Raw genomic sequence first — 144179 nt, 5'->3', positions numbered from 1 at the left:
AAACAGCAGGGGTTCAACAAGACAAGGAAACAGGAAAAGGGTACCAGCTTAATTTCACTAACAGGGTGATTATTGCCTAGAGGCCAGCTTGGTTCTGATCGGTGGCATGACTTCCCCACTGTCAGCAACCGTATTTAGTAACTTGAATATGCTATGCAAATTTAGCCTCTTTTAAGTGTATTGTCTTCACTTAATGCTTGGATGCTTCTTTTACAATTTGGGTTTTGAAATACAGGAAGGAGACAAAGGGCATGGTTGTGTTTTCAGACAGTTACTGCTGGTGCCATTCCCAAGGCAGGAGCACCACTTCCTTGTCCTTCCTATTGTCAAACAGGATTTCCCTCAGTTTTACCATCCCTTTTCCAGCTTCACCAGACTCTTTCTCCCCTTGCCCTTTCACTCACAGGCAATCTTCCTATCCATTTATCTTTCTAACAAGAATCACTTGCAGGAGTTCATTTAAAAAAAGAGAGAGAGAGAAACGTGCGAATAAAAAAATTATTCATAAAAGTGAGTTGTCAGCAGTGTTCTGCACCATATGAGAAACTAGGAAGGAAAAAGAAAAATATTCTAAAGTTAACGAACCTTAGCGTGTTGCATAAAGTTTTTAATTTGGCAACAGGCTATGTGTAAGATAAAGCTATTCATCAGGTGGCTTTATACTGGACTGAGGCCTCAGCTCGGCCCTTGAGGGATATGCTGGGACCAAACTCTAGACATCAGTGGAAGTGCCAGAGATGAAACTACTTTTGATTGTCTATGGAGATTCTCAGGTCATGGTTGCCCCAAAGGTGTTTTTCAAAAGGCAACTGGACTTTCTTTGTTTTTCCTTGAAGATGGTAGATGGTAAATTGAACAGTCCTCTCTCAACAGAGGGGGAAGAATCCGATACAACCTATCTCTTGTTTACAACACAGTCCTTTCAGCAGTTCCAAGAAGGTTCCACATCCATTTGCACTATTTAGGTGATCTTGAGGGCACAGATAAATTTCTATGTGTCCTCAATGACTCTCAGGTAGAGTGCTAACAACCAGATGACTGCAAGGAATCCATTCTCCACCATTCAATCAGAACTGAAGATGCTTCTTGGATGAGAAGTGAAATATCTTCAAGGAACAACAAAGAAAGTCCAGTTGCCTTTTGAAAAAACACCTTTCGAACATTTGATTTGATTTCATTTATATATTTCCATAAGTTAAATATTGTTAATGGGATTACTCTCCAATCGGATGTTGATTACTTTTCCTTCTGTCACATTAAAATCACAGTGGAGTTACAATTTAGGAAGGTAGAAAAGGCTATCTTGTAAGACACTCATTCTGAACCTAATATGAATGCACAGACCAGTTTTCGTTTTACTCAGTGTTGTGTTCACTGGTGATTAAATTCCCCATTGTTTTAATTTCTGTTTATTTTAAAGTAGGGATTTTTTTTTACATTTTGAGTCTAAATTAGCCTAGAATTAGTTGACATGCACGTTTTTGTAATAAATAAGCAAAATAAGGTTTGGGAAGTCTTTGGAAACCAAACTTGAGGTTTTTGGAAAAAGAAGTCAGCCCAGAGCCAGAGGCCACAAGTTATACTTAATCAGCACTAAGTTCCTCTGTCCATTTTCACATACTTAACATTACAATAAAGAAATGAGATGACATGAATATAGAATTTGCCAATAAATATCAATAATGAAAATTAAAGGATTTTTTAAAAAATTCAGAGTCCACAAGAATACAACTGTAAAATGCAGCAATAGAAAAACAGCACAATTGAAAATGAGCCCCAATGGCAGGCATGTTTTATACAGGAAGGATTAAAAGCCTGGGGAACTGAAAAGGTTTGCCTATATGGGCATCAAGAGAGGTGCCCAGTGAAGTTTGCTGCAGAGAACACATCTTTATTGGCCATCCATAGAAGGCAGGGTTGGCCTTCTCCTGTAGCTGTTTTGTACAATTTACATAGAGAGGATTCTCTCAAAAGGACTGGTTTTCTCAGCCTTTGGTGGAAATGCAAAGCAACAAGGATTTTTCTACCAAGTTATCGAGGGGAAGTTTCCATACATGCCATGGCGGATCAGAAAATGCCTCTTCTGGAGGAGTTTACTGCAGTATCTCTCAAACGAGAGATGCTTAGAAAGAAGCCTCTTTTCCTATGCATCCTACCTCCAACTTTCATTCAACCATTGCTTGTGCTGCTGAAATCAATTCATCAATCAATTTTATAAACTACCAATCTTATGTAATACAACCTCATGTGATTCACAAGCAATAATAAAATAATAATAGCATAAAAACTAACAACAACCAAAAATCCTGGCACCCCAAAAACACCAACAACCCACCTGTGTATAACAAACTAGAATTTGGAATTGCTGTAGATGTAGATGTGGGATTAACATAGAAAGTGTTTGATCTATGCTGGCAGAGATATAATAAGTGGACAGTCCAGCTGATCCAGGTGAATTCAGTTGGACTGTCCACTTATTATATCTCTGCCAGCATAGATCAAACACCTTCTATGTTAATTCCACTATTTTTATGTGGTACGTAGAAATAAGGTTGGAGCAGAGAAGATCCAATTTAGGCTTGTAATTGTGCAATAAAGCCTTTATGCTCTAGCACTTCACCCACAAGTCAAAAGAATATAATCATACCAGTGCAGAGGAACTCAACTATACAATGGAATAAAGGTGTGGGGAAAAGTAAACTTCACTCTACTTGTAGATTTCTGCATGATTTGTAATAGATGTGTAATAGATGGGCCATTTTCAGCTGAAAATAAACAATGGCAACAACCTTCCCATCCAAATTAAGACTGCTGAAACAGACTTTATGTTACTAGAAAGGCACATTTTTGAGCTAAGCTCAGTTCAGTACTGGTGGTAAAATAAATCTCAAGGCTATGAATATGCTCAAAGCTACCTTGCTTAATCCAAGTTATTTCTATTTCTCCTAACTGATCAGTAAATCTTAGAACTTAAGCACAATATAGTCAGTGTAACAAACCTGAAACCTGTCTAGCTCTAACATTAAGACAGAACCTAGGAGTAGTGGTTTTAACTTGAAACCGAAAGTATATTTTAAGAAAGCCATATCTAGTCCAGAGAAAAAATTAATTTAAAAATATTTTGTCAATAGCATTTCTACAAAACATATTTTGCTGATTGTTACCAGTATTTGGATGATTATTCCAAGTCTAGTAATCTGTTCAGTTGAACAAAGATTTGAACTTTTTTTAGAGAGATAGTCAGCTTAGTCTTTTGCAAGCAAACAACAAAGAATCTAGTCATACTTTAAAATTAAGAAACTCATTATCACACACATTTTTATGGACTACACGTCATCAGTTGCAAGAAGCCTATTTAAAATTAGTTCTCATTAATCTATGGAACACAACACATTCTTCTCTAGCATTCCCACTCAGTGCCCTCCAGGTAAGGTTGGGCTACAATTTCCAACATTCCTAGTTGATATGGTCAGGCATCTCTGGGAACCCAACACATCTGGACAGCAGGAGGTAGGAAAATTTGTGTTTAATCTGCTTTGGATCTACAAGTGAATACCAGCAATGAGGAAAGAAAAGGACAATGTTCTACTACCTTTAAAGACAAATGGTATAAATATTCTGTGGAAGTTTTCAAGTTTCTTTTACTGAGGTTGGGAAATTCCTAGCCAGACAAGTGGGAGGGATCAAGCAGGGAATTAGCCTTGAATTGTTGTGCAACCACAAGCGACTGACACGCCCCCCCCCCAAGCTCCATGGAACCTTATTTGTTTGTCCCCAAGGGAAAGTGAGCTGTATGGGGAGATTCTTGTAGTATAGGCAGAATACAATAAACTAATCAACTGGAGCCTTTCACATGTGGATCTGGTTGCTTATGCCTGACAACTCTAATCTCATACTACCAGCAGACTTTGGGGGAAGTAGGGAATTGTTATAAACTCTTAACATCCCTCTGTCTTCTTAGAAACTTTGTATTTAAAGAAGAAATGTCCAGACAAGAAATTCAAATAAATGATTCAGGTTTGTTTGTTTTTTCTTCTTTTCCTGGGTAGTTCCTGTAATAATTTTAAGCACTATTTGGATTAATTCAGGTCACATCTAAATGGAAATAAGATGATTTCAATGCTGTTTAACTCATTGTCCTAGCAGAACATGAATTTGATTTAGCTTCAGTTGAAGTTAAATAGTGGCATCTGTATCCCGTTCTCAAGCTCCAGAAAACATTATGCGTACCAGGCATAATCCAGTCCAACTGGATTGAAAAACAGTCCATCCAAAACGGCCATAAAGAGCTACCCAGAATAATGGGAGAAATGGTGAGCTTTAAGTAAATTCCAGAAGAGGTTTTTAAAAGAAAAAAAAATGGGTGGGGACTCATAAAAGTTGTCCTGCAGCATTAAGTTGCATGTGAAAGATAAGACAAGAATTATTATCAAATACATCGCATAGAGGTTATGCAAAAAGGCATGATGTTAAAGGATGATAAATAAGAGGATATTACCCAGATAATCTTTCCTTGCCTACCGTCACAACCCTTAATGGAACATTTTGTCTTTTTTTTTTAAAGACAAAAGCTGGAATCCTACACCACACTAAATCATCGTGTTGTTAGTTAGCCATTAGGAAAATCAACAAGTGGAACTGATAGGAGCATTTTGGCTTTGCTTGAAATGTTTAGATGCTCCAAACCATAGTGTAATAGTTAAGACCCAAATTCTGGTCCACCCTCAGGTACAGATGCTCATCAAGTGATTTCCAGCCTGTCTTTCTCTCTCAGCCCTCCCTGCAGAATAGGAGAACATAGCAGAAGGGAATACGATGTAAACTGCCTTAAGTTCCTGTACTAGTCAGAATGAATGTAAAAGGAAGGAAGGAAGGAGTAAAACAGGTTTTTTTGCTTCCTTCCTTCCTTGAAGGGGTCTTCAGGATAATATATTTATGCTACCTTGTATTGGTGTAAAGAATGTCTATGATTCCCATCTCAGTCTTGTGAACACGAGTCACCAAAGCGCATAAAGCCTAAGATAGCAATACAAAATAAAACAATAAAATGCCACGAAAGCTCCTAATAAGCCATCTCACAACTCATCACAATACATACCAGACTCAGCTAACACACTGAGCCCAGCACTTGTGGAAAGGCCAGGACTTCAAGGCCTTCCAGAAGGTTAACAAGGTCACAGCCACTTGAATCTCAATGCGGGAGGGCTTCCTAGGGTAGGTGTCACAACAGAGAAAGCTAGCTTCTTGGCTCCCATTAGATGACTCAGAGCATGGACACCCTGCTAGATCTGGTTGGAGGCTCAGAGGCAACTGGAGATAGGTGGCCCCACAGAACTTTATAGGTGGCAACCAGTACATGGAATTGCCCGTGGAAGCCTACTCAGAAGTAGTGCAGCTCACAAAGCAGTGGTGTTTTTTGATCATACTGGGATGTGCCCAAAACTGTCCATGTCATGGCATTCTGGATCCACTGCAGTTTCTGAATGCTCTTCAAAGACAGCCCCATGTAGATAACATTGCAAATATTCAACTGGGAGGTGAATAAGGCATGACTGATCATGAGCAGAAGCTCCTGATCCACAAACAGGCACAATTGGCATATACGATGGATTTGTGCAAATGCCTTGGGGACATGGCTGCCACCCACTCCTTAAGCAGTAGCTATCAATCCAAGTGGATCTCTAAGTCGTAAATGAGAACTGCTCCGTCCAGAGTCAGAGATGGAAAAAGTCCAATTCTGGGGCACCCCTAAACCCCCCAGCCACTCAATCTTACTAGGGTTAAATGAAAACTATTGTTCTCATCCAAAAGCAGGAAGAAACCTTTACAGTATCATTTGCAAGGCCTGAGGCTGAGATATACAGCCTTGTCTCATCAGCATACTGTTGATGCTTCAAAGTGTGCCAATGAATGACCTCACCCAGATGGGTTGGGAGAGAGAGAAACCCTGAGGCATCCTGCAATGCAACACCAACACCAAGTACAACTGGCTTCAATCTAAGAACAACCACTGCAAGACTGCTCCCACTCCCAATCCCCTAAGATGGTCCAGAGGGATATTATTATCAATGGTATCAAAGGCCAGTAAAAGATTGATGAAGGAGGCAAGGACAGATGCACCATTCCCATCCTGACTCAAGCAGAGACCATTAGTAACTGCAGTCAATTCTATCTCGGTATTATAGTCCAGCCTGGAAACCACTTGAAATGGATCTAGATCATCTACCTTCTCCAGACCTTCTGGAGCTTCAAACCTAAAGGTAAAGATTTCCCTGTCCAGTCATATCTGACTCTGGAGTGCAGTGTCCATCTCCTTTTCTTGGCTGAGGAAGCCAGCATTGTCCAAAGACATTTTCTGTGGTCATGTGGCTATATGCCAAAGGTGCACAGAATGCCATTACCTTCCCACCAAGTAGTACCTATTAACCTACTTGCATTTCCATACTTTCAGACTGCTAGGTGTGTAGGAGCTGGGGCAAGGAATGGAAGCTCACCTTGTTGCTCAGCACTTGGGTCCTACCACTCTCTTAATAGCCTTCCCTAAGTAGGAAGGTTGAAGACCAAATAAAAATCTATCGGATCTAGCAATGGCTTCTTAAGGAGAGAGTGAGCCATTCCTTCTTCAAATCCTACTCTATGGAAGCATTCTATGTAAATGGAAAAGTGTCTTGGGAAGGAAAGTGAATAAGGAAAGTGTATTTTCTGTAGGTAAGTCTGGAGAAAGCCCATCTTTTGGTACTGGAAAATCTGGCATTAAAAAAAAATCCATTTCCCCTTTTTCTTCCTCCTGATGCTCCTCTTGACATGGGGCAGGAAAAGCAGTGGGAGGTAAATGGAGTAGAATGGCTATTTGATGGCATTCCCAATTCTCATGGAACCATAGGTTGGAGATTTAACTGAAGAAGACCCATGGATCTTCTGCTCCCAGAAACTGGTACTAAAGGCAATGTTTCACACACACATACACACAAACACACACCCATTTCTCTTGTGGACAGAACCCCTATTCTGCTTCATTGCCAAGGCCAAGTTAGGGTTGGAAGTGCAGCAGTAAATGTTTATAACAGCAGCCTTTCCTGCCACCTTATGCAGCTTGGGGAATATCTCTTTAACACTGCCATGTTGAAGGGTCCTAAGCAGCTATATAGTCCTGCACATGGGGGGGGGGGTTATAGGGAGTTCCTTTTTAAACCAATGAAGCTAAATCTCTAGATATCCAGAGGCCATTGAGGGAAATATTGAAAAAATAAAGGAACGCAACAATCACCCACAGAGAGCTCCAAATAAAATCAATACAGTCAGCATACCAAAATTAATTACATATTACTTGTTTGCATCAATGCAGGGGTTTCAGAATCTGTCTGGAGTTTAGTGAAGGAAGGATAGCTGGAGAGAGATCATTTGAATGCTATTATACTGGCCCTCCTTCTTCTTTTGTCCTTTATTCTAAGCATTATCCTCTAGACTGAGGACACTTCAAAAGTAATTCCAAAAAAACAAAACAAAAACCCTGCTCCAGATCTTGCACAAGTACAATTACTTACCGGAAAAAATGATGCTGCTTTAATGACTCAGTTGCTTAATACTACTCTTAAAGCAGCCACATCTTTCCTCAGGCTCTCACGCAAGCCTTAAAAAAAATGCTTTTATTAAAAACAGAGAGGGATTGTGCTCACATGAGGTCTGCAGAACTTTTTTTTTAGGTTTGCAGAGCCCTATTATCCTCAAAGTTTGATCAAACATGGTGGATAAATGTAAGCCAGCTTCTTTGAGGATATTGATTGTTGCTCGGCCCAATCAGGGCAAAATTCCACATCTGATGTAACAGGCTAAGCTAACAAATCAGGAAAGCGTCTAAAGGCTGATCCCACCTTCCTAAGCACTTTGTAAGGGAATGTTAAAGGCACTAACTAGGTTCACCAGGTTATGCTATTGTGTGGAAAGGATTCAGTGGAAGAGGCCTTTCAAGAAACAAAAGATAAACCTTGTCTACTCAGGCTTCTCAGCAGGTAACCAACCACAAGCTTTGAGGGGGGAGGGAGCACTTCTCCCATCCAAATAAATAGTTCTTTGTCTAGGCACTGCTGACTGTGAAAAGAAGGGAGAAGGTTAAAAGGGACAGAGAACTATCAACCTCCCCCCTCCCCCCAAGCAGGAGCACAGTCTTAAGAAATTAAGCAAATACAGACTGGATTTACATTTTCTGCTAAGCCATGCTACTGCTAGTTTTGACTTAACATATTGTAGTTGGAAAGTCACAGTATATTACTTAGTAAAAGAGTAGGCAATTTGAAGCCTGCAGCTGTATGCCCCCTTGAGCCTTGGGTGCACTCCTTGAGGCCTCCAGAATGTGTCAGATGAGGAAAATGATCAAACAGATGACTAGATAGCAATCCGAGGAGCTGTTTTGAATTTTCAATCAAATCAAATTTAGTTGTCCACTCCCTGTTGGAATGTGGCCTTCAGCCCTCCATTCAAAGGCTCAATCAATCCCTTAGCCGAGGGGAGGGGGAATGATTAGGTTGGTTCAATATGTCATATGAAGCTCGCTAGTGGTGCTTTTTGCCACAAAAGATGGTTAAACTGTGGTTTAGCAGAGTGTATAAATCAAGTCAGAATATTTAACACTGGATGCAGCTGGAACAGCATGTTATCCAAATAGGAATCCCAATTTTTTAAAAGGATGTTGCTCATCTAGAGTCTTCTTACCTTGTACATCATGAAAGATCCTTTCTGTAATTCTCTTTAGTTGCCTTCTGTAACTAGGCACAATTCAGACATGGCAAAAGTGCAGCTGCCAATGGTGGCTCCTGGTCATTGCAGTCCAGTCCATCTATGTAGGAAACCACCTGGTAATTCCAGAGCTGTTGGCTAGATTGGAAAGTTGCAAAACATCCAGGAAGAAGGAACCACAAACCATTTACGGTATGTCTTGTGGCCCAGAAGACAGCCCGGACATGTTTGTGAAATTGCCAAGAGCCGAATTTAATTGCAACCCTTTCCCTTTGGTTATGAAGACTCCCCTACCATTTTGTAACATGGGGCTTTTATAGTGAAAGGAACTGAATGACTAATATATAACATATAACAAAGGTCTAGTGGTTAGGGTGACAGGCTAGAAACCTGGCAACTGTGAGTTCTAGTCCCATTTTAGGCACAAGGCCATGTAGATGACCTTGGGCCGGTCACTTTCTCTCTGCCTCAAGAAGGAAGCAATAGTCATTTATGAAGAAGAACCTTGCCAAGAAAACTGCAGGGACCTTTCCAGGCAGTCTTGGAGAATCGGATATGATTGAATGGAAGGAAAAAAAAAGTATCATATATGGGTTTTTCAAAGGCAAAAGAAAAGTATTGGTCACCTCTTCCACACAAAAACATGGTGTGGAAAAGAGAAGCTTAGGAGACTAATACAAAGCATAAGGCAAGAGTGTTATGAGTCAGCTTTCTCCAATCCAGTGTCATCTGAATATGTCGGGACTGTGTTTCCCATAATTCCTAGCCAGCATGTTTATCGCTGTCCTCCAAACATACCTGGGGGCCTCGGTTGGGGAAGGTTGCCTTTAATATACAATATAATGCAGGGAAAAAGCTCCGTTGCCAAACTGTTTCTTTCCTTCAAGCTTGTGTGTGTGCGCGCGCCCGCGCCCGCGCGCGTGTGTAATCAGAATGAGGGAGATGAAAGGCAGATCTAATGGGGGCCAGGACTGTGACGCTACACGCGCTCCCCTGCCGGTTGTCCCCTCCTCCCACTCTACCCTTGTGAGGTCAGTGACCTCCCAAGCTTAAACAGAAAGAAGGGGGGGAGGGGAGGGAAGACCCGGGAGCTCCTTTGAAAAATGCAGACTCAGCGAGAAGGCAAGATCCATCTCGGTCGCTATTATGTCTGAGGTGCGGGAACGGCAGCGGAGTTGTAAACTTGTTCCAGACAAGGACGCTGAGATTGGGAGGGAATTGGGGGGGGGGAGGGAAGGGGAAGCCGGGGGGGGGGGTTTCAGAAAGACAGACACGCACACCTAAAAATAACAAAAGTTGAAAGCAAAACGGCAAAGCTCTGGACAGTGTACTTTCTCCCTTCCCCTCGTGCCCACCTCCCCCGCTCTTTCACAGCTGCCGTAGGTGGTTTACATTGCGGGCTAGCGAGCGAGGCAATGGAGAGGAGCTGGCGGCCGGGAGTGCCGACCGGAGGGCTTCTGCATCGGAAGGCAGCGGCGGTGGCGGCGCGGCAGTAGAGCGCGGCCCCACTCTGGGGAAGCGGCCCGAGCACCGCGAGCCTCGGTTTCCTCCTCTTGTTTGGAACGCGGAGGAGCCGGGATTTCCTCCCCCTCCCCCGCGCCGTTCGCAGCTGCAACAGGGACGTTACTTTGTCTCGATTCCAAGTAGATCCTTGCCAGGGCTCCCCGCCCGCCCCCTTCCCCCTCTCGCTGTGCCGGGCGTGCGGGTTGGACGCCGAGGGAGCTCCTCTCTTCCAAGGCGGCGGAATGCAGCCGGGCTGAAATGCAGATCCCAAACTCCCCGCTTTGCCCGGGAAGGCTTCCTTTTCCTTTCGGCTCCCCTCAAAGCGTGGCCTAACAGCGGACACCCGGGCTTTTAAGCCTTGGGGAGGGAAAAACGGGAGACCCCCCGGACCTCTTGCCCGGGAAGAAAATGCAACTCCGCACTAAAAAGCGCGAGCCCAATCGGGTAAGTCCTCGGAGCCCCCGCTGGCCTTGACTCGAGGGGGGCTGTGTGGGGGGGTGGGGGTGGGGGTGGGGGTGGTAGAAGAGAGAGAATATTGGAACTCGGGTGATCGACATCTCAGCGAGCCCAACGCTCGCCTCGGTTGTGCAATAGAGAGATCGCGAACGGGCGAGGAAGAAATGCCGGGGAACGGGGTCGGGAGGAAACCTCAACTATCCCGCTCCCCTTCTCGTCCCCAAGAGCGAGCGAAAAGCCTTCCTCCCCATCCCCGGCAGCACCCCTCCTTTCCCTCTGCAAACAAGGGGTGGGGGGAGGCAAGCCGGCAGCAGCAGCGGCGTGGAAGAAGTGGGAAGAAGAGATTAGATTTCGCTTCTCTCTCATCAATTTTCTGTTTAATGTCACTGGTCTCCATTGTGGGAGAGGGAGAGAGAGGCACGTCATCCGGCCATAAATTTGTGATTATAGAGCCTCCAGCTCCGTCTTGGTGCCCTAATTGAATGGATTTACTCCACATGGGCAGGTAGGGGGACCTTGGAGCTGGAGCAAAAGACTACCGACCAAAGACGAAATTCATAATAGCGGCAGAGCCGGGACCGTCGTCGTAAAACCAGATTCTCAAACACCCCGGCGGCCTGGGGAGGAGGAGAGGAGGAGGAGGAGGAGAGGAGGAGGGATGGGGGAGCTGGGATCTCGGCGCACACATGCAAAAGCCGTCCTCAATTTCCGCTTTCCAGAGGTAGAGAAGGCCAAGAGAAGCTCCGGGAAAGGAGAGCCGAAGGGAAGAAAAGCCAATTTCTAACGTATTAGGCGCGCGCATGTACTTCTCTCACCCATATCTTAAGACGGCGTGTTTTGTTTTTTTGGTTTCACCCATGGTGCCCTTCCTGTTTGGGTGCCCTTACTTTTTTTGCCGTGAGGTCGGTTTTTTTCCCTTTGGATTGTTTGGTGACCGTGGCTTGTTAAACGGAACGTTGACCCAGGAAAGCAGCGATCTGTAAGTAATTGCGGCGTCCGTGCCTGCCGTTTGCATGCGTGAATTGCTCCTCTTCCTCTTTTTTTCTTTTGACGTATTGTCTTTCTTGATATTCCTTTTTATTAGGAAGCGCCGTTTCCGCCGATTTAATTCTGAAGTGGGAAAAAATGTCGCCTTTTCCTTCCACCCCACTTTGCAGGCTTTGTTTTTGTCCATTCCTAGGGCGGATTTTGCATTTATCTCCTTTCATGTAACTTTATTATAAGGTTCTTGCACTTTGTCTTGAAAACCCAGATCATTAGCTAAATTCCTCTTTTCAAGAGAAAAAATGTTTTATAAAGAAAACAAAGGAGTAATATAGTATTATCCTCTTAAGTACAATTTGTTCTGTATTTATTCCAAGGTCCAGTTTTTACTTTCACTGAAAATGTACTACCTGAAGAAAACTAAATTTATTTCTTTCAAGTGATACCACTGTATTTATTAAGGAGAATCTATATACTAATACTTTTCTCTTTAAGCAATTTTAAAAGAAGTAAGGAAGCTTCATAGATCTTTTCCTAATGGATAGCATCTCATTTGTCTTTAAATATATTCAAAATTTGGTTGGGAATGTACCCATATATTTTTGCAGGCTTCCATCAAGCCAAGGTCCTTTGCAAATAAATATTACCCTTTTTGTTACAATTTTCAAATAAAAAAACTTCAGGCTGCTGGATAAAGCGTTGGAATTTATTATTTTTTAAAAATTGAATTACAAATGTAAGAGTCCATATTTTTCTACTTTTCAAAGCCTCCTATCCTGGAAATCTCAAATTGTTCAAATAAAATTTGACGCACACTACTTCCTTTCTCAAAAAAAAAATCACAAAAATTACAGCTTAAGTACAATAGAATTTGCCACAGTGCCACTTACAGAAAATATATTTAAAGCTTGCTTTTGTATCAAACCAGAAGTCATCCACGGCTAACATTTTTCTTTATATAATTAAAACTGCCCTCTTAAGCTGCCTGCAAAAATCTTTTCAAACCCATTTCTAGGTTTATTTAGAATTACAAACACTATAATATTTCCAAGCTGGATTTTAAATCTAACTCCCACTCTCATCTGCTTAATTTAAATATCACTGCTTTGTTTTCCTCTGGAAAGAAGAGCAATTAACAATGTACAGTTGTGAATTTTGATTACTCATGAGTGAATGCATTTACTCCTGTGTAAGTGGGCAGTCATTGCACACTTAACTACAAGTCATTGCACACTGATCCTGGTCTAAGCCTTATTTTAGACAGTAAGTCTTGTTTTTGAGGAAATATGCATTAAAACTGCCCAGTGAAAATGCAAAATATACAAGGGGAAAATTATTTTAAAAGGAGACAGCCGTAAATACTAGATAAATGGGAATAGTTTTCTTTTTAAAGAATCTAATATATAGATGTGTGTCACTAAAAAGCATTGTTTCTTGCTCCCCCATCCCCTCCTTCCTTCTGCGAAATCAAACTGTCTCCGGACCCTGCCGCTCGAGTTTCTGTCGATATCTTTTGCAAACTCGGTACAGAAAGTATATTTGTGCTAGTAAAGAGATGGATTTATTTAACGATTTTTAATTAAAGGCATTGACTTTCCGTTAACAAAAAGGGGTAGGGAAAGAGCAGGCCTGGCTCGTCTCGAGCTTTAGGGGCGGCCGGAAGAGAGAAGCATCTGGCCCAGAGTCCCCTTAGAGCAGCTTGCAAGGTCCGTCTTTCGCACACCGCTCCTGCCCTTTGGGGAGACGCCCGGATCTCTGGGTCGGTCTGAGGATCCGAAGGCCGCCTTCCCTCCCTCCCCCCCTTGTTGTTCTGCTGCTTTCTGGCCCCGCGCGTCTGCCCAACGCTTCCCGAGAGCCTTGATCGCCCGGGTGCCTTTAAAGCAAGGCTCCGGGAAAATATTGGGGAACCCAGGAAGGATCTCTCCCTCTCTCTTGCCGTGCCGCTCTTCCTCTCTTAAGGTTTCCGGGGGTCCCTTTCGTCGCCTTTACTTTTTTTCCAAGAAATCGTGACAAGGAAAAGCTTCCTCGTCTCCTCCCTCCCCCCTCCACACCCCCTCCCCCCCCATTCCATGCATTGATAACTATGTGATCCTCAAGGGTAATCAGGAGATCGTTCTCTGGTTTTTGCTTCTTTAAAAAAAATGGGGGAAAAAACCTGCCGGTGAGTTAGGGTTGAGGGAAGGGATCCTTCTCCGCTCCAGACCTTCCCATTAAGAAGCACTGGGCAAGTTTCACTTCCCCCCCCCCTCTACTTGCAGGCCTGCCCGCTCTCGCTCCTCTTCTCCCCGACCTACCCGCGCGGACCTTTTGCTCCTTGGACGCCTCGAGCCCGAGAAGCTGAAGAGAAAGGCAGGTTCCCTTCCCGGAGGATTAAGCGGATAAAGGAGGGCGTGGATCAGAGCGGGGAAGAAGGCAAAAAAGAAGATGGCTGGCGGAGAATGTGCTCCGGATCTCCTCTGCAGGCGACTTCCTCTCTCCGGCTTGCAAGGGCTCTGGCCGCTCCGGGAGTTCAGGCGGGCTTCATTCCGCCGCCTTTGCGCCCAAGGGGAAGCCAAGCAGGCGGGCTTACTTTTCCCTTCGGGCCAGTCCAACGGAGGCGCCCGTTTAGTTTAAGTGGTGGGTGCAAGGCCCAAGCGGAATGTGGAGAGGGGGTTTCTGGCGGGGCGTGGGAGAGAGAGAGAGAGAGGCTCGTCGGGCTCCTTCCACCTCGCGTGGAGCGGGAGTCGCAGTCGGTGGGGTTGGTTCTTCGACCGCAGGAACTCCCTCGCGAAGACAGAGGCGGGGATTTGTTTTGTCTGCTGAGGCCAAAGCGAAAGCACAAAAGCCAGCCTGGAACTGACGAATTTCCCTGCCTTTTCTTGCTCTTTCTGGGCCCGGCGAGAGTGAAGATTTTGTTTTCTTCCGCCCCTTTGCCACAGGAAACTCAAAGCTCTTTGGGGGGGGGGCGCAAAGGGAGGAAGTTCAAGTAAATTAAGAAACATAAAGCAAAAAGGAGCCTTTTATTCCTAAAGGAAGGATCAAATTGTGCCTCTCTTCTTTCCCTGATTCTTATACTCCCCTTGCTCCAGCTTCTTCCTCCAAGTTCCATTACTGTGTAGATAAGACTTCTTCAAACTGAGGATGTAAAACGTAAATTCTGGTCTGTATCCTATGAGGAGATGGAAGTTTTTTTTTTAAAAAAAAATCATAATCACTCTCTGTCCTGAGCATTGGATGGAACCTGGCTCTCTTGGGTTAATTACAGGCAATATTTCATTCATTTATTACCTGAGGTTTAAAAGAGGGAGGGGGCCAAGGCGGAAATTATGGATAACTTTCCTCCTCCCTCTGGGGGTTGGGAGGGAGAAGGGGACATAGAATGGGGGAAGGAAAGTCGTTTGCAAAATGCGGTCTTGATCGTTTGGAAGTAGGAAAAATGCAAAATTAAAAATCCCCCCCACCATTGAGATTTACATGATGCAATGTAATGGCTAGTATAACAATGGTGTATGAATGGTGAGTCAGAGCTGCACTGATATTTCATCAGCTGGAAGGGAAGAAGCCCTCAAAAATGTCTTGATCCGAACATATGCCTGCTCTCTTCACCGAATCCTGGATCTTTGGAGAAAGAATATTGGGAAAACCCAGAAATTGAGAAGTGGTAATGTGCACCACCCCAAGGCTGCATTCCTTGAACTTTCTGCCTTTCACCAGCAATTGGTTGCAACCCCGAGGCTCTTTCTCATTTTGGGGCCCTGAAGTTAAGCCAGCTAAAAGTTGCTCAGATTGAAAAGGTTGGATGGGGGAGGAAAAAGCAGAGGCATGTTGTCAGAAGTAATAGCCCTGGTCCAAACTCTTGGCCGACTTCTTACTGTTTTCTGTGGGCCATGAGTGACAGATCCTCCTTTAGGTATGTTGGCCCTCCTCATAAGAGATAATCTCTCAAAGTCGAGCTGAGCCTACAGTTTCCAATACTGCCAGTTCGGAGATGGGTGGTGAGGAGAAAATAGAAGGGACATCCTATCCTGAAGCCTCCTTTCCTTGAATCTTATCCCATTAGAATCTGTTAGAACCCATTAGTTGGCCTTGTTCCTTAAAGAGCCCCAGCCAGGAATAGAGAGGAGAGTTGGATCCAAACAAGGAACATGGTTGACCAGTCCTCCTACAGAGCTGTGGATGAGGGCCATCAACCAGTCTTTTCCACTTGGTGACTTTGGATTCTGGAAAAGGAATTAGATGAAGCAAAGGATGTCCTTTTGCAAAGGGATGGAGAGTTCTAGGAAGCTGAAAAGTTTGCTTTACTCTTTTGTGGTCTGGGACTTCAGTTGAAGGACTGTTGGACTGGAAGGATGGATTTGGAAAACCCCCGATCCTCCACAATACCAGGAGTGGTGGGAATTTTGCCTGCTACACAGAAGCACAGTGGCTGGACTGGGGAAATGTTGTCTTGCCAGAACTCCCCCCTGCTTTTCTTTCTCTCTCTCTCTCTCTCTCTCTCTCTTTTTCTTTCTTTCTTTCTTTCTTTCTTTCTTTCTTTCTTTCTTTCTTTCTTTCTTTCTTTCTTTCTTTTTCTTTCTTTCTCTCTCTCTCTCTCTCTCTCTCTCTCACACACACACACACACACACACACACACACACACACACTCACCTCAGGGCCTTCACTTTACACAACAATAAAAGTAGTTAAGCACCAACAGCCACCTCCCCCTCCCCCTTCCCATTTAGCCCCAAAGGGAACAAGGCAGAGGGAGAAAAAAGGCTGGTTTTTCTTCCCAGCAGCACCTCCTGAAATCAAGCATTTCTCCCTCCCTCCATTTCTCCCTTGCACAAACACCCACATTTCCCCACGTATTTCTACACTTATTTATTTCACATTTCGATCTCTCTCTTTGTGTGTGCATGCAATCATATATGCTGCATGTTTTCCTCTATGCTTCTCCCCCCCATCACCCAAAGTAGCTCACTCCCAATTCAGCCAAAGAGGCTTTAATGATCCTTTTAAAAGTTCCGTTTTGTAAACCCACTCCGACTGGATATGTGCTGCCTTGGCTATTATCTAAGTTATGCCTTTCTACCCAGCTGCACACACACATCCTGGCACTAATTATGTGTTTATCAAAACAGGCACCCTTTTGACATGTCACAACATGTTTGTGGGAAAACGGCCTCATTCTCACACACACACACACACACTTATCCCCTACACATGTACACACACACCATATACCCCATTCCTAAATCTTGTTTGGATTATGTTGTCTTTGGCTATAAAGAGGATGGTGTATGACAAGTGTGATCTGAGTATGAACATTTCTATATTTGCAGGTGAGGGGCACAGGCAAAAGTGTGTGTGTGTGTGTGTGAGAGAGAGAGAGAGAGAGAGAGAATATATCATTGGTAGAAGTATATCTCATGAAAAGGTTCAGACGTTCTTCATTGCTCCAAAATACTGAGAAAAGGGGCTTATTTCAGTTTTGAAAATAATGTTCATAATTCCCTTCTTATAACGATTGCTCCAAATACTAGTCTACTTCCAATCTGCAGAAAAAGTCTAGGGATGGAATATGAATGTTCTGTCTTCATCCAATTCGCAGAATGAAAAGAAAGAGTGAAAGAGATTTGGCTAGGCCTGGCACCATTTATTAAGGTTGCTTTAATTTAACCCAGATGAGCTAGTTCCTTGATAACCTTACACAACAAACACATTCAATTATACTTTCAGTGTGTGAACACACTGGGATATATTTAACTACAAATTACAATTCTGCATTTAACAGGGCTTTAACTAAAGGTTTAGTGGGCTGAAAGCTCTTGGATACTTTTAAAAGATATTGTTTTGGGGAAGAAAGGCTGGGGCAGAGAAATATACATTAGATTCATTGGTTACATCTCACCACCATCAAGTGTGTGTGTGCACTAGCATGTGTGAAAGTCTGAGTGTGATTAATAAACTCTGCTAGCTTTGTGACTAATAAATGCGCATGTTTTAAACGGAGAAATCACAGTGGAAATTGTAGTGAGCATTGGTGGCATAAATATCATATGTTCATAAAATACATGGAAAAAATCCTTGGTAATTATTAGTGGTCATTATCTGAATAAAAACAGCTTTTCTTGCTGAAAAATCACTCTTTGCTGTATAAAATGTGTAGTAAAACTCCTTGCAATATTAGCGTGTCAGTATAAACTTTTATCTGTTTAGATTTCTATGATTAACAAATTTGTCAGTTACTCCTTGTACATAAAGAATCTGTGTGAGTATCGCTTCCCTGACCAGGATAGAAAGCATCTTGCTTCCTCCTAAATACTTTTCTGCCAAAAAAAAAATGCATCTGTCTTGGGAGGTGGAGAAATAGGAATTTAACCAATTAAATACCTTGATCTTAAATACCTTGATCCAGTAGATCGGGCAGAAAAAATGGTTATCGTATCCCATTCTCACATCTTTCCTCCTCCTTTATTACTTTGATTGGACTGTCTAGATCAAGGAATACAAAAATCTGCTTTAATCATCTCTTTGTTGCTGCTAAAACCTCCATCGTGCATTAGCTAACTTTTTCAGGTTTCATCTTCCTATAATTATATTACTAAGGTTGATCACACACTATTATTATTTGATTATTATTGATTATAAAATTCCTATTAGAATTGAGAGGAATTCTAAAAAGGTTTGCATTTTCTCTTTGGGCTAATACTAGATTTAGGAAATGTGGAGAAAACCACTGGGAACAGAAGCCTCTTGAATGTTCTTGGCTCTTGCTGGCTTTACTTTGAAGGAATAATAGGGTGGAAACAAGATTAAATAAAATGGTCTGTCCAGTTGGCATCCCACATGGAGGTCAATTTGGAATGCCAGAGAAACAATCTTTTTTCAGGCAATGAAAAACTGCAGCCGTTCTTTGCAAGATGATGAAGAGGAAGATGATAATAGTAGTATATAATAAGATGATAGTAGTAATGATAATTGAACAATTTAGACTACAGGATGGCTTTGGGAGTGGGAACATTGATCTTCGAGGAGATCAAGAGAGGAGCCCCCACGCTTTTAATTTAACCTTCCTTTGCTGGAGTTGGTAGAACTTCACAATAACCCATAAAAGAGAGTCGGGAATCAAAAGAATTGGCTCCTGACTACACGGTTTGAGAATTAATTCTGTGGAAGTTAGCAAGGGGACTTTTTGAGGGAAGGGGGAGGAATTAGGATGAACAATCAGCAGCTCCACTTTCTATCGGGGTGCAAAAGGGGAATATTCCCCCAAAGCCGATATGGCCAGTTAGTCTCCCTTCCTGGAAAATGAGAGGAGGGGGCTGAAGGGACCCTTAATGGAAGGCGAGGGCGAGTGTTTCGGGGCTGTAGGGGGAAGAGAAAGATTTCCTGAGCTGGAGCAGTCAGTAAAAGGTGCTTGTCTGAGATTAAAGGTGTGTTTTCTTTGAAAAACCGTCCCCACCCTGTCCTAAAAGCGAGATTTATCTTTTTAACCGCAACAGCAGCATTAGATATTTTCCTGCTCTGGGGGAGCTCACAAAGCGCCCCTTAACTTGGAGCCCACCTCTCTTTTTTTCTCCTCCCGGAAAAAAAAAAAGGGCGGCCGTTTCTCTTAATCCGCCCGTGGAAACGAGGCAAGGAGATCTGGCTGAAAAAGCCTGGGCTTTCCAAGGGAAGGCCGATCACCTCTAGGCCCGCTGGCGAGCGAGCAGACCTCCCCGATCCCCTAGAGAGTCCTTTCTGGGTAAAGGCCGCCAAAGTCCTGTTACGAAACAAAAACAAAAACCACCCTTCCCAGTGCGTGGAGATCCGAGTGCAGCGAGGAAAGTGGGTCAAGCTTTGCGGGGTTCGAAGCCTGGCGAAGCTTATGCTACCCCGGTGGGAAGAGCGCTCCTCTTCGCTCTCCTTTTCTCTGCTCCGCTCCGCTCCGCACCCACCTTGCAGCTTCGCTCCTGTACGTAGCATTTTGAAGACCGAAGTGGATCTGGCTAAAATGGGGCCGGAGTGGGTGGGGGGGGTGAGTGGGAAGGAGAGAGAGGTTTTTCCTTCTTCCCCCCCCCCTTTTGTATCGGCCGGAGTTGTGTTTTCAGTAGTCGTCGGATACAGGACGTGTTTGCACGGGGCTGTTGGCAGCAAAGGCGTAGCACGTGCTTGGCTCCCTTCCCCCCCCACTAGGAAAAGGATCGGGTGAGCGGGGTGGGGAGCAGCGGGAGAATGGCGAGCAAGGGATCGCGAGGCCGTCCCTTGCTTTGACCGACTTCTTGTTGCTTGGTGGAACGAGGAAAGCGGAATAGATCTGGGCTGATCCCTTCTCAGCCGGACTTTGCAACTGCCTGGAGGCATGGCCGCAAGCCGCGCTGCTTTCGCTATAACGCTGAGCTCCTTTCGGCACAAGGATGTGTAAATTTAGAATAGGACTAGCCAGAACACTTGAGATCGCTTTGGAAATTTCTCCAGACTATGGACTGGATGGATTTCTCCCTCTTGGCCACCTCCTCCCTATTTCCAGGGAACGTTTTACGTGCTACAAAAATGAAGAGTAACTCTTCCAAGCCAAGAAATTGTTTCTAATTTACTCCTTGACCAAACAGCACATGGAACAATGAACCCGACCCAAACGATTGCATTAAGCGAGGCGTCCAACATACAATTACCCAAATGTAAAGATTTGCGTTTCCTAGCCCTTATTAGGCAATTATTTAGCGTGCTGTGTTAATCCATAATTTTATTTAACGTGGGGGGGGGAGGAAACTCCCGCCCTGGCTGCTGTTGCCTCTCCCCCCCCCACCATTTTTCCAGATGGAAGAATATTAAATTGCAATATTTTAACACACTTCCCTAGAGTGTGAAGGTTAGCTGAGGTCTGAGAATTTAAAATGATTGCATATTCATTTAGACATGAAAAGAATGTTTCCATGTTGGCTACTTGAAGCAAAATTAAGAAGAGATTCTGTTATTTTCTTCCAGGCTACCTTGCTTAAAAGCTGGAGTCCAGGTGAATCTCATTGCCTGTACTTTGAGTTGCAACATGGAAGACATTAATTGGTCGCTGAGTAAATATTTATCAAAATAGGAAAATATATCGTGAACCTAATCCTGAATAATGTGAAAAGTTAATAATACCCTTAAAGAGAGCTCAGGCAAATTCTTGTTGAACATCCCGTAGAATTGTTGCTAGAGAGGTGAAGGTGGAGGGATGACTAAATCCAGTGCAGTTATACAGTCCTATTAAATTGCAAGTTGAGGATGAAATGTCCAGATACTCCAGGGCACTGATGGGGTTTGGAAGCCTTCAATCATTCCTTAGGAAAAAAAAACAAAAAACATGGCTTGCTCACCAAACCCGAATCTTGCAAATAGGTGTTGCCTAGAAAGTCAGTCTGATGGATTCAAACAGAACTGAAAGGCAGCTTGGGAAGTCTTCGCCTTTCAGGGAAATGTGCTTTACATGACTCCATCACCCATTCCATTCCAGATCCATTTTAACATTTCCAGAGTGCTATTTAAATAGGCTGCCTGTTATGGCTGAAAACAGAGCGGTTTAACAGAGCCTTTGCTTTAGCGGGTTCTAGTCTAGTTCCTCAACAGCCCGGAGAGCTTTTTGGGATTTTGCTGACTGAGCCTTGGTTCTAGCGAGAAGTGCTGAGGAGGGGGGAGGGGGGGCATTTCAATCTAGCCATAGGAGGCGAACCAAATCCTCTTGATCTTTATCCTCCTGAGATAAGCAAAACGCAGACTAGCACTAGGAATCCAGGCCTAAGCCAGACTACATTGCAAACCAAATTTATGCAAGCCTTACTTCTGAGTAAGCACCCACCAACCAAATGCAAGCTTATATGCACAGGGTAGTAAGAGAACAGAGCATAATTATTCCCCAAGTAGAGCCCAGACCAGCTTTTGTGACCAGAAATCCAATTCTCTCAGTGCTTTCTCCTCGACCTGGATACTTTTAACTTCCCCCATCCCCCATCCTTTAAATACTGCAAACCCCCAAACAAATGTGGCTTTAAGGGGGTGGTGGTGAAAAAATAGTTTGTGCACACACATACCCATATACACCAGAAGGTAGAGTTGAGTCAGGAGATGAATGCGACTCTAAATATTTATTTCTAACTGCATTATCTTCTGTCTCTTACAGAGGAAGCCATAGAGATACTGATGTTCTGCTTCAATTAAATTAAAAACATTTGTTACCCATGGACAGATTTTAAAAAATAGTGGAAAGGGAGAAGCTCTAACCTTTGCTGACAATGTCCTTCGGCCTATCAAAAAGCTTGATGGAGTTTCCCTGCCTCCCTCCCTCCGGGTGGCACCATTCACTTCAGGAATACAAAATGATTGCAAAGGAAGGAGGGAGGGAGGGAGGGAGGGAGGGAAGGAAGGAAGGAAGGAAGGAAGGAAGGAAGGAAGGAAGGAAGGAAGGAAGGAAGGAAGGAAGGAAGGAAGGACTCTCCCAACCACCAGTTTTGTGTAAGTGAGCAGGCAGAATATGAGTTACTGGTAATTTGCCAAGAGACCTCTGGTTTATACCCCACTCCTGTCTAAAGTTATTTGTTTTAACAACTGGAGAAAGAAAAAAGAAAAGAGAAAGAAAGAAAGGGAAAGAAAGAAAAAAAGAGGAAATAATATTTTAACAAAAGAAACAGGACTGCAGAACCAAATGAAGTTGATTTTCAAAATATAAGACAATCAATAGCCATGGAATTTAAAATCTGCTTTCATTTTTTTTAAATGTGAAGAATAAATCGAGGAATGAAATTTTTAATCTTCATTTAAAAAAAAAAGGAAATATCCAAGGGTTGTTTTTTAATCCAAATTTCAAAAGGGGGAACAAAAAACGAGAGGTGCGGGAAGCTAATTTATTTATACATTAAACCAACCCAAGGCCAATTTCCCCATTTCCTTTCTCTTCAACTGCATTCATCTGCCCCAAGGTCCACCTCGGCCTTACTTGCCTATGCTTTGTTTCTCTCTTTTTCTCTCTCCTACACCTATTTCTTAATTTGGGACCTTGGCATTTGTTTTTAATTTTCAAACAAAATAATACTTAATTCCCTAGTCCAATAATAATTAGACTGAATATAGTCATCTTAAAATCAAAATAAAAGCAAGCTTTCAAACAATCTGAGATTTTGCCGTTCTGGGCTTAAACCAATGATAATATGCAGCACTGGGGTACTTTGCCCTAGGCTGAGAGATGGAAAAGAGACTGTCAATCACGAGACGCTTCGGTGACCAGGGACAATCCCCTTTGCTGGACCGGCCTTCTTCAAGAGCAATCAGTCACTTTGCATTAATTACCCTTCCATCCATTCGCCACTGCAGGGCAACTGCTGCTTTTGCAGAGACCTGGCACATTCACAACCAAACACCACCTGAAAGAACAAGCACCCCTAAACCACTTCTTTCCTGGCCCCAACTCACAACAAAATATATCTGGAACTACTGTTGCGTCCTGCACCTCAACTTTCACCTGTCTCATCATGCACTTTGAAACAAACAAACGAACAAACTGATAATAAATACACACCTCAAATAGTGGAGGAAGTCCTCTCCTGGATCAGTGTTCCTGCCGAAAGTTTACCAAGAGGAGCAGTTCTGTGCACCAGGCCCAGAAATCTATTCTTTTCAAAGTTAAAGGATTGGCTTTTGTGGAAGTTTGCCTGAACAGTATTTGATCCTACAGCCTTCCTATATGGAGAAAACCCACTGAAAGGAATAAGATTTGCTGTCCCACCATTGTGGAGACATTGTCACCTTCACAAATCAGCTACATCTGCCTGGGGAAAACTTACATAGGTTTCAGTGCACCTTAGACTTAATTTTGACTTAAAACTGTGATCCTAAACCTATTAAAACAAGTGAATTCCTTTGGAGTGACATTGGCACTAGAGTTTTGCTAAACTGGGAAGGGATTCCTGGCCAGTTGGCATTTATTTCTCGGTAAATAGGATGAGGATCCTGCTGTTGTGCTGCTTTCCAAGATTATAAATAAATAATTTAATAATCCCTATTAAATAAATATAAAGAAATTCAGGCCAAAGTAGCCAGCCTTACTTACTCCAGGCAAATATATTTAGGATCAAGTGGGTGACTCTTGTTCACATGTTGCAATTTGTGTCTGTAATGTTTGAACAGAGCTAATTTTCTTCTATTGCAAAAGACAGAGTACCCCGAAGTGGCATTCCCTCTTTTGCATGGAAAAGACATGGAATTGTAAGTGTTCCTTAAGTCTTTTAAGACTCCAAACCCTGGAAACCAGCAAGGATTTCTTGTATCAAGGCCCACCCTGCCTTGCAGACAGATCCAATGCCTGTCGTGGGGCCAACACGAGGACACCGAAGGGCTCTCTGTTCAGGGAAATGGAAGTGAGGTCAGGGTGAGAGTCTGGTTTGACTAGGAAGCTATTGTTCAACTGAGCGAGAAATTTTCTCTCTGCCGAGTGGCAATAAAAAGAGGAGCAGAAAGACAATCTAGAGATGGAAATACAGGACATATTAAAGGAAAATTAGGGCAGCATGACCAGATGAAAACTCCCAGTCCGTATTCTTCCTCTGGGTTTGTCATTTTAGAAGATAGGGACCCAAGATCATCTAGGTAGACAAGTTCCGTCTCGCCATTGCTCTTATTCCCCAGAAGAATCAAAAGTTGCTTCACAGTTTTTTAGATCCTGTTCCAATGTGGGGAGGTAATCCAGGCATTACAGCTTTTTTTGTTGTTTTTTTGTAAGGCCCACTTTGCCTTGCAGACAGATCCAACTGAATCCCTTCTGACCCCTTCCCACGCCTACCAGCCGATGTTCTGGCTGAGGGCCTAGATAAACAGCAAGATCGTCTGCGGGTTGAAGACTTTTGGAGGCCACTGCGCGCGTACACACACAGACACACAGCTTTATCGTCATCTCCCATGTGTTATGTATGCATATATGTGTCAGATTTGCTGTTGCAAATGTAGTTTTTTTCTCCTGTTTAATTTTTGCCTGCAGAATGGCCTCTTTCTTTCAAATCTCTGCTTTGAACCTGTAGGTTTTCTGATAGGACCTTGTGTTCCCGGCAGAAAGGATGAGTTGAAAAGTGCCTTCGCTTTCAGTTCTTCCCTCTTCGGCTCTCACTTTTTATGAGACCAATTCAAGAGCCCCAACTCTCCTTTCCAGGAACCACTCCCTCCTTCCCTCTGTCCACAAATAGGGCTCCTTTCAGAATTATATATTCTCCTACCTACTTTTTAAAATTTAAAATGTTTGTGTGGTTGTAATTTCTTTTTGGAAGATACATTTATGGTATTAGCAGAAAGTGTGTTTCTCAGGATCTTCCATGTAAATTTTATGTCTAAAATATCTGGAAAGTAAGTGGGACCTAGCATGTTTGGGATTTCATCTTGTTTGAACACCGGCTCTGCCTTGGGCACAAGATTGCAAATTGTAGATGCTTATATGTATCTAAGTTACTTACAATAATTGATCCATTAACAATGTGATATGAAGAACAGCAATAGTGTTAATAATAAAAAACTCTCACCACCACTTGGAAGGTGCTGATCCAAACTAAGTATTTTATCAGCACGTAGTGTGTTGGGCTATTGGGATAATTCCCCCCCCCTTCTGGATATTCAATGGGTGCCTAATTTCAGCAAACCCCATCCTCATCATGATGGGAAATGCAAGTTCTCTCCTTTAACTGAAGCATACACATAAGCACGGAATACACGCACACACACACACATATTCACTCGCAGCTTTTTAATTTAATTCGCCCCTCTGGTTAATGAATAGCTCCATTGTAATCTAATATCTCTTACGGGTTATTTTGATTTATTCTGCATTTTTAAATCAATTAGGCTCCTTTTAATTTTTTTAAAATAATCGTAATCACGAGGGGGGGGGGGGCTGGAGAGAATTCTGAGCCTCCCAACCGCTGCCATGGCATCGCCTGCACACACACACATACACACGTACACGTCCTTCAACCTCGTTCGATCACTGGAACTGACATTTCTCCCGGTTAGCTTCGCTATAGATTCCGCCTGTGCCAAAGCGGGACGTTCTCCCGGAGGCGTAGAGTTTTGCACACTCAAGATGGATCCAGTTTGCTCCTCCTGTCTGAAATTTGTGAAGCTCTGGACCGAGGTTATAAACGCAGCGGAGCATATGAAACCGATTTTTTCCGTAGCGTCGTGTTCTACCCAGATAGAGAAGCCGGCTTGGTCGGCTCGCGGCTCTCCGGGCATTCTCTCGCAACCTTCCCTTCCTTGCCCCATTTAAGAGCGAGACATTTCCAAGCTTTGCTCCTCATCCTACGAGGCTGCACCGCCGTGAGTCCTTAGACCCCGAATCTGTAAAGGGAGGAGTCCCCGCTGATCAGTCCGCCCCTCCCCCCCCCGTCCCTCCGGTGACCGATGCACCAAACCTGCCTTGAATGAATGGCTTTACTTTCAAAATCGCTAATAGGGACTCAGTCCGTTTCCCCTTTTCTTTCCTCCTTTTGATCCTCTCCACTCTTTGACCTTCTTTTGGCTCAAGGGACGGTAGGCGCTGCCTCGGGGAACTGGGGGGGAGTGCATTGGGTGTGTGTGCGCTGGAAACAGTCCCCAGCTTATCTCCTTTCATCAAACCAGCCCCGGGCCCCCTGCAAACCGCGGGGCCAGTAATTGCTTTTTTCAGGCAGCCCAGTGCGGACTGGCGAGCAGCCAATCAGCGCCTTGTTTACACTGGGTGATGGACAGCGGGCTGGGAGACTGCCAACCAATCAAGGCGTCTCCTGGAAGTGGGGAAGGAAAGACTGAAGGGGGTGGGAGAGAAACTAAAGCCTATGCGGTTAACCTCTCAATTGCCGGTACAAAGCCGTTTGAAGGCTTTATGCAGTGTGGTTTCAGCGTTAAAATGGGCCTTGGGAGCGATGGTATCGTACAGTAGGGAAACGTGTATAGGACTGCCCTATTTAACAAGAAAAGTGGCAATTTACCGAGACAGCATATCTCGGTGCAAACGACGGGGAGGGGGGTGGTAGAGATGGGCAGGGAGTCTTAACGGAAATGTGACGCGTGGGAGACAAAAAAGGGAAAGGAAAGAACGACCGGATTACAAACAAATCTCCAGTTTTGATAAACCGCAAAGGTTTTTGCATGTGTTTGTGAGCAAGAAACCTAGCAAAGGGACTTTCCTGAGCTTGCAAAACGCCCATTTAAGGTGGCGGCAAAGCGATTCGCCTGTTCGAATTGTTTAAAGACAAATCCACAGGCGCTGAAGACTATAAGAGCATACTTAGGACCTAAATCGCTCTAAATCTCTCGGTATTTCGTTTGTCAAGTAACTCTTAAAAGCTGCCGGAGGGCAGGCAACGCAGTCTCTGACGTCCTGATCTGTACACTGCTCTGATTTCCCACTTTTGCCGTTGTAGCGCATCGTCCAATTTATCAAAGCAAAGAGAGTACCAAAAAGTATCCCTTCGCTGCCCAGCTGATTGGCGTGAGTGCATGCCTACGAGCTGAAGCAGTTTTCTGCTGGGACTCCCTAGCTCCCCATTCTGCAAAGCTTCTCTCTCTCCCCCCCCCCCTCTCCTCCCTCCCGCTTCGCATTGCTACGCATTTCCATTCAGCTAAAGCAAAGGGAAGCTGCGCGAGGGGAGCTGCGCAACTGTAGGGACTTGAATTAGGCGCCATTGGATTGAGTAGTAGTCCTGCTGTTCTCTGATTGGCAGTTCCCTGGCCCCGCGCCAACCTATTGGGAAGCCTGTTTACGCAGAGAGAGTGGCACGAGCTTATTACCGTGGAGGACAAGGCGTCCAATCAGTGAGCGTGCTCACCCTGAGTGAGTGGCACGAGCTTATTAGTATGCAGGGAGAGTTGCTTGTAGGACTGAGATGCGAGGCTGGGGAAGCTGAAGCTCGCGACAGGGTCTTTTTTCCTTTCTGCAAGGAGCAGCAGCCAGTGCATTTACAGTGCAACAGTCAGCACAGTGCAAATACCAATAGGAATACAACAAAGTCCCACTCACTGATTTAATTGTATTGCGTTCCCTCTGTGCAAAGGAACACCCCTCCCTCCAGTAAGTAACTAAAATTTATTTAGCATTTTGAACGTTCATGATTTGTTGATAAATTATTTATTGTTAATATGTATACCTTCACAATGGTCAGTTCTAATATATATATAAATAAGCAAAACCATTGCTGCAAATATATATATTTAAAAGCAATGCAAATACCTGACGATTGAAAAATGTAACAATTGTATCCTTTCCTCAACTAAATTGAATATTTTTTTAAAAAAAAAAACGTTCCTTTGGGAAAGAAAATGCATATTGTTTCTAACGAAATGCAAACTTATGAGATATATGCATGTTCGTGTTTTATTTTTTAAATGGCTTCTATTTCCCGGAAATTTTGTGCACTGCTCCGTGTAGTGCTAATAAAATCTATGATTATTCGCATATTTCTTACCTGAAATTCTAATCAGATTGTCTGCTCTTTTTTTAAAATGGAACTGTAAATGGTTGCTTTGCAAGGGAAACAAATGGGCATTGTGGCAAATAGACATTGTGGCAAAAGGAATACATGTAAATTTGCTGCCTCCATTTTTCTCTAAAACGAATCATAATAGAAGATCTTTGTGATTTTGATTCCTTCCTGCTGTATGTTCAAGATGCTCTGCGTCAGAAAATACTTGAATTCCTGAGGGTTCTAAATTACAACGAAAAATGAAAACAATAAAGAAAATACGCATTTTTATTTATTTGCCCGCCGGGGTATGCGCATGTATACTGATCTTCCGCACGGTAAGGTAAATGTCTTTTGCCGTGGAGGAAAACATGCCGTTAGGATGCCTCTTAAGGATTTTTTTTTAATTAAAAAAAGAAGAAGAAAATCCGTCTTGCTTGTTTGGGTTCAGTTTAAAACGGTGAACCATAGTTGATTTTTTGACGGACGGGAAAGGTTTCTCGAAACTGAATAATTCAGTGGCACGCTTTTGTTTCTCGGCTTCCTCTTTCAATCTCTCTGCCTGTGCGCAATGATTGCGATAATCGTTTGATTTTAAAATGCCCCAAATGCTTTGGGTGGTGGCCTTGTTGCTCAGCTCAATATATCGAAACAATATCAGCTTCCTTTTCAGTAATAATAATGATCATTGTTACTTTGCAAAATAATAATTTGGAAAAAAAAAACGATTCTGGGGAAAACAAGCAATTGAATATCTAAGCAAAATGAAATTGTTCCAAATGCGTTTAGCTGGTAGAGAAAAATCCCCACAATTTGGGAGAGATCTCTGAGGGGTTTTTTTTAGCAGCCTTCGGGTTGTAACAGCGGCAGACCGTTTTGATGGCTGCCGCTCTCGAGAGATCTTCGATGGGCTAAGAGAAGGACTTAGCACGGCAGAGGTTTCCTCACCCTTTTTGTTTTTTCCGACAAGGCCCGAGAGCAGTGCGCCGAAGCGTTTGAACTCTGCCGGATCTTCAGTTTCTTTCTTCGTCCACCTCTTGGAGAGTAGAGCGTATTTCTAGTCCGCGCAAAACCTCGGCGACTCAGTACAATTGACCAGAGAAACTACCGCTGGATTATTCTATCCTCCCTTCCCCCCCACCACACACACCGTTCCGTTCCTTGCCCCAATTAAAACAAGGGAGGGGGGCGTAGCTCCCTGGAACCGAACCGTACAAATTTACACCGTCCTTTTGTTCCTTTGGAAGTCCGAGCTCGGCTATTGATTTTAAAGTACCTCGTTCTCTTCGGCGACGCGTCCTCCTCCTTGTAAAGAATCGTCTTTAGTTTCGGCAGCGCCGAAGGGAAGCCAAGGAAGATCGAAGGCAAGATCGTTCCTGATTTAGATGACTGGATCCGGAGGCCCTCGCGCTGCACCTCAGCCCGTTTACCGGTTTGGAGAAACGTTGGTTTGACTTTTCCTCTTTCGGCAATAGCAATTGCCAAAATGGACCCGACCTTAGAACAAATCCTTTGCACGGTATGTGGTAGCAAAAGTGCTGTTCCTGGAACGCTGATGCTAAAACTTTTCCTTGACCTATAATCAGGATTTCTAATCGGCTAGTATATTTCAGGCTGATACTTTCCCCCCCTTAAATATGCAAATATTTTTAAAAATCATAAGGGGGAGGGGAGGTAAACCAATACACAATGTTCCCTTCATATTGATGTATCTAACTCAAACTTGCTGAAGTTGCTAATTTCGCTTTTGTCTTCCAGGCTTCAACTCTTCCACGACCCCCTCCCTCCAGTCCATTATTTTTTTACTGCTGCTTCTCTGGGAAGATCTTTTACTGTTAAACAGGGTGGGTGGGAATAAGAATGTACATTTTTCTTATAATTCCCCCAACTGCAAAATATAAAATATTCGCAATATGCAGATGATTAAAATTTCCAGTAATAAAGAAACTTGTATTTTTGTACGTAGTGGTTCCATTTACTTACAATAGAAAGCTCTCCATATTTCTTTTCCTCCCCCCTCTTTATTTTATGTAGGTGTGCACGCACACACACACATGTGCATGTGTGCATGTGTAATCTTATCCGCTGTGCAAATATGTAGTCATTTAATACCTTGTTTTCAGTTATAGATTAAATCAAACACCAAGTAGTCCAGCAATGTTAAGAGTTAAAAGCTTTATACCTAACCATTTAAAATGGTGTTCAGTAAATAAAAAAATATTGTTTCATTGTTCCAATCATGACACATTAAGGTAAGCAAATGTGTTTTCCCTTTCTCCCAGAATGTTAATCAGTAAGCATGTTCAGCGTGGAGTTACTTTCAGTATGGGTCGAATGGGCTGTGGATCCTTCCAACAGTGTTCTCTATAAGGACAGATACATAGGATTAATCGCCTCACTGTAAAGGAAGAAAATAATTTGGGTACCCCTCATTCCCCCTTTGGAAGCATTAGATCTCCATTGATAGCTCAGTGAGTTTTTTTTTTTTTAATACAGGAGATGCACATTTTTTGTATCCAGAAGCTAGTGAGATCTTTCAGTGCAGCACAAGTCTGAAGGGGGGGGAAAGGGGGGGTTTGGTTTGAGATCTTTTTATCTCCCCTCCTTCCTCTTGGCCTAATGTTACACACATTGGGTCTAAGCCAGAAACCCCTTATGTGTAAATGGAATGAATGCACAGGAAGGACCTTACATAACTGTTTTGTCTAAGAATACAGTTGTAGAATTTAAACCCCTGCCCTTGAAGGAGGAATGCAGGACTTTGTCACTCAAGTGTCTGCAGTGAAATATTTATTTCTGAGCTTGAGTAACTGAAGCCCAACAAACTCTCTTCCCCTCATCGGGGGTCTGCGCAAGGAACTCATTCTTTTGGATTGCATCAAGGCAACTGGTTTGTAAACTGGGAAGCCAGCAAACCAAAGATAATCCCCATTCCTTCCACCCCGTACATATGTATGTAAAGCAAAGCATCACACTTAACATAGGGGCAAAGGAAAGACACTCCCCTATCCCTAACATTAACATTTTTAAAACCATCCATTTGAAGATTTAGTGGTGTAGATACGGCAGCAAAGAAATAACCCAAGTAATCATGGGAGAACACTTAACACTTCAAAATTACAAACGCCATAGTTGAACAGAACTAGAACATAATACAATTTAAAGCCTTTTCCACCTCCAACCACCTCGCCGCCGTCCCACCCCCTCCCCCCCCCCCCGCGCCCCAATTTACACGAGGCACCGCTCCTGTTTTCATCTTAAGGGCCTCTCGCTTTATCTGAATCTCTTCCCCACTTCCTCGCCGCGGTAATTAAAAAAAAAGTACAAGGCCTGGAAGCGCCGTTGTTGTTGCATTTTCTATTTTCCACGTTGATTTTTTTTTGAAAAGAGTTCGATGTATTTGTTTTAAATCTGGTTGTCGCCATGTAATCCGTAAGAACCAGTTGCTCCGTTCGACAAAGGAAAGGCAGGCGGCAAACAAGGGAGAGACGTAGAAGGCGGCGCCGTGTGTGCGGGGAGTTAGTTTCCACAGGCTCGTGGGGGGATTTTTTTTTTTTTTGGGTGGGGGAACCCATCGGCGGGGCTTCTAGGACGAGGTGGCCGCTTCTCGCCCTCGGGTACTTTTGGCCGCGATTAATCCAATCCGTCCACGCCGACGGCTTCCTCACGCGCTTGATCTTCTCTTCTTCCTTTGCCTTGCAGAGAATGAAGCCACACCGCCGGTGCCACGAGAAGCGGAGGCCTCTTGGAGAGATACGATTAGCCTCGTGTTGAGGGGAGCTCCTTCCTTCCCCGCTCCTGCGGCCTGCAGATTTCCCTTTCCCGGGGAGAGGGCGAATCTTCGCCCGCTGCAAGGCCGTCCCGCAGCCCCTTTCCTGCCGGGGGCTCCGGTCGTGGAAGCGCAGCCCCGGTATGGATGGCCGGGAGTTCGCACCTCCGCCTCCCCTCCTGGCCGAGCGGGGCCATCGCAACAGCTCCAGCCGCCTCGCTTCCGCCGGGCACAACTCGGTGCAGCACGGAGGACACTTCCAGCCCGGGAAATACTTCCCCTCGCCCATCTCCATGGCTACGCACACAGGTCAGTGCGGAGCGCCGGGGTGAAAGGAGCGGAGGGGATCTGAGGGGCCTTGGAGAGCTGCGGGGAGGCTCGGGCGCCCTAGACTGCGGAGGGGCGAGGGAGGGGCGCCCGATTGAGCTGCCCTTTTTTTTTTTCCTTCCCTCAGAAAGAAAGAAAAGGAGTGTGTGTGTGTGAGAGAGAGAGAGAGAGAGAGAGAAATATTGCAGCAGATCGATCCTTTGCATCGGTTGCTGCGAAGGGAGAAATAAAAACAGGAACGGTTTTGCTTCTCTTTTCCAAATGCCCCCTTTTGCAACCTTATTTTAACCGCTTAGTGGTTTTATTTCATTTTTTTCCTTCGCTCTCCGACAATGCCTTCACGGATATTTTCTGAAAGTCTCCGCAAGCGGGAGAATCCGTCCCGAGACCTCCATCCGCGGATTCCTCGCGCGTGTGTGAGCGAGGGAAAATCCCGCCTGCTCAGAGAGATTTCATAGGATCGGGAGATTGAGAGAAGGAGGGAACCCTGCTTCTTCCCCACCCTTTTCAGGGGGCTCTGCGAAATGGGGTGTTCAGAAGTGCAACGGAGGTGACCCCTTTCTGACCCAGAATTCCCCGGACACCCGTAACTTGCTTTGCGGCATGTGTGAATATTTTTTGGCAAATCTGAACATTTCATTTTGGTAAAGAGCAAAATATTAAAGGCCCCATATCCCACTCGTGATATTTCTTTTTAGTGGGAGAGGGCTAAAATAAGGGCTGTTCCACCTTCCTCCCCCTACCACATGCCTCTTAATAGAAGGGAAAGCCCACCGAAAGGGAAGGGAGTGAACCCTTCCTTCCTTCCTTCCTTCCTTCCTTCCTTCCTTCCTTCCTTCCTTCCTTCCTTCCTTCCTTTCTTTCTTGCATTAACCTCATGAAATTCTTTTGCACAAACTGAAGGCACTTTCTTTCTCCCCCCCACTTTGCTTGGGAAAGGTGAGCAACCCCCCCCCCATGCTCTTTCAGATTAGGGGTAGCTGTATGTGTGGGGTGAGCATTAATGGAGCTGGTGGTATAAGACTAGAAAATCCTGTTTCTATATAAAGCCCTGAAGTGTCAGGGTGAGAATGGGCTTTGCAGTGCATGTGTTAGTTTAACAAGTGCTTGTGGTATCTTGCTGAAGACACAATGTTTGGCAAGAAAAATCAGGGAGGTATGTGCCAGGTTCTTTAGAGATCGTCCATGGCATCCATTTTTAATCAATTAATTGCCTGGGACGGGGAGGGTGTGCAAAATAGCAGGTGTTGGCTGCAGAACATTAGTGAGAATGTATGTACAAAATGGGACACTCATATGCTAAAGCAGCTCAGGATTTCAAGTTGCCCATCCTTGGTTTAAGATCTTTTTGGAAGCAAGATCTTTGGAAGCAAAAGGGGGCATTTCAAAAGCAGAATGGTGTATCTACCATTTAGAATATGGTTTTATATATCAATATGCAAAAATCCAAACAATAGTAACAATTCACTCCCCACTCCCCCCCATTCACCCCAAAGCTGGAATGGAAAAACTGTAATAAAATTAATAGATGCTTTTGAGAGGTTTTGAATGAGAGGTTTTGAAATGTACAAGATTCTGGCTATGCTTCAGAATATCTTCCATTCATTGTGTTTTCACAGAAGCTGATGTAGGCTTGCTGTGTTTTGTTTTTTAGTTTTTAAAAGACCTATCTGAAGTAAATAATTTGGCGTTAGAAACATTTTATTTTATTTTTTCACGGATGTTTAACGTCTCCAGTGTAATTTAACTAGCTTCTCTATTTAATCCACTCACTATATGTATTTCTGTCCTTAAGGTTTTTCTCATACAATTGAGTTTTTCAAATTTTGTGGCCAGCTCTGAATATGTAGTATGTACCTTCATTTGGGTGTACAGTTGTTTATGGGATATATATTTATGGAAGTATGGATTTAATCTTAGATTTACAAAACCACACACAGCCACTTAAGTTTTGTTTACAAGTTACTTTAAACATCAGAAGAGGAAAATGTGTGACAGTTTTTATTTTTCTCTAAACTCAGCAGTAGCAGCCATCGTTATTGCTAGCTTGACAAACTCTGAATAGTAATAAAATTATATCTGGTTTAATGGGATTACAATTAGTATATGGATTAAAAAGAATGGCATGAGGTAAACCAGAATGGATAAAAATGATCAAACAGGAGTGCAGACATTTATTATTATTTTTTAAATGGCATATCCAGCTGCAAAATATTAATTAATTTTAGTGTAATGAGATTTTTAAAAACTCCTAACAGATGCAACAAGCTACACATACTTTGTGCTTTATTTGAAATGAATGAATCATAATTCTGTAGGGTTTTATCAGTTTTAATTTTTTTTAATCTACCTTTCTTTTTACATACTTACCTGCCTCATACAAAATTGAAGATGCTCATTAGAGTGAAATCTTTTTTAAAAACCTGTTTGCATTCAGCAACAACAGAAAGGCATTTTAAAATGCAAACCTGGGTAAATTGGATGAGGAGTATGATTTGTGTCAATCACTCTGCTTTTCTTCCATAGTCTGGATTCAACACGCCTTTTGCTTCGAAGCTATTTGAAATCCTTCTATTGATTTTTTTTTATGCTTTCTATTTTTTCTTCCACTATGTGTGTTTTAAATATGAGTATTTTACTAAGCTCCTAATTAGAAATATTATTTTTAAAATAGTTGCTGTGATTGTTTTTTAATATTTTTAGAACATGTGCTTAGTTGAACACATTTTTCTTTTACATTAAAGAAGCAAACTGACAATAAATAGAATAAATTATTGATGATATCTTGACACTGATGCACAATTATAATACGGGAAAATCCTCTCCAGAACCAGAATTTGAAATATGTGAATACACAGACTAAGGTTATATGGAATTGCAGCCATTTTTAAATATTTTTCTATGCTTGTTGTTATATAAAGAGCGGCTGACTAATGTCTTCTAAACCTAATGTGTGTAATCTGTGTAATTTAGATTAACATAACGAAGAAACACAGAAGGTCCCGATTCAAGATAGTCATAATATATTAAAATATGCGAAGATTACTTGTTAAAGGAAATAGTTGGAAAGGATTTGTAACCTACATTGTGGATACCAACAAACATTTTTAGGAAGTAAAAGAAGCAAAACATGTTAAAAGCAGAGCTCCAGAAGGCCAGATATAAAGCAAATCCACTGGGAAGAGATTGGAACGCAAAGTGCTCTACAAGAAAGGACTTAATTTTTACGTGTTCCCAGACAAAATTCCACAAGGCATACGTTCATTGATCAAGCATGTATTCCAACACTTCCTCCTCCTTAGAATTCTGTCCTTATGGAGATAACTTGTACCCTCCCTGTCCTTACCCCTGAACAGTTTCTGTTTTAAAGCTGGCCATGGAGACATTGAATTTTTGAAGTTAGCTTTTAATGTTCAGCAAATTGTTTTTCTTATAGCAGAGTGCTGATAGTTTTATAATCCCACTGTAGAAATTTTATGGTAAAGTGCTGTTTTAGTAACCTTGTCACAAAAGGTGCAATTAAAATGTTTTGTCTCATTATTTTTTTGTGCATTAGATTTGTGTGCGTATGTGTGTGCGTGCACACACATGCGTCTCCCATACAGATGGTCCAAAGTCAAAGCTGTGAAAATTTTAAAGAAAGAAAGAAAAAAAAAAGGGGGGGATATTAGCAGTATTATTCATCATTATTCCTGCCTGAAGCTGTTTGAATTTTCTCATTGCTGTTGATTCTTTTATATGCAAGCAAGAATCTTACCAAAGAAAGATAGTAGAAGGAAAACCTAAAAACTATTCCATCTCGCCATGTATATACACATTGTTAAGGGTGGGGTTTTTTTGGTAGTAAATAGGAATTTGAGATAACTTGCCCATCTACAAGTTAAACAATTGTGCCATCCTAGATAACTAAAAAAGAGAAAAAGTAATAACTGTTCAGAAAGGACATAGTTTGATAAGCATGGCAAAAGGTCTCAGACATTTTGTTTGAATGAAAATGGACACAGTAATTCTAGGCTTGGGGGCTAGGGGGCTTTGGAAAGAGTATTATAATTTCAAGTAGATTTAATTTATCATTAAATGGAATAAGGGGGAGGGCTGGAATGGAATAAGAGAGGAAGGCTCTAAAAAGGATTCTCTCTTCCCATTCCAAATTATGACTTCTCCCATGGCCACCACATTTCTTAAAAAATAAATTTTAATAAATACTTCATTATGACACCAATCTGTTTCTGCAACATGGTTGCCGTCATTGAATAGGTGCTAAAGGAGTTAATATTCAAAGGTGTATTCTAAAGACTCTAACCATCTTTACTTATAAATGACAAGTGGCATGAGACATGAAAGGCAATGCAGAGATAACAACTAGAAACTGCCAGTGCTGATCTTTTTGCACAAGAATGAGAAGGCGCACATGGTTACACAAGGCGGTTGTGGTTGTACATGAGTGAGTATGTGCGCACGTGCAAACAGAAATTAAAGTTCATTTTTGAAATGTACATTATTCCACTGGGAATTGCTCCACTATCTTGTCTAATTATTCATATAAAACATTTTTTTGCCACAGTAGCTACTAATCTGTGTGTGCTAATTTAGGGGCATAGCTGTATTTCCATGTGCAAAGCAATTGTTCTAGTGCAAAATTTACACGACTGCATCTTCAAAACAGACCTAATCCTGAGCAGAGACTGCTCAACATATGCAAATCCAAATCAAGGAAGACTGTTTAAAATAACAAGCAGAAGCCTAAAAATATCATTTCAGAAAATCACACTTTTATATTAAGAAAGAAAGAAAGAAATGCCAAATCCTAGAACAGAAAGATCTAAAAATATTCAAGGCTTTGGCAAGGTTCACAAAGTTAAATAAATTACATAAGGGCCATTCATGGGAAAGATTCTACTTACTTCTTACAGAAACATTGTTCAAGTTAATAAAAATTGTAGTTTACTAGCCACCAAGCTATTCATGACTTTTCATGAGTCTAAATTTAATTGGTCAGCCTTCTGGAGTCCATCATTTCCTGCTAGATTAATAGATTTGTATTGAAGTTTGTGACAGAACAGAACAACAGTAACAACAAAAATCAACAATCCCAAACCAGAATCATGAAATAACATATTTCTGGACCAACATGATTGTGAGGGGAGGAAGTCTCCCTCCCTCCCTCCCTCCCTCCCTCCCTCCGTCTATTTTCTTCACTTCAGCCACACAAATCTGCCTTGCTTGTTGAGTGCTTTGGAAAGTAAGATTTGTTGTGAAATGTAGAAATATAAGGGGTACTAGGAATGCTGGCATACAATTCAGATATTCCAAGCCCTTTGGAACACAGCACAGTTATTTTAATTTGATAAATGATCGGGCACCTTTAAGAGTGTGTTTGAACAATCAAGATACACTTCAGCAAGTTGATAGGATGTATGCTGTCAACTTGCATATGCCATTAACGCAGACTGCACGCATAAATAATGTGAAAGCACAGCATCTCTCCTTACCCTTCATTTCTCTATGCAATACCCATTCACAAAAATGTCCCTTGCACATTAAACCAAGGGGTTTCAGAGCCAAAAATCAACATTTTTCTTTTCCTCCATTTTAAGAACAGACTTCAAGATGGATGCTTTTAAAACCAGAAAGTATTAAGGTTATTGAATATACCAAATTGATTCTACGGATTGCCCTTGTGTGGGTGTGCACATGTGTGCATGCATATGTGCATGCATGCACACATGAGAGAAAGAGGGCAATCCTGTTAGTTGTGAGTGCTGCTTCCCTATTATTTTAGTTTTACCATGTCACAGTTGTATCCTTGTCAATGTTTTGCTTTTGATACGTAAAACAAGGTGGCAAAATGGCTTGTGCAATGTGTAGGGGAGACTGGCATTTAAAGTGTGGCTTGTAATAGTTAATTAGATTGACAGAATTAACACCAATAATTCCCAATAAGTAATAAAATAAAACCCATCAGTAAGTTTTGACTTAAGAGTGGCCACCAGAAAGGGCATTTGTGGTAATCCATGGAATTCTCTGTGTGTGTGTGTGTGTGTGTGCAAGAGAGAGAAAACTCTTGATGAGAAGTGTTGAAAATATTGCACAAGAGACAAAAATCTTATCTGCCTTGGACAAGAAAAAGTCTTTTGTTGGCAGAATTCCATTTATATAATAAGGATATACCTACTTAGAGGAGCTTCGAGTCACTCAGTCACCGGAGGATGCAAAATTGCATACCTTTCTTAGCTTTGTACATTGTTGATATGTACTTCAGGGGTTATCACAAACCATTCAATTTTTCCCTTACACTCGTACACATAATAGGAGTGCAAATTGGCATCTGATTTATAACTCTTCTGAGTATGTATGTGTGTGTGTATAAATGAAACTCTGAGTTTCTATTTCAGTGATATATTAAGCACTTAATTGATTTCAGACCAGAGATGTGAATATTGGATCAAAGTGAAATTAGAAGAACTGGTCAGAATCGCCCATATAACTTGATTGTATACCTATAGATGGTTGTCTTCATGCTTTGTTTCATACTTAGAGAACATTAAAAATAAACAAGTCTGAATACAGTAGTTTGAGGATTCTTACCTCAGTAATGTTATTTAAGTTGTTTACTCATCCAGTCATTTCCCACTACAATCAAAATCTCTAATTCTCCCCCACTCAAAAATAAACCTTACATGCAGTATTATTTTGAATTGAATTACTTTAATTTGTGAGTTATTGATTTGAGTAATACCTAAGAAATTTCCATTAAGGTTGATGCATTCAGATCATATTATCAGAGAGTACTGTACATTGGGCTGGTACAGTCTGTAGATAGGCTGGTATATAGATGGTATTTATAGTGTTCCTCAGCTGATGGAATGCTCTGATTTAGCAGAGATTTTGGCAATGGAAGAGATGCAACTTTTTTTTTTTTTTGAGTGATTCCCCCTGCAGCCATTCAGCTGCAAAAGCCAGCATACAAAAGTCTTCTATAAGTCAGGGGATACCAACTGGATGCAAGCCAGAAAGATGAACATTAGGACTCTGGGCTAAACAGCAAAGAAACCTCCCAGTGAAAGATCTATTTAAGCCAAACACAAAAATCTTGCATATCATAGTTTCAGACTTTGCAGATGGAGGTAAACTTCAAGGCTTGCATATGGCTGTAATCATAAATGCTGAAAACATTAGCATATAGCAACGGGTATACTCCTGAGAAGTTTATGGCCAATATAACTTTTCTCCTGATATTTTTCCTTCAAAAAGTTTGTAAAAATAGCGAACAAGACACTTTTTATGCTTCCAGATCTACAGGGCCAAGTTTTGATTATTCTTTTAAAACAGTTGAAATAGCTGATGCGTCTAATTAGAATGTCATAGTAATAGCACATAGTAGTACTAAAGCCTTTGAGCAATTAAAATTCTTTCAAGTGACTAAAAAGGGCTATTACAGCAAGCCCACAATCACCTTATAGACAGAGGGGTATCATATAATGATAGAAGCCTTGAGGCTGTTAAACTTTAGTTGGGATAAATTAACAAAATTTACTATAGATTTCTTCTGATACTCTTATAGAGGCGTCTGCTTTTACTCTAGAATGTCATTTCAGTGCTCTGTACGATCATATCAGTAAGAAAGACCAGGATAATGGCAGAGTCCTAGGAATTGGACATTTAATACACAAAGTGGCCCGAATGAATTTTATCCCTTTTATATATTTTTATTTGGGCAGTAAAGAGAACGTCTCCATTTTCAAAGCTGAGGCTCAGGACTGACAAATCTCACAGTAGATAGCGTATTACTCCATTTTAACAAAACAAAACAAAACAAAACAAAACTTTTATCCTTGATAAACTATCCATTTTAACAAAACTCTTATCCTTAAATTTGGATGTCCTCCAGAGCGCACAGATAAATGGGATGCTACTGTTCATAATAACATGTACAGTAAGTTCTCTTATTCTGCATATTCAACAATGCTTTCTGTTCAGTATAATAATAAATAATACTCTTGGATAAAGCAGCAAATTGCTCTGCTGAGAAGAGGCTTGCATAAGAAGCAATGGGAGTTTTGCACAGGCAATCTCCCGTGTAAGCAAATTGGTGGACAAGAAGGAGATCAGGTCAGCGCTATTTTGGCTAAACCTTCCTGGTAAACTGTTTGTTTCTTTTGCCTGTTAGATGTTTGCATTCAGGGCCAAAGTTCCTACTGATTCCCCTTCAATGGATTGAATTCCAGACTGGAATTAGAAGATCCTGAAATGGATAGTGAGATGATGATGTTATAGGAAATCTGACAGGACCGAAACTGGTGGGACTGCATCCTGCTCTGAAATACTGAGAGGCAGAGTTGTGACTTTTAATTTTAGAAGACTCTGAACAGCAGCAGAGGGTCCTTGCCCCTAGAGACAAGTGGCGGCTCAGGGAGGTAGGATCCCTTTATCTCTCTTTTATAGTGCAGTACAGTTGTGTCTCCGATGCAAGGCCATTGAACATAGTAAAAGGAAACAAAAGCAGTTCTGGGTGGGAGTGAATAGACCTTGAGCTAAGATGTATTTAAACTTAAAAAAAAAACCTTTTTAAGATTTCAACTTAGCTGTAAGAGAAGCATGGCTTGAAACGTGCATACACTCAGAGTTAAAACCAGCTAGCTGCTGTGTGAGATGATCACCCCATCATTGTTTATGGAGCAAGCTTGGAGTTTCAGTTAGCTATTTCTCATCCAGGCTAGGGAGCTTTCTCCCAAAACACACACTCATCTATTTTTCCCTTCTTCTACTTTTGTCCCATACTGATATCTCCCTGCCTCTTGCGGTAAAGCAGATTCCCCAGAAAAATAATTGTGCACTTCACTTCCCTCCCACCCAAATAGGAGAGAAAATAGATGTGTGTGAAAGTTAAAACAGATTTGAGATTTTACTTGTCTTCTCCTTATTAGTGGCACTTCTTCTGAAGATTGTAAAAAGGATGAGAGTAAGAGTGGTTGAGGGAGGGAAAGGCACATGTCAGACTGAAGGAAAGCAGAACACTGAGAAGACAGAAACCTTGTAGAATTACACGTGTGTAATTTTGCCTGTTTGTTAGTTTTATTATTCAGATCTGGGACATTTTGCTGTTTGCTTGCTTCTGCTAGAGGTTAGTGGGATAGGTAGGAATAATTTTGGGTCATCTTTTATGTGCTCATTGCTATCTTCTAAAATTTGGTTGAAGATAAAGCCTATGGCTTTGTTCCAAAAAAGCCATTAATTTAGCAACAGGCAGCTCAGATGATCAAGGTTTTGTTGCAAAACGGAGTCATTATCATAACGAAAGTCCAAGCAGCTGCATTTGATCTACAATAGAGGCTGCAGAGGGTAAATTTGGATCTGTTGGTAGATCTCTGGGTCGTTGTGAAAAGCATTTCGGGCTCCCAATTTAACAGTAGTAATTAAAAATGACTTCTCCCATCCTATACTATGCTGTTAAAAAGAAAAATATTTTGGACAACGGGGGATTGAACTTTGTGTGAAAAGACATGACCCCCATTGGGTTTAAGCACTTGAATCAAAGTTCTGGGTGAAGAATTTTCTCATTCAAATAAATGTCCCAAAGGTGCTTTTTCCAAAAGGCAACTGGATTTTTTTGGTTTCTTTTTTATTTTCCTTTGAAATGTTTTGCTTCTCATCGAAGAAGCTTTTTCACTTCACTTCTTGGATGAGAAGCGAAATGTTTTCAAAGGAAAAAAAAAACACCCCAAGAAAGGACTACTATGACCTGGATGATTTAGAATCTCCATAGATATTCAAATGCTTTTGCACCAGGATCTGCTTAATAGACTTAGCGTCCAGTTTTTTTCAACAGTACAGTTTCCTAACATTTTGAGCTGGAGAAACCCATGAAATCTAAAGCTGACACTTCTCAGTTTTAAGAAAATGTGTCCCCCCTCCAACCCGCCTTCATTTGTGATGTACCTCGATCACTTTGCAATCCAAAGCCCCCCTCCCCATGAAAAGTGCAGCATTTATCCAGCAAAATGTTTCCCATCCCTGCTATAAGCCTATCTGTTACCTGAAGCAGTATGTTTGCCTACAGTGGAGAGACAGTGAAGCAGAATAAGCAATGCATTATTAAAATGTTTATAATAAGCAATTGTTAATTTAATAACATATACTTTCATGTTTGTATAACTTGCTCCTGAAACATTCCATTGCTTGTTAAATAAAGGGAAAGAAGGTAGCTCTGGTATTACAAGTTGGTTTCATTAAAAATGTGAGATGGGTGAGGGGAGATGAGTTACTTCTATTACTCTTGGGTAAAAATTATTAACTTCTGCAGCTGCACATTCTTAATGTAAGTGGGGCACGTAGAAGCTTCTTTGCAGTGATTAAAGGGGTGAAAATATGGAACGAGAGCATACATCTCAATTGTTGAAATTCATCTGATGGAAGTTGGCTTGTTTCTTTGTTTGTTTATGCCGTTTATCCCCGCTTCAATTCTGATGGACTCTAGGTGGCTCACCCATATTAAAATAATAATAAACACCTGCCTATCCCAGGTCCTTGGGAAGGACTCGATGGGTGGACAAAAATGCCCACTCCAGTCTGAACATCTGGCTGACTGTGCGATGAACCATAATAATGCATTATGTTAAATCATTAAAATAAAAACATAGAGGTGCTTGAAACTTCATAGTCAGCTGAAAATTCCAGGTGGTCTTCAAGGCCAGTCCCAACTAGAGCAAATTACAGTAATTGAAGTGGGCAGTGATGAAGTCATGAGCAAATATCCTCTGTGCATTCTGCTCTAAATAAGAACCAGGTAAGGAATTTAACATGAACAAGCAGTGCTTGAGGGAAATAGCAGGCAGACTTCCTCACCCTGAGTTGCCCTAGGCGTTTTACACAACAGCTTCCACTACTCTTAATACTTGGTTATACTTTCACATGACGGCTGATGGGAATTGTAGACCCACAATATTTGCTGCAACCTAGGGTGTGATGGTCTGATCTAGGGATTGCTACCTATTATCTAGGATAATTAATTGGAGGTGCCACTTTCAGAGGCGGTATCCCCAGTACATTAAACATGAGAGGTAAGAACTGAATTTCTCCTAGTTGCCTTGCTTCTTCCCAGAGCTTTTAGGAGACAAAATATTGGGTCTAACAAGTGAGGTTTTAAACTCAAGTTTGTCAACTGCAATTGAAAAATCACTTATTCCACCAAGAATGCATCAGAGTTAAACTTAAAGGACCATAGCTTTAAAAGGAACAAACGCCAACTAACTTTAAAAAGAAGACTCTTTTTTTGAAATTGTATTCATTTTAAGCAAATTTTATGATTAGGCCCTGAGAAGTGGCAGACCATGTCATGTGCATAACCAGAAAGAAGTTATCGCCACCCCAAAGGCTTTTTTTCCCCTAGTCCAAGCAGCAGTGATAGATAATTTCTCAAAACAATGCCATATCCCAGGGCTATGCTTGCACATGAAGAGGCTTGAGGATTGGAGGTTTATACTACTACAAGGCTACTTGAATACTAAAAACCTGGAAGGAGCCTGAGTTAGATAAATGCTCTGGCAAAAGAGAGACAGAACAGAACAAAACACAACAGTCTTGCCTAAACACGGGGAATATCTGCCTTCTGTAACACTTCTGAAGTGTTGTTCAGATGCAACTTCACATTGTGTGGGTCTTGTTTGTTATTGTGAGAAGATAGACACAGATGCATTCATGCACCCAGTGAGGCAATGAGAGAGCCCATGTGCAGTGTGGTGATAGTCTAATTAAATATTAAAACATCCTGGTATTGCAGCATTTTTAAAATGTACTTTTCAGAAGCATATTTATGACAGCTCATTTCTGTGAGGGCTGACTCAGCTGTCTCCTAAAAACGGGTGAACTCATCTTTGGCAGGCAGATTTCCCTTGATCCTTTCCTCTGTGCTGAGGGGGAAGAGAAGGAGAGGGAGAGGTGTGAGGAATGGGCTCCTGAAGTATTTTGCCAGGGCCTCTGATGGATGTCTGCATACACAAGATACCTTCTTCCATGCTGAGCAACAATAAAAAGCTTGTATGCAAAAGATACTCTGTGGAAATGGCTTTGATAGGATATGGTTATGATGCTCCCATTCAATGAAGAATAAGCTCCAGAGTCTTCTGAGCATGCCTGGTGTTTATCACATACCGTGTTTCCCTGAAAATAAGACATGTCCGGATAATAAGCCCAATCGGGCTTTTCAGCACATGCGATAATATAAGCCACCTCTGCAAAATAAGCCCCCCCACCAACTACTTACACGCATGTGCAGCTGGTCTCGCCATTTCGTCTGGTTGCTTGCCGTGCAACCAAAATGAGATGAGGTGAGGCCAGAGGCCCTGTTCTTCGCGCTGGCCGAGCGGCCCAACACATTCCACCCCACCCCAATGGCAACAGCAGCCTGGCTGCTTCCTTCCCCTGCTGTCTCGAGAGGGGTAGCAGGTGGGGCGGGGGAAGCAAGACACGTAGAGCGAGACGTGGCTTCCCTTGCCGTCTCTTCCCCCCCCCCCCCCGCCGGGCATGGCAGGGCTCGTGCCCTTCACTTAGCCACCCGCCCCCTGTAGGGATGCAATTTGGGGGTGGCCGAGAAGCGGGACGCAGGGCTTACCTTTCAAGTTACGTTGCTTTCCTCGCCGCTGTGTCCAGGGAAACATGCTGTAAAAGAAAACCTTATCGCGAGTTCAATCAAACTTCTCGAACTTGCGATAAGGTTTTCTTTTACAGCGTGTTTCCCTGGACATAACAGCGAGGAACACGACATAGCTTGAAAGGTAAGCCCTGCGTCCCACTTCTCGCTTGCCTCACCTGCCACCCCCAAATTGCATCCCTAAAGGGGGCGGGTATCAAATATACTTAATATATTTAATATATATATTAAATATATACTTAAAAAGAAAACTTGCCAAGTTTCAGGATTCAGTCCTGTGCATAGTCAGCTTCCCCTGAACCTGGTGACAACATCAGGCAGAAAAAGTGACCTCTAGGATAAGGATCACAATCTGTTTCACTATCTCTCTTTTTCCTTGAATATTTTAAGGGATGGTTTTAGATATCCTGCTTTTTTTCTATTCATCTTTTGATATAAAATGAAAATAGGGAAAAAAACAGGGAGAACATTCTGTGCAATTGTATTGTTTGTGATTGGGCTATTTTGATTTATTTTGTTTGCTACTTAGACCTTAATTTTAACTCCTTCACTCATTTTATAATAAAGCACCTTATTTGCTTTTCTCCACCTATTCCATTCTGCAAAATGCGCAAGCATCTGATTGCATCTTTTGCAAATCATGAATTTACAGACATACAAGAAAAGGCATTATTTTCAAGGAGATGGGTTGCCTGCTCACCAGGATCAAGTGAAGTTGCCCAGATCATTGAGTTAGGATCTGCTTTTTTTCTAAGTTTCTTCTTAAATTTACAAATCGGAAATAGGCAAACATTATTTGATTCATACTTAGCAGTGTTTGAAGGACAATGCTCAGTTTTGAATGAATATAGGATGCCAATTGTTGGTACATGCCTGATCAGAGTTTTGGAGACATGCATATATGTGCCAGAAGCAAACAGGTAAATTCTACCTACCTCACTTACATACACCTACTTTGTTATATCCTTAAAACAAAAAGAAAGAAAATAAAACATGGATCAAAAACCTTTAAAAGGCAAACATTCAAAGTTTCCATTGAATTTTTGAATTCTCCAACCTGGCCCTCTCTCTCTCTTTTGGACCCTTATCTCCCATAGCTCCCAGCATACATAGTCAACAAACATTTGGAGAGAGAATGATGGGGATGTGGTTCAATTTATTTCTGGAAGGTATCAGATTAGAAAACGCTAACGTCCCCAACTTTCATCCCATATAGATACTGCTGATAGTGAGAGTCTATCTTCTTGTAAAGATGTTATGCTTCTAGAAAATTGGAAGTGAAAAGCTCCTTTTTATTCTTTTCCCTCCTCCCCAGTAAAGAGCAAAAGAAATCCTAGGGTAAATTTGAATAAATAACAGTATTTACTATTTAAATTAAATGTATTTAAATTAAAAACCATTCTCTTTTGCTAATCTATATGACATAATCTATAACTTAGCATATTCACTTGTAGTGCCTGTTATGATGATGAAATATGCAATGTACTATCAGTTGATCTGTTTTTAAGATACCTTTAAAAGTGAAACTCCTCCCAAACAACCCACATGCTAGTTCATTTAAATAGAAGACTTGCCCTGAAGAGAGGAAAGGAATATGTTTCCAGATTATTTTTCTTTTTGGTTCTTCAAATCTTAGCCGTGTGCGTGTGTGCGTGTACTTATGTCCTCGATTTACAACCATTCGTTTAGTGACTGTTCCAAGTTACATCACTAAAAAAAATTACTTATAACCGGTTTTCACATCCCCACGATCATAAGATCAAAACTCGGACAGTTGGCAACTGGCTCATATTTATGATGGTTGCAGTGTCCTGGGGTCATGTGATCACCTTTTGCGCCCTTCTGACAAGCAAAGTCAAATCAGATTCACTTAACAATTGTATTGCTAACATAACAACTGCAGTGATTCACTTAATAGCTGTGGCAAGAAAAATCATAAAATGGGGCAAAACTGTCTCACTTTTGGGCTCAATTGCAATCGTAAGTCGAGGACTACTTGTTCTGTTCATTCTACACCCCCTATCTCTTACTACTGCAGTAATTCCTTCTCTTCAAAGAAGCACCAGGTTAAAATATAACTACATATATATGTAAAAGAATATGCCTGCTTTAAACAAGGATAAAAATCCCCTTATTAAGGCAAATTAAAAGCAATAGCAAATTTACCCTATAACTTATAGTACTTATCATATTCCATTCCTATCTAAACTCAGCATCATTATTATATTTCAAAGTATGGTTAATTTCTGGAATCAACTGTAGAATCTGGGAAGCTGGTTAAAAAAGAGGGAGGGAGGGCAGGGGGGCAGGGAAGGAAGGAAGGAAGAATGGATTGATTCTGCTAAAGGGAAAGAAATACTTAAGAATTCAGGTAGCAGATTTCCCAATATTATGCACAATGGCTATATAGTTTTTCTGAACCATTAAGTATTTCAGGAGGAAAAAAAATCTGGTTTCCTTTTTATTCCCTCTGTTTTCAATATAACCAGTGTTTTCTTCTAATTCATTTGTATCTACATTCTTTCACAATTACATATCCTTGTTACAAATATACTTTATTCACATGTATTTTGCTTTTCATTAATCTACCTGCCTGTAATCAAATAACACAGCAATGAAGAATCTCCCTTCTTAAAGTTGAAGTGGATTTATAGAATAAAACCAATATTTATCTTACTGGTGGTTGGAAAGCATACACCTATAAATTTGGTTTTATTACATACGTTCTGTTTTGGTAATTCCTTATAGGCACTCTCTTTTTTTCCCTTACCCTTGTGAGACTTTGATTTGGAGGGGTGGAGGGAAGAAAGCAAGGTCCACCCACTGCAATTAAGTACCTCTTTTGTGGACGAGCCATTTCTTTGAAAGCATTTCACAGAGGTTATATTTAAGCTGTTAAAATGTCCTGATTTTAAGCTTCAGAGATGTCCTTACTTGGGGTGGAAGAAATACCATATGGGTGCTCCCACAAAAGAAGTTTTTAAGAAGAGATTGGACAACCATTTGTCTGAAATGATATGGGGTTTCCTGCCTGAGCAGAGGGTTGGACCAGAAGACCTCCAAGATCCTTCCTAACTCTGGTATTCTGTTAAAAGTTTGCTTCCTAGAATACTACTTATTCTATGAATTGCAGGATTTATTTCAGGTCTAGAACCCATGCTTCTCAGAAAGTTGGTCCCATGTCAAGTTACCCAATGAGAAAGCGACACTAAAATATTGAAGAATTTGGCATTTGATTTCAAATGATCAGTGAGCCAAACACATAAACATAATTGCATTTGGCATACACTATCCAATTGTCTTGTACAGCCCAATAAAATAACAGTGAGAATCCAGTTTGCTTGTAGCCCATATTGAGGATGGCCAACTTTTACATTTTCAAAGGCTACCACATTACCAAAATAGGGGTCTCAGTGTTTATTATCTCCCTTCTCAAATTGTGGTCAGACTGTCCATGAAAACAGGCACGGAGAAATGGTTGACTATAACTTGAGTCTCATGTTAGCAGAGCCATAAGAGAGAAATAAAATTCCTCAGGCATCGTTGGGTTGCCAGTTGGCCATCTTTGGCTTATATTGTTAGTTTGCAGGCAGCAATAAATATAACCAAAGAGAAGATATGACCACTGACAGCATTTAGCAACTGTAGCCTTCCCATATCTGGTCCATTCCAGGACATTATGAATGCAGCTTCCAGAGTAATCAGCCAGAATTGCTGGACAGCGTAGATAGAACGGGCTGGAGAAGCTGTGTTGGTTAGGTCCACAATTCTGGCCAGGCTGACTGCAAATTCTGGGCACTGCAACTCCCACCTCAAAGGTGCCAAGTTGGGGCAAGGGGAACATCAAAATGTATCACCAAGAGCTAGATTTGTGTACATGCATGTTGTCCACCCAATTTAAGGATTAGTTTATTTCTTCTAGTCTTAGCAAGGGAGAGAGGCTATAGCACTGGAACACCATCCTGCCCTCAGAAGGTCTGGTAAAATCCCAAATGCTTTAGAGAGAATGCTGCAGGGGGCTCTTATATGGGTTTGGCCTAGCAGCTTCTTCACGTCACGTAAACAATCTCCATTTCCCCCCCCTAGTATCTTGCCTGATAGATCAAATTCGTAGGCGATAATGGGTGGCTACGTTCATCTTCCCCTGAGGATGGCGCCTTTCCTGTGCGTTTCCATTACTTATGAAAATAAATAGATGTAGTCCTGATTTGCTAAAACCCAAGGTAACATCTGTCTCGATTCAGAATTATTCTTTGGTGGGGGGGAGGGGAGAGCAGGTAGATTCACACAAAGAATGGGGATAGAAGGTCAAAAAGATTTTGGATCTTGTGCCTTTTTCCTTTTTGTGCTGGCTTACAGGGCTGCTAAGGAGGCGTGAAACTTGCCAGCATCACAGTAACAGTACTTTACACTTGGCCTTGCAGAGTGTGAATTATACCACCTAGAGTGAAGAGGGAACGATCACAAGCTGAAGCCCATATAAGAAAATTTCATAGATGGCAGGAGAAACATCTTCTATCTTCATTAGGTATGATACCTTCCTGTACAGTGAAATAAAGGTTGGATGCTGCATAATTATCATTATAGCATGCAACGCAAATGTTTGACCCTAAGCACTGCTTAACTGATTACTAAAACAAAGCCTCTGTTTAAGGCAGGTGCACACATGTGTATGTGCATACATGCACTTTATTTCTGGAAACCTGCACTTGTTTAAAGAAAGAACTGTGAGAATGATCTGAAGTTTGCAAGATGAGTCTTATTTAAAAAAAAAATCTAAGCAGCTAAACTGTTAAAAATTCTATCAAGTGCTAGACTTCACTTTTCTAGATTTCAGGCTCCAGAGTTTTCAGAATATCCTGGTTACTTCTAACTTCTGGGGTCCCCAATTCATGATCTACGAGTTGCCAACTGTTTTTCAATATGGCCCATTTCAGATGCCAACTACTAGAATCTCTAGGTCTTGCAAAACCTATTGGCAATTTATATATTCTTCCTCTAAAAGTTTACATTTTACAAGAAGCATAATTGCAATGTTTCTTAGGTGTTTGCTTGGCCCATCAGTTTGCCTCACTCTTGAATAAACATTAATATGATTAATTTTATTCCTCAATTGAAGATGTGGTTTGAGACTGGATTTTGTTTCCTTTATTTTCAGAAGCTTCTGGGATACTAAAGAATTCCTCTTCATTCCTCTGGGAGCAAAAGCATAATAATCATAATAATCATAGTTAGTGATGACAATAGTGATGACGATGATGATATAACTTTGCTAACATATGAATTACAGCATATCTTCTGTTATTGCAATTCTATAGCAAGCCCATTTTTTTTAGATTTAGGTTGCAAAGTATCACCAAACTCATATTGGTTATTTTTTATTTTGTAAACTAGAAACTATATAATTAGATCAGATTGAAACAAATGGAAAGTACAGGTAGTCCTCAATTTATGACTACAATTGAGCCCAAAATTTCTGCTGTTGTGAAGACATTTGTTAAGTGAGTTTTGTATCATTTTATGGCCTTTCTCACCACAGTTGTTAAGTGAATCACTGCATTTTAGTTAATAACATGGTTGTTAAGAGAAATGGCTTCTCTATTGACTTTGCTTGTCAGAAGGTCACAAAAGCAGATCACATGACCCTTGAACACTTCAACCATCATAAATATGAGTCAGCTGCCAAGCATCTGAATTTTGATCACATGACCATGGGGATGCTGCAACTGTCATAAGTGTGGAAAATGGTCATAAGTCACTTTTTTCAGTGCCATTGTAACTTTGAATGGTCACTAAATGTAAATTGTAAATCGAGGAATACCTGTATGCCTTTCTACTTTTGCTCTTCTAATAGTAAAGTTAATATTATTAATAAAAGAACAATAAAAGTATTGCTATTCTGATGACAGTTTTCATTAATTTTTAGCAATATAAGTACAGAGCTTAAAACTTTTTTGGTGGGTTTTGCAAGGTCCCATGATTGCACCAATCTTTAAAAGTCAATCCCACAGACAAAAAAAATTCAATTCTTATATATAAGGATGTTACACAAATGTTGCAAGGCATCTACATATATCAACAGGAGACAAATGGGTAAAGTTGAATATGAGTTAGATGAAAATGTTAAGCTTTATTTTGATTTCGTTCTTCTAGGACTAAGTACGCTGCTTGTTTTTCAATAGAAAAAACAACTATGGTTAGGTTATGTAGCACTTTATAGCCATTATGGAAAAAAAAATACTTTGGATTGTGTAAGAACTCGTGTGGCTCCTGTTTTCAACCCTTTAAAGGAGCTGTGTCTTAACCTGAGATCATGTGACTGCCCTTCATAAATGACTTGTGATCCTAAGAAAAGACATAGCAGCTTTAAAGAGTTTGTGCCTCCATATGCTCCAAATAATATTTTGGAATCAAATCTGAAGTATTGCAGAGTTCTACCATCTTTCCTATAATTTAGGAAAATTCATATTATTGAATTATAGAGCTGATTATTTCTCTATACCCAAATATTGTAAGATTTTCAAAATAACACTAGGTAACATCATTGCGTGATGGCCAAGCTACTTAATCTTCTTATGGACACCACTCAAGATTACAGCTTCACCTCTCAGTCGGAGCACTAGTCGTCCATTTAGCTGAAACAGGAACATGATTCATCACAAAGTAGACTTAGTCTGATGACAGTCCCGCATATTAATTCATTGATGGTAGTCTTGCTTCTCGGATTGTTTAAGTTGAAGGTTCTCATGTTGGAAGCCTATACCAATTTTAAATTGTACATACCGTATTGATTTTATAGGCAGATCTTTTGACTTACTGAACTGAAACAGGTTTTAAAAACTCCAAAAATATGTATGAAGTGATAAAGTCGTGTGTGCGTCGTGCGTGCTACCCAACTTTGTTTTTTCATGTTATCATGAACATTGAGAAGGTACAGCATTTGGGGGAAAAAAACAATTATCTAATTTAGCTTATCGCTACACAAATTCTGTACAGAATAGTAATTTCTGCCCTATTGGAGTTTACAATGTACTTTAGGATTTTAGCTCTTGCCATGGATTGAATACATCCTCTGCATTTTTTCTTTTTCTCTCCCGCTCCCTCATTCCCTCTCCTTCTCTGTCAAAAGGCGACAGATTGCAAGTGGCACTTATAACGTACAGACTAGGTTGTGATTACCCATTGGATAACATTTTAATTGTGCTTCTGGCATTCCGTCAAGCAAATTTGAACTGCATTTCAATATTACAGCATTTATTTAGAGCCATAACAATATGGATTAAACTTAAATTATAATACAGGGAGAATTCTGCTGAATTTATTTCCTACTTGCTGGATGTTTAAAAAAGGAGGTCCTAACAGGAAACGGAACAGAAACAAAACAAACAAACAAAAATCCCTTATTCAACCCTGCATAAAAAACACTTGGGATTGAAGTGGAGGAATAAGTTTCTTTAAAAAAAAAATAAAAAAAAAATGGGGGTAGAACTTCTGATAATGAAAGCAAAAGAAGATCAAAATTAAACTTTTAAAATCCATACCACTTTCCTGATCTGTATTGTGGGAACGCACAAGGCAATTCAAGTCACTAGCCATATTACACAGTGGCTGTTTTCAGTTTACAAAGGCATTAAAACTTGGTTCACAGAGTGACTTTTGCATCTAAGCAAAGCAAACAGTTTTGAATATCTTTAGTAAACACAGAAACATGCACAGAAAAATAACATTTCAGCAAGAATAAGCCCGAAGCAATGTCTATAATGGTCACAGCTATAAAATACGTTATTGCAGGTTAAACGTTATTGGGCCTATAGCCGTTTTCCTCTACTTTACACATTTCTTCGCACCACTTGGGTATCCTCCCCCATTTTCTTGACAAGACTGGGGGACTTTCCAGCACAATTTGGCAGCAGCCTTGGGGGAGAAGAGAGCAAGGGGAAGTCCAGCTTATAGCAAGCAGAAATCTTGCTTAATATTGGGTGTAGTTCCTGATTTCAGCAACATTGAGAGGAAAACGCAACGTTGGTATCTTGCAGCAATGGTAGGGAAAGTTCGGAATAGTTAATTAGATCTCCAGTTACTGCATATTTGAAAGGAAATATCATGAGATGTTACCCAAGCTGGTGTTTTGTCTTTGGCTGCCTTCGCCTGAGATTTTAGGAGTGGCACCAGGAGAACGTGTCTGCATTTCCTTCTGTCCCAAAGGTTCTTTGGGAGTTTATTTTAGGAAGAGAGGTATTGGCTGAGCCCTCTGCTCCTTGCTGGCCAGCAGCCAGTTAGACCCATGTAATTATAGTGAAAATCAAAATAATCCTCAGAGGTCTAAATCTATCTAGACAGCCAAATGTCTAATAGAAACTATTCCCTCCTGAAGTGGATATAGCTCTCTTTGGAGGTGAGAACTGGCAAGGGAGGGGACTGGAGTCATGCCGTGTATTATCTGAAGAAGGAACTAGAACCTGACTGGGAGTAGGAGCAGGCCAAAGGTCTCGGCAATGGGTCACCGACATGATAAATATTCCACATGGTCCTTACTTGTAGCAGGCCATTAATTAAAGAAGCTGCTAAGCAAGTCCCTCTCTGACTCTTGCAGGGGGACATGAGTCTTGCAGGAAAGATCTTGAGGGCAACTTGGAATTGATTCCTGTGTTGCAACTGAAGTGCTGGCCCAAGCGGCCAACTGGAAAAATAACAGAGTTGAAAGGGATCTTGGGGGTCTTCTAGTACAACCTCCTCCTCAAATGGGAGACCCTATTCCCGTGATGGTGAATCTATGGCATGCGTGCCCGAAGTGGCACGCGGAGCCATGTCACCTGGCACTCATGGCGTTGCTCATTCCTCTTCTGCGTTTCTGGCACACATGCGCTCGCAACAGTCAGCTGGCGTTTTTCCGTGCGGCAGTGCCAGAAACTAGAAGAGCTGGTCTTTCGTTTTCCTGCATGAGCATGTGCGCCCGCCAGCTGATCGTCGCGTGTACATGCGCACCAGAAACCTGGAAGAGTAGCTGGCTCAAACCGGAAGTTCAGTAGCTGAAACCGGAAGTTCATTTTCAGGCGCTCGCATTTTCGGACCCCCATTTGATACATGTTAAGAAAGAGGAGAAGGTCGAACACTTGTTTTTCTCCAGTTCATGGAAGATAAGGCTGTGGAAGCCGCAAAGCAGCTAGAGAAAAGACCAAAGGGGAACTAGAAGGAGTTAAGCAGACAATTGGAGAAGCTAATAAGCAGCATCTGGGGAGCAGTCTATGGATGGGTGTGGATGGACAAAGGGGGTTATGTTTACATAGTGGTTGAATGGGGTGCAGTGTCCTGTGACCACGAAGATGGGAGTAGTTAATGTGTGTGGGAGAGATAAAGTGTTTTGGAATGATTCAAGAAATGAAGAAAGAAAAGATGGGTAGGTAGATTGTGTGGGATTTTATAGCAGTTATTTTTTTCTGTTCCAAGGAAATATTGGGATAATATTTGGGATAATATTAACATATGTTACTAAAAAGGAATTGGTTTGTCATTCTGCGACCTTAGTGGTTTGCTGATGGGCTACGTATATATTAGTCTTTCAAATTTTGTCATGATGTTTCTGTTTGGATACATGGTTGAAAATTATGCCAGCCAGTTTGTGAGTTTCCCCCTTCCATGGTAGCCATTTTCACCTCTAAACTTTTCCCCAAATCTTGTAGCACTCTTAAACTACAATGTCAGACAATCCCATCCTATTCCACGTTTGAGTCTTATGCTTGTCATTTTGTGGCTGTTCCCAAAGTTTTAAGCCTGTCATTTGAAAAATATTTCCAATCTTGGCCAATATGGGAAGAGGTTACAGCTCTGATCAGATGTACATATACATGTATTGCCTACCAAAGGTCCCTGTTTTAACCTGTCACTTCTATTTTAAAGGATCAGGAGTCAGAGAATGGGTACAATCTCTGCTTGAAAAGAACACTAGCCAGAATAGATAGGACTGGGCAGGGTAGCAAAATACCTTTCAACCTAATATAAGACAATGTATGTATTGTCTTTTACTTTGGCTGTTCACCGCCCTGAGTCCTATTTGGAGAAGGGCGGTATAGAAATAAGAACAAATAAATAAAATAAATAAATAAATCATTTGTACAGGTAGCCCTTGACTTACAGCCAGTGACTGAAGTTACAATGGCACTGAAAAAGTGACTGATGACTGTTCCTCGCATTTACAACCGTTGCAGCATCCCCGTGGTCATATGATCAAAATTCGGGTGCTTGATAACTGACATGTAATTATGACAGCTACAGCATTCTGGGGTCATGTGATCACCATTTCCCAGCTGGTTTCTGACAAGCAAGCCAATGGGGGGAAGCTTGATTTGCTTAACGAATGTGATTCACTTAGCAGCTGCAGTGATTGGCTGAACAACAGTGGCAAAAAAAGATCCTAAAATCAGGCACAACTCACTTAACAATTGCTTTTATTTAGCAGCAGAATCTCTGGTTCCAACTGTGATCCTAAATCAAGGATTACCTGGTTATAGATTTGGGTGTTATAAACATCTTAATAATCCTACCTTGCATTCCAGCATCATGTAGCATTTTAACCTAGTGTGATAAAAACTTTTTACAGGATGTTGTATAGATAGGCCCCTCACAAATGGAAAGGATATTTTCACTAGCAGCACCTCATTTTCACAATACACTCCCTGGAAAGATTACGTGGCACCACCATCATGAAGTTTTTGTTTTCAATTAAGGCTTTTGTGTTTTCAGTTTGGGGGGAAAAAAAGGCTTTCTGTGCTATTTAAAGTTCTCTAAGACAATAGATTTCAATTTGGTTTTCTTCTGCAAGTCATTTTAAAACAGGATATCATATGCTTGGATATTTTATGAAAAGAACTTTGGCTATTTAGTACAGAAATGTAATAAATAAATATTGGTGGCCAGAGTTTTGATGAGGTATTGCAACATCATGACTTCTCAGTTAGAGCCCATGTAGCAGGGGTGAAATGCTCCCGGTTCGGACCGGATCGCCCAATCCGGTAGCGATGGAGACGGGTGGTTCGGAGAACCGGTAGTAAAAATCCCTGCCCCCCCCCCGGCCCAGCTGATCTGCACAATCATCAGTGGCTTTTTTTTTTTACTTTTAAAAGCATTTTTTTCTACAACCTCTTCGATGGAAAAAATGCTTTTAAAAGTAAAAAAAAAGCCTCTGATGATCGTGTGGCTCAGCTGGGATCGTCAAAGGCTTTTAAAAGAAAAAAACTCTTTTCTTTTAAATGCCTCTGACGATCCAAGCTGAGTTGCCTGATCAGCAGAGGCTTTTTAAAAAACTCAGCTTGGATCGTCAGAGGCATTTAAAAGAAAAAAACCCTTTTTTTCTTTTAAATGCCTCTGACAGTCCCTGCTGAGTTTCCTGATCGGCAGAGGCTTTTAAAAAACTCAGCTTGGATCGTCAGAGGCATTTAAAAGAAAAGAAAAAAACCCTTTTTTTCTTTTAAATGCCTCTTGACAATCCCTGCTGAGTTTCCTGATCGGCAGAGGCTTTTAAAAAACTCAGCTTGGATCGTCAGAGGCATTTAAAAGAAAAAAACCCTTTTTTTCTTTTAAATGCCTCTTGACAATCCCTGCTGAGTTTCCTGATCGGCAGAGGCTTTTAAAAAACTCAGCTTGGATCGTCAGAGGCATTTAAAAGAAAAAAACCCTTTTTTTCTTTTAAATGCCTCTGACAATCCCTGCTGAGTTGCCTGATCGGCAGAGGTTTTTGAAAGCAGTTCCCCAAAGAGGTTGTAGAAAAAATGGTTTTAAAAGTTAAAAAAAAAAGGCCACGCCCACTCAGTCACATTCCCCCCCACCAAGCCACACCCACAGAACCAGTAGTAACAAATTTTAGATTTCACCACTGCCATGTAGTATCTCCAATGATCTTTCCATAGAACTCAAATAGTCACCCAATTAACCAATAATGAGGTTTAGCAAAATAGATAATTTCATGCCTCTGAATATATTTTGATTAAGATCTTGGAAGATGGCTTTGAACAAGTTTGGATTTTTCTTGGGAATATCTCTCTGGTTTTTCTAATAAATGCAAACACCTGCCTCAGCTATATTGTTGTATGTCTACTTGAGCAAACATAGTTACATAGACAAATGGGAAATAATGTGGGTTTTTCCTCATCTAAGACCCTCTCAGCCTTTTAAGTACATTGGAATCAGTCCCCTATCTCCAAGCAACATATGACCTTGCTGGATGCAGCAGGAGGACACCTGGTGAGAGGAAGTCTGATCTGATACCTGCCTTTCCTAACCAAGTCTCCTCCAGATGTACTGAGACTGCAACCCCAACACACTTAGGAAGCTGAAACTTGAGGCCATTTTTTTAAAGGCTTTCTTTTCTTTTGAATTTTTTACACATAGATTTCAAAGTGTTTGAAGATATAATTAACAGAAGACAATGAAGAATTTAGGGTAGCAGAGTTTTAATGTTTTTAATTTTTAAATGTTTTTTATAATGATTTTAAACACATTGTGAGCAGCCCTGAGTCTTCGGAGAGGGGCGGCATACAAACTGAATTAATAAATAATAATAAATAAATAAATAAATAAATAAATAAATAAGTGAATTTTTTTCCCAAGGCTGTTGTAACCTGGAATCATTAAATGAATGGTTGTAAGTCGAGGATTACTTTTAATCTCATCCCCTTTGCTGTTTCACGCAAACAGGTGATGTTAATGTTATGCATGTGAGGACAACCATTTTTAGCTACAGCATTTTCAAATTTGAACCGTCGTAAGTGCTGCATATGGATGACAGTTAAACATGAACAGAAAAACAGATAAATACATAAATTAACTTTGCCGTGAAATAAATCTATATATGAATTAGAGCTGCAAGCAGAGCCATTTCACTTTGGCCCTCTTGTTGCCAATCTTTTTATTAGCCAGCACAACAGTATTTGGTTTTACCACTGGGTTGAAATATAATAATTTTTAAGATCATGTAATGGATTATATATCCTAGGAAGTTTATCTAGGAGAGTTTTTCCTTGTTCACTGTTTCCCCCAATCATTGGAAGACAGACCCTCATGGCAGGGCAGCCACGCCCAACTCTCCTTGGCAGTTCTTCCTTCCACCATCAGGTATCCCAGTCTCCCAGCTCATCTTCCCTAGTCAAGGGTCACCCTCTCTGGAAAGTCTGGTACCACCATGGGGCTTGGAAGAGACAGGTTGCTGATTGACATGAGAGCCTCAATTGTGCAACTGATGGACCAAGACCACCTGTTGTGGAGACCTGCTGAGTCAAGCCAAGGCAAGCTGCCATGTCTTTTCTATTCCGGACTACCTGTATAACTAGATGACCTCTATATTTGGGCTGCATCCTCAGTGCCTATGAAGTACAATACTTGCAAGCTGCAAGAAACTTGATTTCATTGTGAGTTTGGGAGACCAGCTCTATGACAAGAAACCATTATTTATAAACCATATATTAAAACTACCATTAAAAGTTTTACAAAGTTGTACTTGAAATTAGAAAGGAACGTGACACATATATTGGTAAATACCTGCATGAGACCAAATCCCCCTTATAGACAAGGAGATTTGTACAACACACCTCTTTTCACAGCTCCTAGAGGCACTTAAGTTATATCTTGTGATGGATTGCCATTGAACGTGCTTTGGAAGTCTGCCAACTAAAAAAGGAAAAGAAACCAAGTATTGGTTTACTCAGATGAATAAGTAAACAATCAATTCATGAGTTATGATTTGCCCTAGTCCCTATTATATGTACCTTTGTTCACACACCCAAATTTGCTCTTGCAGAAAGTAGGAATACTTTCTGGTGTACAGTATTCATTATTTCTAAATACTGATGGCTAGCCAGAAGAAAAGCAGTTTCCCTTTGTATATCAACACTTATTTTACCTTATTGGGTTGGGTGGTATTGAATTAAAATTTTTGAAAGAGATTTTATTCTTTCCCCCACATTTGTGTTTTTCTCTTTTTTCTAATTTGATCCCCGTAATCTATTGTAAAAGTATTCATTAGATTGCAGTTTACTTTCTAGTTGCCAGCTGTTTTTGCTATGACATTCTTTCTTGCATTGATATCCTGGCTCCATGTTTGTTCCTCTCTTGGTCTCCCCTCCCCCTATTTCTTCTAATTTTTATTATTATTATTATCACTGTAATCATTGTTGTCATTATTATTTTGTTATAAATTAGGAGGCATGATCAATATTTGTAGAAGCCAAGGGAGATTTCTTCTATTTGCATAAAGTGATGAAGTGGATGTTTCTCTGATATTTCAGCGTGTCAAAGGGCTTTATGAGACAGGATGATTGATTAAGCAAGACAGGGCAAGATTACATTAGTAAAGGCGTTGCTTAAAAGGAAATTCTTTAGAAGATCCTATGAATTGGGGGAGGTATGGAGGGGGAGGCAGGGAGAGTTCCTAGCCTGTCTTGCAATGCGAGTTGGGTGCTAATTTGTAACTGTTGGATTTTCCATTCCTATTACTGCACCTGCTAAACTGTTTGCAAAGGGAGCTGGCAGATTGCTGGTGTCGCTGCAGGCCATTTCACACTTTTAGGGCCAAAACTTTAAAGAGATTGTCTCAATAAAATATAGTGTTATCCTCTGAGAAAGCTGTGGAAATGAACTGCTTTGCCTAACATTGGTACTGTTCCCACCCCCTTCCCTACCCCCACCCCAGTAATTATGTTTTTCTTTTTTTAAAAAAAAAAATCAAGTAATCTACCAAGTGATACATCTCTGGTGGTTTTAACTGTCAATTGAGCCACTGGCATTTTCATTTATTTCCGGGTTTTTCTCCTCTCTCTCTTTTTTTCTCTAGTCTATCTTTCCATGCATGCTTTCAATAATAAAACAGCCTTTGGGATTTTCATAGTATGTGGGTTGGAAAGACAGTACCAATCATAGTCTTTGATTTACAACCATTCATTTAGTGACCGAAGTGATAGCGGCGCTGGGAAAAAAAATGACTTACGACTGCTTTTCAAGTGACCATTGCAGCTTTCCCATGGTCACATGATCAAAATTCAGACATTTGACCACAGACATGAATTTATTTATTTATTTATTTATTTTATTTATTTATTTATTAAATTTTTATACCGCCCCCTCTCCCGAAGGACTCGGGGCGGTGAACAGCCAAAATTAAAAACACACAATACAAATATTAAAATACATTAAAACAGAATTAAATTATCTTAGGCTTCTCCAATTTAAAACCCCATTACCCATAAAATTCACCAATTAAAAATTTTTAACCCAGCCCGGCTTGCTGAAATAAAAACGTCTTCAGGGCCCGGCGGAAGGTCCGGAGATCCGGGATTAGTCGTATCCCTGGGGGCAGCTCATTCCAGAGGGCGGGTGCCCCCACAGAGAAGGCTCTTCCCCGGGGGGTCGCCAGCCGACATTGCCTGACAGACGGCACCCTGAGGAGACCCTCTCTGTGGGAGCGTGTTGGCCGGTGGGAGGTTATCGGAGGCAGAAGGTGGTCTCGTAAATAACTGGGTCCTAAGCCATGGAGCGCTTTGAAGATGAGAACCAACACCTTGAAGCGCACTCGGAAGACCACCGGAAGCCAATGCAGCTCGCGCAGGAGAGGTGTCACGTGGGAGCGCCATGATGATGGTTGCGGTGTCCTGGAGTCAAATTATTACCTTTTGTGACCTTCTGACAAACAAACTAAATAGTAAAAGCCAGATTCACTTACTAACCTTGTTACTAACTTAACAAGTGCAATGATTTGCTTAACCACTGTGGCAAGAAAGGTTGCAGCTATCCTGCTTAGCAACAGAAATGTTGGGCTCAATTGTTGTAAGTCAAGGACTATCTGTACATCTGAGCATCCAACATAGATGTAGAGATTGGGTCAACATAGCGCAGTATTAGGCTTTACACTTGTTCATTCTACCTACAGTATAAAGCCATCACTGTGGGCTCCATTCCTTCTGTTGCATTCCTATCACTTGGTTCCCCAAGTTTGCACTTACTGAAGAGTTATCTTGTATAGCCAGAAGGATGTCTGTCCTATTTCAAGGGACATCTATTGTAGTTTAAAACTATCTGAAAGGTACATGAGGATTTAGCAAAGTACAACTTTCAATTGGTGGGATTTGAATTCCAATCCATGAAGCTATGGATTGACCTGTTTCTAAGTAAGCCTCAGTTTTTCTCTCTGTAAAATTGAAATAGGAATATCTCTGATGCAAGCTAATTATATGGATGGCTGAATTTAGGAATTAAATTCGTAAATTCAAACATGTGGTGCGGGTGTTTAGATAAAAATACGGTACTTTGCTCTGTAACACAGAGCCAGTTGCATTCACTGAGCCAACCTTTTCAACAAAGCTCGCAACCAAAGTATATTTAATGTGATTTTACAGATGGGAAATTGAGTCCTGGGGAATAGGAATCATATGTCAAATTCATTTTTAAAAGCACATGTCTTCTGCAACTTTATAAAGCAAATACTTTGATATAATTGTCACCATATATATGATTTGGGGAAATTTTTGTATCCATTCAGGATAGGTTGACCCTTTTTAACTAGACATGTATTTTTCTCTTCCCAGTCATGGGATGATTCAGCAGACTAATTATAACATTAAAAAGTATCACAATCCATACAGATTTTTAGTCTTAAGGGATAAAGAAACATATAGCAGAATGACGGTTCTAAAGCAGAAATGAGGTCTTGGAATCCCATAGTAATCTCATAATGCAGGTTGTTCCTGTGAGCCAGTGCTACTGATTATTTCAGCTCCCCAAATTCTGAAATAATAATTTTAAAATATTTATTTATAAATAAGATGCATAAGGCCACTAGGCACTAGACCAGGGGTGAGTAACTATGGCAACTTTATAACCTCTGGACTTCAACTCCCAGAATTCTTGAGCCAGCATGGCTCCACAGGTTGTAAAGTTGCCATAGTCACCACCCTTGCTCCAGAGAGTAAATAGCAGTAAAATCTGAGCATAGGAACAGTTTATCAGAGAGAAAAAAAGCGTAGAAGAGAACAACCAATCTCTCATATTTGCTTTCTCTAAAGAGCCCTCTGCTCATTCTAACCCAAGGCTTGGGAAAGAGCCAGCTTTTCAAGCCTTGCTGGAAGGAGAACAGAATAGGGGCAGTATGAATCTCTAGGGGGGAATACTTTTCCAAAGGGAAAGCAGATAAAAACTCACACTTTGGGGGTCACCCTAAAAGAGCTGTTAAGTGGCTATCTGTAGATGCTGCAAAAAGGGGGAAATGTTCCATCATTTTCATCTTCATAATGAAGTCCCTAATATGAGATTTTATACCAATTTTGATGCCATCAAAAGAGTAAAAGAAATTGAAATGAAAATGAGCTGGTCACATAGGAAGAAGAACTGATGGCAGGTAAACTAAGGCAGTCATAGAATGGATTCCACTTGATAAAAAACATCCACAAAAGAGATTTAATACAAGATGGAGTGATGCACCAGTAAATATTGCCGGCCCAACGGGTAAAGAAAAGCTCAAGACCGTACTGGTTGGAAACATGCAGAAAAGGCCTTCATCCTTCAGTAGATAGGCAATGGCTAGGATGATGATAATGATACCACAAACTTTTACATCAATATTTATCTTCTGTCTACAAGGCTCTAGACCAGGGGTATCAAACTCGATTTCATTGAGGGCCGTATCAGGGTTGTGTTTGATCTCGGGGGGCTGGAATGGAAGGGCCAGGGTGAATGTGACCAGCTCAATGTCACTCCTATCAGGGGCGCCTGCGGTGGCCCGAACACTCTGCCAGTGAAAACAGGCTCATGAGCTCTGTTTTTGGCTGGGACAGCCTCCTGCAACCCTCTACCAAGCGAAAACGGAGCTCCATTTTCGCTGGCAGAGGCACCATAGGCCAGTCCTTTGCTGTTTCCAGGGTGGCCCCATGGGCCAGACATAACTACCCTGCGGGCTGGATCCGGCCCCTGGGCCTTGAGTTTGACACCCATGCTCTAGACATTTATTTTGTCATTTCAACACACAAAGCTAGTTGGAGAAACAAGGAGACTTCTGGGATCAAAGGAAAGAGATTGCATAGGAGCAATCACAGCCTTGTTACCTGTCCATTCCCGGTGGAGATTAAGGGCTCAGTCAGACTGCACACCCACATTCTCAGGAAGAAATTGCAAGCTTCCTCTGGAATCCAATACCTGTCCTCCACCTACTGATCATGTCACATACTTGCCTGAGATTTTAACCAGTTCTAATGTGTAACCGTTGATATATGTTGGTCCCCAAATTACTTGGATCAAGATTTTCACAGTGGCCATTAATTATTAATTCACACATAATTTGAATGGAAAAAGGAATCCAAATCTGTGGCTTCTATGTTATTTTCAGAGTTTCCAAAATTTAATGGGAGCCAAACCTGATATTTTACCATGAATGCATTAGGCATAGCTCCTGTTTTGTTTTCACCTACTGCAACACCAGTATGTTATGTCTTTTCTGTAATGCTGCCTATCAGTGGATCTTTTTAATTCATTTCCTTCATTCTGATCAGTTTCTTGTTAAACAGATCAAACAAATATAGGTTGCATTTATGAGAGCAAATGTCTCCCCTCCAATGTTACTTACCCTATAAAGTTAATGTATAGAGTCTATACAGAATGGTATATGTCAGTGATGGCTAACCTTTTTGCCGTCATGTGCCAAAAGCGGAGGTCGCCCACATGCGTGCCCACACCCATAATTCAATGCGCCCCGCCCCCGCACACACCCCTGCCACTTTTAGCACGCAATGTCACAGTGGGCCCGGTAAGCCCGTTTTTCACCCTCCCCAGGCTTCAGAAGCTTTCTAGAAGTCTGGGGAGGGCAAAAACGGCCTTCCCCACCCCTCTGGAGGCCCTCCAGAGGCTGGAAACAGCCAATTTCCCAACTTCCGGTGGGACCGGAATGCCCAAAAATCAGCTGGCCGGCGCATGCATGCACGCTGGAGCTGAGCTACGGAAATGCTCCCGTGCCCGCTGATATGGTTCCGTGTGCCACCTGTGGCACCCGTGCCATAGGTTCGCCATCAGAGGTATATGTCATTACCTGGCTAACTGATTGCTAGTTAAGAAACATAGGCACGGTTTTGCCAAGAAACATCAAGACCTCTTGGCTTGTAAATAGGCCTAGATTTGTAGACCAATCTTGGAAAAAAAACTTTTTAAGAGAATATTACTTCCAATATATTCAGCTACCAAGAGTCCTACACTGCTTTGCAAGATATCAAATTAATTGACATGGACCTAGATGGCAAAAGAAAGAGAACTCAGCTTTCTTGGAATAAGACTCTAGTGATCCAGATAGATGCTAATTTAGCTTGCCTTTTCTTAGTTCTAAGTAAGTTTGGGGTTTTTTAATTGCTGAGCTATATATTGACTACCACAATAAAGTTGCCTTCAGATGTACCTATGCCAATTATGGTTCCTGTTTTTGGCACAGGTTGACATTAACCTTGCTGACTGCATCTCTGATGCAGAGCATTGTAAAATTTAGCAAACTGTAATGAATAATAGAGAGATACCATTATTGTTTCACCATCTCAGTCCATAACAATTACTACCAATGCAACTATAACAGATTGCCAAGTTCATTGCCAATCCCTTTGGATTTAGGATATGTGGTGTATTACTGAGTTGGTTGTTCACATCAATGAGCTTTTGCTTCTGGGTATATTTAAGGCACTTTGGGCATTCAAGAATTTCCTACTATATTGTATTCTGTAACTATGAAAAAAAAAAGAATTTCCTACTATATTGAATATACTATCAGAAAACATTATGCTTACAGGGTAAGCCAATAATCATGATAGTGTGAGATCGACTCCTTTGTTAAATTACAGAAAGTATTTTTGGAATTGGTGTGTTGTGTGGACAACTCCTTTGGTGACAATTCAACTTGCTGGGAAAGGCAATCTGCTGGAAATTACTTTTTTTAACTGGTCAATAATCACTGGTTTGCTAATGAATTCACTATTGTAATATGACCAGTTCAAAATACTATCGTGAGATACCACAAAACTTGTCATAGTAATACACATTTCTGTGCATCCTTTGATAGTAGAAAATATTGCCTTTTCCAAAACAAGTAAATCACTTATTTCTGGCAGCCGTTCCTTCACATCTGGAATAATACCGCATTTCTATTCATTCTTTTTAGTCAACCCCTGGTTTGATACAACCAATAATTTCTGATAAACAGTCAAATGCCAAAACTTTGGTATATAGTATATACTGGTAGTTCATTATCACAGCATCTTGAACATTTAAAAGCTTTCCATAAATCTGTTTATATACATGAATGTATATTTGAAAAAGATAGCGACCACATTATTTATTATTATTATTTGTTATTATTTATTAAATTTATTTTCCCTCCATTTCGCCAGAAGGCCACAAGATAACATGACCACAGCATGTGGAAGTTGCTTGAGCTTTGTCAACCACTTCCATGAGTGGTTCATATCTTTTGTAAATGGAGTGTTCCGGTTATGAATGTCTTCATGGCCAGCAATAGCTGATTGAGCAGCAAGTACTGAGCAAAAATGACTCTGAGTTCAGTCCAAGGGATGTGTTACTCTTCTGTTAGGCATGCCTGCTCCTTCATATTTCCATTTCATCCTCCTGACCAAGATGCCATGAAGCTCCAGAAGGACAATATGAATGGCATTCTGGTAACATACCTTGCCAAAAACATTTTCCTTATTTCCTTTATACAAAGCAAATCTCCTTTCGTGGTTCTGAACTTCTTGTTCTCTGTACTGAGCTTTGGATCCCTCATCCAGACCTCCTCTGGAGAGCCACCGGTATTGAAGAATAATACCTACATGGCAGCAATTAGAAAAACATGTTTCAGGCATGGCAAAAGAAGAAAACATTAGAAGGAAACTCAAACTATCTCTGACTTAACTCCTGGGGGTATAGGAGAGAGAGAAAAGAAAACATACTCAGTTTTTCAAGATAAAGGTAAAGGTTTTCCCCTGTTCAGTTGTATCCAAATCTAGGGGGTGGTGCTCATTTCCATTTCTTAACGGAGGGAGCCAACATTGTCCAAAGACATTTCTGTGGTCAAGTGGCTAGCATGACTATATGCCAAAGGCATCACAATGCTGCTACCTTCTTACCTAAGTGGTACCTATTTATCTACTTGCATTTGCATGTTTTCAAATGGCTAGGTGGACGTGAGCCGGGGCAAGTAATGGGAGCTCTCCCTGTCGCATGGTGCTCAGATCTCAAACCCGGGCTGTCAGCTTTCCAATTGGTAACTCAGTGTCTTTAACCACTGAGCCACTGCGCCCCCGCTTTCAAGATAGCCTCTATCAATGTAAGTTTAATTCCAGTTATTCTCTTTCCTGACTTGGCCTACCTCGAAGAGCTGATACCTGCAGACTTTAAAATTCCTTGTGTGGATGATTCACTCCTAGACCATCTCCATCTTCACTACTGTAGACAATGCTTTGTTGCAGAAGAGGAAACTTTCTATGAGAAAGACATTTGCAACCAAATGGTGTTGCTTCCTCACTTTTGCTGAGTGGGAGTATTTTGATCTTATAATTTTCAATACCTACTGCATTCATTTTTTTTCTCTTATGATGCTTACTTCATAACGTTGCCACAATAAGACTTTTCCTAGCGAGGAATCTTACATTTGGACTCATTGCTGAAGCGTTTTATGAAAGGTTTGTTCCGCATGTACCCACTCCCCTCCACTCCTAGTCTGACCTGAAATGTATTGTTGGATTTATCAATGCTTATCTCTCAACATTTTGAATCTAATGGCCACTTATCTTAACTACTTGCTCTCTTGAAAGACGTCCTTCTTCATTGCAGTGACTTCATCTCAATAGTCAAATTCATTATAACTCACACTGAATCTCCTTACCTTGCTTTCTATAAGGGCAGATTGGTATTATGGACAAGCATCTCTTTTCTTCCCTAAGTACATTTCATATTTTAGTCTTACTTGGAATATTCTTCTTTGTTTTCTTCTTTGACACCACAATATCCCTCAAATAATCACTGCATATTCTATATGTCTAGTGGAAGGTGGCTTTCAGTTTGAAGCAATAGGCTATGTTCCCGTGTATTTAGAAACTACAGTACATAAAGGATTGGCCCAGTTTTTATAGCCTCTCTCCAGGTGGGTCATGGCTGCTATTCATCCTTGTTATGACTTGGTGAAGGACTTAGTCCCTATTCCATTAAGGTGCATTCCATTATGAGCCTGTTGTCTTCTGATGCTTTTCAAAGTTCCATTGCCAGAGCTACATTTGTTTATTTATTTCTTTAACAATACTTACAATCTGCCCTAATTCTGAAGGACTCTGGGCAGAGTTCAGAAAAACAAAAAGCAAACAAGCAGATAAAAAAAAGAAAGAAAAACAACATAAGGATAAAACCCAAGGCAGATGCTATCCTTGAGCTCTCCCTTGCTCAAGCTAAGTCACAGCCGTTTGCATGGCTAAAATGCCTGGAGGTTGGACAGACAGCTGGATCTGTCTCTCTCTTAGCTGTTCCTGGAAGGCTATAGTTGCTGTTTTGTGCCTTTCTGATGGTTCATAGAGGTGGCAGATGTTCTGGTCTGCCTTTCATTGAAATTTAATCTCACTGGCCTCTTAAGATGCCCATGTCTTGGTCTTTTGAACATCTTGCTGCTTACAATGAATTTGTGCTCTGGTCTGCTCAATTTTGCCAGTGTTTGGGATTCTGGTCCCTTTGCTAGCACCTGGGCGAACTTTCTGTCGCATCTGACTCCTTGGTGGAGTCAGTTTATGTCCTTTGTGATGCTCGGTCTCTACTATCTCTTGCCACATATAGTCCTGTCCAGCTGTTGCCACTCTGCTGAATTATTCCAATCTTTCTTTTTGCTATTTTCTGTCTTCTTATCCTGAGGCTACCACATTTTGCATGGTAACTGGGCTCTTTTAAATAGCCAACTCTCTCAGAATTGCAAGGAGACAGGAAAAAGAGGGATGGGGCATCCCAGTTGCTGTACATCCTTCTTTAGGAGAAAGTAGAAAGTAGATTAGAATTAGAATTAGAATTAGAATTAGAATTAGAATTAGAATAAGAATAAGAATAAGAATAAGAATAAGAATAGAATAGAATAGAATAGAATAGAATAGAATAGAATAGAATAGAATAGAACAGAACAGAACAGAACAGAACAGAACAGAACAGAATAACAGAGTTGGTTGGAAGGGACCTTGGAGGTATTCTAGTCCAACCCCCTGCTCAGGCAGGAAACACTACACCATTTCAGACAAATGGTTGTCCAATCTCTTCTTAAAAACTTCCAGTGTTGGAGCATTTACAACTTCTGGAGGCAAGTTGCTCCACTGATTAATTCTTCTGTCAGGTTAGGGGAAAGGTTTTTGTAAGTCTATTTAAAACAATAGGCTTACAAAAATAACCAACCTTTCTCCATTAAAATTATAAATTTGAAATGAAATTTCTCCTCATTAGAAAGCATGAAGAAGCAACCTGAACCCCAATGGCCTTGCACACCTTTTTAAAATTTTTTTAGAATTTTGTAATTTCAAAGAGGTTAAAATAGGCCTTGAAGAGACCTTGAACACCTCTGAAATCTAGAACAATTTGTGAAGAAGGCCCCTTAACTCTCTTTCCAACCTAAAAAGAAAAACTCAGAAAATTCTTGCTCTGCCCTCTTTGTACAAGTAGTCCTCGACTTACAACAGTTCATTTAGTGACCAATTGAAGTTACAGGCACTGAAAAAAGTGACTTACCACTGTTTTTCACACTTACGCCCTTTGCAGCATCCCCAAGGTCACATGATCAAAATTCAGATGCTTGGTAACTGACTTATATTTATGACAGTTGCAGTGTCCAGGGATCATGTGATCCCCTTTGCAACCTTCTGACAAGCAAAGTCAATGGGGAAGCCAGATTCACTTAACAATGGTAATACTAACTTTAACAACTGCAGTGATTCACTTAACTGTGGCAAGAAAGGCCATAAAATGGGGCAAGTGAATGGGACATTCACATAACAAATGTCTTGCTTAGCAAACAGAAAGTTTGGATTCAATTGTGGTCGTAAATCGAGGACTACCTGTATTGTCACTTGTCTACTCTGAGCCTCCATCCTCAAAAGCCTTCCCATTCTTGCTGCAGAGGCAGGTTTCAGATTAAAAAAAAACAAAAAACTGATCAGGCTTTCACCCTTAAAGAGGAAGCAATGTTAAACCTTGTTGTGAGCTTTGCTACTCACTGTTGCCTGCGCGAGGCCGCAGTTACAGTATTGCAAAGTTGAAGAATAGTTGTGATATATAGATTAAAAATACTGATTAAATGTTAAGTAGTATATTTATTTCATGCTCAAACCTAACCTCAATGAAATCATTTGTTTTATTTGGGGCGATGGGCCGCAAGGGATGCTGCACAAATTCATTTGCTATTTTAAAGTGCTGCAGTACTGCAAAGTTTGAGAAACCCTGGTGTCAGCTGTCCCAAGTCAGAAAGTGGCTTACCCAGAAAACTTTATGAAGAAGCTAGGATATGAAACTATCTCTTTCCCAAGCCCTAAAAATGATCTAGATTCCTGCAAATGTGTTTTATTTTCCAGGAAACCTTTTATAGCCTTGGCATCTGTTACCACAGCCTAATATTAAATGATTAGATTTTTTTTCCAGAGCTCACCCTCTTCTAAGCAATTCTAGAAGATGCCATCCGTTTGATTAAAGAAATGTTGTGTATAAAACAAAATCTCTGCACCCAAAGAAACAAACTTTTACCCAAATAGCAACTTCCTGTATAAGGCAGCGAGTATTTTATTGCTGGCTTCAGTCTTGCATCCATTATGAAATTAGGGAGCAATTTTAAGACAGACTCCAGCCAAGTGCTCAAGTGTTCTACAGGGGCTCCCTTGGCCCACTTCATAGTAAGTTTGCATAATGTTCTTTCTGCCTTTTGGCCTCCTTGGTCACCTCTTCCCCACTGTTAACGTTACCCATGCAGTTCCCCTGCACACAATTATTCACCCAGGGAACATTTTGCTTAAGAGAGAGGAACCTGCTTTAGGGATTCCTAGACTGTTCAGAACTAGTTTTCTGGCTGTCTTAACAAGAGAATGAATGGGTGGAAATTTGGGAAAAGCTGGAACCACGGTCCAGTGGACATTGTCTTAGAGGTGCAATTTTGTGTAGGTATTGATACTCGGTTTTGCAATTTCCTGAGGAGAAAATCCTTATTTAGCTGTTTAAAGATACAGGAAGTTGAGAGGAGGAAGAAGAAAATGCAGTCATTCTGACCTGTCTTCTCCAGTGTGGGGGTGTCCAATTAATGATAGACCCAATGGGCAGAATTTATCCAGCAGTTGTTGTAGGTAGAAATTCAACCAGTAATTGTTTTTACTACCTTTGCATTTTCATGATCGAAAATATTATTTGCTACAATTTTAAACTTCAGTTGTTGATGAGAAAAGAACCCTGAGAATGAAAAGGAGGCAATCAATATGCATGTGTTCTGGTTACCTTCGTCTCTCTCTCTTGCATAGTTGTGTGAACTCTTGTGTTTGATATCTTAAGAAACTGAGCAATCCTGAACATACTTCCTTGAAAACAAACTCCTTTGTGTATAATGTGGCAGAGGCTCAAGAAAGTGTCATTGGATTAGCAGCCTTATCTATCTTCTTAAATCAAACTCTAGCTTTGGCAATAGCTGCAAATAGCTGTAACTAATGGGCTCTGTCTGGTGAAGTTGTGAAAAAACAAAGGAATTATTGGAGTTAGTCAGCAAGTGCCTAAGCTTTAAAGTTTGAGCTAAGTTTAAATTCCAAACTTTAAAGTTTGAGTATCTTTTTCCTAAATTGTAAGGTTGGGGGGATGACACATTTCAATAAACTGTGATTTGCTTAATGAACAAAACCACATGGTTGGGTTCCCCAAATATGCTTCATCGCAAACAAGCAAATAAAATTTCAGCAGTATTATGAGGAGGGAGCCCCTTTTGTTTGTCATTCTCTTTATCTTGCTGACCAACTGTTTGTCATTTCAGTGCTTTTCTCTCTCCCCTCTCCTGTGCCTGCATTGCTGCCTTGAGCCTCTTGTTGAATAGTTTTCATATCCTTTGAAAAGGGGAACTCTAGAAAAAGAATTTTGATGAATCAGTGAATGTATTCGGATTGATTTTTATATATTACCCGTGTTTCCCCGAAAATAAGACCCTGTCTTATATTTTTTTGAACCCTGAAATAAGTGCTTGGCCTTATTGCCATGCACTCAAAAGCCTTATTATCAGGGGATGTCTTATTTTGGGGGAAACAGGGTATTCATATCAGAGAATTTGAATATTCGTATTGAATCATTTTGAACAGACTTCAGAGTGCAGGTCATGCTGACCCAGAGCAGAGTTACCAAAATAGGTACTAGAGAAGCAGTGGTGTAAATTCTGATCCCAGTGCCAGTTCAGAACCTTCCCTTTTCTAAAATTGGGTTGTGATGTTATTATAAGACCAGATACTCCTATGTTATGGAAGAAGCTGATGGATTTGGCTCAGCATGTCACCCTTCTGCACCCTTCTTTTGTATCCCTTAATGTGGCTGGGAGGAATTTTGAAATATACACATCAAAATTCCACACTAACCTGTATAGAGTCTGAAAAGACCCAGTGAGAGTTTATATCCAATTACAATTAATTACCTGTAATTCAGGCCAGTTTGAGGCTATTTTTCTCTTAGGCTTGCCAGTGTCAGCTATTAAGCTGGGCATTGATTATAGACCTTGCTTAAGACATCCTCTCAGAGGAGATTCACAGGCTGGGGAGGGAGGAAACAGGAGTTCTGCATCTGACAAAAGCCCCAAGCCAGAGAAGAAAAGGGGGCATAATTGGACAGTTAGTGTTTATATTGTATTCAAGTATTTTCTCACAGTGCCAGGTATATAAACACAGAAGGGTCTCATTGGAAAGCAATTGGGAGTGCAGGTTGGTGCCTGGGGAATCTTTATGCATTGTTTGTTTTGGAAAGGTAAAAACTTCTCACATGCCTTTGAAGGCAGGAAATTGGCTGCACAATCCAAAGCTGGGCACATAGCACAGCTGGCTGGTGATGTATCTGCAGAGAGTTTGGGCATCCTAATGCTGAGCTATGCCAAGGATACATAATGCAAGCTGGATGGCTTTTAACAAGTCTCATTTGCCAAGAGATGAAGCTTAGAACCATGCCCTACTTTGGGGGTAGTAGTTCCCAAGTAATGTATTGTGGAAAATCACCAGTTTGTTCCTGGTAGTAGTAGGTATTTTTACTTTTTGTGTGAGCCCACACCATATTACCATTAGCGCTTACCAGTTGAAACTGGTAACTTTCCATAAAATATTGGTGATCCACTCTTTTGTCCCTATCCTTCATTTAGCAACAGTTGGTCTTCAAATAATTCATAGATTAATTTTCCAGTGCCTTGGGATCACTTATTTAATTATGCAGCTAATATAAGAACTTGACAGAGGGTGTCAGTCCTTTGAGCCCAAAGTCAGGAATTCTTTATATGGAGCATAGAAAGGAGCAATTTAAATGTATATAAAGCAGATAATGCCTTGGTATTGCAAGTCTGGATAATCACACCCAAATGTGTGTCAGAACCTTGAATTAAAAATGCTAAAGTTGTGAGTTTTAAACACCATAATTACCTCTTTTTTCTTTTTCCTTTTTTGTTTGTATATTAAATGTTTAGGGCAAATGCTGTACTTATTTTTAGACAGTTTTCTGCGAAGGCAAAGTATTCCTCTTGGAGAAAAATGTTTTAAATTAATGCCTAAATTCTCAAATCTCACAACCATCCATGAATCTCTCTTTCAAGAGAACTGTTTCATGGGTTTGACTACAAACTAGCCAGAATTTTACTAGCTTTTCTCCGCCATCATAATTGAAACTGTATGAAACGAATAAAAAACACTTGTCATGCGATCCTTGACGTAGTTTGCTTGCAGTAAGTCATAGTTTAGTCCACCATGGCGTATTGAACTGAGCACAGTTGGCTGGGTTTACACAATATACTAAGCCATAAAGTATGGTTTATTAACCATGGAGGTTGGATTCACACACGTAGCTTAACTTGATTGGTGAACCTAAGTCTAAAGCATTGTGCTATTGATGGTATTCTAATTTTCCAGTGTATATATGCAAATTAAAGAAATACTCAGAGGTACTTTGATGCTGGTTGCCTTTACAAAAGGAAAAGAATTATACTTCAAATATACTCAAAAGCACTTAGGCACTAACCATTCTTAAGATACATTTTTCTGATATATAAAAGTTAATATTCGAAGCATGGAATTGGCTTCAAACTGGCCCCTGTGCTTGCTTGGAAATACAGGGCTGTTTCTCAGGCCTCTTCCTTCCTTGAAATTTCCTCCAAAAAGAATAATTTAATAACTGTAACACTAGAACCAAGTTCTGCCTTCATTACACCCACAAGCAGAGTGCTACATAGCCATTCCCTGACTCATTATGGCAGATCTTAGGGGCCAAAGAGTTTGCTCTGAAAGAGAGAAAAAGTAGTCTCCTTTCACGTAGGCCCTCATTAAGCAGGCCTGGAGACAGACATGTACTAGTAATTCATTAAAGACCCCTGTGGCAAGTTATTCCTTATTCTGAGCCACCCTTCTCCAAAGAAGCAGGGAGAAAATACTTTCAATGCACAAAAGGCTGTGGATCTTCTCTAATGATACATGCTCTGCATTTGATGGTTAGCTGTGAATGGGTCAGTTTGTCTGTCCCCTTCATTGTGTAAAATTGGAGCAATCCAATAGTAGATGGGAAAAAAATCTACTCATTTCACAATAGCAAATACATCACAATTCTTGGCATTCCTCTAAGGACTGTTGAAATATACTTACAATTTATATATTTATAAGAGGTGAGATGTATTTAGCCTTCCAGGGTTCTGGCTTCTCATATGTAACTTGTTCAGTCCTCAGCTCTATACCTCTGTTGTTTAGCAACATTATTTAAATGTAGCCCTCCCCCCTGTTCTATTGTTCGCACAATATATAAATTTTATATTGGTATAATTTTTAATTGACTGCATTTCTGGTTTTGGGTTCATGGACAGGCTTTTAGGTGGATAGTTTGCTCATTGTGAGGACACACAAGAGATACGCAAGGATGCATAATTTCTTTGAGGGAAAAATGTGCACTAAATATGATTGTAAACCGCCTAGAGTTATCTCTGGGGAGATGGGTGGCATATAAATGTAAATACTTAAATGCATTAAATAATAAATAGTGAAGAGCCTCATATGAGCTGGATAGGCCAGAGCTTAGCCCCCGAATCTTTTTTTCAAGAAAAAATTATGAAATAATTGTGTATTTGAAAAAATGGGATATGTTTTTAATCTCTTAAACACAGAAGCCATGGGAAATTCTTCCATTGTTCACAGACTGTTGGAAATAAAATATTAAATATGAAGGGTGGGAAAGATATTGAGTAACTTAATATATTAAAATATCTAGGAATCCATGGTAACTCGTCTCTTCTCTCAGTTGATAGAAAATCCCAACTTTAGAAATTCCGGTCAGGATTGCAACAGATTGACCATACGGCTAGGATAGTTCTCAGTCTGAAGTATGGCCATTGAAGGACCTAGCTGGTTGTTTTTACTTCAGTCTAGTCAGTCTTGTATGGAGTAATAAGGTTTTGGAGGCAGTGGGAAAAGGTGGTGAGGAAAAATCATTGGCATAAACAAGCTATCACTTGAGTGAACAAAAAAACAACAACAAACAGCTGTCATCCAGCAGAAAACCAGCAACCTGGAACAAAATGGCACCATAAGCCAGTTATCCGTTGCTGGAAAGGAGAGGATGGACCAGGTAAAGGTAAAGGTTCCCCTTGTACCTATGTGCTAGTCGTTCCCAACTCTAGGGGGCGGTGCTTATCTCTGTTTCAAAGCCGAAGAGTCAGTGCTGTCTGAAGACATCTCCATGGTCATGTGGCCAGCATGACTAAACACCAAAGGCGCACGGAGCACTGTTACCTTCCCACCAAAGGTGCTCCCTATTTTTCTACTTGCATTTTTTACGTGCTTTCAAACTGCTAGGTTGGCAGAAGCTGGGACGCGACACTAGGGATTCGAACCCCTGAACTGCTGACCTTTCGATCGACAAGCTCAGCATCTTAGCCACTGAGCCACCACGTCCCTCGATGGACCAGGGGTAATAGTCAAATGGAGCTGGGGGCAACACTAGATCTAAAGTAAGCATTTCAGATAATCCACTCTCAAGGGCTCTGGAGCTTCAAAATATGGATAGAAGATGTATCTAAAATGTGCTGGGAGTCAGTGGAGGACTATGTTATCCATTCTTGCCCTTGAGACGTGGTGGTAGCCTCTTCTGGGAACAAGCAGAAAGGATGAATCTGCCCTGAATCTCCAAGTATAGGCTAAGAAGGAGTCTTCACAATTGAACCCAGGACTGAAGATTCTTTTTGAGCCTGTTCTAGATCTTGCATCTTTTCCCAGCAAAGCTGTGTAAGGCTAGGCTTATCTCTTAAGAATCTAGCTTCCTTTTCCAGCCACTAAAACCAGATGAGGAACTGCAAAGGTCTGCCTCTTCTTCCAAGACTCGGGTTGAGTGAGATCTCTCTTACCCAGCTATTCCAATTACACCTTGCAAAACTTCCGATCTGTATCCTGGACTATGCTACTATGGATTCCAACCACTTCTCTTTTCTTCCAATATTGGACCATGAATCCATCAATGGAGTAGGAAAAGCCCAAGCAGCTTCGGGGACTGACTCTTATCAGTGGAGCGCATAACAGTGGCCTCAAGGGCTAGAGGTAATTATTAATTGCTCTTTTTGTCGTCATGGTTGCTGAAAATACATGGTGCTGTTTCTTGTTATTTTGTGATGGTGACAGATGAAAACAAGAATGTAAAAATGAACAATTTGTCCCCTCTCCTTTACAGTACATTCATCTTGGCTCTGTTCACACATTGCAGTGTCTCCTCCCCCCTCCCTGACCTGCATCGCACCCACACCTATCTTCTGAGCTGTGGAATTCAGAGCATGCAGGGACACGCATGTTACACCTGTCTGCAACCCTTTAAACAAAACATGACTTTTCCTGGGGTTGCATAACAGCTGCAGAGAGGCAGCCACAAGAGCTTAAGAAGTTACAGACAAGTGCTACACGAGCACCTCCTTTGCACTCCAAAGCCCCTTTTTGCCTTCATATCCAATATCTCCCTTCTTTTATTCAGTTTTAAGATTTCAGCTGCTTTTTCAGGTCACAGCTGGTTTGGAATGCAAACTTCATGGAGTTTTGCCAAAGCTATCACATTGAACCTGCAGATCCACTGTGATGTCTCAAGCCAGTATAAACGTTTTGAATCGTCCTTAAGATTTGCTTAGCACTTTTGAATATGAATGAAGCTATGGAACCTTTGTTGTTTATAGCCATTCCATTTTGCATTTTGGTGAACAAATAAACAAATTGTTCCTCCTAGTGTTTAATTAGTTTAGAGACCCATGAGTTGTGTATTTGTACATGGAAATGTGAAATAACAGATGAAAATGTGTAATGTAAAATAGGAAGGTTATAGTTAAAGCAATAAGAAAAGTCTTACAATTTTCCCTCGCCCCTTTATAGCAATAGGACTTAGCAATAGCACTTAGACTTATATACCGCTTCACAGTGCTCTACAGCCCTCTCTAAGCAGTTTACAGAGTCAGCATCTTTCCCCCAACAATCTGGGTCCTCATTTTACCAACCTCGGAAGGATGGAAGGCTGAGTCAACCTTGAGCCTGGTGAGATTCGATTTGCCAAACTGCTGGCAGCCAGTGATCAGCAGAAGTAGCCTGCAGTACTGCACTTTAACCACTGCGCCACCACGCTCCTTCATAGTATATTCTTCCTGGTTATGTTTACATATTGCAGTGTCTCTCTCCTCCCCACCCCCCAAAAATATTTCTCAGCCCAACCCACCTCACATGGTGATTGTTGTGGGAAAAATAAGAGGAGGGAGTACTATGTATGTTGATTGCCTTGAGTTACTTATAAAGTTATAAAGGTGAATACATAAATATGTTGTAAATACTTAATAGTTTTGTAGATGAACGGCTTTTTTGGTTGTCTGAAATCAGCAATTGAGTTTAATAACTATTTTGAACCATATAATATGACAGAGCAGAATTTCTTGTTCCTTTTCTGCCTGAATTGTTCTTTTGTCACACAAAGGTTGGACCAATGAAAGGTGTACATCACCTATTTTGTATTTCCATTTGGTAATACTTTTTGCCACGTGTTGTCAAATTAGAGCTTTTCTAGGCAGGAACAGGATTAAATATTCTTGAAAAGAATCCAGAAATCATTCTGCTTCCTCCACACACAGTAACTCACTCCAGATACCGTGAGTCACAGATGTCTGAGCAGGAGACCGATTTTCTACTACTGTGTTTCTGTGCTCTGAACTAAAAAAACAAAAAAAAACCCAATGGATCATGGATAGGTTGGTGACCAGAAAAATAAGCTGTGCAGCCTGATGGGTCTGGAGAACAATGGTAGAGGTTGTTTACTCTGGTAACAGCAATCAAGGCCAGCTCTGTGGAGAATATGTGGCCTATGCTGCTTCAGCTGATGATCTTGGGACCGATTTAGTTGCCTTGGTAAAATGGAATAAATGGGAACAACCTGGATTTAGCCCCTTGTTCACTAATTGCAGTGGTGGTATCACTTCTGAAACCACATTAGGGTTGCCAAATACGATTTTCAAACTAAACAGGACCCTGGAACAACAATATCTGCAATTGTAGACATCCTGGAGTTTTGGTGGCTGTGTAAATTGGGTAAAGAATTATGGGGATGTAGTACCTTTAAAATAAGAGGATCTGGCTACCAGAGGCTTCAATAGCCTATGGCTAATTAAAGAGCTTTCTCTGAGTATTGAGGCAAATGAATCTCTGCCCTTTCATACACAATGGATAAGTTGTTTGATGAAAGGAGTGTTGAATCTTAGGATCAGGTAGTGTCACTTTCTCACCCAAAGCTACAGACATTTTTCATACTCACCTACTTAGGGGGATCATCTGTTAACATTCTCCATATTTTCCACATTCGGGATGTATCAACTCAAGAAGAAGGAGTTGTGTGGCTTTGGACTGGAAGAATACTTCAGCCTCATGGTTTGTTTGTTTTTTTTGGGAGTGGGGGGGGGAGACAGAAAGTCCATCTTAACTTTGGGATTCAGGGAAGGTTTTAAATGGAAAGCAGCCAGAGAGTAAAATCTAGGAGTAGAAATAAGTCCGGCTAGTATCCCATCTGGAGCTGGTTGCTTTAGTTTAACTATAATTGACTAGAGACTCTGCTGATTCACAACGGGAAATTTTTAGGTGTGGTTAGCCTAACGCATGCATTGCAAACCAGCAAAGCAGGCCAGACATAGGCCTTGGTAAGCTGGGTAGCCAGGGCTTTTACAAGCACAAAATGTTTCTGGGAGCCAAGCTCTCTTCCTTGACCTCTAGCTACAAAATGTAGCTAGTTGTCTGAACCAGCTTCTGCTTGGGAGAGGGTGTTCTGTTCTTTTGCTTAGTTGAATTTGACAGATCTCTACTTTTAAGAGAAACACACCCTGTTTGCATTTATTCCACAAAGCTGCTCCCAGCTTGACCATTGGACAGATACTGGCACTTGGTTCTATTCGATTTACTGTACACCCATCCTCCCCCCCCCTTTGCAATCCTCCAGGGTCAAAAGACTTTCTACAATTTATGGTTAGTAAAACCTGTCTCCCCTACAACAGAAATCAATCTTGTATCTTTGTGAATTTAATTAAATCTTGGGTGGGGTATCTTTCTCTCATCCAAAGAAAGAGAAGTGCTTTTTTGCTTCTGGTGTATAGAAACTGTCTACATGCAGGTCAGATTCCGGGACTCACATTAAAATCTTTTCAGGTCCTTTTAAAAGAAAATTTGAATTTCCTCTCCCAAAGCTGAGCTAGGTTCCACATTTAGTGTTATTCAGGCACCTTTTTTTGGCAGCACACCTTGTTCACATCACGCAGCATGAAATGCTCAGTGTTGCCTTGCTATGAAGAGTTAGTAGTACAATTAAACCAAGTCGAAAAGGAGGAGGGTGGTAACCTTGGGAATCTGAGGCAGGGGTCATGCACCCTGCTAAGGGATCGCAAGATTTGTTTAGTTGTAACTTAGCACAGTAATCCAACTATTGTGGTTTATTAAACATTAGATTATAGCTTAGTGTAATTTTCTCCTGCTTGTTGCTCAGCTGCAATTCCCTGATTTCCTCAGCCAAATTGAGAAAGGCTGGCTTAAGTGCAATGTGGCTTAATGCTGAGGGGGGAACCCATCTTGAAAGTTGGTTTTGACTATATTATTGATGGTTGCAGCTCTTCATTAATTCTTTGTTTTTCCTTTTGTTTTGCCATCTGCTTTGATTTTGAGTAAGTAACCTTTGTAATAACCAGGACTACTTCTCAGCTTGGGGATCTGTCTGCAATATCAAGATTCAAAAGTACAACATATCAAGTAAAAAATAACGCATGTCGTTGGTTTATGGGACCTAGTGAAAGCTTTGCTACACAGTAGTCCTTGTTTACCAGCTGTCGTACAGTAATTGTTCTCAGTTAAAACCAATCCTACAAACTTTGCGGATCTGTAAAGCAAAGGAATGCTGAAGTAACAGTATAAACACAGTTTATCTTAGTAAACGCTTCACTTATCATCCAAGTTGCTGGACTTAATTGTGGTTGCTAAATGAGGAGTACCTGTAAACATACATTTGTCAAATTATTTTTTTCTTCATCATTAAATAACCATAATAGTTGTAACTATGGAGGTCAAGCTACATACTACTTTAATAAGGTAACTACCCATTGTCATTTCCCCCTCAAAATTATGTACAGTACACTGAATTTTATCCGTATTGTGCAGTGTAGGGAGATATTAATTCTCCTCTTACAATTGCAGCCCCAGCAATTTAGTATGTCAAAAAGTGGTCTGTTCTGTGCAAACTGCACTGTTCAATGCAAACTGTACGCACACATCTTAAATTGGGGTTACAACATATTGTGGAACAAAACATTCCCTAAGGTTCTGCTACACTTACTTCTACACTAAAAAGGTTGGTGCGGAGGGGAAATCGGCAAAAATTGTGACTTTCCAATTGGTGCTAAGCAATTCCCAGCAGAACCAGCAATGTGGGATGAGGCTGTGGGTTTTAACAGTCTGAGGGTCCTTCATCCTTGCTTTGAAATAATGTCTAGTTTGACCCTAGAATTGGAGATTGGGGTTTGCAAACCAGCTGGAATCTTTCCACTTCTCAGCTTGGACACTGAATACTGTGCATCAAAGAGGAGGAAAATGCACCAAGGTGGACAGAATGTTGCACACAATTACACCTCCTTCTATGAGGCTATTGGTTTAAATATTCTGTTGTCCTTGAGACAGCTGCTGCAGCCTCTACGCTGACATTATGGAAGAGATTATAGTAATTCTTACCCTGTGGGAAAAGAAGGAAATAGATATTTTTTTCTTTTTTAAGGTGGAAATTCCCATTTTCTGCTATTCGTTGAAGGACCAGGAAAACAGTGCAACTCAGTTTTTCCACAGACTCTGCTGTATGGCATTGCTCCCAGTCCTAATGGTTTGCTTGCTAAGAATTTGGGGGCTTGGTTTGCTACTATGAGGATTTCATTAGGCCAAGATTATTAATTTTCCTGCCTTCCAATGGCCAGAGATGAGTGAAACCTCCTGTAGAGAGGAACCCGCTGAGATCTGTTTCCTGGAACCCACAAGAGAGTTTTGAAGCAATGGGAAGCCATGGGAAATGGTTGCTCTCTCAGCCTTTCTTGTATAGTTAAAGGCATGTTTCTTTCATAGACATCTTTCTCTCTGCCTGTGTTATCCACAGCTTGTAATAAATCCATTACATAAAGCACAGTGAATTTAGTAGGACTAAACTTAAACTCTACAGTATGTGATACAGGCAAACTTTACAGTCAAAGATTGTAATGTATAATGTCCTCATTGTTAACCGACTGGTGCTTCTCTTCTTAAAGTACTGAATCCCAGAACAGTTTGGAATGCAAACAATTAGCAATTCACACTCAATGTAGAAAAAAATGGGACATTTGTACTTGAGCCTCAGCAAGCCAACCCAACCAGATATTTTCTCTCTTTTGAAACTTTGAAATGTAAATATATTAATGGAGAGGTTCTCCATTCATTCCATCACCACACATACATGGTGGTACCATTAGGGGCATAGAATCTCCAGTAGAGGCTTTACGTTTGCCTTTTTACGTGTCCTCCTTTATAGATCTTTTACAGGGATGAATGGATTCAAGGCATTGTCTTCATTTATAGTACTTTTGTGTTTTGGTGTTGCTGCTTCTCTTATCAGCCTCACCCTTCCTATTCCCCCCTTGAGACAGTGGAGTTTTGAAAACTTGGGAGTTTCAAATACAAAAAATAATGCAAAGAGTTCTTCTGCATGGCCCAGTAACCACCCACGAGAGACAAGTTCCCTACAGTTTTCTTTGTAACATTTCAAAAGTGGTTTGCCATTGTCTCCTTCCTTAGGGCTGAGAGAAAGTGATTGGTCTAAAGTCCCGCAGCTGGTTTTGTACCTAAGGCAGGACTAGAACTCCCAGTCTCTCCGTTTCTATTGATGCCTTAACCACTACATCAAAGTAGCACTAATCTGCTGCAGATTACTGTTACTAAAGGGAGTAGTTTTTTTTATTTTACTACTCTACTGCTACATATAATGTGGATAGGACTAGGACAGGGGTCTGCAACCATAAATACTCAAAGAGCCATTTGGACCAGTTTCCCACAGAAAACTCAATGTCACTCACTCCCACCTAGTCACATGATACCCACACCTGCCCAGGTTCTATTGCTCCCAGTGCTTTCTTTTCTGTAGGAAACAGGTATGTCTATCTGTCTGTCTGTCTGTCTGTCTGTCTGTCTCTCTCGTATGTATGTATGTATGTATGTATGTATGTATGTATGTATGTATGTATGTATGTATGTGTCAGGGTGGATTTGATTTAAATCGAGTTGATTTAAATCACAATTTAAATCATGATTTAAATCACTAGTAAAAAGGCTTGATTTAAATCAACTCGATTTAAATCGTAATTTTTAAAGAGCAACTGTCATCTCTGCTACTCCTTTGACCCACTGTTAACTCACCGACAGTCCCAGTGTTGCAGAATATACGGCCTCATGCTACATAACTAAGCTCCATTTCATGCTGGATAAACTAAATTATTTATGTATCTTAAATAGAAAACTATCTTACGATAGATTTTTACCTCAAAAGTTTTTTATTAAAATAAATTCGATAAAAATCAAAAAAATCCGATTTAAATCAAAAAAATCCGATTTAAATAAAAAAAAATCTGATTTTTTTTTATTTTTTTTTAAAAAATCATTGATTTTTATCTACCCTGGTATGTATGTATATGAAAACCATAGAAAACCATAAAAAAGAGTCAGTGGCATCTGACTATATATAATCAGCAAGTACAGGGGTACTTTGCTCCCGCTCTGGAATATGGAGCAAGTCTCCATCCCCCACCGTCACCCTTACCTTCTCAGGCCAGGCAAGGAGTGATTGGGAGGGGAGAGTGAGGGGTGGGGCCAGCCAGTGGTGGTTCAGCCAACAGGAAGCCACAGCAGGAGGGACGAAAGAGCCGCATGCGGCTCCGGAACCACAGGTTGCTGACCCCTGGACTAAGACTAAGAGCCGTGATGGCGCAGTGGTTAGAATGCAGTATTGCAGGCTAACTCTGCATTCCATTGCCAGGAATTCGATCCTGACCAGCTCAAAGTTGACTCAGCCTTCCATCCTTCTGAGGTCGGTAAAATCAAGTCCCAGATTGTCGGGAACAATATGCTGACCCTGTAAACCACTTAGAGAAGGCTGTAAGGCACTATAAAGTGGTATATACTGTAAGTCTAAGTGCTATTGCTAGGACTATTATTCTGCTTCATTACTAAGGCCCAACTTGGATCCTAAGAGTGGTCAGCATTTTTTATGGCAACAAACTTTCCCGCTCAAACTGAATTGTTATTATGAGTACTCAAGCATATCAGGGGGATGGAGTTACCCAAATCTGAATTTCAGTTTATGAGTGTGAGAGGCTCAGCCCTAAGAAGGATGCAGTTTGAGAAGGGAGTGGGAAGTTGGCGAGGGGCTGATCAGCTGCAGAGTCAGGGGAGCAGGAGCTGCCAGCATTTTGTGACTCACAGGCTGGGAAACGCTGGCAAGCGTGAGAGAGACGAGGCACGGGGCTCTGTTCTCAGGGAGATGCAAGCCAAAAGGCTGCACTCGGGCTTCTCAAATAGACTTGGTCTGGAAACGGCAACTGTTCCCCTCCTTCCTATTTATCCCGTCTCCTTGGCAGATTAGCGTGAAAGGGCAACTGTTCTGCCCCAAGATGGCATCAGGATTTGTGAGGCCTAATGCAAGGGGAAGGATTATTTTCAGCAGCACAGCCTGGCCTGCAAGTATTATCAGTATGCCACACAGCTGGAAGAGGTGAGGGGGGGGGGTGGGGTAGGAGGAGAACAGCACGGAAAGAGTAACTGCTGCAGCTGTCTGAAGCAGTACCGGCCAGTTAGAGAAAAACCTGTGGGCTGTGTGGAATGTTGTGTGGTCCAAGACTGGGGAGCCGAGTGGGTGGGCAAGCTCTGATTGCATGACAGCCAATTACCTGATTGGACATTACGACTGCAAACAGAGCTGATTTTTGAAGAGGAGGATGCAAAAAATATTCTCTGTAGCCAGAGGATGGGGGAAGGCTTTTGATCTGCTGTTTGTTACATCATTACTCTAGATGTCAGGTAGACTGTAAGGAAAGAAGATTTCGACTCTGCTGACCTTGAACCTGCAATCTGGCTGTAGTTCCATAAACCGGCATTTTTCCCTAAATCATATGTAAAAGCATGTCTCCCTCTCTATACGTTTACTGGTGTTTGGCCTTCAGGTGAAATAAGTCTGGTGCTGTGGATTTTAATTTATAGCATTTTTTTTTAGCTATGTTCCTACACTAGATGTTCAATTTGGAATAGCTGTCCTTTGTTCATTCTTGTTTTACAGGGTGTCTTCCTGAAGTTATAATCAAATCAAATCTATTCTTCCATCTCTGGAAACTGCAGAAACCAACTTTTATTTGGAAAAAAACCCACAAAGCTATAATATATCCACAGATAAAAACTTCCTTAGTGATATTTCTCTATCTTTTTAAGAGCCAGGGTTTTGACAGTACAGTAAGATATCCCTATCCCCTGTATGACATGCTTTCATTATTACATTTCTATGGATGGCATTTTATCTGCTTGACTTTCTAAAATATATTTTTGGTTTTGAGAGTTTGATTTTTTTTTTTATTCATATCTGTACCAAAGAAAGTTGGAAGCCAGTCTATTTTTCTTTTTGCACCTCTTTCCTCTCTCTTGATCTTTCTTCTTTTTCAAATCTTCTTTTCTTGTCTGTTTATATTTTGACCTTGTGTTTTTGAAAATCAATAGTTTTTATATAACTTTATTGATTTTTCTAAAAAAATACAAAGTTAAAAGATAAACTAATAGACATAGAAAATTAGAAAAAGACTCAGGAAACAATAAAAATGCAGAGAAGGAAATAGAAGAGAAAAAAAAAGAGAAGGAATGACTTCTGATTTTCTTTGGTACAGCTACAAATATAAGAATACATCAGACTTACTCCAAAGTTAATGTATGTTGGCATTATTTCAAATAATCCTAGGTAATACTAATCATTTCTCCATGAAGATCTAGTCATCTTCTGGGCGCCCACCGGAATCATATCATTAGCCTGACACTGGTTATGGATGTTTCTGTATCCAGTTTTAAAGCTGCTTATTTTCATCCCATCCTATGATCTTTAATATGTATCACACACATAAGGTTCATAAATAAGGGGAAAGCATACGGCCTTGAATCACCTCTTTGCCAACCTGGAACAGGTTGTTTCACGACTTTCTGTGGATTTCTCACCTGTGTATAATTTTCATATGAGGACAACGAGGAGCTCAGAGTTTCCCTGAAATATTACACAGTTTCTCATGATGACACAATCAAAGGCTTTTCTATAATCAAAGAAGCACATGTTGACTTCTTTTTGGTATTCTTTGGTTTTTCTCAAATTACCAATCGTGCATTAGCATTGATGTCTTGTGCTCCTCAGCTTTTTCTAAAGCCAGCTGAAACATCTGGCATCACCCTTTCCATGGAGGATTCTCTAATCTCTGTTGGATGATCGCAAGTATTATTTTGTTAGTGTGTGAAATTAAGGACATTGTAACATAGTTTGCATATCCAGCTCCCTCTCCTTTCTTTGGTAATGGTATGGAGATTGACCTCTTCCAGTCTGTTGGCCATTTCATGGTTTGTCAAATTTGCTGCCATAGTTTGTTAGAACTTTACTGATTCTTCTTGTATCTTACCATATTTCTATAGGTATTCTGTTAATTCCTGTAACCTTCTGACTCAGTAAAGACTAGTTAAAGGGCCGATCTAACTTTATCTTCTACCATAGTACTAGAGCTACTTGTAAGTAGAGAACATCTTCTAAGTATCATGGATATTGACATCTCTGCTGTATGGCATTTCAATGTATTCCTTTCATCTTCGTTTGATCTTCTTGGAATTAGTTACTATATGTCCACAGGCATCCTTTAGCATGCCAATAGGAGGCTGAAACCTCCTTCTGAGTTCAGAGGAATCTTGGAAGATTTCCCTTCTTTTTTCCATGTCTGTTTCCCTCTTCAGTGTCTTTTCAGACACTGTAATACTGCTTTTTGTCTTTCCTAATAGCTTTCTGAAATTCTTCGTTAAGTTCCTTCCTGAGATCTTGACTTTGGCTTCCTTGCTGCCCAATATAAATGCCTGTTTGCTTTAGTTGGGCAGCTGGGATGACCTTCATGCCTTGGATGACCCTGCTGGGAGGACATACGTAGCATACACTCCCAGAATTCAATACTCATCCTACCCAGCAACACATAAATCCCGGCCATGATGAAACACCACAGCAGGACTTGGTGGAGAGGGAGGGATGTGTTTCAGTAAAGAATGTAGGAAATGTAGGAATGTAGGAAATAAATTGGGACACAGGTAGTCCTCAACTTAGAATCATTTAACCATTGGCCCTTGGAAGATGGCCCTCAGAAGGGATGGTTTATAGCTTGCAAAGCATTTCTGACCATTGCAAAATGTTACACTCTCCCTTCCCCCAATCATAAGACTATATTTTGGGTGCTTGGCTACCAGTCACATTTACGACTAACTACAGCATCCTGCAGTTGCATGACCATTGCTTTGTGATATTTTTTTTCTTTACTAGTTTCTGACAAAAAAAAAAAAACACCACCCATTTATAAGAATGGATTCAGACTTACAACCACAGGATTCATTTAATGACCGCTATAAAAATATAAAAATCATAAAATCTATCCAGTCATGTGGGTGCCTCAACTTAAGACTTTCATGCCTTACAATTGAAATTCACTCCTAGCTGCGGCTGTAAATCGAAGACCATCTATATATAAAATAAAGGAGAGAGAGAAAGAGAGTCCATTTTCCAAGATTAGCTGCAACATTTTGAAGGAACCCGAAGAGGGAAGATACTACTACATGTGTTGTCCGCCAAGAAGGGAAATTTAAATCCTTCTTCTTTTTCCTCTCTTGCATACTCATGGACATCTTCTGCCTTCTGAATAAGATGTGCCCACTAAGGTTAAGGAATCGTTGCCATGTTTAAGCCATATTCTTAAATGGAACTCAGCACAAAATTTCACATAATGCCGCTTGGGAGAAACAAATTCATAAATTTTCAAAGATTGAGAGGTTGTGTTTGGCACTTAAAAGGCTGATTCCTTTCCTGTACCATTAAAATTCTACTCATTAATTATTTCATTATTTCAGCCCAATTTGGCAAGGGCATTGGGGGGGAAGTTCTGAGGTTTGTTTTGCCCTAGACCACCCAGTAGCTAATAGCTGAGGTGGGATTGGAACCAGCATGTACTGCAGGTGCAGTTATGTTCCTTTTGTTTTTGCAGTACTGTGCAGGGGTTTGCAAGGAAGCCATACCCGTTATCTCAGTGGCTATTGGACCACTTGAGAAATAAGAGCCTATGTACAGACAACATATCTGGAAGAATCTACACTCTCTGCATGTATGTGAGAGAGAGAATACTACGTTTCAAGCAGTGGTGAAATCCAAATTTTTATACTACCGGTTCTGTGGGCGTGGCTTGGTAGGCATGCCGTGGCTTGGTGGGCATAGCAGGGGAAGGATACTGCAAAATCTCCATTCCCTCCCCACTCCAGGGGGAAGGATATTGCAAAATCTCCAGTCCCACCCACTCTGGGGCCAGCTAGAGGTGATATTTGCCGGTTCTTCGAACTGCTCAAAATTTCCACTACCAGTTCTCCAGAACCTGTCAGAACCTGCTGGATTTCACCCCTGGTTTCAAGGGGCAAACTAGATTTGAGAATGTATGGTGGATTGAATTCCATGGGATGGGATATAAAGCGGTCAACTGTGTCGAGAGCAATTATTCCTCTTAAGCCAGGGAAGCAGATGTACAAGTCATGATATATTCTCTGCAGCCATTGGGTTGACCTCGACAAACCTATGCTTGGGTGGTGGTGGGAGGTTGGAGACAGCAACCCTTGGCTGGTGAGAGTGGCAGCTAATAGTTTTATATATATATATATATATATATATATATATTTGCATGTTTAAGCTCTCCAGATTATAAAAAATGAGGTTACCTATTTTGACTCAACCAAAAATCTAATTGTTGTATAAAGCAGGGGTCTCCAACCTTGGCAACTTTAAGACTTTGCTGGCTGAGGAACTCTGGGAATTGAAGTCCACAAGTCTTAAAGTTGCCAAGGTTGGAGACCCCTGTTATAAAGTACACATTTTTTTAAAAAAATATTTATAAAAAGGCAAGCTAAACAGGAATAACAGTGTTTAATATTGTGTTTTAATCAATTCCATCCCTGATTAATTATTTTGAAACTGAAAACTTTTTTAAAAATCACAGATTACTGATCTACTGCAACACTGGTTTCAGCCTAGCTCCCAGGGGCAAAGCCCTTGCCCTTTCTTTCTCACTGATGGCTCAATCCATCTTTGGGCCTGGAAGTTTGCAAAAGCTCTGCAGATTTCTGCCGACCTGGGGGAGAAGCTTCTTCTCTTCACTATCCCCTGCCTTCCCCCCCTCCCCTTTCTCCGCTTACCCATTTGTAAAAACCTATTTCGCTAGAGTGTCATCTTTGACAGTGAGCAGAAGACTAAGTCCCCCATGCAAGTGTGCGCAACAGCCTCTGCACTCAAGCCACAGCTTAGAGGGAACATTGGTACAAAGATAAAGCCATGCGAGGCTGCTCTGTAAAACAAGTCCGTATGGGAATTATAAAGTCATAAAGGAATTTACAGGTTAGGCAGTGATGGAGATAGAGAAGTAGGCATGATGGGGAGAGGAGTCCTGCTGCATTTTCGTTTGAGAGTTGTAAAGATCTCAGATCTGAATGCTCCTTGACAAAGGCTGGCTGTTGCAAGAGAACAGATCCTACAGCTTCAGAGGAATCCTCTTGATTCTCACTATCTCTTTGCTTAGCCTGTGGTGATCAGCTCTAGAAACACCAGCCTGGGCATACGTGTAGCCCTCCAGAATTGACTTGACCACTTCATAGTGTCCAGAAAGGGACTTTCCTAGCTAATGCCTAAGTTCCCATCTCCATCCCAGCTGCAGGGAGTGTCCTTGGCCATGCTGTGTAAACCACATCCCCATACTCATCACTGAGGCATCCCAGTGGGATTAGCTAGGGAGCGTGGGCTGTCTTAAAGTGAGAACTTCCTGCTTCTTAGTTGGATACTTCATCAAGCACTCACCCACGTCAAATACCTAGGGATCATGCCTAAAAATCTAGGCCCAGTGCCCATAGATAGTACAGGGCTTTATTAGCAGCTTCTATAAGATCCCTCACATAATCACAAGGGTAGTGTACACCCTTTTTTAGCAGGGTCACACATTTTTAACAACATTGTGACAAGTAGAAATTTGGGGGTACCCCCATCATGTAAAGAACACTGTTGTTGTGCTGTTGCTGAAGTCATAGAAACCATAAAAACTTAAGACATACCCATTCACACTTAATGCATATTTTGGTACTTGTGGGTCTGGACAGTTTTTAACCTACTAGGGCACATTAGAAGTGAAGAAAATATAGAAGAATTGGAGAAGGTTTTCCCTCCAACAGTTGTTATATTGTACAAGGCAGATATAACAGTTATTAATTGATACTGGAGACCCTGATGACATCTGTAAATTATGGATATTTCTTAGTTTGTGTTTGTTCTGATAATCACAAACTGAAATAAAAACCTTTCATAAGCAGTCTACTTGCACGAGTAAAGTAATACAGGTGTATATCAATCACCTGCACTCTTCTACGAACTCCATTCACTTCCCCGAAGGTACTAGCCAATCTCACATGAGTTCAGTGTTCCCACATTACGTTATTTCCAGAAGAATAAATGTCTTTGCACAGCAATAGTATTGCAACCTTCACTGTCTTTCAGAACTAATTGTCAGGTGTCTCATTAATATGTCAAAAAGATATTGTGTAGTGTGGAAGTGTATTGTGGAAGTGGGTTAGGATACATAAGTGATTGAAACAATAACTGTGGAATCAGGCAAGGAAGACCCCTTGTCTTTAAGTTAAGAGTTTCAGTGATTCAAAATATTGAAGGATGGGACACATACGCACCTCTCCATTTTTCTGAGGCATGTATGTGATGTCAAATTTCTATATCATAGCTTTGGGGGGGGGAGGTTGCATTTAGGTTTATGCTGCATTTGTAATTTTTGAATATATCCTGTGGAGAACGTGGTTCCCTCTTAACTCATTTTCCCATGATTATTATTATTTTTTTCATTCCGGAATGGCAGTGGAAGAACTCAATCTGCTTGCGCATGGGGTTGTTCTCATTAGCTCGCCCTCCAGGACTCGTGCATTTGTGTTAAAACGCCTGGTGTTGAGTTGAAGTGTGATTGCTGACAAGGTTGCAGGCGGGTATTCCAAAGGGTTCTTTGCTCCTTACTCACATTTTAGTCTCAGTGGGCTTACATGTGTACAATCGCTTGTTTTCTGATAAGTATGTATGTACAAACAGCTATTGGTAGAAAACGACACTCCTATCCTTTGCTTTAACGATATAGCATACTTGGAAGACTTAGCAAGCTCGAGACTCTGAGAGGTCTTTGGTGGGCATTAACATTAATGCCAACTCTTTCCCCAAAGCCAACAGCAACTGGGTAATATGTGCCCATCAGAGCTGCCAGATTGAGTGGCAAACTGTTTATGCTTCTAGAGACTCTGTGTCAGGGCATGTGGGAGGGCTATACATCTGCTGAGCGTATTTTCCCCCTCCTGCAACCCCAGTGCCTGAAACGAACAGAATTTTTGATCGATTGAAATCAGCTACTTCTAAGCAAAAGTATCGATGATTCTATTATATTTTTTTTGCTCAGAGACGAATGTTCATATATTTGGTTTGCAAAATAATGTAGGGTTTTAAAAATCAGAATTGAGCATGCACAAATTATGGGGAGGTTGCTGAGCATCACCTGTCCATCTATACGCTGACATGGTCTTTCCTTCTTTGTGCACCCAGCAGGAAGTGGGTTGATGGGAAACTCACCTGCCTCATCCTTTATGGGCAGCTTCCTAAGCAGCAGTTTGGGCTCAGCAGCACCTCCGCATCCTACGGGACCGACATCATCCCCATCTGAACCTGCCTTCCATGGCCCCCACTCTGGCACCTCTCAGATTTGGTTCTCACATTCACATGAAGGTAAGGAGAGTTGGTGGAGGCACTTGGGTGAGGTGGCATCATTTCTAAATAAAGATGTTTCTTAGAAGTGTCCTTTGGTAGACAGATGGGTAGAGTATGGAAGTGCAAGATCTTAAGATGCCTGATATTGCAGATACATCCACGTCACTGGCACAGTCTAAAAATTGTCAAATCAACTGAAATTTTTCAATATTCTGTACAGGTAGAATAATGGAAGACATATAGCCCCGATCTGCAGTGGCAGAGGAGATCTCATTAATTTGCCCTTACAAGCATAGCTCCCCATTGTTCTACAGTTTTCTTAGAAAAAAGGATTGTGCAGACAGGAGAATTCAGGTGTAAGAATTCTCAGTTGCTTGGCGTTCTGGCTGTTGTTAGATAGCAAGAAGAAGATACAATGGGATGAGGGAAAGCTGTGGATTGAAGTAGAAATAAAAACGACTTGACAAATGCGTACCCTGAGGCATTTTGATATGGTAGATGGGTAGGAGACCCTCTGATTTTTGGAGTCCCTTTTTCCATCCCCAACCCCCTGACCACATCACGCAGGAAACAGCTCCATTTAACTTCACACAGCCTAGAGTTAGAGCTGTTTTTTTCTGATTTATGCTGGTAGCACACTGAAGAGAGGGAGGGGGTCGGTTGGCAAGGGAATCCAGGGAATTACCTGCAGTTTCTCTTTTCTGTTGAGGCGCTTTTCTTTTCCTTTTCTGTTTTAGCTTCAGGAACCCTGAAAGTATTTCAAAAAGCTCTCTTTTCTTTCTCCTGTTTCTTAGAGGACCCTTGGGCCAAGTGTTTGGACTTGGAGAATGAATGTGCAGCAGGTCTGGTCTATGCAATAGATAGATGGATGCCTTGTCCCCATCCCCACGCTGTTGCTAGCCCTCACTTCCCCCTTGGACCTCCTGTGGTTCTTCTGGGCCTGAACCTCCCTTTCCACAGCTCAGCCAATGATCTTCAGGCTGTCCCCAAATGCAGTTACTCTGTCACATCACTCACTGCTTTTCAGTGGAACTTAAAAGTTCTCTCTGTATGCTTTAGCCGTGCCCCTCAACCCTAAGACCACCTGCCTCGCTCCCTCCCCACTCTCATCCTTTGGACTCCCAAGCCTCTGCTCTTCCTGATCGCCCCAATGCCACCCCAACACACCCCTCCCCCCATCTCATCCTTCCTGCTGTGCTGAGCTGGTGGCCACACAACTATTTTTAGTTTTCTTAATGCACTTGTGCTTTCTCTCCCCTGCAGCAGCGGCCTCTTGTCGTGCCCTTCCCCCAACATTTTTCCCTTCTTGCAAGATACAGAAAGTTAAAGTGTGAGCGGCAAGGTGCTACTGGCACGGTGCCCTGGCAGCCAGCCCGACTGCTAGCTTGAACGGCTGCCAGCTAGCTTCCGGCATGTCGGGTCTGTTGGGGGCGGGGTGCAGGCAATGCTGTCAGCATGATGCTGACGGGCAGCCGGTCTAATGGGGGTGGAGCAGTAGAGCTGCTAGCTATGGGGAGCAGCCTGCTTGTTGGGGAGATTAGTCCGGCAGGCCAGGGACAGGGAAGGCTGCCTTCCATCCTGCTGTGAAGGAACCATTGAAAAAGAGGATTCCACAGGACAGTTTGGGAAAAACTTCTAGGAAGGAAGGACTTGGCTTGATGCTCCTGTCCTCATGGCCGTTGTTTGGCCTTTAGTCTGGGAAGCTCTGAGTCATGATGGGGGGTGGGGTTGAGGGGAGAGGAAGAGCTGTTCCTCTGGGTTCAGCTACAGTATAATAGCTCTGAGAGGATGAGGATCATGCTCACTTTCTGATCACTCATCTGTGCAATACACCTTTTTTTGTATTGAGGATGTATGTGAATGTACATGCATTATGCAAGCATGCACACCTGGGCACATTTGGTATATGTTCATTTTTTTGTACATGCTTCATACTATGAGGAAGATGAGGTGATGTCTTTTTAATATAGTTCAACGTCTTTAAAAAGTATTACTATTTTCCAGGCTCTCTCAATGTAGTGTTCTCCAAAGGAATGAAACAAACAAACAAACAAACAAACAAACAAACAAACAAACAAACAAACAAACAAACAAACAACAGTTTTCTTGGGGAATTGAATATTATTAATATTTCTGTTAATATTTTACTAATTTCAATCAACCTTTCTTTTTTCTTTTTGTTTTTTTTTAAGCCAGTTCTATCATTTGGTATATTTTTAAAATGTTCAGCAAGAGGTAATTTCATTTTTTGAACTGATATAACAGTAACCCTTTCCCTATCCTTTTGGTTGCAGGGGTTCTGGTTGTTGTTGTTGTTTGCTTGTTCTTTTTTAAAATGAGCCTTGCTGTGCTGATCTTTACCGTACCAGGCAAATCACTAATTCTCCTCCTTTTGCAAACTGGGGGATGAAGCTGACTTGCCCCTTTTGCTGAAGCAACCACCTGAACTTGCTCAGGAAGTCTCTGGAACGGCTGAGCAGTCTCAGTCCCTTTACACACAATACACATAACGCTGGGGTAACACTCCAATAGCGCAGTTGCAGCTTGCTGCCATCTTGACTTTTTTGAATTCCCCCTCCCCCGGACAGCCCTGATCAAAAGCCTATTTTTGAGACTACAGCGGGCAAATTTAGTAATAGCACTTAGCATTAGCAATAGCAGTTTGACTTATATGCCACTTCACAGTGCTTTATAGCCCTCTCTAAGCTGTTTACAGAGTCAGCATATTGTCCCCAACAATCTGGGTCCTTATTTTACCCACCTCGGAAGGACGGAAGGCTGAATCAACCTTGAGCTGGTCAGAATTGAACTGCTGAACTGCAAGCAGCTGGCAGGCTGCAGAAGTAGCCTGCAGTACTACATTCTGACCACTGGGCCACCACAGCTCTGTATAATACCCATCTTAATGGTTTTTTTTTTTTTTTAACTTTTCCTTATATTTCTCCAAATAAAAACTTTACTGACATCATTTGACTTAGAACCAGAACTAGATTGTAGGAAGCCAAGAAGATGGACTCTAGTAAGGGCATGGTGTCAGTGGTTATGTAGATTTAATGTTTCTGCTAGGGTACGCAGGCATGGAATAAGATTGTATGAGCCAGATTCTTTCCTCTTAATACTTTGAGCAAAGAGCGACATTTCCAGGCTATGTCAGGAACTCAGAGCAGCAATTGCAATGGCTAGATTAGGATCTATCACCCCTTGTTCTTTGGGGATCCATCACCCCTTGTTCTTTGCTTGTGATGCTCTTCGCCCTCATCTGCATACCCTTGCTAATAAGGCTGTTCTCACTTCAATCCTTACCGAAGCATTAAAAGATTATTTGAGAATGTGATATTATCAAGAACAGCAAATTGATGCAAATATATGCCTAAGCATAATATTATTTTGTCTGCAGAATTTTAGTCACCTGGGTGCAGAATTTTGATATATTTAGGCATAACAGCCCCAGCCCCGTTAGCCTATGTTATTTTCTCTCACAATTTTCTACAGACTCCTGGAGCTGATATTCAAGAGCTGCTTCCTCAGTTTTACAAAGAAGCCAGAGATCAATATCCATCAAGGGTTTCTTATGATCGGGGGAATAGTGTGTTTTGTTCCCTCCATTTGTAGCTGTTGTTCCAGGCGTCTTCTTTTACCAGATGTGCTTTGTGAGGTCCTTCTGCTAAAGTAGCACTAGAGAGTTTTCTGGTTCAGTACCAACACTTTTAGCTGTGGTCCATCCCATAGCCGGCTACTGCTCGAAACCTAGCAGTGATTAATATAGCCAAAGTAATAATCTGACAAAGGACTTTGAATTTACCCCAGCAATCCTCTTTCAACCTATGCATAGAGACAGATCAGACTAAGGCCCAGTGACTTGGCTTTGTGACTGTTGTGTTGTGACATGGGCCTGTCATTCCGCAATGCCTCTTGTTTTAGCTCCAGGTTACCCGAGGTTCTCTGGGAGCTTAGCATCCACTTTTCTTCCCATGAGCCACTTGGATCACCATGGAAACAACAATGTCCTGTATGGCCAGCATCGTTTCTATGAAAGCCAGAAAGGCAAGTATTGGTTTGACTATGTGGTATTTCTGACTCTGCCTCAAGGGACAGGAGAACCATGGTGTAATTGTTATCTTACCAAGGACAGATTAAGTGGGCAGCTGCAAAGAGAAGGTAGAGGAAACGAGGCAAAACTGACTTTTCTAGAACTGAAGTGTATCTGATAGCCAGCTTCAACTCCACTAAGTCTTACAGGTGGGCACCAGACATTTCGCTAGATCAGCTGCTGCTTTGTAAGCGTGCCTCTGCAAACTAGGGAGCTTTTATTTCCAGCATTACTTGGTGCCAGAAGGCATGGGCAATTAGAGCTGCTAGGCTATTCTTAGGATTGTGATGTTGCACGTTGTGATCTAGGCCACATTGTTGTCTGGGAGACTTCTCTTAATCACTTCTCCTCTTTCTGCAGACAATTTCTATCTGCGGAACCTTCCAGCTCAACCTACATTGCTTTCAACCAATCACAATTTCCCTAGCATTGCCCGGGCAGCACCTGGACATCCGATTGGCTCCTGCAGCCGGGACCGGGAGGCTGGACATGGGCAGAAGTGCCACAAAGACTATGAGCGCTGTGCAGTGTCGAAGGATAAAGGCGCCAAGGGTGAGAGCAAGGAGCGAGTGGCTGAAGAGGAGGCCAAGGAGCGGCACAAGCTGGTGATGCCTATGACACCGGAAATCAACTGCAAGGAAGGGGCTCTCCAGCGGGGCTCTTGTGACAACCGACCCAAACACCTTCCCTCATGCCTGCTGAGCTCCAAGGTACTGAATGGTGACTCAGGCAAAGCCGTCCTCCCCAGTTGTGGCGGAGGCCTTCTACCACGCCATGCTGTTTCCCAGAGCCGTTGTGCCAAGGACCTTGGCCACCATGAGCCTCCTCAGTCCTACAGCGAGTGCCTGGAGCGAAGACAAATGTTGCACCACTCGGTCTCCTACACTGTCCCATCAAGTCTGCCCCCTGGGCCCCCTGCCCTGAGCACTACAACGGGCAGCTTCCCCTGCCTGCAGCTTCATTCCAGCCCAGATGGGATGTGTCCTCTGCAGGACAAGGCCAGCCGGGAGCTACGGATTAGCGGAGCCACTTTTGTGCCTTCGGTAGGCCACCTGACTGACAAGAGCCGCTCCTTTCAGGTCCCTTCAGAGCCCTGTGAGGGCAAAGAGCGCCCCCACGAGGTGGGCCCAGAGCACCCCCCTACCTATGGCCACCATCATTTCTCTCACTTCAAAGCTGAGGGCAAAGTGGAGCGGAGGCTGGAATGGCCCCAGAATCCCAACGCCCGCCTGAAAGGGCTGGAGTACCTGAATAGCACTGGTTCCGACAGCCATTTTGGCAGCTTGCCCCACCAACCTAAGGGTGGGCATTTTGAGATGATACCACCTCAAGACTGTGCCCGACCTAACTCCCAAGAGACGCTGTGCAAACTCAGCCAGTCCTGCTGCACTTTAGACAAGGCCCCTAAGGAGCCGCCGGTTTCCAGCACCCAGAAAGTGGCTCGCATCCGCCACCAGCAGCATTTGCAGACCGAGATGGAGCAGGCAGGCGCTCACGCAGAATCCAAGCGCAAATCCATGGAGCTCAGCTCTCTGGGCTACAGTGGGCCCCACTTGCCACCATGGCCAGTTCAGGGCCAGGGCCCTCCTTTGTCCATGGCAGAGGAGAGAAAAGGCTCTTACTTGGACCCTTTTAGCAGCAGCCTCCAGCAGGCTGCACTCATGACCCAGGGTTCTGTGCTCACGCAGGAAATGCAGACCCCTCCTGACGAAGTGTCAGCCATGAAAAACTTACTCAAATACAGCAACCAAGCACTTATCGTGGGCCAGAAGGCCCCTTACGTGGGGCTAGGCAGCCTCAAGGGCAGCTGTGCCCATCAGGATGGGGGCAAACATTTGGGGACCAAAGGACAGCAGGATCTGGAACGTTCAGACTGTGCCCGCAGCAGAGACCATGACCTCGGCCACGGAGATGGTGAGGTGCGTCAGCCTCCAGTGGGCATTGCTGTGGCTGTGGCTCGTCAAAAGGACACATTAAGTCGGCCAGAGCCAGCCTATGGATCTAGCTCCAGTCGGCAGAGCCGGACTGCCATGGGCCTCAAAGGTAATCAGCATTAAAGAATAAAATAATAAGCAGTTGATGTTTTACAAACTATGTGATTTGCGGCGGGAGGGGCAGAGGGGGAGAGATACACACATAAATTGTGCTTCCTTTCATAATTCTATCACTGCTCTCTGCTACAGGAGATCCAAGCATTGGCCTAAGCATGCCTTTTCCCCTTTTCCCCCACTAACATAAGTACCATTAGTGCTCTGTGGTTTGTATGATTGAAGAGGGATCTTCTCTTCTGCCTTGTACATTAAAGGGCTGGGAGGGGGGTGGGGGGATGGGTGTTAGCCTTGGGAGATTCGGAAGTGGGGAATAGGAGACGTATGAGCAGGAGACTAGACAGTGGCGTAGCCCTCTTGATTCAAGAAGCCCCTTTTGTATGAACATATGAAACAGCTTCAGCCTGAAGCCAAATATTAAATGCATTCAGCACCTTCCCTCTCATTCATGGCCTTCCACTTTGGAAATTAAATCCTCCAGTCCTTGAATTTAGCTAAAGGCTTTTAAGAAAGTTAGGTCCTGGAATCTATCTTCACTCTTGTGGAAATCCCATCTAGATCAGTGGTGAAATCTAACATTTGTTACTACCGGTTCTGTGGGTGTGGCATGGTGGTGGTGGTGGGGTGATTATGTGACTGGGTGGGTGTGGCCATTTTTTTTTTTTAACTTTTAAAAGCATGTTTTCTACAACCTCTTCGGCGAAGAGATTGTAAAAAAATGCTTTCAAAAGGCTCTGACGATCCCAGCTGAGTTGCCTGATCGGCAGAGGCTTTTTTAAAAAGCCTCTGCCAATCAGGCAACTCAGCTGGGATCGTCAGAGGCATTTAAAAGAAAAAAAGGGTTTGTTTCCTTTAAAAGCCTTTGACGATCCCAGCTGAGCCGCGCGATCATCAGAGGCTTTTTTTTTACTTTTAAAAGCATTTTTTCAGCCGAAGAGGTTGTAGAAAAAATGCTTTTAAAAGTAAAAAAAAAAAAGCCTCTGATGATCGTGCAGCTCAGCTGGGCATGTGGGGGGGGGGGGGTGTCAGGGATTTTTGCTACTGGTTCTCCGAACCACCCGCCTCCATCGCTACCGGATCGGACAATCCGGTCTGAACCGGGAGCATTTCACGTTCTGGGATCTATTTTCAAGAGCATCTTTCCCCTCTTTTTTCCTGGGTTTTGTTGTCAGCTCTGCTAGGTAAACCAGACCAGGAAGACTAGAACTACCTTTACTGAGGTAGGTTGTAGTAACAGAATCTTGCAAGAGTGATGGTGCTGTACCTCCCCTTCTTATATGCCAGTGAATGAGAGGGGTGTCTGCCTGAGCCACTTCCAAATATTTTTTTTTTCTTAGAACTCAAAACATGTTTTAGCCCCTTTGCCTTGGTAACTGTTCTTGCATATACTGTATATATCCATCAATGTCATCATCGTCTTTACTCTCTTGACTCTCTACTTGCTCCTGTCACCAGGAGTATGAGAGACCCTCCACTCACATCCCTGGACATCAATTTCAGAAGCTGATATTCATCTCTACTCTTCCGTTCTGTTTTTCACAGCTGGCACAGCGAGGCCAATGCATGTCATCGATCTGGATGCTGAGGAAGAACGGAACCGGCTGTGTGAGGAGCGTTTGGGGCTTGCGGGGAGAGACCTCCTGCTTCAGTAAGGACCTTCTTAGCCCAACTACCGGAGAAGGGAAGGGGGATTAAACACTGTCTTGGTAGTGGTTAGTAATGATTTGTAATTAGACTGGGCGTGCCGGTGGAGGGCACTTAGCCAAGCTTACTTGCATCCCAGAAAAAAATTGTATGACTGACATCTTTCAATTAGCATTCAAATTGTCTAATGATGGATCTTTCCTTATGAGAGCCAGTTTGTTGTTGCTATTGTTGTCATTGTTGTTATTCTGCAATGCAAGCCATTTCCCAAGGTTAAGTTTATAAGATAATTTATACATTAAACGATGATGGTCTATACCAGGAGTGTCAAACTGGTGGCCCATGGGCTGGATGCGCCATGTGCAGGCCATGGCCAGCTCAGCTCTGCGAAGAGAAAAAATGTCGCGATATGTCACGTGACGGCAATGTGACGCTACGAGTTTGACGCCCGTGGTCTAGAATTCTTTGGCCAGGACAAGGGATCTCTTTATCCCAGTGGACCTGCATTTCTTTTATCTGTGCTTCTAATTTGTCAGGGATAACAAAGATCTTGTGGAATTTGCCCGAATCCACCCATCAAGCAGTTGTCCTGGAGACCTCACCCCTCATCTGATGATTGCAGGCGGTTCCTCATTGCAGTCCAGCCAACTGGGAGGAGATCCAGCAGCCCATACCCATCCTGCTCATGCACATTGGTTGCCTCGGACACGTAGCCCTTCGCTTTGGATGGGTGGACACTCCTATGGTCAGTCAAGTAAACAGTATATATCTAAAACGGAAATTTTATCTGGATTTCATGGCTTCATGGACTTGTTCTTTTATTTCTGACCTATCAGGGAAACACGCCTGCGCTACCACTTTTAATCCAGCCTCCCACAGAATTCAGTTCAAAAAACCTGAAGGTTCTTAGTACCTCTTTTTGCTTCAAAAACCTGTCTTCTTGTATCCCATCCTTTACTTTTTCCAATCTCCTTCCATGACTCCTTTCTGCAGAGATGAACAAATCTTTAGGTGGCCAAGAAATGACATTTTATAGTGGGCAGAATGCACAGAGAAAGTGTTACACATGGGAAGGGCTGGAATTTTTGAATATTTTCCAATTTTATGAGGGTAGGAGGCAATTTTATTATTATACCTATCTTAGATCTTACACTAAGTTTCCATGTGTCTTGTGACGAGAAAATCCATGCCACTGATTTTGACCAATTACCCATCGAAAATTTAATGAAGTGTTGGAAACATAAAGAAGAAGCTTTGAGTCTGCCTTTTCCCCATGCTCTGCTTGAATAGGGGATGATGAGAGATCTAAACTGACCTTAACTTATAAACATAGGTACTATTGGGGTCAAGGGGCAGTGGAGTCAAGGGCAACTTTGCTATTCCAACCGACTAATTGCACTATTTCAGATATTACAGGAAGCCTACATGGAAATTAATCTGCAATAATGTTTGACTCATACTATAGCCAATCCTGTCAGTGTTTAGCAAGAAACTGAATAGACATAAATGATTTCCTATATAGAATTGTATAACATACAGAGAAACTCCAGAATGAGCCTCTGGATTCTTGTATTCATTTATGTCCAGTGATTTAACTCTGGGTGGTAAAATGGTTAAAGGGTTAAACTAGGAGTGAGTGGGTAGACTCTGATTCTAGTTCATGCTCAGCTTTGGAAGCTTATTGGGTGTCTTATAGACTTCATTTCTTCACTGCATAACCTCACAAGGTAGATAATTGTGAAGAAAAATAGGAGAAATGGTTGCTATATATGCCCATCTTGAGGGGAAGGAAGGAAAAGAAAGAAGGAAGGAAGGAAGGAAGGAAGGAAGGAAGGAAGGAAGGAAGGAAGGAAGGAAGGAAAGAAAGAAAGAAAGAAAGAAAGAAAGAAAGAAAGAAAGAAAGAAAGAAAGAAAGAAAGAAAGAAAAAGAAAAAACACAGTCTCCTGTCAAGATCTCAGCTAACTGCACGGGAGACACAGGTGGAAGTAGCAACACTATTCTCACTTTTTAACATAGACTCCCCCCCCCAACCATTTATTGCTTGATACCTTTTTTCCTATTTTGGTGAGTACACAAAGCAATTAACATCCTTGTCAAAATAAAAAACAGACTATAAAAAGTTAAAAATACATATGGAAACTGATGCTAAAATCTATTAACAATATATTATCTATGTTGTTCCATGGGATGAATCCACACCCAACCTATGATGGATGAAAAGTTAAATGATTGTGATTGTGAACAAGCAAAAAACGTGTCCCTGTAAAACTCCTTTCCCTGGAGAAGATGGGGTTGCTATGTGGACATGGGTGAAATACACTAGGCTTTATCTCACGTCAACAAAAATGTTTTCTCTCCTAACTTATTCCAGGCATCGGGCATCCTGCTTTGCATCAGAACCTGCCACCTGGTTTTCCCCCTTCTATGCCCAGTGCCATGCAACCCGTCTTCCCTCTATCACAGGAGCCACCTGCTCAGCTAGTTATCCTGCCCTCTGAGCCTCCAGCCCATGGAGCCCCCCACACCCTGGGTAAGTGAAAGCCAGAGAGAATTAGCTGTGGCCTATTCCCTGGGTTGTAGGTAAAGGTCCTTCTCCCACAAGAAAAGAGGCAAAGGGTGTGGCTCCTGGCTTTGTTTACTCCTCTGATTGTCTCTCCTGTTTCTCTGCAGCTGAGGTGATGGATCAGGCATCTATCTGGCCATCCATGTATCCTAGCCGGGGGCCTGGTTCTCACCTACAGCACACAGGACAACTCCCTGTCTACTCCCGCACTCAGTTCCTGCGTCAGCAAGAACTCTATGCCTTGCAGCAGCAACAGCAGCAACAGCAACAGCGTGCAGCACAGGCATTGGAAGTGCAGCGGCACACTCACAGCCAGGTAGGCATGCGAAAAAGATGGCATTACTGATGTCGCCTCCTGGTAACTCTTACTGGAAAGTTGGAAAAACAGCAAAGAGCCCCAGCTTTCTGAGCATCTGGATAATCAGGGTGTAGGAATTAGACTGACAATCCTTCCTTAAGATGTCCAAAACCTGGCTTTTTCCCCAGGACCTTGGCAGCTAAGAAATTGAGAGCCCATCTAAGGGCATTGTGGATGTTGATACAGTTGTGCTGCCCCAGCTGTAATACATTTTGGATTTTATTGATATTTGTATTGCTGATTTTTGTTGTTTGCTGCCCGGAGCTATTAATAATAAATAGGCAAACTGTGATCAAATCTTGTTCTTTGTAAAATAATCCAGACACCATAAAGCTCCTTTAATACAGATAGTTCCATGCGGTCCAGATCCCAGGATGATGCAGACACACATAGATTTATTACAGGAAGGTGGTTGTTTAAAGTAATTTAGCCATTTACAAAACACCTATGTGCAACAGAAGATGAATACATGGAGAAATTGTGTTCTAACCAATTGATGGAAAAACCTATGCAAACAATAGTGCTTGGCCAGATCCCGAATGAGGAAGTAATTTCCTGAGTTCACTTCAAGGGAAGTGATATCGGCTAGAGATCTATACTAATCTTCCTGTTGCTTCTAGTTGTGAGATTGCGATAATGATGGAATCCAACATCATATTGAAATGAAGAACTTGTTTCCTGATTCCAAAGTCTCTCTTTCAAGGCCTTGCGTGCAAAATAATGTATGCTATGTTGTGTTGACCCTTTGGATCCAATTTTATGTTTGGTTCATTCAGTTTCCAAAAAGATATCCTTGAAAAATTATGGGGGTATGTTAATTAGAGAGTTGGTTAATTAAAATTGTCAGGTTCAGAGAACAGGGCTTCTTCTCTCCGTGTAGGTGTTTGAGTAGCAGCAATTTAAACATTTTGGAGGAGAAAGTTCCCTACGTAATTGAATTTGCATAATTTTTGTTGCAGAACCTGAATGCTTTTAAGGCAGAATTCTACTTGCTTGCCACATAAGCCCAGTCCCAGTTCCTGCATGCACACTCCAAGACAGAAGAGTAGAAAACATAAGCTAGCCATCCTCTCAAATGTTTCTGATTCCCTGTTGAGCTCATTGAAATTGTTCTTGGCATAGGACCCGGGTACCTTCAAGACCAACTTCTGCCACCAATATCCTCCCACCGGTCAGTTCGCTCCCACAGAGAGGGTCTCCTCAGGGTGCCATCGGCCAAGTTATGCCAGCTGGCGACACCCAGGGGGAGGGCCTTCTCTGTGGGAGCCCCAGCCCTGTGGAATGAACTGCCCCCAGAAGTGCATAAGATCTCTGACCTCCGGGCATTTCGCTGTGCACTCAAGATCCTGTTGTTCCCCCAGGCCGGGCTATCAACATAATAATTTTAAATTATTTTAATTGATGTTTGTCTTGTGCTTTTAATAGGCTGTACACCGCCCTGAGTCCTTCGGGAGAAGGGCAGTATAGAAATAAAATTATTCTTATTCTTCTTCCTGTTTTTGCTCTGGAGGGATACAATCTCCAGAAGACCACCGAGTCAGCCTAAGGATAGGATTGCACATTGGCTATGATACCAGCTGTGATGTTGTGTAAGGGTACACAGTGACATGCTCCACGAGTCAATCCTTAATTTATAGGTTGTTGGAACCACATGGAAGTCTTAAGACATGCACACTAATAGTACCGACTATTGAGCTTATTGCTGCCTGTGTCATTATTTATGTGGGATTGATGTACTTATTGACTATCCATCTCTTCCCTCGCCTACTTAATAGCGGAAGCCAGAAGAGCCCCCACCAGAGCTGGAGTTGCCAGGTCCTGAAAAGCCACTCAAACCATCTCACAAAGCAGTTGCCTTAAACGCTCCCCCGAAGGGCCTGTCCCCAGCAGCTGCCTGCTCAGTCAAGCTCTCGTCATGCTGCCATCCACCCAAATGCCCTGGTCCCTGCACTTTACCTGTCTGCCCTGCTGTGGTCCCACGCTCCCCTGCTGTAAGTCCAGTGCCCTCCCAGAATTCCACGGGTCCTGAAGCTGTGGATAAGCAGCCTGAAGGGCGGCCAGCCCAGGACTATCCTAAATCACTGGAACCAGGTAAAGATTCATTCATGGCAGGCTGAGAACTGGGATGAGAAATGGCCTCTCTTTTCTTGGCTTTGCGGTCTGTTGGGTTATTTTAACCTAGGCTGTCTGTTGAAAGGTTTAGATGTTTGTATGTTTTTTTTTTTCTACATTGGTATGTCACCCAAAGTCCATTGAATGTGGGTGGCCCATAAATTAATCATAATCATAATAAACATCTGGAGCACCACTGGAGCACCATTGGCATGGACCAAATCGTCAGCAGTCAATTGCAAAAGGCAGCTCTCCTTGGAACAGCTTACATCCTGAGGCAATACCTTTGGTATTATTAAATGACAACTTCTACACTGGGTACAATTGATAGGTGGGCACAAATGCTAAATCCAGGCTAAACCTCTGGATGACTGTGCAACCAACGACAAGTACAAGGCCACACTGCTTGGATCTGCAGATACTGTATACTATGCCAATACATTATGACATCCTAGATTCTTGGGAAGAAGTTGATGCATATGAAGACCAACACCATCCAAAGAACTGGCAGCTGCATGATTTCACGTTGCTCTGTATATAATGATAATAAAAAGGATCTAGCAAACATTTGGTATAGTTCTGTAATCCAACAGTTTAAATTCAATTAAGAGCACACTGAAGAAAGGATGACTTGCTAGTAAAGATTCTGGAAAGCACAAAGGATGGCTCACTGATCAATAATTTTTTATAGCACTGTCTTGTTTCAGGTTGTTATAATAGGACAGATACAAACTCTTGTGGTTATAGAGAGGTGCTTGACAAACAAAGTGAAAACAGGAAGCTTTTTGGGGTTGGACAACTATATTAAAAGTCTTCGAACCTGGAGATGGAACCTTTCAAAGGTAGTTGGAACCAAAGTACACTTCACCTACTAATAATTACTAGCAAGGGAACAAGGATTTTTACACATGGAAGATTGCTCTTCCATGTAGTTTTCCTGTTACTGTTGAGTGTAAGGAAGCAGCAGTGTGTTTAAATTATACCATAGCTGATCATGAGCCGCAGCAGTGGGGATGATTGTATTATGGATACATAGGCTGCCTATATTGTATATATTGTAAGCTCAGAAATCAAAGGGACTTATGTAGTATTTCCATTGTCCACAATCAGGACCTCAGAATCTTTTCATTCCTGATGTTGGATTTTCCTTCCTCAAAATGAACCTCCCACAATCTCGGCATTTCATTTCATTTTTTTTCTTTTCTTTTTGAGACAATTCTGCAGAATATATCATGCGAATTTGAGCAATTTAGTACAAATAGAATTTTTCATACAGTCCGTAGAGAAAAATGAATATTGTCAAGTGGTATTGCTGATTGTGGCGGCTGTATTTGAGACTATTAATACTTGCTATGGATTTGGAGAGATAGTCAGCTAGTCCCCTGCCATGCTTTACTCTGGGACTCTTCTTCTCTTTGTAGATCTTCCTCCTGGTTATACCTATCCTGTGGCTGGTCTGGGCTATGCATCACCATTTCCCCGGGACCCAGCTGATCCTGACACTATGCAAACTGTTTCTACAGCAGCTGAGCCTGAACAGTCACGCACCTTTCCACCAGAGCAGGAGCCACGCTGCGAGGCAGAAGCTAGCCCACCCAGTAGGACTGGGGACTCTGAAGTGGAACCCACCCATGCTCACCCTCCACATCTACTTGTCCATCCCCAGAGACCAAGCTCCACTGAAACGATTAAGGATACCCCAAATTGCTCCCTGCTGGTCAGGGATAGCTCAGATGACTTGGATTCTACCCAAAAAGAACATCAGGAGGACCCTAGCTCAGATGCTGCCACGCCAGGACCTTCCCCTGAAGTAATGACTACGGAAGAGAGTCCTGTTGCAGCATTGGAAGTTGACTGTCAGGAAGCTGAGAGTAATGTTGTCTTACCCGATGATCCATCAACACAGACTGATGTACAGGTAGCACCATATGGCCTGGATGCCCTTATTGCTGCCAGCATCAACTTGGGTGAACTCCCAGACCTGGAATCCCCATCTTCTGCAGCTTCCCTTCCCTTGTCCTCTTCGTCCAGCTCAGGGATTCCTGGCATTGCCCTGCTCAGTGAGCTGGCTGAACTGGAACTCTGTCAGCGGCACTGTGATTCAGGTAGGGAAACAACAGATCATTCTGATTCCTTCCCTCCACCTCAGAGCAGGGAGGTGGAAAAAAATCGGCATTCGCTTCTTTCTTGGCACCTATTTTTATTGGTATCTGAAAATTGCTGGTTTCTTCAGCTCATGAGGGCAACTTGTAAAAAAAAAAAAAAAAAAAGGCACTTCCCATCTAAGGCAAAGGCAGAGCCAAATATCAGATGTCAGCAATGGAATGAGAAGCTCCCTTTTCCCATATCCTAATCCTGCCTCCTGACTAGCCAGCAGGGAATTGATAAAGGAATACTTATGAAGGTATGACAATAAACTGGAAGCTGAACATTTGCTCATGATGTGAGGATTATCTAGGGACCAGGACGAAAAATTCTAGAATCTTTTCCCAGACCTTGGAAAAAAAGATGTCCATGCTTGTCCTCTTGGGATGTATAATAGATGTTTTTGCACACATGCTAGGGCCTATTCCCCTATTTCTTTCCATTAGCTTTTCAGTGTTTCATGGAACAGCTGCTAATCAAATGCCAGATTCCCAAGCATGATGTAAGTTCTCCCTTCCCATCAAGTGTCACTCAAATAGTCCCATCCAGAGTTGTACAGTAGGAGGGAGATCCCAAGGGAAACCTAGTCCTTTTTGTAAAATAATAATTTTATTAAAAATTACAATTGAAAACGCAAACCAATACAAACAAAATGTAAAAAATAAAAAGAATAAAAAAAATAGAAAAGAAAGAAAAATATTAGAAATATAAAAATACAGTAAAGAAAATAAATAGATAAAACGATTTTCCTTTTCATCACAAATATAAACAATTTTAGTAATTTATTACCTCTTAAAATATAGCAAGCAATCTCTTCTTCCCATATCTCATCTCTTTTCTATAAATAAATCCTTTAAGGCCTTGTTCAATCCTGGTCATGTCTATGATATCTATTTTAACTTTGAACCAACTTTATATTCCTTCCTTTTACTTTTTTATCAATCCCTTCCAATGATTGATTGATTGATTGATTGATTGATTGATTGATTGGTTCGATTTATATGCTGCCCTACACAACTGGTTAGAAAGGAATCCCCTCTTTCTCCTTTAGAAAAATAGACCAAAGATTGTGTCTTATCTATCCTAATCATGACCAGGTCCCAGATTGGTTAGGAGATAAAGTGAACTATTCAGACATGAGCTAAGCTATTCCTCTTCAATGCCTTCTGCTTCTTTCCTCAGATGAGCTGTATTTTACCTTAGAACCCTGCATGCTGATATGCTATTATCCCACTCTGACTTTTGAGCACAGCTGAGTTTACTAGAGCCGAGGTGGCACAGTGGTTAGAGTGCAGTACTGCAGGCTAGTTCTGCTGACTGCCGGCTGCCTGCAATTTGGCAGTTTGAATCTCATCAGGCTTAAGGTTGACTCAGCCTTCCATCCTTCAGAGGTGGGTAAAATGAGGACCCAGATTGTTGGGGGCAATATGCTGACTCTGTAAACTGCTTAGAGAGGGCTGTAAAAGCACTATGAAGTCCAAGTGCTATTGCTACAAGCCAGCATTTGCTTAACCTATGGTATTACGAATGATTGAAAGTTGTGAATTGCTGCATGTAAACAAAAATGGTACATAATCTCATGTAGGTCATTGTTTTAGAGTAGACATACCATGTTAACGGCAGTACAGACTTTTTGAAATGCGTACAACTTTGAAAGTCTCACAAATCAATAGAGGGAATCATGCACCTTTCAAAATGTTCACCAGCCAGGAGAGAAGTGTCCATCAGGCTACTTAAGCCTAGCACTAGGGAATATAGTAAATTCCCACTCAGAGGCCAAATTTGGAGGATTGCCCAACAACCAGATGAAATCGGGATAGGTATTAGAATTGTTGCACTTGCTTGGGCCTTGCTGATGATCACTATGCCTCTTAATTTTGAAAGCTTAGAAAGCAAGAGCCTTGGACTTCATTACTACATACTGTGTGTAGAAAGCAATAGAGTTGTGTGGTGGGACGAGTTTCCCTGTTGGATTTTGAATTGCGAATTAATTTGGGATGGGGCTTGCTTATTATAAGCATCCTAGACTGGCCTATTACTATGAGGCCTTGCATGCTTGGAAAGCTGGGGAACAGCATATTTGACTGGTCTGTTACCAGATTTACTTTGATGTCTCCTGTTTTCAGAACGTCTTAATTCTCGAGAAGTATCTCACATTCCCTGCTTATGAATAATAATGGCCTCTTTGCTAAAGCTAATAATAATCACAACCATCCAATATCATTTGAGTAGTGAAAGTCCTTCTTTTTTGTCCCTACACCTTTCTGCTGCTGTTTCAAGCCTCCCACTTCCTGCCTACCCAGTGGCGAGGTTTACACCAACCCACATATGCAGATGGTTATCATCCCCTGTGGCTAAGCGACGTCTGTGCTTTTCATCTGTACACCAACGGTTATTGCTCACACACCAAAACCGTTCTTGCCCACAGTGGAACGGAAACCGCATACAAGGGCTCCCCTATGTGCCTTCTCATACGTGTGCGCAGGCACTTTCACAAGCAGATGCACTTGTATACAAAGAGCAACAGCCCATGAGGGAGAGGTGTATGAATGCATGAGTCCTTAAAGAGGTACACCCACACATGCATACTGCAGGGTGTTTGCTTGTTTTTTTAAATGTCCATGGTTACCCTTTTTCCACTTGTATATCTTCATGCAGAGGCTGGCCCCCTCAGCTCTCCCTATTTGAGCATTGACCCTATTGACCCTGTTTCCCTCCTTCCTGAACACGTCTTCTACTTCTGAGGCTATTTCCAATAGGCCCTTTTTTCCTTAAATTCTGGCAATGATAACTTCTCTTGCTGTCCCAAATGGGCTTCTCAGGTCTCCTGCTTGGGCAGGTGACATCCTAAAAACTTTCCCTCTGGGTGAAGGGACTTCGGATGTCTTCCGCAAAGAAATACGAACAAGGACCTGGTTTTAAACAATGGTCTGGGAAGAGCTTTCTGCTTTTCTAAATGTTGCAAGCCAACTTTTTCTACGTCCTGGCTCTCTTTCAGCCCTTCATAACAGAGGCGGGATAGCAGCGTGGTGTGTCTGGGAAGAGGAAAGATAGGGTCTTTTCAAGAGACGGGGTAGATTGTAAGATGCCACCAAATATGCATAGAAGCCCAAGACACATACCTTCATCCAGTCACTAGGGGTGGCATATGAATTCAGAGATGTTACAAGATGAAGTATTTATCCTGCAGTTGAAATATTTTAAGTGTCCTCTTTATTATGGGGCCTTTTTGTTTGCAATCCTTCTCAGTTTTCCCTCTGCTATTTCTGCCTTTTTCCTTCCTACAAATGAAATATGTGTTCCAGGATAATATTGCGGGATCCAATCTGGGTCAGTCACCAGTCTTCTGAGCTTTCGGACTTGTGCTGCAGCCCATCTTTGGGCTCTCCTAAGATTTGCTAAGCAGCAAAAGGGGCCATAACTAACTAACACCGTACGATAGATAGAGGAGGCAGGTAGGAGCACGCCAAGAAGGCAAATTTAGTCTGGAAGCTCTGAATGTGACGGCTCCTTTGATGTGACAAGATTGAGAGCCCTAGGTGGGAAATGTAAGCTCATCACTTATTAATAACCTGTTCTATGAATGAGAATTGATCGTCTCCGATTGTATCTTTTTGTTTTTCACAGTGCTGGATGAAGACTTGGCAGCCTTCAATTTGCAAAGTCTAGCCACTCTTGCTGCTGCCTGGGCTCTTGTGGAAGCCACTGGCTTCGAGAGCAACCCACCTGACCTTCTCAGTCTGGCAGATGCCGCACCGTGTGTGAATCTGCGCCCTCGCATGCGGGTCTCCCGGCGGAAATACATCTGGACCCCTAAAACCAAGCCTGTAAGTTTCTTGTGTTCAAAATGAATGACAGAGCTGATGGACTAAAAGATTACCTGCTAACATTCCATTTTTGTGGGCTGACCTAGTTTTGTGGTGCGTTTCTGGGCCACGTGGTCTGTGCTGCCACAGACGACAAAAATATGCACCCCTCTCATTTGAAGAACTATCTCAACTTTCACAGGTAATAATGGAGACTTCTGTGGTAAATTGTTCGTGTTTTGAGGGCTAGTCTTCTGTCCCTTAAGACTCATTTTTGGGAGGGGTAGCGTGAGGAAACAGTGAAACTTTCATTATGGTGTCACAATGCAAATCCTTCCCCTTTTATGCATTCATTATAGTCATCTGCGAGAGGTGGAGCTTGTGTGACACCGAAATGCATGTTTAATCGTTCTAACAAAAACGTGGCTTGCTCTGGATACCTCTGCATGAGATAACAGAATCGGGCAAGACTGCTGTACAGGTAGTCTTCAACTTACAACAGTTCATTTAGTGACCGTTCAAAGTTACAAGGGCACTGGATTAAGTGACTTCAAACTTATGGCCATTGCAGCATCCCTGTGGTCACCTGATCAAAATTCAAATGCTTGGCAACTGACTCATATTAAGGACGGCTGCAGTGTCCCGGATTCACACGATCACCTTTTGTGACCTTCTGACAAGCAAAGTCAATGGGGAAGCCAGATTCACTTAACAGTCTTGTTACTAACATAACAACTGCAGTGATTCACTTAACAACTATGGCAAGCAAGGGCAAAAAAAATAAAAAGGGGCAAAACTCACTTAACAAGTTTCTCAGTTAACAATAGAAATTTTGGGCTCAGTTGTGGTTGTAAGTCAAGGACTACATGTATTCTACAAGCAAAACTCTAGAAGATTTTGAAACATTGGAGTGCATTTTTTATTCCCACTTTTGTTTATTTGTTTGTTTGATTAGGGGACAATTATTAAGGCTTGCTTTAATCAACTTCACAAGATAGCTTTTGCTGTATCAGCCTCTCCAATTTTAATAATCATATTCATAGGGAAGGTTGGCTGGTAGAGTGTATGGAGGCTAGAATGTTAGGCTTCTAATTGGGTACAGAATCAGATAGTCCTTGAGTTACGACGGTAATTGAGCTCTGAATTACGGTCATAAATTGTTGTGGTTGTAACTTGAGGCATCATGTGAGCGGATCTGATTTTTTTGACATTTTTTGTGGCAATTGTTATGCAAACACCGCAGTTGTTAGGTGAAAGCTGCAGTTATTAACCAAATCAGTTTCCCCTGATGGGAGTTTTTTGCCAGAAACCAGAAGCATACACTAGAAACTGGTTAAAAAATGTTGCAAAAAATGATGCAGACTGTCGTAAAAGTAAGTCAATTGCCAAGTGCCCAAAACGTGATTGTGTGACTGTGGGTGGTGGGGTTATGGTTTGTGCCCATCGTAACTTTGAAAACAGGTCATAAATAGCTTTTGATGGCCCATCATAAAGTGACCAGGTTATAAGTCGAGGACCACTTGCAGTCTGAGAACTCAATACAGTTCAGCAGTACTGTGTGGACTTAAGGCTCTTTGTCTGCTTGAGTTCCTAAATAACAAGAATGTCAATTAAGAGACTGGGAAAGATCTCTATATGTTCAGTGTGTGCAGCAAGGAGATAAATCACTATCGAAGTTGATCAACTATAGGAAGGAAAAGAGGAAGAAGACATTTCAACAGGAAGCATTCTTGTTATAATTTTGTTTTGAATTCCAGAAATTTCCTCCAATAGGGGTGTTTTAAATTGTTTGGGCCAAATTATTTAATGTGCTTTTACATTGTTTTTAAATTTTATATTATGTCTGTTTTATCTTTTGGCTGTTCACCGCCCTGAGTCCTTCGGGAGTAGGGCGGTATATAAATTCAAAATAAAGTAAAGTAAAGTAAATTAATTTCTCTTAATTACATTTCTTAGCTGTTGAAGATGTTGGGTGGCCAAAATGGCTCCCACTTGAACATGAGTGAAGATCCCAAGAGTAGTCCCTTAAAGGTCATCCTGCAAGTACATAAGTAGAACCAACTGGCCTTCTAAATCTGTTCAGTTTAAGAGTGCAAATAAGTCTCGGGGCATATAAACTACCAGGAGTAAAAGCATGAATAAAACATGCTATGCACCCTGTCACCTCTTGCTTTCCTCTGTGGCTAAGATGGCCTTTTCTCTCTCCCTAAAGGTTTGCCCTCTCAAAGCAGCTATTGAGAATTTGGATACACAGGAAGTGGAGATGCGCATGCGCCTAGCAGAACTGCAGCGACGCTACAAAGAGAAACAGCGGGAATTGGCCAAACTGCAGAGGCGGCATGACCATGAGTGAGTATCTGATTTCTTCAGTTTTCAGTACAGGTTTCTAGGATAAGTACCTGACCCACTTGCCAGAAGGAAGGAGGGTAAAGCAAAACAGCACCAGGAATAACGTCAGTGATAAGGGGGTGAAGTAACTTTGAATCTACAGGTTGATCTGTTTACCGTAACATCTGGAGGCCAAATGACCCCCTTGGTCAAAGGCCTTGCCTGTCCTAAACTAGACTGGTGCCCACATCCAAAGAGACCCTCAGTATATGGGAGCAGGGCCATTCCTGCCCTTTTGTTCTGTGTTTAATATGGTTATTACCTGTAGGCGAGAGGAGAGTTCCCGGAGTCCAGCTCGACGGGGACCGGGGCGACCTAGGAAACGCAAGCACTCCAGCACACTCAGTTCATTGCGACAGGGTTCGATGGGCAAGAGTGACAGCAGGAAGGTCAAGTGAGTGATCTAGCATGACTTATGGTGCTTGGGGTTGGGGAAAGCACTCTAAATGTGTACAACATTGCCTTCTGTTTGAAAGCTTGAGGGACCCAGTGGATGCTCTTAAGAAGGGTCTGTCCGTGTGGCTGTTATAATGAATGGAAGTGCTGCTGTGTGCATTTCTGCAAGGATAGATGGGACTATCAGGCCGTTAGCAGGATGGGAGAAAGGTGGAACTTTTCCCCGCAGCAAATGCTGTCCTCATCATTGCCTCCTCCCCTTCATCCTAATACCATGGGATTCCTCCCCCCCACCCCCCCAAAAAAAATCTGGAATTATTAGCTGGAAAGAGGGGCATCAACAATAAAGGGGCCGTGATAGGAAAGGTTTTAGCTACCCATCTCTATCCTTCATTTTCCTTTTAGAAATTTGCTCTTCATCCACTTTACAGGTGTTATGCTCTGTATATATTTATCAGGCTGGATGGTATGAATGTGTTAGTCTGTTTGCATTTGTGTACATCTGTCACTGGGGATCTGTAATTAGATTTTGGGGAAGCATATATGTGTAAAGGGAAATTTCACATAATGAAGCCTTTCCCTTCCTTCCTTCCTTCCTTCCTTCCTTCCTTCCTTCCTTCCTTCCTTCCTTCCTTCCTTCCTTCCTCTCTCTCTCTCTTTTTCTTTCTTTCCCTATTTTTTTACATCAGACAGCTGTATAGTGTCAGTGTTTCTTTATACTGCTTTCTTGTATTTCTACACTATAAAAAGCGGACTCTTCCTCCCAGATCTCTCTGTTTGTAGCGTAATAATTACAGACCACACTGGGAAGAGACATGAGAAAAAGCGGTGTTGATGTTCGGTGAATATGTTGTGATCAAAGTGTTGCTTGGGTTTTTTTTTGGCTATTCCTGTTGCCTTCACCCTAGAGGTGACTGTACTTTAGCGCTCAGCACGGCCAAGGCCTTACCCATCCTAGTGGTCATCGAGATCTGGAAGAATAAGAGGGCTAAAGAGATGCCTGTTCCTCTGTGCTCCCCTGCCTCCTGTCTATCTTGCCTCCTGCACTGCTCTGGGGGAAGAATTGCCCCTCTTTGAAAAGGAAGGCAGTGTTGCATAAAAGCCTCTTTATCTGTGCTGTATAAAGTCATTGGTCACGCTGCAGTGGTGTTCATTGCTGCTGGCGCTTTATGATTATCCATTAGCCGCCCGGCACAGTCATTCCCGCACTCACGGGCCCTGTATAATTGTCCTTCTCTGCTACAAATTGCCTCTCCCGGCAGGCCCATTTGCATAAATCCTCCAAGCTAGTCCAAACATGATTGGAGCACGCGTGTGTGCGCTGCATCAATCCTGATGATTTGGTAATAATAGTTAAATCTGTACTAAATGGTTCCTTCAATTAAGACAGAAGAAAAAAATTAATCTCTAGGTTTTATGTCACAAAACATTAGCAAATGTAGTGAAGGTTACAGGGGGAAAAAAAGCAGTTAGTGTTGGCTTTGGGTTGCAACATGGCTCCACCATATGGCTCATGGAAACCTTCCAGGACTCACTAGAGAACTTGCTTGCCTTCTCCCATTCCTCTCCACCCCGGCCCTTTATGTAGATTTATCCCGGGGGGTGGGGTTGGGGGAGTAGGAGAATCCCCGTTCTCGCTCCAAACCTTGAAAAGCTGTGCGGATTCATGCAAAATTAAATATAAAAGGAAATCCATTCTTAGCTTATTGGGAAGACGATCCCAGCTTTGGTTCCCCTAAACTTCACTTCCTTTACATTTTAACCCCACTTTCGTACGAGTCCAAAAATCATCCCATCCGGATGGATTTGCCAGCAAATCTTCAAAAGCAGAAAGAGGGGATTCTGCGATTCCAGAACAGCATTCCAAGCGCTGTGTAGCATAGCGGCACTAAAGTGCCGTTATCTAGGATGGGAGCCAACACAAAAATATGCTGGTTGTAAGAAGTGCTGACCACATTTGGACCCAATTCTGCCTCAGCAATGAAGGGGAAATAGGGGGTTGCGTCCACATGAGAGATATGAGGTGTGATTATGTGGACTGTAGCTAGTACTCGTTTAACAGCTGCCTCGCTTAGTGACCATTTGCAGTTACGATGGTGATGAAGAACTAACTTTACAACCTTCCTCACACTTAGGCCCTTCATAGGTCTGTAAAACAAAAGAAAGCTGAAGTAAAATGATAACATTGTGACAACCGAGTTTCCGGCCCCCATTGCAGTTGCTAAACGAGGACTCCCTCAATGTCCATTAATGCCAGTTATTCATTGTAGAAGACCTGTGATGTCTGTTCTCTGATACCATGGGTGGGATTGACACCAAATAACCCATTATTTCCTGAAACTTTCCCCCACTTTCATCATATCTATCCATACTTCTCCTTTTGTTCATGGTGAGAAAAGCCGTGTTGGAGAAGAGAGGCCTATCCCTCTTTCTGTCTTCCATAAAATGTCATCGGTGGGAGTTCTAATGGGGGTAAGAAGGACAAGAAGTGGAACTTCTCCTCCTATCATCCTTATCTTGGCAGGTGACAAAGCAGCTGTTCCCAGTGCTTGGGATAACAGCTCTGCTTTCCCCTTTGCCTTCAAAGGTACTGCTGCACACCATGTTTAAAATGTGCCCCTTCCCCTCCCATTCACCACTGTAGTACCGAAGTAGCAGAGAGGAGCTGCTGAATCGTAGAACAGAACATCCATGGGCTACAGCCAATAATCCCTCTGGAGAGCTTGGCCCTGCAGTGTTGAAGCTACAAAAGGATCATTTTTACCAGTGTCATGGTAGAGCACTGGGAACATTGAAACAATGTCTGTCTAACAAACTTCCAAAAGGCCACTGGACATTTGGTTAAAACACGACTCTCCACACTTTTGGGACTGTGGCATCTAAGCTATGCAGCAGGGCAGGGCAGGTGTAAGAGGAAGTGATTTTGCAGGGGATATCTCTGTGGTAAAGCAGACTTTCCATGGTGGGAGCATGTCTTTTTGGCACCAGGAGGCAGGGCAACAGGATTAAGTGAAAAGTTGTGAGGGAGAACAGTTTCTTTGCTGTGATTTCGTGATCCTGCAAAGTTTGGAGAACTGAATACAGAATAACAGAGTTGGAAGGGACCTTGGAGGCCTTCTAGTCCAACCCCTGGCCCAAGGAGGAGACTCTACTATTCCAGACAAATGGCTGTCCGATCTCTTCTTACAGTAGCTGATAGTAGACAACTCACTTCCTCCTCTTCTCTCTTGTGTGAGGATAAGTGAATCTTTCTCATGCCAGGAGAATTGGCACCTCCAAAAACACCTGCATTCCCTCCTTCTCTTCCTGCTTTGCCTGCCTGCCATCTGTGAGCTGGCAAGGGAAGTGGAGAGATTGCTGTTTGACAGTAGGAAGAGTCCTAACAGTTCACAGCATGCTGACCGCTTGGCATGACTTGCACTGGCAGATGTGGAAAAAGTAAGTTTGGAAGGAGAGCAGAAAGAGGAGAAAAAAACTGTCTTTGTCTTTGAGGTGGACTGGGGAAGGATTGAGAAGAAGGCACATGCACATAAAAAGAGGAGACTTCAATTCCAGTCCCATTTTAGGCATGAAGCCAGCTGGGTGACTTTAGGCCAGTCACTCTCTCTCAGCCCAACTCACCTCATGGAGTGGTTGTGGTGGACCAAATAGGAGAAGGAAGGAGTATTAGGCATGTTCACTGCCTTGAGTTATTTATAAAAATAAAAAAAGATGGGATTAAAAAAACCTCTTAAATCTAAAATTCTAAATCTATATAAAGGTATCCTCCGCCAACAGTTAGCGAAGTATTTTTGCATCTGGGAAAATGGGATATGTAGATGAGCCTTAAGGTTGAACTCCTGTCTGGGAAGTACAGTCCAATTCATCTGATGGGCATAGGATTACATGTTGTATGTACACTGCTGTGGTCTCCAGTCAAATTTTCTGAAAATTTTAAAAATGGGCTAAAATATGATTGGCCAATAATAATGAAAAAGAGAAAAATCACACGGTCTAATATGGCCAATAGCTGCTCCGCAAGCTTTTCTGACAAATTATTTTCTGTACCTGATCCTAGTTTGCTACAACTCCTAGAAGTATTTTCATGTTATTTCTAATTTCCCCTCTACTCCAAATTTCTAAGCTTTGCAGTTACGGATTATTTTGCATGCATTAATTGCAAGTGAGATTATGCCTGTCTGAGGTATCACCTCCTCTGTTCTTTTCAAACGTCTCTGAGCTTTAAGCATTTGATGCTTTTTTTGATGTTCCAAAATAGGTTCGGGACAAAAGATGCCATTCCAGAAGGCAATAAAGCAAGTGCACATTCATGCAGCCATTTCTCTGAATGCTCACATGTGGGCACTTGTCAAGCTGACCCTTTGTCAGAGATCACAGAAAAGTCCCTTAATTATATAGCTCCTAGAAAACAATTGGCATACGTATACCACTTTGAGACTTAAATCTTCACCTGAGTGGTAATCCTCTCCGCTTCCTGTTTTGCTCTTTTACATTTGCACATTTGTATGTCTGCCCTGTAAACCTGCCCGAGCAAACAGCTATGGCATAGGATTCCTTGATCAAGTGCCAAGGCAGGGCTCCTAGCCATCATGGCATCCCTGCCCTGTGTCAGGTGGAGGCTTCTGGCCTCACTGAAGCAACACATGTTTCCAGAGCAGCTGCAAGCCCAGTCCCTTGGCTTCCTTCCTATCGAGAACATTCCTGTTTCTTGAACTTCCCACGCTAGGCAATGATATCTGCCAAGCTTGCCTCTCTCCAGCCACTCCCCAGAACAGAGCTGTGGCCTTGAGCCATGGTAATTCCCTACTTTAGAGTAGGCTGAAGTGCAAAGGCTGGGGGGGTTTGGCATTATGGGTAGCCTGGACTTGCTTGCTGTTCCTAAGAAGCCCATTTTTCTTTCCCATCCATGGCCCTTGGGGTGCTCCGTTCCTTCCCTTTCCCTCTGCTTAACCAGGGAATTCCCTCCTTCCTTTCCTGCTACGGCTGCCAAATTGGAATTTGGCACCAGCTCCGGGGTCAAGACTAGGCCAAAAGGTTGAGGGTACAGGGTGAAGGCCTGAATAGAGGCTGCTTTGGGAAGATGGGGCTTGTACAGCTTCAAATCCTGGGCTGCATTCTCAGGGTGGAGCAAACAAAGAGGCTGCTCCCTAGGAGCCTGGGTGCTAGAGTGGCGCAATTAGGGTTGAGGAGGATTGGAAATCAGAATGGGCAACCGGCCAGCCATAGCAGCTGGGACAAAGCCTTCAGAGTGCTAATTCACTTCCTATTTACTCTGCCAGGAGGACACCTATGAGAGCAATGCCAAAGTAATGTGAAGTCAGTCATTTAAGTAGATGTCAGAAGGTGACTCAGCCCACATAAGTCCCAAATTAATTCCTTGTAATTGTTGTCATTGGGAGTAGCTACCGCGTTTTGCTTCCCCTTTCTTATCTGGACTGATTGTAACTTAGTACAATCAGCTGTTGTTGCCAGAGGTTGTTTTTTTTTTTTTTTTCTCTCTCAGTATCAAGCCCACATATCCTTTCATTTGCCTTTCAGTGTTCCAGATGGGATTAATCTTACTCCCATCTCATCCCACCAAGCCAGTCTGATCTGGCTATACAATGACCCTGAAGAAAGAGAAAGAGTTTGGAACTGGAATCATAGGCAGGCACTAGTAATGAGCAGGTTGGACCTTTTCATGTATGAGGAGCCTATGTGGCAGCTGCCAATAAGAACACAACTTCGAATAGGCTGTGACTCAGTAAAAGCACAGAAGGGCAAAATCTTACTTTTTGTATCTTGAGTTTTCACGTACGCAAACAACTTTCTGGTACTTAAAATGGCAAAGATAAACTTGAAATCATGTGAGTCCTTGAAACAAGATATGCAGTGATTCTAGGAACTGGATTTCAGGATGCTATATAGCTCTGCACTCTTCTCTATGACCATCAAAACCAGAAAACCTATGTAAAAGAATAATATCCCTGAATAAATTATACAACACACTATCACTATCAATTTGCATGATTTACGTAGGTCGCTATCTTTGGATTCTGTAGTGCAGAATTTCTCATTTCATTAATGCACAGTGCTCCAAACCAGATTCAAGATCCTGTCTATCTCTGTATACATAGGCATGGAATATATATATGCTGAGATACTATTGGTTTTCTGACTTTCTACTCATATCACATGTGATATCTGCAAAAGAAGTTCACTATAAACCTAAGAAAAAAGACGTGGCTTTCAGTGGTCAAGATGAGATAACTTACTGTTCTCACAGTAATAATTCTCTTTGCTGAAACTGCTTATCCTGTCGTTCCCTTCAGCATCCTACTCTGCTCCTTATTTTTCCAGAATTCTCTACAATTCTTTCCCACCACATTGTCTGTAGAAAAAAAAAATGGATAGTATTCAGAAAAAGAGAAGGAAATAAATAGCACAATGAGTATCATTTACTTATTCATCAATTAATGGGTTACAGTGCTATGGAACTAGGGGAAATTTTAAATCCACAACACCAGACTGCATATCTAAAGCAGCACACACATTCCAATGCTTCTTTTACAATTTCGGTTCCTCTAAGCACTAATAACTATTCGTGTCTGAACCTAAAACCCACCCCTCTCCAACCACCTCGGTGGAAATTCATCTTCCCCCAATACAGCAATACTTCTGCTGTTGTGACTTGAGAGGTCTGAGCAAGCGCTGCCCTGCAGTTCCTGTGGCAATCTCTTTGCACGTAAAATGCGACCCAGCCCAGCTGAAAGAGGTGATTGTCCCAAAGCCCCCTCTGTAGCTAGCGAAGTAATGAGTTGCAGCAAAAGCAGCAGCCAGAAAGTTGCTGGAAGGCATGAGAAGTCTAGGAATGTCTCCTCCCTCTCGTAGAACAGCCACGGGACATGTGGGAGGGATACACAATAATTATGCCATATTCTCCTCCTCCCCCACAGAGAAATATGTAAAGGAGGGTTTGTTCAATGCTCCGTGATCTGTTTAGCCTCTTCTAAGCAAGAGAATTCACCACTCTGTGCCTGTCCCCCTAGAAACATCTTCTCCGTGAGAGTCTGCATATGCCTCTCTATACAGAGGACGTGCTTTTGATTCCTTCTCAAAAGATAGTTTAATCTACCAGTCATTCTGGTAAGGGCCTACCATTGCAGAGCAGTGGTCCAGTTTAGTTTTGAGTCTCCATATGCCATAGAAAATCCTGGAAATCTATTTGTACTTCAGAAAGGGTTGGGATAAAGCAAGGTGCGACGCTCTCCGCTTTTTATGGTGTTTTTTTTAAATGCCCTTTCTAATTTTTATGTCCAATTTTCTGAAAAACAAATGGGCAAGCTGCCTCATGTGGGGTCTTTTATCAAGCAAGGAGTAAATGTGCGCCTGTGCACATTTTATTTAGTAACCCTGGCTATTCTTATATGCGTGGGGAGAAATTTGTTCTTTTTTTTTCACTTTTTTTTTCACGACTATCACAAATCCATCTTCATCCAGGCTGCTTCCTGAGGAAGCAGTAAAATTCAATAGAAGCCAGATGTTTTGGCAGCGCATTCCTGCTGTGCCCTCTTGCTCCTGAGAGATGGGAGGAAGAGGGGTCGAGTTCTGTGTTTGAAAGTCAGAAGAAGTAAGAACCTTTGTGAATACCAAGCCTTAAGACAGCGGCATCAAGGGAAAGGCACCAGGCCATAAAAAGTTACACCTGCCAACCCATTCCCCTCATATACTGTTCTACATACAACCTTAAGGGAATATTGTTGCAGTAAGCCGTGTTCCCATTGTTTACAACAAAGAAACACTCAGTTCCTGAGGATCAAGGCCAGAGTTTGCCCTATTGTTAGCAGAATTAAGCAACTATCACAGGGCGCAAATATTGGTGGACCCCCAGCCGCACACACACACGCGCAATCGCCCCCACTCCGCCCGCTTTTGGCACACAACGGCAAAAAGGTTAGCCATCACTGCTCTAAGCTCTCTGGAGGCATGGAGCAGAACACATCTTATCACCTGACTTGAACTTTTAAATTGACCTGGAACTTCAGGTGTGATGGAAAATACCAGTCCAGTCTGTCTGTGCAATTGGAATGTGTCTGGCTTATCCTATTAACTTTTGCCTCAGGCAATAACTTCTCTCAGGCTGGCTCTTATCAGGCAACTTCCAAGTTTCATCTTACAGTGCCTGTTGTGCAAGGCGAATATATGTTAACATAATTTGGGGTGGTCATGTAAACTTGTTAAAGCCAAATGTGTCCTTCTGATCAAAAATATATGGACTGTTGATGTATGTGAAAGATTTAAGGATAAATGAGAAGCAGCTAGAGGATGCATCCAGAAAGTAAGCGGGAGTTGAGCAGGATGCCTAGATGGGCAGTTTGGCCAGAAATAGCATTACCTACAAAAGTGATTTTTAGGTAGCATGTTTCCTCTGACAGTTTAACTAAAGCAGAGGTGGGGAACCATGGCCCCTTTATGACTTGTGGATTTCAACTCTGGCTGGTTCAAGAATTCTGAGAATAAAATCCAGAAGTCATACAGGGGCCATAATTCCCCACGCCTGACCTACAGAATGTCATCATCACTGGAAAACTGAACGTAGGGTGCCATCCATGGTAAACTTCCTCCAAAATGTTGTCCTATGCAGTGTTCTGGTCTAAAGAGAGAAAGTCTAGATTCAAGTCTAGGACAGCCAGGAGCCCCTTGGGCCCAAACGACATCTCAGTTACCAAGAGGAGGGAAATATTAGGCCAAGTTATAGCTCATATAGTATTTGGTGATATTTATGGAAATATTTTTCATTTTTCTATAACCGTATACTTTGATTCCAAATCTTGTGAGTGCTCACCAAAAGCTTAGTATTTAGTGTACACTTAAACATATCTATAGTATAGCGGGAATATATTTCTTGAGCTTTTTTATACCTTGTATTTTCACAAGAAAAAATTACAATCATATAGAGTGACAATGCAAAGGAGATGTAAACAATTATTACAAAGGGTATTTGTGACTATACAATTACACTTTACAATGAAGAATAGTAAAGCAGATCCATTATCCAATTCTTAAATAAGATGGAGTAGTACGCTTTCGCACTAACAATAACCATAACTTCCTTCCTTCATATTATTAATTGTTTCATTATCTTCTAAAATATAACATCTTTCTTTGCTGAACTTTTAGAAACAACCCAGGTTTCTAATTTGCTTCAAGTACCCGACTTCAGAAATAAATTAATGCGCATGTTTAATTGCTACTGTCTCCATTTTTACAATTAGGCCTGGAAAGTGCTGTCATGTTTGACTCCTCTTTCTTCATTCAGAACCTACAATACTCCTCACTTGAGTTAAGCCAGTAAATGAAGAATGGAGGAGTCAAACATGGCAACATTTTCCAAGGCCTAACTGTAAATGGAAAAAAGGGGAGGTCAAACAGATATTTACTTATTTCTGAAGAAGAGGCATTAATTGAGACATCTGTAAAGTCCATTAGAGTAGAAAGAAATGGATTAGTTACAAAATAAAGTCATGATTTATAGCATATAGGAAGTGTTTATGCCTACTGTACTGTTATGCTGAAAACATATCATCCCACCTTTTGGGGATTCGTATTTTGTAGTCTGGATCTGCTTTATTGTTCTTCACTGTATGAACATTAGACTTTGGATGTTGACAGTCAGGGAGGTTAGTGTTCTTTATGTGAAGTGATATCTCAGGAATGATCGGTCTATGCATAGACAGGGTGAAATATATCTAGTTGGAGGTAAAAGATCACCATAATAATAATCATGGATACTGAGCCCCACAACAATGAGACTTGGGTCCAGAATATGTGTGAGTAAATATCTAATGTATACCCATAACATATCTATCAGATTGCCATGGTTGGCTGTAAATAGTGATGTAGCAGCCTAAAATATACAAGTTTAAATAAATGGAACTAAAAGAGGTTAGGTCTTTTTACAGGTATGCTGTATGTTTGTTGGAGGCTGTTTCTATCAAAAAATGCTTAGATCCTTGGCCTGTATGCTTCTCAATGGCTAATCTAAAATGAATTTTCTTTCTCCAACTTGTGTACTCTTTTCCATTCACAGGTCTGTGAAAACCACCTTATCTCTACTGTGTACAGAGTTGAGGGCCGAAGGGGAACCCAAGAAGAAAAAACGGAAAATATCAGAAACAACTTACAGTGGCATCAAAAGTTCCCAGGTGAGTATACCTTAATATCTTTATATTTCTGTCTATATTGCATTTGGAGAAGAAATAACTTGTTGCCTTTAGAAAACCAAGACAGCCGTATTCTTTCCATGGTTTTAAAACCAATGTGATATTCACATCAGCTATGAGGATTTAGGGTCCTAAGATGAACCAAGCTGGATGGGCAGATGCTCTTTTGGTAGATGTGAGAGGAATATTCACATCTTTTACATCTTACATTTTATGGCACACCTCTCCCCTGCTGTTTAGTAGGATGAGTTATGCTTATTTACCTTGCTTCAGAATTTGCATGGCTCAACTATTAAGTACAAGGAAAAAAACTATTAAATACAAGTATAAAAATAACACTTGATCTAAAGTTTCTCAGGAAGCTCAGGGAGCATTGGTCATTGTTTTCAAGTATTTTAGTGAATACTTAAAAAGAAAAAAATGATTAACATTATTTGTTAGCATACAAAGTAGAAACTAGGTGCATGCAAATAAAGACGTAAGGGTTCAGAATCTCATTGAGACAGCATTAAACAAGATTCAGTTATAGGTAATATCCATTTTATCTATTAGTTAGCCATTTCTACTTTTGTGTTTTTTTAGGTGTCCATTTTTATCTATTAGTTATAGGTAGTATCCAGTATCCTCACTATTAGTGGTCAGAGAGTCAGATAAGATTTTTCAATCCTTTCCAAGTTCCCGATTCAAATATAGATTTCCCTCCCGAGCAAGAGGGAAACAATAAGTATTACTGTGTCTTTTCTACCATCTTTGCTCTTTTTTTTTTTTACAGGAGAAGGTTCGTTGCAAGAAGAGCAGTTCGCAAAGCAAGTTGGCTTCCACAGTAGTCCACAAGGCCTCTCATCTCAAGCAGAAAGTCAAAAGCAAAGTCTTGCCCACGAGCATTGGTCCCTTCCGACGGAAAGAGCCTATCCCTTGCACCCGTATCCAGAAGAAACTTTCTCGAACCAAGAGCTCCAAAGCAGCATCTCCCAAATACCCACAGCAGGATCTCATTCCCTTGGAGGCCAAGCCTAGCCCAGGAAATGCTGAAGCAGGTACAGATTCTGACTGAAGTTCTATGGAGATTCTCAAATCATCCAGGTCATGGTTGACTCAAAGGTGCTTTTCCAAAAGGCAACTGGACTTTCTTGTTTTTTTCCTTGAAAACGGTTAGCTTCTTATCCAATAAAAAGAAGCTTCTTGAACGAAAGAAGCTGCTTGGGTGAAAAGCGAAGGGGAAAAAAACCCCAAGAAAGTCCAGCTGCCTTTTGGAAAAGCACCTTTGGGACATTCAGGTTGAAGGGAAGGATCATTTGGCACCTGGGAAGGAAAGTTGATAATGGGAAACAAGAGAAGGCTATTCACAACCCTGCAGTTGTGAGCATGTTCTGTCTACTGCTGCTAAAAGAGGACTCGGGCCTTGGGACAAGTGATGTTTACCTGCATAGCAAAAAGGGGATTAATGTCCAATGGATATTTTCTGAGCTCCAGGCCAGTTAACAGGCCTCCCAGGTATTCATCTCTCCACCGTGCCACTGAGGAAGTGCAAGTACAATTAGCTTCTCCCAGGCCCATTCCCAGGCGATTCCACCCTTCTACAAAGCTCTTATCTTCAGCTCTGGTGAGGAGCTTGCCACATAGTATATTTCCTGCTGGCAAGCAGAGGAAGCTCTGAAATTTAAAAATAGCTGCACATGATGTCCTCTAGTGGGGCCAATGTCCGCTCTCATTTGACTGCAGGCTTATGGCTTCCCCTGAAGCTCCTGGGGCATCTTATCAGGAAAGCAACGCTGAGACAGAAATCCTGCTTCCACTCCCCAAAGCCGAAAGAACAAAGACTCATTGTCAAAGGGGCAAGAATCAGGATATAGAAGCCAGGATTGGAAGGGGGGGTTTATAGGCCTTATTGGGAGGCTGACGTCGAAAGAGGGAATAGCTCGGCCAAAACATATTCAGAGTTCTCGGATTGTTGGCTGGATTTTTTCAATAATCTTTACTCTGCCATTTTTACTCATCATACCAATACAACTTTACCAAACCTTTACACACCAGGCCTTGCAGCAATAACCAAAGCCAGTGAGTCCTAAGTGGGGCATTGATATGAGGGTCACACTACCAGCAGAGATTGATTTGAAAAGCCTCAATCCTTTCGATACCTCTGTGTTAAGATATTAACCTTAGAAACAATGCAGTGATGGCCTTGGTTTTACTGGTCGAAATAAGTGTTGGAATGATGAAGCAAAGTATCAGAATCCTCTTCTCATCTTGAAGTGGCCCCCTTTTCCCCCTCTTGCCTCAATTCGTCTTGACTCTCCTCCTCATTTACAGATGACAATCACCGCAGAGACTATGAAAGTGACGATGGTGGTGGCGGTGGGGATGATAACTTGACGAGTGACAACAGCTCCCCCATGCATGTAACGGTGAACCCTCCTGTAATTGGTCCTTCTCCTTCCTCTGTGGTGAAAATGGAGGCAAATCAGAAAGCAAAGAAGAAAAAGGAGAGGCAAGGCTTGCTAGGTAATGAAATGAATTGAAATAAAGCTCTTTTTGGTGAATTGCTGAATCTATCCAAGTTGATGAAGGGGAAAGGCAGTGAAGCTTCATGAACGTCATGAAGAAATGGCTGAAATTATATCCAGCCCTTCCACCTACTATCATATAATTTTGTTTGATTTACACTTGAGGGTGGATGTAAGATGGCAGTGAAAGGTCTTTCTGGAACCAACTGTTTCTAAGTTACACTGCATCTTCCCTTTCAGTTAAAGGGGCATTTGGCGTCTATAAAAGCCAGATTCTGCTATTACATGCTGAGCCACAATTCGTAAAAAATAAAATAAAATAAATGATAGCATTGGCTAGTCTCACAAATTGCTAATTGATAAGACTCTACTCAAAATCGGCCTAATAACATTACACTTGCCTGAAGTGCAGTCTCCGTAAGGAAAATGAAGCACTGGCTTATCCACTGAGGCATTTTTTTCTGTTCTGCTTTGCCTTTTTTTTTTTTTTTCATTGCTATAATCTCTGGATCTATCTAGGGCCCTGTCGAATCCCCAGTCCTGAAGGCCAAGTGAAAATAAAGAGGCGGCCAGTGAAGCCAGGTTTAGGGAGGTTGGAAAAGGTGCCGGTATGCCGAGCGGGATCTTGTGAGAATTCTAGCAAGAAAAAACTAAAGAGTAAGGCCAAGGAGTTTCACTGTGGACCTGGAACATCAAGCGCCGCCGAGGGGCTCTTCTCCAGCAGCCAGGCCCGCTCATTTGCAAATCGTGACGATGCAGGAAAACTCAGCAGTGAACGCCTCAAGAAAGCCACACGCAAGAGCAAAGTCCTGCAATCGGCCCTCAGAGTAAGCTGGGGCAGAAAAAGGGGCTGGACATATGATCCTCAGTGAAGGAAGGATTATAATGATCTGTTTTGGGAGTCCAGGGGTACGCCGGGTAGCAACAGACCTTCCTCAACACAACCGTCTTTTGGCTGAATTTAACTGATACCATAAAGAGCCACTAAGAAAAAGGAAAGGGTCTTTTTTGCAGTTGTAACTGTCAACTTAGCTACATTGTAGTATGGTAAATATTGGTCGCTACATGTTGTATTTGATTATTTTATCCTTATTTTCTTTGGGCAGAGAAAAAATGGAGCACTGACCCTCTCTCCTCGCAATGCCAAGGCCATCCTCAGCAAGGGCAAGAAGCTGTCTAAGGTTAAGAACAAGGTGGTCAGCAAGCAGGTAGGAAATGTGAAATATCTGCTGTAGTGCAGGTCTTGAATAGGTCAGATACAACTGACGTTTTATTACCCAGAATAAAAGAGGCAAGCAAATGGTCTCTCTTCCTCAGGACATTTTTCAGGCACCATTGTGTATTGGCACTGGTGCAAACCAGTGAAAAAAAAGTGAAAAATAGTATTAAGGTAGTCTGTGGAATTTTAGCAATTTAATCCCTGAAATCTCATGAGATTTCAATTCTTTTATCTGAAAACTTCTATCAGTGGATTACTGTGCAGTGTGTAAAATAATAGCCCACTTGTAGAAGTTTTCAGATTAGAATATTCATGTGGACAGGGCCCTGCAGAGTCTATGTGAAAGTGTCGCTGGCATAGCATCCTGCCCCTTTTATTCCAAGCTAAGCCCTTCAGTCAAAGGCCAGAGTGATGCCATGGGCTAAGCATGAATTGAGGCTGGGAGAGACTTTTGTTTATCCATTCCTGGCCTAGCCAGTTTAACATTAGTCTTGTGCCTTTGTTAAACAAGGAAATATATTTTGCTTTGCTGTGCAGTGCAAAGGCCGGGCAGTCAGCCGGCTGATGGAGAGTTTTGCCATTGAGGACCATTTTGAGTTTGATGACAATAGCAGCTTCTCTGAAGAGGAAGAGATGCCCCCCACTGGTACAGAGGAAGATATGACCTCTGGTAAGTCTCCACACACACCATGACCAAAGAGTACCCTTCGGTGAAGGCAATTAACAAGGCCTAGTATAGTCCAGATGAAAGAACTACTATTAGCCATTTAATGCAGTAGCCAAGAACAAAAGTAAACAAGGATAATGATGAGAAGAAGTGTTAGAGATGGAATATGGTGGGATTGGATAGCTCCTAAAGTGAACTCTGAAGGCAAGATAAGGGTAGCTCAGAAAATTGAAGTGGAGTCGTGCAGATCAAAGCTGGATGGTGCAGTGTGGTCCATACTTCAGGCTTGAATTCTTCAAGCTTTGATCTCTGCCTGAAGTTTCCAAATATAAACAAACGAGGAAGAGAATTAACCGTGGATTCATACTTTGTCTTATGGTTACAGCCCAGTCTTGTACCATCCTCAAAGAAGATCTTCAGGATGGATTGCGTGTGCTTATCCCCAAAGAAGACAGTCTGCTCTATGCCGGCAATGTAAAGAGTCTGCAGCCACCTGACATGTAAGGACCTGATTCCTAAGCATAAATATGGACAAAGGATACCGTAGCGAGATTTTTCAAGATCAGTAGGTTCCATTGCTGCTGATACTGTATAATGCATCCGTCACTTAGAATTGTAGGCATTTCCTTTTTTTGCATTCCAGGATCTTCCCTTCTACCCCTTATTATTCCACATCTCTATAATGCTTATAGACAATTGCGGTAACTGATTACAAGAAACCCAGGTACTTGTTTCTTACAATAATTAACCCAAAGGCACCTACTGCAATATTAATCATTCTGGTTCCTCATCTCCAAATAGAGTTAATTGGTGATCTCTACCCTACCCTCCCCCAAATCAAATCCTGGGTCTTCTTCCTCCTCTTCCCATTAATCAGAATGAAAAATACATTTATTCAAGATCACATCTGGTTCCAAAGACTGAGCTTGGAAAGACTTACATCCTGATTCCTCTTCCTTATGAGTTTCTTGTATGATCTTGGGCAAACTATTGTCTTTCTTCATAAAAAAAGAAACTGTAGTATGCATGGAAGTCAAAGCATTTTGCTGGAACTAAAGTATGATTCATGGGAAGTATTCCAACACAATTCTCGGGGGGATTGGGTATCTGTAAGTAAATCTTACTGAATTCTGTGAAACTCAGGGCGAAGAGCATGAGTAAATATATATGAAATTGTGTGTTAGCACTATATAGTGCTCTTAGTCATAGGGTTGGGAAGTTTGAGTTACAATTCAGCACATCTGGAGAATAGAGTGGTGTAACATTTCTTTTTTCTTAAATTTTAAACACTTACATACTAACACTCTTACTGATCTGGGAACGAAATAGTCAGAACCATGGACTTCCATTGTATTGTGCTAGTTCAGGAGGGAGGATTCTTGCCAACCAAGAATTGAGCTTCTTGTAAAATAACTGTCAAAATTAACCAACCTAGCTTCTCCTCTATCCCTTCAGATCATCATCTGTGTAAATGCTTGTCACTTATTTGTTCCACAGCTACAGCATTGTCATTGAGGGAGAGCGAGGGAATAGGCAGAGAATCTATTCCCAAGAGCAGCTGTTGCAGGAGGCGGTAAGTCTCAGGAGATCAGAGCCTGTGATTAATCAGGCTGGCTGTGGGCAGGGGCAGGGGGAGAGAAGCTGGACTCTCAAGAATAATACTTATAGGATTACCTGAGGGATAGGGAGCAGAAAGTGTGGTTTTCTTTTGCAAATGTTCATGGATTTGCTACACCAGATATTTCTAGTAAGCTTGCTCATTTAATGACCCTAATTGGGACCAGAATTTTCAGGACTAGAAGAAGGGGTCATTAAGTAAAACATCATGCGATTACACTGCTTAGTAGCAGTGTATGAAGTGCCAGCTTTATCCTCTGCCTTCTCCCTGGCTTGGCCCAGAGAGTTCCCTTCGGCAGACAAGGCTTCACCCCTGCTGTGGCCGCCCTCCAACTTCTCCCACCTGCCTATCTACCCCCCATCTCTGCTCTTTTGGCCATCCTCCAGCACTGCCACTTACCCCTGCAGCCCCTATCTGATTTCAGCCAAGGTTGATGCTGGCCTTTTGCAATGCTTCACAGAGGCATCAGAGAGGGTCAGCAGCTGCCTCGGCTGATTGTATCTCCTCAAAAGATATAGAAGATGATGAAAGTAAATTGGGGGCAGGAGGGAATATCGGTAAGCAGTGGGGTGCACGGTGACCAAAAGAGCAGAAAGGTGGAGAGAGAGATGAGATGAGAGGAGTTGAAGGATAACTAATTGAGTTCAGTGCATTGTAACTTCAAACAGTGACTAAATGAATGGTCATTAAGTGAAGACTACCTGTAATAAGAGAACTTGGAATGGTTATGCCTTCTAGATAGTAGGGATTTAGGTAGGTTGGAACAAATCTGAGAAGAATACAGCTATATGATGTACATTCAGATGAATCAAATTGGTCTAATTGACCTGTCTTCTAGAACTGCTGATCCTCCACAGCTGGTGGGAGCAATCATGGGGCCTACGTGATTTGTAGTCACATCCAGTATCTTGAATGTCTGTGGAGAGTCTTTATCATCCAGGTCATGGTTGTCTGAAAGGTGCTTTTCCAAAGGGCAACTGGACTTTATGGTTGTTGTTTTTTCCTTTGAAAACATTTTGCTTCTCAGAACTGAAGAAACTTCTTGGATGAGAAGCAAAACATTTTCAAAGAAAAAAAACCACAAGAAAGTCCAGTTGCCTTTTGGAAAAGCACCTTTGGGGCATCCAGAGTTTCTGAGGGACAGGATATTTATGCACACTTCTGTGTATTCACTTGTGAATCATACTGTGCATATAAGTATAGAGAGAGATGCAGGCCTCTCATTTCCCAGATGCATCCTTTGAGAAGACAATCTTACACTCATATATATATATGCCAAGAAGTTCCTGCACAGAGCACATCAACCCATTCCACAAAATAAAACATAAAAATCAAGACCACAAATTTGGTTGTAAATACTCTTAATTAATATTTATCCCAATGAAATATCTGAAAAACATAAGAGTTTGAAGAACAACAAGCCTTCTAGCTAGAAAAATAGGATGCACTCAATGGTATCTTGGGAAAAGTGAAAGTAGTTCTTTAGTGATCATGAGAGAAGAGCAGATGCCAAAGGAAAGCACAAAATCACTGCAATCTGCAATTTTCATTGGTTGAGCTAAAGGTGAATTGTCCACATAACTGCATGATGAAATAAAATAAGATAAGCTTGGTACTTGATAATCTCTTCAGTGTCTTAAGAATGTGGTGATCTACTCTATATGCCAATCATGCCCTTTGTTTTTCTCCAGGTTCTAGATGTACAGCCACAGTCAAGTCGCAGCCTTCCACCTGGCACACGGGTCTGTGCTTATTGGAGCCAGAAGTCTCGCTGCCTTTACCCAGGCAATGTCATTCGAGGTGAGCAAACTGGTAAATAAGGATCTCATAATGGGGAATAACTCTAAGTATGCTGTAGGCCAGTGGTCCCCAACCCCTGGTCCGCGGACCGGTGCCGGGCCGTGGAGTACCTGGCACCGGGCCGCGCAGCGGCCGGGGGACATGAACGCTGCAGCGCAAAGGCTCCTGGGCCGTGCGCAAAAGCTCCTGGGCCGTGCGCAAAAGCTCCTGGGCCGTGCGCAAAGGCTCCAGGGAAGAGAGCCCCGCGCAGGTACGCACGTGTGGCCCAAAGCCCCCATCCCTGCGTGCGCTCAGCGGGCCACGGTAAAATTATCAAAGGCTGATTGGTCCGTGGCGATAAAAAGGTTGGGGACCACTGCTGTAGGCAACCAAATCAGTGGGTCAGAGCTTCTTCTGTGCCTACAGTGAAGCTGGCCTGAAAGATAACATGGCTTCTGCCCACAGGGTCTTCAAGTGATGAAGAGGAAGATGCAGAGTCAGTGTTGGTAGAATTTGATGATGGAGACACTGGCCACATTGCATTGTCTAATATCCGCATGTTGCCACCAGACTTCAAAATCCAGTGTAAGTGTGCTAGAATGGATTGCTAGAATTATAGTTATCATGCTTTGATAGCCCTCATGAACCCATCTGCCAGTGATTCCATTTGATATTATTTTGCTGGGAGCCTTCAGATTTAACTGAAATATTGCTGAGTTTTCTAAGAGCCATTCGTTGGGCACAAAGTGTATCTGACTTTCTGTGCAGTGGGGTGGGAAGGATCTTGCCTATTTCAGGTGCGGAAATCTCATGTGGATGTCAGCAAAGTACAGGTAATCCTTGACTTATAACCATTATTGGGACCGCAAAATTTATTATTAAGCAGTCTGGATGTTCAGTGAGGCATCATGTTAGGTAAGGCATCATGTTACCTTTTTTGCTACATCACATGCCCATGACTTATGACCTCCCCAGCTGGTTTCCCCATTGACTTTGCATATCAAAAGCCAGGTGGGAAGATAGCAAAAGGTGATAACGTGACCCCAGGGCAATGCAATCATTATGAATGTGAACCGGCTGCCAGGTAGCCAGATCGCAATCACATAATTGCACAGACGCTGCAATGGTCATAAGCACAATAAGTAATCATAACTCATCTTTTAAAGTGTCACAATAACTTCAAACAGTCACTACACGAACGGTTGTAAGTCAAGGAGTACCGTTAGATGGCTTTGAGCAGTTTCAAGAGCAGTGTTGGTATTTATCTGGTGCAGCAGAAGAACTCAAGTAGCAGCTTAATAACTGACAAATATAGTTATCATAGCATTAATCTTTTGTGGCTTCACAGAATATTTCATAGTAATCTAGGCTAGAGAGAAGCATACGCTTAAAAGTAGAAGTCAAAGGGAAGTGAAATCTTAGATGAGACAATGATCTTGCATCTGAATCTGCCTGTGACGCTTCTTCCTTTATCCTTCTATAGGCACAGAGCCTTCTCCTGCACTATTAGTCTCCACCTCCTGCCGTCGTAACAAAAGGTCTTCCACTGATGTTTCCCATTCCAGTGAATCAGCACCAAACCTTTGTGCTGAGGGATGTGAAGTCTCCGAGTTAACCAAAAGCACAAGTAAGAAGATGATCAGCAAAGAAAAGACTGGTAAGTCAATTTCTTTTGCATTTCTTTCAAGGGTTTTATTATCCCACCTTATCCTGCCAGAAGCCCGTGAACTTAAATTCTGTTTCGAATATGATTTGCTCAAAATTATACTGAGAATCGTGGTTGGTCAGACACTGAATTTTATATTCATTTTAAATTTGGATACGGTCTTTTAAATGTCTATATTCAGTTTCCGACCTACAGAGATAACAAAAAATACAGAATAAACCCTTAAAATAAATCCTCATTCATTTAAAAAGAAAGGAAATGAAAAATATAATGTAAAAATGAATTGCCAGGCATCCTTCAACATTCCATTACGTATTCATGTGTATAACACACTATATTGATTAAAACAAACAAAAAAGACAGGTCTACAGCCCTAAAGTACAGTATTATTAAATAAACAGAATAGAACAGGGGTGTCAAACTCAATTTCATTGAGGGCTGCATCAGGGTTGTGTTTGACCCCAGGGGGCTGGGGTGGGCGTGGCCAGGGTAGGCGTGGCCAGGTCAACATCACTCCTGTCAGGAGTGCCTGTGGTGGCCCGAGTGCTCTGCCAGCGAAAATGGGCTCCCGAGCTCCGTTTTTGGCTGCCACAGCCTCCTGTAACCCTCTGCCAGTGAAAATGGAGCTCGGGAGCGGCCCTCCTGGGTGCAGCCCTCCCAAGCTTCGTTTTCACTGGTAGAGGGTTGCAGGAGGCCATGGCAGCCAAAAACGGAGCTCAGGAGCCCGTTTTCACTAACAGAATCACCACAGTCTGGTCCTTTGCTGTTTCCAGGGCAGTCCCACGGGCCAGATCTAAGTACCCCCCGGGCCGATCCGGCCCTCGGGCTTTGAGTTTGACACCCCTGGAATAGAACATTAGCAAAAACATAATTTTTTAACAATGAAATAGAAAACTCACAATAAGCTGAGGTATTATAAAATATACACATGTAGTGGCTCTCAGGTTTAAGGTTCTATTCAGTATGCCACAAGAACTTGATGGAAAAATGTCTAAAGAAAACGTAGGGAAGGAAATTAAAGCTATAATTACAGAAGGTATAGATCAGGGGTGTCAAACTCGATTTCACTGAGGGCTGCATCAGGGTTGTGTTTAATCTTGGGGCTGAGTGGGCATGGCCAGCTCGACTTCACTCGTGTCAGGGACGCCTGTGGTGGCCCAAGTGCTCCGCCAGCAAAAACGGAGCTCGGGTGGCTGCGACGGCCTCCTGCAACCCTCTGCCAGAGGCTGGAGACTGACACCCCTAGTCTAGATTACATTTAAGGGAAAAATAATCAATTACAAGGAAGACAATATTCACACAAGTCCCTGTAAACTGTTCACCAGCATCTCTCTGTTTTTCAAATTACAACAGCCTTGAATCAACCTCTTTTGATAACTGTTCACAATCATTCCTTTTCCCTCTGATAATGGCTACTTCAGCAACTGGTTTTCTATACATTTTCACTGATTTCAGCTTGGATTCAGGGATGTGTACCTGATTTGATAACATACCAGTCAGATTTGGCTAATTGCTCATATCATTAAGAGAAAGTGAAATCCATTTAAAGTGAAGGTAGTACATCCTATGTTAGCCAATTAAGGTATCCTAGAGAGTTGAAATAATCTGTAGTAAAATGTAGAATTCTTGGTTTAAATAGTTACTTTAGTATCCACGTATGTCAGTCGGTCTGTCTGTCTCTCTCTCTATCACACATGCACGCATGCATGCGCGCACACACACACACACACACACACACACTCTCTCTCTCTCTCTCTCTCTCTCTTTCTCTCCAGAAATGTAACATCTTTTGTTTCAAAATGGAATTTGAAAGGTCAGGGACATCAAGGGCTTGACCTGGGCAAATAGGAAAGAGTTAGGATCAGACCCAAGAACTGGGCTCCCCCTTCTGCAATCTGTTTCAAGACATGAAGGAAGCTGTTTAGGAAAGGCCATATACAGATTTGAACCAGTTTCATAGCACAGGTGACAGGTGCCCCCAGTACTTTTCTAACTCTGCCCTTTCCCTGCAGGTAAACCTGACATGCTGCATTCAAGTTCAAAAACCCAGCCTGGAGACCACTTCTTGAGTCGTCGTAGCAACTCTCTGCTAAGTTGGACGACTGTGGCCCAGAACAAGCGCAAGACATCCAGCAAGGGCACAGCCATGCGGCAAAACCTCTTCCAGTTCAATGGGGGCAGCAAAAAGCTGCGGGCCAAAGAGGTGCTCTTCCCTGTGCACAGTGTTGCTGCCCCCATATTTGGTAATGGCTTTGGCTCAGACTCTTTCAGCCGCATTGCCAACTCTTACTCTGCTTTTGGAAGCTCTGGCCTGATCCTGCCCTGTGCTCAGAAGCTTTTGCGTGCCAAGAAAGTTGAGCGGTTGGACACTGAGCTGGGCAAGGCTGGGCGCAGGAAAGTTGGTGGCGAGTATCTGGTCAAGTTGGATCATGAGGGAGTGACGTCCCCCAAAAACAAAAACTGCAAAGCCTTACTGATGAGCGACAAGGACTTTGGGTCCCTGTCTGGTCATGGCTACGTTCACCCAGCCTTGGGGATCAAAGAGAAGAAGAGCACGCTGCCTATGGGGCTGGCATTGCGCAAATACACTGGTCAAACTGAGTACGGGCTGCACTGTGACAGTGATTGCCACAGCTCTTATTCAGACATGGACGAAGATGAGGTGGATGATCTGGCAGGCAGCGTCCCCTCTCGCTTTCTCACACGGCTTTCAGTCTCCTCGTCATCTTCTGGATCGTCCACCTCCTCCAGTTCTGGCTCTGGCTCCACTTCTAGCCTCTGCTCATCTGACAACGAGGACTCTTCCTATAGCTCCGACGATGAGGACTCCACGCTCCTTGTGCAGACCTGTCTCACACACCCAGTTCCAGCCTTGCTGGCTCAGTCTGAAGCCCTGCGCTCAAAGAGCAGCGCCTTGCAGAGGTGTTTTGGCGCTGGGGCCAAGAGCAAGCTCAGGCGCAAAGAAACTCTGAGCTTCTCTAAAGCCAAAGAGTTCTCCCGCCGGCAACGGCTGCCCTCGGTGGAAAACCGGCCAAAGATCTCTGCTTTTCTGCCAGCACGCCAGCTCTGGAAATGGTCTGGGAACCCCACTCAGGTATGGAAAACGTCAGGATTCTGTGTGGTGAGTCTGGACTATATAATAATGCAAGCCGAGGGAAATGGCTTGAATTTGCTTTGTCTGCTAGGGAAAATGATACTGTTGAAGGTAGTTCTGGAAGGTTTTTTGGCCTGAACTCTTGGGACAGAGCGAGAAGGAAATGCTTGGAAGGAAGTGATTCATTCATTTGGTTATTGATCCCAGTCACTCGGTGATTTTTGAAAGGAGGAGAGGCTAAACTTGGGAAACTTCCTCCCAGGTTCAGACTATCTTCCTGTTGCTGATCAGAAAGGAAAGACCAATTTCCCTTTCTCTAGTTGTTGACAAAAGAACTGTGAATTCCTGTTTTCACATTGTTTTAAGGCTAACTAGCTTAGTTGAAATGCTAATATCGCACTTTGCTGTGATCTTCAGCATACTTGTTCAGAAGGATGTCCTACTAAAAAAGAGCAAACTTACTTATTCTATAAATATTTGGGCTGTACATTGTGCTGAACTCATATGCAAAAAGGCACAGTGCTTATATCCACATGCCTTTAAAGCAGCTGCAGAGTTCCCCAAAATTGCTCAGCATCCAAGATACAAATGTGTATCTGCGTGCAGCTGTTTTGTACCTCTTTTGAGCAGAAAACAAACCAAGAAGTTCTTCCTTCAGCTATAATCTCCAGTTTAATGGAAACCTTTACGGAGTTGGAGAAAACATCTTCAGACCATGATTTTACGGCTTGTCCTGAAGCCTTTAAAAAGGAAATCATAGTTAATTGGCACTTCCAGGGCTTGTCTGTTCACTCACTGCGTGCAAAAAAGGAATAAAGCTATGGGCAGGAGAGCAAAGGGTGTTCCTATTTTGACATATTTAACCAAGCAGGGATTGTTCTAACGAGATCTGTGGTTTAGCAGCTGATAATCAGTAGCCTTCTCTGTTTTAAATAGGAAATTTCTAATACTGGCCACATTCTGCAAATGTGCTACCAGTGCAGGATGATAAAGGGTTTTTATTTCTCACAACTAACAGCCTCCCCTGAATCATTTTTCTCCAGAATGGAGGCTGCTTTTTTGCAGCTGTACCTGGCTGGGGTAGATGCAGTGGGCTCTCCTTCTGGTTCTTTCGGACAGCCGAAGCATGGCCATTCCCTGTGAGGTGCCAGACACGCTCTAGGAGGCTTATTCCTGGGCTGCACTCCATGTCAGTAAATCCCCTTAGGACAGCAGTACAGGATGTATAAGGCATTTGCCAACCCCATTTGTGTTTCCTTGGTTATCCTCTCTCGGGCCTCCTCAAGCAAAAGCATTGGGGGGTCTCCTGGTAGCAGAGCCTGGTTTTGCTGTAGTTAAGCTCAATTGCTGTCTCGAGGCTACTCTTTGGAGGGCTTTGTTTCCATGGCAACCCACAGACTCCCTCAAGGATCTCTTCCAAAGGCCTCACGGCCAAGAGGCAGGGGGCATCCCGGGTGTCACTCAGGCCACTGCTTACCCTGCTTCTGCATGCTCTGTCCCCTGTCCTACAGCGCCGTGGCATGAAGGGGAAAGCACGGAAGTTGTTCTACAAAGCAATTGTACGGGGCAAGGAGACTCTGCGCATTGGCGACTGTGCGGTTTTCCTGTCAGCTGGCCGACCCCATCTGCCCTACATTGGCCGCATTGAAAGCATGTGGGAATCCTGGGGCAGCAACATGGTGGTCAAAGTAAAATGGTTCTACCATCCCGAGGAGACGAAGCTGGGCAAGCGACATAGTGATGGCAAGGTGAGGGAAGAAACCTTCAAACGGAGCAGAGGGTGGCAAACAGGAATGTCCTCCTGGTGCTGGATCAAAAGGCATAATGAGCTGGAGCAGAACAATACTCAGGATCTCCAGAGAGATCACTGGACGATTGGCAGCAATTAGTTAGCAGAATTAGTAATTTGCCTCGGCCACAATTTCCTCCCCCCCCCCTACTTCTTTACTTTGGGGTTTGCTTGGTTGATTGTGTAAAAAGGAAATAGCTCTTGTAAGCCTAGTCCTGCCTAGGTTACAGGAGTGCAAAAAAGAGCTATATAGAAGGCATCCCTTAAGAGGGAATGAACCTGTCATCTCTTCCTCAGTAGCAGCACCTCTAAGTTTACTGTACTCAGCCTTTAGTTGTGTATATCTGAGAGTAACTCACTTTAAATTCAGATGGAACTAAGTATATGGAGCTAGTACTTCAGGATTTATTGCCTTTCCCTTTGTTCCTTGCATTACCTTTTTTTCACATACCACAACATTACACTTTTACAAGGGAAAAGCCAGAAGCCAGCAAACATCAGCATTCTCTGATAAGATTGGTAAACTCCCCCAGCTCCACACACGCACATCAATATACACCCCAAAATCAATTGATTTTTCTGGCTTACTTGGTCAGTGCTTTCAACAAGGACACAACCAAGAAAAGATTTGGGAACCATTTTCATATCGCTCTTCAAATTCTCTTATAAGGGAAATATGCAGTGTTTGGAATTTTATAACAGAAAACAAATTTGAGGAGGAAATGAGCCGAGAATATGATTGTGCTTGGAGTGGAAACAAGGGAGAAAGAGAAGTTTTCCTCTATCGTAATACTAAAACCTAAAATTATCCTACAAAATAAAAATAGTGGTAGGTTCAGTTCCAGCCACCCCATCCCCTCAGAGTCCTGCAATATCGGTTCCTTATTCCTTACAGAGTGCATGGGCATATGATAAAAATTACCGCTATAAGATAGTGTGACCGGTGCCTACCGTTTGAGGTGAAAAACCAAATAATGGAGACTATTGGTGTCTACCAGGCATGCTAGTTTGGCAGTATGGAGATAGCTTCCTTTTGAAGACCAGTTTTGAAGGAACAAGGGCCTGAGAAGAGTTTTGCTTTCATGCTCTATAGCCAAATACCAGTAGGTACCTAATTGACCACTGTGAGAATAGAATGGTGGACCTAACAGACCTTATCTAACAAGTCTGTTATTCTATTTGTGTAGAGAATTTCTACCCTGCTGGCTAATTGCTGTCTTTGAAGAGGATTTTTGTTCCTTAAAAGTGGAAGCCAAGTTATCCCTTTAGTCCTTCATACCTCTTTCTGACCTTTCTGCAGAATGCGCTGTACCAGTCGTGCCATGAGGATGAGAATGATGTCCAGACCATCTCTCACAAGTGCCAGGTGATTGAACGTGAACACTACGAGCAGCTGACCCGGAGCAAGAAATACCAGGATCGGCAAGATCTCTACTACCTGGCAGGAAGTTACGACCCCACTACAGGACGGCTTGTGACTGCAGACGGTGTGCCTGTCCTGTGCTGAAACTGTGGGACACGACCACTGCTCTAGGGCCAGAAAATGGCTAGAGGGGAGGGCAGAAAGGCCAAGGGACAGTGGAAGGGGCCAGTCTCCTTATACGACTGGCAGTTGCATGCAAGGCCCGGAAATATGCAAGGTGCCCGGCTTTGCCATGCCGGGGTTGCAGGCTGATCCCGGCTCCCCACACGGTTCTGTACAGAGTTGAATCCAAGCCATACTTTTCCTAGTACCTCTGACTGTTTGCCGCAGGCCAAACACAAATCAGGTTACCGCTCTATTTATTTTATGTGTAAATAATGTATTTCTGATGGGAAGTTTTATGGAAAAGGAACAAACCAGACAAAAAGGCAGGTTTGGGGGAGGGGTGGGTGGGAGGGGAGGGTCGATGGGTTTGTGTTCAATGCACTGTTTTCCCTCCAGCTTAGCTGGGGGTGTGGACGCCAGGCAAGTGTGTAAATATAGAACGGGGCACTTGAACGATGTGGCAGTGGAGTCTCCAAAAGGCTATGCTGTCCTCACAGGACTGTGTACTATAGACTTGCCTCACTCTTTCTCTCCTACCATTTTTTATTATTATTATTGTTATTATTAATTATTGTTATTCTAATGATAAATATTCTGACAATGTCTGCGGATGTTAATATGCTCCTGTTAAAGAGAAGATTATATATATTATTATAAAATCAGGATCTTGCATTCTGGTCTCCATCTGGGGATGGGAAATAGATTCAGCTTGATTTATGGCCATAGTTCTGTGATGCAGATCACGCTGTGCATGCAGAAAAATCTCAATTCGATCCATAGCGTTTCTGACTTTGACTGGAGGATGATTCTGACTGAAAACCTGGAAAGCCACTACCATATGTCAGCAAGGCTGAGTTAGATGGACCAATGGTCTCTGACTCGGTACAAGCAAACTTCCTATCTTCTGTGGACAGAAACCACTTGACCTGTCACATAAAATAACAATTTAATTAAAATAATCTTTTCTGTGAAGGCCCTGCTGGGGTGTCTGAATGGGAAATAGACATTCTCACAAATATCAACTAGTGTGAGCAACTCTAATTTATTACAATGGGAGTTTTGCATGAGTTTTTTCCCCCATTAGAATGCGGCTATTATGCATTGGTTTACTAGACATTGTCTCCCTGTGGGAGCAGAATTACATAAAACCAATATATATGCCATCCTACATTATGAGGCTGAGTGCAAATGCATTTACTTGTGACAACTGGTTTTCTCTCACTCCAGGCAAGTCATCTGTTCAAAGTTTGTTCAGAATTAAGCTTCCCTGAATACAAGTTGTGGCACCCGTAACCGGAATGTCTGATTTAGTCAGTGTCCTGCATTTGGATGACACCTCTAAACAATCATGGATCAGTAGTTTCAGCGGGAGGAGGCGTAGCTGTGAACATTTAGGCTTATGTCAAGCAAACTATATGATAAAGATGAGCAGTATGATTCTCCAGATGTTGAACTCCAACTCCCATCATCTTAGTTGGCAAGGAGAGTTATAAAGATTGATGGGAGTTCTGTGGTCCAGTGCTATCCAGGAGGCCACACACTGTCCATTCTTATAATAAAGCATAATGTTCAGGTCATAGATATCACACAAAAATTCATTACCTATTCTGTGAGCGTTCCTTGCAGCATATTGGATTAGTAAATTTGATGAATGCATAACTCATAATGCTTTAATAATTTTCCTATTTGTGGGTGGGGCTTTAAATATATACCACTAAATCCGAATCAAATTATTCTGTTCCTCTACAAATAGGTAACTCATCCCTAAACATAGATCCATGAGAAATTGCAACCTGAACTATTACTTTTGAACAGCAAGTGAAATGTACTAGCAAACTAACAAATGTACTAGAGCAGGGGTCCTCAACCCCTGGGCTGTGGCCAACTATTGGGTCATGGCCTCTTTGCAACCAGGTTGCAAGAGTTTTGGACCGGAGCATACATGTGTGCACAGCTCAAATTGCGCAAATCAAGCTGTGTGTACATGTATGTGCAGAGCAGCTTGCCACTTGCGCAAGTTGAGCAATGCATGCGTACACAGCAGCCTGCTGCTTGCGCAGCCCAGTTCCCCTCCCCCTCACCATGCCACAAAGATTGGAGACTGCTGTACTAGAGTAAGTTTTCTTCATGTTCAATTTTATCCTTTATCCCCTGGAAGAGGAGTACCCAAGAGTAAATCTATTTTTTTTTTTTAAGAGCAGAGAGAAAGTGGTTATCTCCAATCCATTTCTGGATTATCCTAGCTACATGAGAAGCTTCACTATTTAACTGTAATTAAGTTATTCAGACCACTTGTTCAGTCTCTCTGGAGGAGTTTATTCTCTCCCATCAAATTTGCATTTAATCAAAGCAAAAATCTACCCATCCCACCCTTTTCTCAAAAGATTTACTTGTTGAAATTCTGCATGCTCTACAGCAGTTAAAATGCACTATTAGGAATCCTCTGCTGTCCACCATAGTGTAGATGCTTTTGTAATCTCATTTCTGCCCCTGCCCTTCTTTTTCATTCCTTTGGAATGAATTTTTATTTGATACAACTCTCGGTAACTGCTCATCAGTTGATGTTGGGGATTGCACAGCTAAAATGTCCATTGGTGAAGTAGCCATTTTAGCTCTCCCTGAAATACAATTGCATACCAGAGCTTCCTCCTATCTCCCAAGGAGACTTCCACATACCATCACATTATCCCAGCTGCAATTCAATAAACAACAGATTCCTATGAATCATGCTGTCAGGGGAAAAATGATCTGCATTCATGACACATCAGGATCCTCCTGAAACAGAATCATGCAAGGATTGAATGAAAATGCCTCCCTCTTCATGATTTTAGTTTAGGGCTATTTTAATAAGGAACAGGAAAATAATTTTTGAAGTGAGCTCTTTTGCTACCTGTACTTACTTCTCTACATAATTACCCCGTTCACTACATGCTTCTTCCAAAACGCGCAAGCTTCTTAAAGCCATCATGAAAAATCCTGCTCTTATCACATCCTGACGATTTTTTTTTACCTCTTCCACTTTGAAACAAGAATTCACCAGTTTTAAGAACAAAAAAGAACTTTTGCTGCAACCTGACAGTCATTCGAGGCAACTGTGAAGTTGGATATCATTGTCCTAACCGCTCCGCTATATACAATCCAAATCTGGCATCATGAATTAATTTCTATATATCATTAAAAACTCCTATGTCTGTAACCTTTAACTGGGCAAAATGGTGCATCGTAGGGCAAAACTTTTTCAGTCAAGATATCTCAAATAGGGTAACTTATAGAATGTATTCAAAAGCTATGACCTATGGCTCCTGTGGAATTGAAATTGACTAATTTTATGTAGTAATTTGTAACATAATTATCAATAATTTTATCACATAAGGTAAAACACTGCCTGTGGTCAACTCCTGATGTTTGACTGTGCTATAGAGTTCAACATGGGCTACTTTCAGGCAAATACATCTCTGAATATCTCCCCAAATTTTAAAGAATTTTTCAAGTACATTATTGTTAAAGCCATCGAGGAACCTGGTAACAAAATATCGCAAAAATGATGACCCAATGGGGGTCATGAGTTGTCTAGCATTTTCCCAAAACTGAATAACTATGGAACATTTGTTTGATTCAAATAGAGAAATGAGAAAATACCATCTGGACTTGGTTGACGAGACAATGCAGAATTCATTTGTGAGAGTTTTAAGAAATAATATCTTTTATATTTCTGACAACTCCACAGTCAGCAGAAAAGCAATAGCCAACTTTCCTTTAGTATTGCCTTATCATGAGATGGATAGTTTCATGTTAAAACAAAAACACTGCCTAAGGGTGGTGAGGGAGGTGGGAGGATGACAATCTTGGCTGTCATTGCAGGATGGCGAACAGTAAAACTAAGATGAAGCAACCATCTGCAAGAGCCATTTTGCCTTTTAAGTAGCCAGCAAACGGAAGATCTTCTACCTCTTGTATTTAGTGGGAGAGGAAGGTTTCCTGGCATATACTGAGGACAATGATGACTTGCGGTAAAGTGAAAAACAAACACTTCAGGGCACTTTTATAACCAGCGAACACGGCAACCCTTTAAGAAAACTGGTGGTGAAAATGTACAAGTCTGCAACATGTTGCTAGGTAGGAGGGGAGCAGACTGCACGTTGAAGGGAGCAACTTGGCTCATGGTACAAGCCAATCTTCAGCTTCCTCAGGAAAACTGCCTCTTCCTAATGGTGCACACTTTTTTTTTTCTTTTTTCAATTAAGTCTCTTAAGGAGCTCTGGTAGCGCAGCAGACTAAAGCACTGTTATTAACATCAGCTGCCTGCAATTACTGCAAGTTTAAATCTCACCAGGCTCAAGGTTGATTCAGCCTTCCATCCTTTCTAAGGTAGGTAAAATGAAGACCCAGATTGTGGGGGCAATAAGCTGACTTTGTATAAAAATATACAAAAGTATGAAGGCTATTGCTTAACGCATTGTAAGCCGCCCTGAGTCTCCGGAGAAGGGCGGCATATAAATCAAATTTAAAAAAAAAAAAAGTCTCACAAGTCTCTTGGGGAAAATCGCCCAGGCAGCTACAAGCAGGGATTAAAGGAACTTCTGCAAACTTAGAGCAGCAAATTTCTTGTTTGGGCCACTATATCAACAACTGAAATAGTTAGATAGACGACAACAGGAGACTCGTGGAATAAAGAGGGGAAATAGGGCCAAGAGTGAAAGGAAGAGAGACTTTCCAGGGCCATGAAGTCTTTGGCGTTTTGCCAAAACATTCTTCACACATCTGTCACTGCTTTCAGCCGCAAACTGGTTGGGAAAAAGAAGCTGACTTCATTTCAACTTTTGGGCATCACGCTTTAAGGAGGATACAGAGAAACTGCAACAAGACATGCTAAGATGTAGCTACTTTGCCTGACGGATCTGGAAGATGCTTCGCTAAGGAAAAGAGTAAATTTCCAGCAAGTTTTAAGGAAAGGGTAACATGTTGAGAAGAAGGAAGCAAAACCTAGAATGAGTTTTGAATGTACAAAGCAAGGAGAAAAGCCCAGAGGGAATTCTGACAAGGCTCTTCCTGTGAGCAAAATGTGGAAAACAGGAATTTCGTCAAAGCTTGTTCCAACCTTACCTGGGCAATCCTGCAGTGGACAGAAAATCTCCAGTGAATTTTGAGAAATGACTAAACTTTTTTTGTCTAATAATTCTAATTGTATGCCTACCACAGTAGTATCACTATTTAATTATTTTATTCACAAAATCGGTCATAAAATTTATCATTTTAGGAGATAGTATCAGAAATTTAGAGAGCTAATTCAGTGTGATGTGCACACTTAGCAAGTGAGTTGAATTATGAAGTCTACAAAGATGGCCTTCCATTTTGTTACAGAAGTACAGATAGTCCTCGAGTTACAACCATTCATTTAGCGACCAAAGTTACAACAGCACTGAAAAAAGTGACTTATGACCGTTTTTCACATGACTGTTGCAATATCCCCATGGTCACATAATCAAAATTCAGATGCTTGGCATCTGACTCATATTTATGATGGTGGAAGTGTCCCAGGGTCATGTGATCACCTTTTGCAAACTTCTGAAAAGCAAAGTCAGTGGGGAAGCCAGATTCAATTAACAACTGTGTTACCAACTTAACTGCAGTGATTCACTTAACTGTGGCAAGAAAGGTTGTAAAATGGGACAAAACAAATGTCTCGCTCAGCAACATAAATTTTGGGCTCAATTGGGATCATAAGTCAAGGAGTACCTGTACGGATGAACTTCCTAAGCTGCAACATAACCCATAGTGATGTTGTGCAGGTAGCCTATTAGCTATAGGATTTCGGGTCTGGAGATAGCCTGCTTTCTCTTTTTGGGGACAACGGGAGTGGGGGTTTAATAAGATATGGG

The 144179-nt window shown here is 42.0% G+C and overlaps 1 protein-coding gene across 1 annotated transcript; it reads left to right on the top strand.

The window, feature by feature from the left end:
* Positions 1 to 27492: 27492 nt before the first annotated feature.
* BAHCC1 (BAH domain and coiled-coil containing 1) lies at positions 27493 to 138621 on the top strand. Its single transcript, XM_070937699.1, has 29 exons — positions 27493 to 27683; positions 29045 to 29593; positions 31777 to 32152; positions 90522 to 90701; positions 94605 to 94727; positions 95134 to 96816; positions 98364 to 98469; positions 99002 to 99210; positions 100838 to 100996; positions 101137 to 101345; positions 103163 to 103478; positions 104921 to 105604; positions 109272 to 109471; positions 111663 to 111799; positions 112107 to 112232; positions 122304 to 122418; positions 123209 to 123473; positions 124747 to 124938; positions 125460 to 125767; positions 126047 to 126148; positions 126697 to 126829; positions 127212 to 127326; positions 128324 to 128399; positions 130136 to 130244; positions 130689 to 130808; positions 131707 to 131880; positions 133902 to 134983; positions 136495 to 136731; positions 138073 to 138621. The coding sequence occupies exons 3-29, from the start codon at positions 31987 to 31989 to the stop codon at positions 138277 to 138279; spliced, it is 7533 nt and encodes a 2510-aa protein (XP_070793800.1). The 5' UTR covers positions 27493 to 27683; positions 29045 to 29593; positions 31777 to 31986; the 3' UTR covers positions 138280 to 138621.
* Positions 138622 to 144179: the final 5558 nt, after the last annotated feature.

Source organism: Pituophis catenifer, unplaced genomic scaffold, assembly GCF_029215685.1.
Source record: "Pituophis catenifer annectens isolate HBS135680 unplaced genomic scaffold, rPitCat1.0.hap2 SCAF_2, whole genome shotgun sequence".
NCBI classification, from domain to species: Eukaryota; Metazoa; Chordata; class Lepidosauria; order Squamata; family Colubridae; genus Pituophis; species Pituophis catenifer.
The sequence above is the reverse complement of the archived record's forward strand: the minus strand, read 5'-3'. Positions and strand labels throughout refer to the sequence as shown.

Bases quoted from the DNA above. Each gene is read 5' to 3' on its own strand.
- BAHCC1 (XM_070937699.1), top strand. From the start codon at position 31,987: ATGGATGGCCGGGAGTTCGCACCTCCGCCTCCCCTCCTGGCCGAGCGG. The intron at 94,728-95,133 runs GCAAGTATTGGT...CTCTTTCTGCAG, and splicing joins TTTCTATGAAAGCCAGAAAG to ACAATTTCTATCTGCGGAAC. The intron at 125,768-126,046 runs GTAAGCTGGGGC...TTCTTTGGGCAG, and splicing joins TCCTGCAATCGGCCCTCAGA to AGAAAAAATGGAGCACTGAC.